This window comes from Toxorhynchites rutilus, chromosome 1 (assembly GCF_029784135.1).
Source record: "Toxorhynchites rutilus septentrionalis strain SRP chromosome 1, ASM2978413v1, whole genome shotgun sequence".
NCBI lineage: Eukaryota > Metazoa > Arthropoda > Insecta > Diptera > Culicidae > Toxorhynchites > Toxorhynchites rutilus.
In genome coordinates this window covers 179,313,492-179,457,670 of record NC_073744.1, presented here as the reverse complement: position 1 = coordinate 179,457,670, position 144,179 = coordinate 179,313,492, and the positions used below count along the sequence as shown (strand labels likewise).

General features: G+C 36.9%; 3 protein-coding genes across 11 annotated transcripts; 2 read left to right on the top strand and 1 right to left on the bottom strand.

Annotated features, from left to right (window-relative positions):
• The first annotated feature begins 36,055 nt into the window (after positions 1 to 36,055).
• LOC129762119 (uncharacterized) lies at positions 36,056 to 94,015 on the top strand. 8 transcript variants are annotated; one of them, XM_055760103.1, is made up of 13 exons: positions 41,813 to 42,350; positions 42,432 to 42,980; positions 46,895 to 49,765; positions 80,111 to 80,183; positions 80,973 to 81,039; positions 86,736 to 86,849; positions 86,923 to 87,013; positions 87,075 to 87,245; positions 87,316 to 87,485; positions 87,548 to 87,661; positions 87,723 to 87,913; positions 91,225 to 91,287; positions 92,820 to 94,015. In XM_055760103.1, the coding sequence occupies exons 1-13, from the start codon at positions 42,306 to 42,308 to the stop codon at positions 92,933 to 92,935; spliced, it is 4,635 nt and encodes a 1,544-aa protein (XP_055616078.1). In that variant the 5' UTR covers positions 41,813 to 42,305; the 3' UTR covers positions 92,936 to 94,015. The 8 variants fall into 8 exon arrangements, with proteins under 8 accessions (XP_055616080.1, XP_055616078.1, XP_055616077.1 ...); XM_055760102.1 differs by having other exon boundaries at positions 41,813 to 42,353; positions 42,435 to 42,980; XM_055760101.1 differs by having other exon boundaries at positions 41,813 to 42,353.
• A 5,459-nt stretch (positions 94,016 to 99,474) lies between these two features.
• On the top strand, positions 99,475 to 123,368 carry LOC129767708 (glutamate receptor ionotropic, NMDA 2B). Of its 2 annotated transcripts, XM_055768869.1 has the most exons (5): positions 99,475 to 99,604; positions 99,725 to 100,874; positions 101,184 to 101,416; positions 101,577 to 101,696; positions 105,862 to 123,368. In XM_055768869.1, the coding sequence occupies exons 2-5, from the start codon at positions 100,481 to 100,483 to the stop codon at positions 108,292 to 108,294; spliced, it is 3,180 nt and encodes a 1,059-aa protein (XP_055624844.1). In that variant the 5' UTR covers positions 99,475 to 99,604; positions 99,725 to 100,480; the 3' UTR covers positions 108,295 to 123,368. The 2 variants fall into 2 exon arrangements, with proteins under 2 accessions (XP_055624844.1, XP_055624851.1); XM_055768876.1 differs by lacking the exon at positions 99,475 to 99,604 and having other exon boundaries at positions 99,724 to 100,874.
• A 12,577-nt stretch (positions 123,369 to 135,945) lies between these two features.
• On the bottom strand, positions 135,946 to 137,535 carry LOC129761620 (uncharacterized). The gene has a single exon (XM_055759355.1). It carries the CDS (start codon positions 137,533 to 137,535, stop codon positions 135,946 to 135,948), a length of 1,590 nt encoding a protein of 529 aa, XP_055615330.1.
• Between the last annotated feature and the right edge of the window lie 6,644 nt (positions 137,536 to 144,179).

The following is a 144,179-nucleotide window of genomic DNA, read 5'->3' as shown; positions in this document are numbered from 1 at the left end:
CACTGTGTATTAATAAAAACATTAAATGGTACTCAGGGTGAGAAGGAGGGCCACCCCTCAATCCCACTCTCTCTCCGGCCAGCCACTGAAATCCACCTCTCAGAAGATTGATTGATTGGTTAGGCAGCCGCAGGACAGGCGTTGATTTAGCGCCAAATTTGGTGCTGCCGCTGTCGCGGGAATTACGAGTTGTTTTGAGTACCCCAGTATACCCCGGGTCGGGTGATCACGATAGTCCCCAATGCGAGAGCACGAAGCGCGCACCTCAAGGATGTGCCTCGTGCTCTCCGGTGTCCTGTGGCGAGTAGCGCGCAAGGTGAACTCCATTGTTCCGTTCTATGGCGAACAGATGGCGTTGTTGTCCTCAAGGGGGAGGAAGTTATACCCGGATTACCATGCCAATTATCCCACGTAAAAGGTGGTGAAGACCGTGTGTGACTGCTCACTCAACCAGAGATGGATCTAACCATATTTGGGACCTTTTTTAGCAAACAATCCACACACCCACCTCCTCTGGGGTGGCATGGTTGCGTCCAATCAAACGTACCGTAACTTAGCGATTCTTGTCACGCACGAAATGCGGATTTGCGGAATTTTTCTCGCCAAGGCCGTCCGAAAAAAAAACAGAAACAAAATCTCTTCGTATTAATTTCATCACCTCACTTTCGGTGTGTCGGTTGGTTTATCGGCGATTTCGTCGGTCCAAGGTTACACACCCTCCATGTTTGCGCTCTAATTTCGACGCTAGACTCTGAACCCTCTCCAATCACACAAGCCAGCAGCCAATGTCGCGTGCGGGAAAAATTCGGGTCACTACCACCCGCACACTCGCGCACCCATTCCCGAAAGGGATGTCTCGCGTAATATCCTCAACTCCAATCCCAGTCCCGGAGAGAGCTCAACTCACAGAGGTCGGCGACGAAAAGGATTGATTAAATTTCCATAGTAAGCGCTTGGAGTTAATTTTTTGTGCTCGGAGCACCCGGTACGGATGTGTGTGATGCTTGCCATTGCCCTACAACGTCTGGATTATGTTGAGAAAACAGGGGTTATTTCTGTTCGTGGCGAGGTGCAGAATATTGTTTAAAAGCTGATTCAATTTGAAGATATGGTTAAATCGCTGTCAATTGAAGACATCAGAATAAATTGTTTTGTTTTTCTCACGCCAAATTCGACAACAAAGGAAATCATCGTACCTAAAAATGATCCCGGAAACGGATATCATTATTCGGAATTTGTTTGAAATTTTTATCGCTAGCAAAAAGCGTTCAACCCAAAGCTTTTTTTTCGAATAAAATAAAAAGTGGGAAATACTCGAAAAATAAAAAGAAAAACAAACTATACAAATAACTAAAGAAGATAAAAAAGGATGAACATACACACGGAAAAAATTAAAACTAAAAATAAATACAGAAAAGTTTGTTTTGAATTAACCAAGAGTAGAGCATTCAGTAGAAAAGACACAATTGACACATTGAATACAGACCAGTTCATTATCAATTAATATTGAGAAAAGAATTAAAAATCATGTGAAAAGTTACAAATATCATGCACAATGAAAGTTCAACTCAAAGCATAATCAAAAACTTAAAAAATCACTGCTCAAAAATCCACACGAAAAATAAAAATAACAAATAAATAGAGAAGATAGGAAAATGAGAAAACAATATCAATAAGTTGTGAGGAAAAAAACTTACAGGAAATCCAGAATTTTGCGGAATGATAGCGAGTCAATCAGTTGAAAAGTATGCAGAGTGTTTTGCGTTGAACTCTGATACAACATAAAACAGTTGAACAAAAAAAACGGATAACCAAAAAAGCAATTCATTATAAAGCGATGATCCGAAAAAAAAAAGAAATTCTGTGAAAAGCTACAACAAAACGACTAAAAAATCTATAAATAAAAAATAAATAGCAAAAACCTCCTTAATGAAAATGAGTTCCAAAATTTTCAGTACACAATCAAGTTTTCAAGCAATCCTTCCTCAATAATGATCTCAATATGTTATTTTTTCTAGTCTTAGAAAGTTAATTGATTGAGATTTTAACCTGCGTTTTTTTTCAAAATAAAGGATAACGACTTTGGAAAAGTCCCTCTGAAAACGAGGGTCTCCACAGACACAAACGGTTGAGCACCCGCTTCTTAAGCGAACAAACGTGGGTTCGATCCCGGGACTCCCGATTGATTGATCTTCTAATAGGTCTTTTTTAAGGCCTAAGGCGAAGGAGCTTTGTATTTTAAAGCCAGTCACAATTAAAATCGGTCATATGATAATTGAAATTGCCATTTTGGATAGCTTAAATCTTAAGGCTTAAAAATAAACCTGGAAACATGATCGTTAGATTGATCCTTCTTGAATTTAGGGTGCTCTAAAAATCGGTTCGTTACCGATTTTGCCAAATACACCCAGGTCTTTTTATGCACGGTTTTTTACGAGGATTTTCCAATTGACGCGGTTTTTTTACGCCAATTTTCCAATGAACGCGGTTTTTTTACGTGGATTTTGCAATTAACGCGGTTTTTTTTACGAGGTACGTATCCCCCGCGTGAAAAACACCTGGGTGTATAACCTTTTTTTTAAAATTCGTAGCCCTCGAATAGATTGATCGAATTCCAATCCATTGTCAGCAGATGAAAGATATTGACATGAACGCCTTATGAGAGAGTACTAAACTGCATCTCAAATGTCTACTTTTAGGCAAAATCTCTACAAAACAAAAGTTAGTTTCTGGGTTTTTCAGGTGTTTGAACCAATGAAACGGAAGCTTTCCATATCATTTCTAAAGTTTGATGTGGACTTTTGGCAAGAATTTCAATATTTTTGCTGGAATGTTTATTCGAAAATATCTTGAAATCATTATGAAATGATCGAAAATCGCCTTTTTCTCGAGTTATTTTGCACGAAAAAAAGGAGAGCTTTGCAAAATCAACAAAAAAAACCGGAATTCATATTCGAAAATCTAGACAGTTTGACTGATTTAACCATAAATATAATATAATATGGTTGACATGTAAATATGGAGAACGCCGCGTCACTGGAGTTTCCCAATGACGCGAAAGATACAACTCGTAATTCTTGACAAAAAATTTAAAAAAAATAATCAAATGAAATAGAGTTTTATTTATAATGATTTTGTCTTCTGGGCGAGCCAAAAAAAATATGTTTCAAAAAAAGAAAGCGCTTTTTAGAAGCAAAACAAGATATTCTTCAATTTGATATAATTAACGTAAATACTTTTAAACTTAGTACTTTTTAAAAGTTTAATACAATTTTAGAATCTAGAGAACAAGAGAAATTCGAATTTTCTCCTGCATTTTGTTTTATTCAGTACAAAATTAATATTTGCTATTTTCTAAGAATTTAATGTATTTAAAGAATTTAGTGCTGAGGAGAATTCAGTACTTTGTTATTTTTCAAAATTTGTACAGAATTTAGAACTTTTTTGAATTAAGTAATGAAGAGCACAAACCGTGATTGTAAGCTTAGAATTTTTGTTTCATTAAATTATAAAAATTTAGTACTTTTTCGTAGAATTAAGTACTTTTCGAATGTTTAGTACTTTTATAATTTAGTACTATTTTGATTTTAATACTGAAGAGAGCAAGATAATTTCGCCCTTTTCAATATTTGGCTTTTTTAAATTTAGTCATGTTTAGAATTTGATATTTTCTTAGGATTGAGTACTAAAGAGAGTAAGAGAACTTCGTATTTTTTTAGAGTTATTTTTTTTGTTTTTTTTATTTAGTACATTTTTGGAATTTGGTGGTGATTCCGAATCAAGTACTTTTTCAGTATTTAGTACTGAACAGCGCAAGCCGATTTTCATCCGATAAGGTCCTTTTTTTGAGTTATACTCGCCAATCTGGAGAAATCATAAAAATAAAAAATTAGGAAAAAAAGTATTCAAGTCTCGTTTACTCAAACCGTAACTAACCGCTTGCTTGCTTTTGGTTTTGTTCCTACTCTAAAACGTTGAGGATTAGACCTTGGATTGGTAAATAATATATTAGGAATAAAAAAAGTTTATTTGCTTTTGGGTCAACCAATTAATGAACGGATGAAGTCCAGGAAATTTAATTTTCTGGAGATTTACTGAATACGCGTTTTCAGAAATAACTGTAGATCGATTTGGTTTGGAAGTCGTAGTTTCTCCAACATTTTTTGTATAATTTCTTATTTTTTTAAATGAAGTACTATTTAGAACAAAAAAAAAATAATAAAAAATAAAAAAACCGAAAAAGCGTGAAACTCGCTCTCACCGTAATTACCTGAGACTTTTTTTTTACCCTGAATCTATGGAAGCATTCGTAATTAGACCCTGTAACTTCGTGTGTCTATTTCCAAATTATGGGGTCTATTCCGAGAGTCGCTCCCCGACGTGACAGTCAATTTGCGCACGTGTTTGTATTCTGAGAATCGACGTAATTAAAAAAAGAGTCGCTCCCCGACGTGACAGTCAATTTGCGCACGTGTTTGTATTCTGAGAATCGACGTAATTAAAAAAATGCCAGGTGCAATTTTCATTTCTCATTGTATATAAGCAATCGAAAAAAAAAATCTGGGTCGATTGAAAAACGGAAGATTTGAAATAAAGCGCTTTTACAGTAGAAAATGTAATTCGTAAGAAAGTAGTATAAAAATATTAACTTTTCTACAATTTTTTAGGTTTACTATTTTTCTAGAAAATTTTGTAGGAATTTGTTTTTTCTGGAGGTCTCGCTATATTTTATATTTTGTATTTTATATTTTATATTTTATATTTTATATTTTATATTTTATATTTTATATTTTATATTTTATATTTTATATTTTATATTTTATATTTTATATTTTATATTTTATATTTTATATTTTATATTTTATATTTTATATTTTATATTTTATATTTTATATTTTATATTTTATATTTTATATTTTATATTTTATATTTTATATTTTATATTTTATATTTTATATTTTATATTTTATATTTTATATTTTATATTTTATATTTTATATTTTATATTTTATATTTTATATTTTATATTTTATATTTTATTTTTTATATTTTATATTTTATATTTTATATTTCATATTTTATTTTTTATATTCCATATTCTTTAATCCTTATCGGTAACATGTATTTCTATTCAAATTATAATTCAAACTGTCTACATCAATTAATCTTCGTTCTCGCTGTTAGACAAATCAATCGTCTATACGAACCCTTTCTTGGAGAACACCGTTCAGAGGCCCCATATGAGCACAGTGCGCCTATTAGTTTTCCATTAATTTTATCGCCATGTCGTGACTTACATTGCAAGAACAAGATTTTGTTCAAATCTCACATGCCGCTAAGCACTTGATCTCTTCAGTGTTTCTTTTTTTTTGCACAAAGCCATGTTTGAACAGGGGAAACCCGTCCCTCGTCTTCGATTCTTCACTTCTCTCCCGTCTAAAGGAACGCGCCACGATCACATCATACATTATGCATTTTTCCCCTCGCCTCGTCTCGTGATCGAGCGTGATCTTCGCCATATTTGGTCAAGCTGTACCAACACACAACGGAGCGGAGCGTTTCCGCCAAATATCTACGGCGCGAGCGATTGCTTCGAAACGATTCCGTTAGAACGCGCGAGCGCTATTAAGAGTCGTGGCGTGATTAACGGTCCCTTGATTTTCACGGATCTTCCGGATGTTTGGTTTGTGTGTGTGTTTGTTCGCGCCAATGAAACATTGATGGATCCAGAACATGGATGCAAAGCTTTCGGCAGTCAATTTGAATACGAGATTTGCGAGCTAATCGCTCACGAAACCACGTGCGCATTTGTTTTCCATGGGGTTTACGAACTGTTAGGGAAATTGATACATACATTGGTTGGTTTATTTTTTGGAAGATATTCGGAATAATAATGTGTTGATGAAAAATAATCTGTTAAGGAACGAATGGCGATAGAACTCGAAACCAGACAGAAGAAGCTCGATGGAGTTTGCTGTATAAATAAATAGTTCACGTTGCGTTTCCACTATAATTTGTGTTGCCAACAAAAATAGATTTTGTGTTGTACAGATTAAACCCAGCGAGCAACAAGTGCTTTATTTTAAAATTTACGCAACTATCTACGCGTAAGCACCAAGAGGAGAATTAATGTGACCGAATTAGCTCGAAATATTTTGCAGATGTTGTGAAACTATCGAGGATTGAGATTGTCAAGTTTAGAAGATTATCTTTTTTTCACCGAGACAAAGGCCTGTTATCGTTCCCTATATGTTACAATCTTTTCATAAGTTTGAAAGTGAAATAGTACCAAATTGCCCGGATTAGAATGAAAAAAAATCAACATAACGATTTCTTTAATATTTGAAAAAAAGCATTTTCTCCAAAAAATCAGTTTTCCATGTATCGGTATAATCGACTAAATAATGAATACTGGAGTTCAGAAAATCATGCTGTAATAATTCAAATAGCTGTCTTCGATGAAACATAATTTCAGGAAATGTTCAAAAATAAGAATAAATAACATTGTTCAAAAATGATTCTCCTATTAGCTATAAATGAATGGAATGAAATCAAACAATATTTCAAACAAAAAAAAAATGTGAATAAAAAGGCAATGGGTGAATATAGGAAAAACAGAATTGTTCATCCAAGATGAAAAAAGAAACAAGATGAAAGATAAGTAGAAGGAATGATAAGGAATAATATAAAAGATAAGTTGTAAAATAATCCACACTTTTTATTCACTAATGATTGAACTAACGAGTCAAAACTGGCAAGCCAGAATACACTGGAAAATGAAAATAGAATATAAAATGTGAAATATAAAATATAACATATAAAAAATAAAATAAAAAAAACCAAAACATTAAATATAAAATATTATATCCTCCAGAACATATATAATTAAATAGTCTCCGGAGCTTTCAAATTTCTCAAAATATCTAAATCTTCACAATGAAAATCTTGAAAAACTCCGAAGTATTCAAAAATCCCAGAGTGTAGTTTTCAAATTTTCAAATGTAGGGCTTATTTAAAAAAGCATCAATTCTAAAACATTATAAAACAATGATTGAAAGAGAAAATCAATCAAATCACAGCAAAGTTGTTTAGATTTTTAGAAATTTCATTTCAACCGGTTTATCAAATTCATAAACTGAAAAAAAAATTCTACTTTCAATTTAATCATTGGAAAATTTAATATAAAATTATCAAAGATTAAAATAAAATTTAGAGTCATTGAATTTTCGAAATTTAAACATTGAGAAAAATTTAGATGCTTAGGTAATAATTGAAATATTAGAAAAATAAACTTTTCTAATATTGTGATGTATATAAAATTATGTTAACACATTTGAAAATTGAGTAATTGAAAAATTGGCAGATGAAAAAAAATTTAAATTTGGAAAAAAATTGAAAATTGGAAAAAATAAAATTAAAAACTTTTAAAAATAACAAAAAATTTATATTATTAATTTGTAACAAAATCGATGTCTAGAATTTTAAAAATATGCTTTCATAAATTTATAAGTTCAAAATAATTCACATATTTTTCAATTATTAAATGTTCCAAATGTATAGTATCTAAAAAAAGGGGAAAATAAAAACAAATTCGAAATCTTATTAAAATTCAATTGATTTTAATTTATTTATTAAACTTTGAATATTTCAATTTTTATGTGTTTTTTTAGTTTTCCAATTTTACAATTTTTAATCTAAATTTTTATTTCAAATTTCAATTTCAAAATATAATAAATTAAATTAAAGTAATCGAATTGAATTTGCTCATTTTTTTTAAATATTTTGTTGAATCATAGATTTTTTAAGCATTTAATTTCTCAATTTCCTAGTGTTTTTAATTGCCGCAATTTTCTAATCGCTTCAATTTTTTTTTTTCATTTTTCCACTTCTAAAAATTGAATAATTTCCAAATTACAATTTAAATTTCTAAATTTGAAAGATCAATTTGAATTGAAATTTTAAAAATCTAATTGTAATCGGATTGAATTTAAAATTCAATAAAACTTATTGAATTTTGAAATTTTATTTAGATTTTTTAAATTTCAATTTTAAATTTCTTTTTTTTCTTTAAAAAAAATATAAACAAAATTTCGAAAGCAGGAAATTTGAATAATTTATAATTAAAAAAATATTTTTAATTGATTTAATTGATTAATTTATATAAAAACAAAATTCTGAAATTCGAGATAATATCCGAAAAATCAAATTTGTTTTTTAAATTATAAATTCTTCAATCATGAAAGTTTAAAAAGTGAATAATTTAGTGATCATAATTATAATTATTCAATTTAATAAATTAAATAGTTGATTAATAATTATTTGTCTCGATCTCCAGACATCATTTTTTTTGGAATGGAAGTAAAGCTATGTCAGAGTGACGAACCAGCCAGAAAGGCGGAAAATCACTATAATGCAGCGAAAAGAAGTGAATGTTTTTTCCGATCACATAATTTTGGAATTTTTTTTTCAATTTTCCCATTTTTAAATTCTAACAGTTTAAAAATTGAAGAATTTTTTCAATTTTTAATCTATCATTTTCAAATGATTAAATCAAAAAAATGTTTTCTAATTAATTCATTAATGAAAAAAAAACAAAACTCAAGATAACATATTTGATTAAATTAATTAAATTTCTTTTTTCAAAATTTTTCTTAAATTTTAAATTTTTCCAAAATCTAAATTTTAAAAATATTTTAATTATCGAAATTGAAAAATAAAAATGAATAATTTGTAAACTGAAGAAAAAACAAAATTACAATATTTCAAAACTTTCAAAATTTTTCAATGTCAAAATTTGGAATCACCTTAAATTAGTGAATATCAAATTAATTTTTCAAATTTCATGTTTTGAAGTTTTTAGGTTTTTTTGTTGAATTTTTAAAGTAATAATTTTAATTCAAAAAAATATTTTTTTTTGTTTAAAAATATAAAGGATTCAGGATATTTTTTAAAATTATTCAAAGTTTCTGTTTTAAAATTTCTTTTTTATTTTTCTTTTTTTTTTAAATTTTAACATTTTCAAATTTGAAACTCGATAAACAATGAATTTGTGTATATTATGTTTCAATACAAAATTCGAAAGTTGAATTTGCAAATTTAATTCTAATGCAAACCATTAAAACGATGTTTTATTGGTTTTGTCTGATAACGCAGTGTAGTTTAATATTATTTCCTAGAAGATCATATAAATTATTTTCATTTGCTGTGAAAAGATCGAGAATTGGTCAAGTGGTCCAAATATTCTAATTTTTGAAAAAGGTGATCATATACAACAAAACGCCTTTGAAATAAAGTTCATAGCAAGTTATAATTGGAGTTCTGAATCGACTCGTACACCAATTTAATCTAGGCTTAGATTAGGAGGATGAGTATTTGAAGTGGAATTCAAACCTAGATATCAAGCTGGTCTTCGACATGGACTCGAAGATGGAACTTCCTTATTAACTGAAGTTTGATCTCGAACGTTAGCTTCCCAAAGTTTTTAGTCAAATCAGAATTTGGGCCAAAATTTGAATGCGGGGTAATCGCATTCATGGTGACCATGTTCTTGAGACTAAAAATACTTAAGGGAACCTAACACCGCGCTGTAATTGTCCTGTCAACAAGCCATGAATGCTCTCTGTAACGGCACCTTTCGACTTCCTTATTCTACAAATTAGACCTTTAGGAACGTAAGCGTAATTGAACGGATTGAATCAAATCAAGCTCGAGCTGGAGACTCAAGCGACTGGTTGTGATTGTGACGTCTAGTGTCAAAGCTCGGTTCAACGCACGCGGTCGCCTATTTGTCTGTGTTCTGATTCTGTGATTCTAGATGAAGAGCTCTGAGAACAACCCGTGTTGGTGTGTGCTCTCGATGTGTCGCTATAAATCAACCGAATGAAAACCAAATGCTCGTGGAGGTAGGAAGCCAGGGCACTCACACTCGCGGTCTCAAATAATGAAGATTGATGCAAAAGTTCAACGGGGTAATAAAAAGCACATGTGTATGTTCAGGCGTTTAATACCGTGCTCCTGAACACCTAGAAGGAAGTTGCCGCTTTGAGTTGGGACTTAGTTCTGGGTTTTTGGAGCGATTAGTAGCGGTGATGGCGTAAGATCCAAGGCCCAATTTTCTCTGATTCAGATTCGATCCATCCCATTTCGGGTCCGCGTTCGGTGGAAGAATAGAAACTAAAATCGTGACTATCTCATTGACATTTCCTGCCAAAACCAGAGCAGTCACCAGCGTTTTGCGGTTTCATATTTCCGCCGATAGTGGAGATGTGCGCGCGATGAGCGAAATCAAGAGGAAACGAAAACTTTCCAAGAGCGCAAGCCAAAACATGATCAACGAGATCACGCTCGAGAAAATTAAATCATAAGCCGACCGTAAAAGGCAATTTCGCGTCCTCCTCTTCTCCATTGGTGCGTTTTGCGTTTTCTATCCCTCTCCCTCTCTCGCTCTGTATCTTGAAGTTGCACATTTTGTTTCGCTCTTCTTAATATATACCTATTTATTTTATTCGAGCGACACTAACTTGAGGCTGCCAACCGAAGGCTTCGTCGTCGTCGTCGCCTATTAGGTAATCGTTTGTCCGCCCGTCGACCGCTTCTAGAAGATAACGAGAGAAAACCGGTCCTGTCTTGGCCGCAAACGACCCTTGCCAAGCGAGCAGGCTGGTGGTTCGCGAACTTGAAGGCCAAAAAGAAGCCAGAATTGCAGCCTGTGGAGTTTTTTTGCGCCAGCTTTATCCACCTTTTGGTCGTGGTGCTGTTCTGCAAGGACAGGATCACGAAAGCCACAGTGCGCGGCGCATGGGCGTTGGATTTCTTCGTGTTCTTGTGGTAACCGCGAATTTCGCTGCTCTCCACTTGGAATTATATGTTGATGGGGTCGGACATTCGGATTGGGTCGATGCAGCTTTTTTTATGTGGGGATATAATTACAACAGAACCGAATTTGATGTGGGATTCCCAGAAATTAGACAAAGAGATCTCCATAGCATTATTGCTTCTTCTTGAAGAATAGACTTGAGTCCAAGTTCAAATTTCAGTGGGGCCCTGTAGATTGGAGTTAAAATTCAATAATGTATCATTCATGTCCAGCGATTCAAACTAATGTCCAAGACACAGATCTAGACTTACAGGCGGCAGCAAGATTAAAAAAAAGGTATGTGTTCAGTCAGAATATTCGAGTTTAGGTCAACCAAAACTAAGAGAGCTGCGTCAAACAACACTATTTAGTAAGTGAGAGAATTAAAAGCATGAAAGTACCCGGAAAATTGGAAGAATTAAAAAAAACAAAAATGTAAAAAAAGAAAAAAATGGAAAATTTTAAAAAATGATCAAAAACTCCAAATAATAAAATTAACTGAAGAATTTAAAAGTTGACAAAAATAACAACAAAAAAAATTAAATCTTGTTAAAAAATTTAAAAAAAATCATTCGTGAAAAATAAATTGAAATTTAATTAATACAAGAAAATATGTTATCTTGAGTTTTGATTTTTTGTTCCTTTATGAATTATTTCGAAAACAAAATTCATAAATGAGGAGAGGTCATAAATGAAAAAAGAAACAAAACTCAAGATAACATATTTTCTTAAATTTATTAAATTTCAATTTATTTTTCAATATAGATCTATTTAATTTTTATTTTTTTCTAGATTCAAAAAGTTTCAGAAATATTTAGAAATATATATAATTATTCAAATATCGATTTTTTTTCTTAGTTTCAACAAAAAAGAAACAAAAAAAAAACGGTTTTTGACTTTATGAAGAATGAAAATATGGAAAGATGTGAAAATAAAAAAAAAACATAATCAGTAAAAAAACAGGAGAAAAAACAATCAAAATAACAAACAACAGCTGTAAAAAAATTAAATAACAAAATAAATTAATGAAAGTGATAAGTGAAAAAAAGAATTAGGATTGAAAGATTGAAAACAAAAAAAGGAAATCATGATTTTATCCTTTATTTTAAATTCATTTTCTCTGTGAATTTCATTAATTTTTCTATCATTTCTAAGGATCACATTATTATCATTATTTAGTTATACTTATTTATTCAATGTTTGTTTTATTTTTTTCAATTCTTTCTAATTTAAAAAAAACATATTGAAAGCAAAGAATTTATGACCTTATAAAGTATGGAAATGTGAGCAAATGTGGAAATGAAAAATGAGAAAAATTGAAAAAAATAAAAGTAAAGTAAAGACAAAAAACTAAAACACATTAAAAAGATCAATCAAAATGTATAAAATGGAAATAAAATGTAAATAACAAAATTTATTATAAAATAAATAAAAATAAAAAGTTTGAGAATTGAAATTTTTATTCCAATTATCTTTTCTATGATCTATGGTATGATTTCTATGATCTTGGGGATCAATTTTCAGTCAATATTTTGGTATGTTTCTCAATTTTTTGATTTATTTAATTTACTTTATAAATTTTCATATTTTCAGCTATTTAAATTTTAGAATTCAGACATTGTGATTTTTAATTTAATTTTTCTAATTTCGAACAAAATATAGAAAAACTAAAGAAGTTAATAAAAACAATTTTTCTGGTAAAATATATTCCAGAAACTATAAAAGATAGAAAGTTGACGTGTTCGACAAAATTTCATTTTTTAATGAGATCCAAAACTTTGTCGAATGCACTATATTTCTATCTTGACTTTGAACAAAATTAGATTTACAGAAACTTTGAGAAACTTTTTTTCTGTAATAGTGCCCATCTTCCGATGACTTGTTGAAAATTGTTATCCATTCAATTTTTTTTTAGAATTAAATTGAAAAATACGGTTTTGAGAGAATAATCTCCAATTTTTAAAATAATGTTTTCACTTTCACCGAAATTTTGAAGGCATTATAGTGTTTGAGATATAAACTTATGTGAAAAAAATAAGAAAATAACTTTGGTTCTTTTCAAAAAGTAGTCTAATTCTGTTTTGAATATTTCAAGTATCAAAGTTGCTTAAATGATCATCGTTTCAGTCGAGTTGGCATGAAATTCGTCTATAAAAGATACTAAAAAAAAAATTAAAATAAAAAGAATACAATTGTTTATGCTCATTTATTTTATAAATATTTTAATTTGCAAATCCTATTTGTTTTAAGTTTTCCAATTTCAAACTAAAAATCTGAAATTGAAGTGCCCACAACTTCAAAAAGTATGGAAATATGGAAATATGAAAAATTGAAAAAAATCAAGACAAAATACCCTCAAACATAAAAAAAAGTCCTTCTTATTTCTTCAGCACAACCATGCGCCTTTCAAAGTCTCTTATAGTCCGGTCCAATTGCATAACAGTGATGGTGATGTATGGTAGTTTTGTGACAAAATGTAAAATTCAATACTTGAGAAAAAAATACACATTAAGAGTAAATAACATACCTTGTGAAAGTTTCGATATGGTATTTATAGAAGTTTAAAAATTCATGCATTTCAAAATTTGAAAGAAAATTTAAGAGTTGAAAATGAAAAAAAAGGTTAAAGTATAAATTGAAAAGAAATTGAAAAACAGGTTGAAGGAAAATTGAAAAAAATTAAAAAGGTACAATGAAAAAAGAAAACAAAACATGAAATAAATTTTATTGACGCAAAAAAATATTAAAAAATGATAGTAGAAAATAAGTATACATTCAAATAGATAGCAAAATTATAAGTATAAAGAAAATAATCAAAAAACAATAAATCAAAAAAATGAGAGCAATAGATTGTTTTTTTTCAATTGGAAATTTGTGTAGAATTATAGAGGTTTTGGAAATTCGGAAAATTAAAAAAAATCGATTTCAAGAATTAAAATACGTAAAAAGTTGAAAATTATGAAATATTTTTTATCAAAAATTGAAAATTCGGTGGTTTTGTTTTGTTATTTTTTTTCTGTGAATCCAATTTTTGGTTTTGTGTTTTGTTTTTTCCTACAAACATTTCTTGATAATCACACATTTTGTAATTTCATAATAAAAAAATATCGCATTTTTACAAATCTGTCCGTATCTTACACACTCGTGATCATAAATGTAGAATAAAGACAGAAATATGGAAAACAAAAAAACAAAAAGAAAGAGAAATGGAACAATAAAAAATGGGTTAGAAAAATACATAAATAAATTTGTAACAAATTTATTGATGATAAATTCCAAACTGATAAGTAAACAAATAAATACACCCAAGTTTCATAGGCGTTTTTTTACGAAGTTTTTCTTACACGGATTTCAAAATAAACGCAGATTTTTAAATTAACACGGTTTTTTTCAATTAACGTGTTTTTTGCTCGGATTTTCTAATGAACGCAGTTTTTTACGCGGTACGTATCCCCCGCGTAAAAAAGCTTTGAAAACATTTCAAAACTTAAAAAATTTAGGATAAAAAAATTCTAAAATCTTAGTTAAGAAAAGTATGAATGTTTGTAAAATGAAAACAGAAAGATAAAATTATTTGAAAATAGAAAAAAAAATTAAAAGGTATTGAAAAATTTAAATATCCACAAAAAGTTTATTATTAAATTATTTTTTTGTGAAACTTTCTGATTTCCCAATCTTTTCTTGGGGATCACATTTCAGTAATCATCAGGAAATTTTTGCAGTTTTTTTTTAGATTTCCAGTTTCGAACAACAAAAATTAAAAATAAAATAATTTGCAACCTTCTTGAACCCTTGTTTATCTTTGGATAATGAAGGATTTTTAATAACTTTTTGAGAAAATAACATCTGCAAGGTTTGAAAACTCAAAATTAGTTTTGTTAAAACATTTATTAATTTTATAAAAAATAAAAGAATGAAAGAAAAAAAATCCAAATTAACGAAAAAAAGAGCTAAAAAAATTACAATAACAATTTAGAAAAGAAGTTTAAAAATGATTGAAAATACAAAATGTAAACATTGAATTATATTGAATATAAAAAAAGAGAACAATAAACAATTCAAATTCGAAACTTGAAACCAGGAAAATGAAAAAAATCAAAACATTCAATTTAAAAAAAAAAGTTTTATTCTAAATTTGTTTTTTTTTCTGTGAGCTTATGGATTTTGCGATTATCGCTACGTTTTGTATTAACCCAGATGTCTTCAAATGTTTTTCGTAACTCCTAAACATATTTTTTTTTCAAAATATATATTTTATTAAGGCACATGTGGCGTTAGCCTGACGGGGCCGGCAGTTCAGTATTTTCACAATTTTTGTCTTGCGACTATGTTAGTAATATGTAACCGATTACTCGCGGTTGGCTCGAGGTTAGTGTTACAAAGTTATTTTTTAACAAAATGATGTATTTAGAAAAGTTGTTGAAAATTATAAGCAAATTCATAAAATTTCGTGAAGATGGCGATGTTACACAAACGTATTAAAAGAGCGAAATTTTTTTTAAATATCTCGAGAATGGCTGCATTTAGAAGGAGATTGATAAAGAGCGTTTTTATTTGAAAACACATCAGGATTCATAATTTGTGGCTAAAAATGATTGTTAACATTCAATAATTCAAAGTTTCGAAAATTCATGAACATTCGATGTTTTACAAAGTTCGTCAAAAATAGTTTTACCATCTTGTACTCATTTTTTAAATTTTCTACATGACTTTTATTTCATATGAAAAAATAAAAAAGAAATTCGAAAATATATATTTTAGATATTGCAAATTGCAAGTTTTTTTGTAAATAAATAAAAGTATTATTTTTTTTCTCAGTGTATATTTTTTTCACGTTTGGACATCAATACTCTATAACTGAGAGATATAAATTATCAAAGATTTCTCTTACTAAAATCGATACGCCCTTTTCAAAAGTTACACTTGAGTCAAAAAATCCCCAAATGCTGGAGGAACTCATATTTCCTCCAACTCAAACGGAATATAAACTTTCATTCGAATAAAAAATATTCATGTTTTGTCATTTGTCGATTTCATTTGGAAAAACGATCAAAATATGACAAAATACCATAGCAGAAATAAAAAAAAATGTTCGAACAATCATTTTTAAAAATTCCACAAAAAAATGAAATAAGATTTTTGAAATGTAGAAGTCAGAGATCGAACAACAATAAATTTGATGTATAAAAAATTATAAACAAATTAATTTAAAAAAATCTAATTGAAAAAAAAAAATTAGTCTAAAAATAATTCTACAGTGCAGAATTATGTTTAGAATCTAACGTTATATCGAAAACGTTTACTTTTAAAATTTAAAAATTTAAGAGTTTAAAATTTTTAAAATTTTAATATTTATTGGTGGAAAAATAAAAAAAAACAACCAAAATATAACAAAATGCCAGAAAATAAAAAAATTAAATGTTCGAACAATCATTTTTTTTTTAATTCGACACATTTCAATGGCAAAAAAAATTAATTCAGATATTTGACATGTAGAACTTAATGATCGAAAAATAGTAAATTTGATGCATGAAAAAATTATAAACAAATAAATTTAAAATTTCAAAATGTCAAATTGAAAAAAATATCTAAAAATAACTCTACAGCGCAGAATTATTTTAAGAATCTAACTAACATACCGAAAACGTTTTAACGTTTCATATGCAGAATTATGTGTAAAATCCGCTTTTTGTTCTGAAGTTATTCCAACTTATTTTTCTCAATTTATTTTCGATTAAAATGATTTTAGTACAAATGTACTAAATTTAAATTTTAAGGCTAATAAACAGTAGAGAAATACCAAAATAAGTGGAAGTCGAAATAAATTTGGTACAGCCTAAGGGCAAATAAATAAACAAGGTTTAAGCGAAATCGGAGCAGTTCTTTCGATAGTTTTTTCTTGCAACTTGAAATTCTTGTTCATATGATTTAACCAGACTAATTGAGAAAGCAGTGCTCTGCTAACCCCATCCATTCCTAGAACCAAATGCAAAGAATCAGAAGAGAGAAGGAAAAAAGTAATAATGAACCAAATTAATGCCCCTCTTCCTCTGCCAAGCGTACCGACCGCCACAAGCGTCGACGAGAGAAGTTCAAGATTAAAACTATTTTTAGCTATGACCGCAAATAATTGGCCCAACGGTGGTTGTGGTGGAGCTGGTGGGCCAATCGAAGCACCGCGATTTGGAGGTCGAGTTCGACTCGATATTTTTTTTCCTCTTCTGAGGTTCCCTTATTTTCCCACGTTGCGGAAAAAATATGTATTTTTTTTCTTTTTTTTTGTGTGTTCGGTTTTGCGTTTGGGGGTAGTAAAGATTTCCATCAATTGATTATGCCGCCGTCGTTTGGGTTTTTATGGGCACATTTTAGTGCCCATTCGGTTCGTCTGACGCAAATATAAAAATGGGCAAAAAAAACTATTGTTTTTGTCTACTTGTATTTTTTTTTTGAGGAGGACTATCCACATGTCAGCTATTCTTTTAAAATCATGTCATGCTGTAACCTTCACAAGAAGCAGCATCATCATCGCTAGGGAAGATTAATGGTTTGGATTCGGATACAAAATCGTAGAATACCGCTGCTGTTAGTAAGCTGTGGTGAAAAATGGTGTGTTAAACTTTCCCTCCAACGCGCGCATTATCGCGCTGTGTATATATGCTTAGGCGGTGGAAAAACAAAAGTGAACAATTTTCCATCTGGCTCATCGATGCGCATAATGTTTGCCCCACGAGAGCGAGAGAGATGAGTTCGGAAAGCGTAGCGAATAGTATGCGTGTAAAATTTATGGTTCATTAGAATCCGTAATTGATATCACTTTGTGTACGTAATTGAGGTCACTGGTTCTGAACTCAAGCTTCAGAATCCCACTTCCAGACCCACCACCCTAAATCGCCGCGTTGTAATTAATAGTCATAAGCCAGCAGCAGCAGCCTGCCAAACACGGTGAGCCGCACCGTTGCAGCCCATTTGGCATTGACATTTGCATAAAACATGACCACACCAGGTCTAGCGCGCGAGCACAGCTGCTGCTGCTGTGTGTGTGGACGTCGTAAATCATTCCTTCGCGCTTATCGCGGGAGCCTTTGGAGCAGTTGAATATCTCACGACGTCGACGCCCACCACAACTCTCCTGACCAATGCCAAGAAGCACCCCAAAACCACCCCAACCTTGGAGTATTGCGACCTGAACCGAATGTGGTTCCCCCGGGCTATTCCCGTTTATTGAGCCAATTAAAGAGGAGACACCCTTCGACCTCCCCAGGAACGCTTTGGTAAGAAGCCGAAGTGGCACGTGTAACAGGATTATTTAATCAGCCGTGTACAATGTCCTAACACGTCAACAAAGTCCTGTTTTGTTGCAGCAAATCCAAAATTGGATTCGTGCTCGAAGGGTCGTGTCAAATCCGGACTAATATATAGATCCTAATTTGTAAACAACTTTCGGTAAAACAAACGGAGAAATTGCCGATGAAGCCCACTAAGCGGTCTCCACCATCCACTTGTTTGTCTGTCTGACTGTTTCAATTAGTTTTCCCTCGTCGGTGACTCCACTTATTCAATGGCACCTACACTCAGTGGAAGAACTTCGTCTTCTCAACTCTATCTGCTTTGTTCGCATCAGGTCCTGGTGGGGAGTCTAATCGTATGTATTTCGAATGGCATATTCAAAGACACTTGTCACTCACTCGATGGTGATTTCATGGTTATGGCAGTGTATTTCAACCGACGAAATCGCACAAGAAAGCGGAAAATGTAATCTATGGTATCATAGAAAATCAGCAGCGGATCACACGTGTCCGTTCGCTCTCCGATACTTATTTGCACTCTAATCAACATCGTTTGGGAGAATTCAAACACTGAAAGGCCTTTTTTGTAATATGTCAGCCTCCATTAGAAGGGATCGCTATTATTCTTCATAACGTTATCCAGCTTGTAAGTTGCGATAATGCTGAAAAAAATCTTTAAAATCGAATGTAAAGGGTGTGTCACATCAAATTGCATCACGGAAAAAACGCTGTAGAAATTTAATTTTTAGGAATTATATCTTCAGCTTCCGCTTATAATCAGATAAGAGTGTATAGATCACGTTTTCCATGCTTCACTGTCAATTTTTCGTAAATTTGGAAAAATGTCGTCGAACGAAAAAGAGCGTCGTGAATTAATCCTGTGCACTCATTTTGAGAATCCGGAGTTGTCACATCGGGACATCGGTAAGATGCTGGGAATCGTCCAATCCACGGTCAGCAGAGTACTAAAACGATACTTCGAGAACCTAACCATCGACCGGAAGGTGAAGAACGGCAAAAATGGATGCTCCGTCAGTGAAAAACATCACAAGCGCGTAGTTAAGCAATTTAGACGTGATCCGAGAAGTTCGGTCCGGGATGTCGCCAATAAGCTGAATTTGTCAAGTTCATTCGTCAAGCGGACCAAGCAGCGGGAGGGCCTGCGTACATACAAGGTTCAGAAGGCTCCTAACCGCGACGAAAGGCAAAACATGGTGGGGAAGACGCGAGCCCGGAAGCTGTACACCGAAATGCTGACGAAGCCGCATTGCCTGGTAATGGACGACGAAACCTACGTCAAAGCGGACTTTCGTCAGCTGCCGGGCCTGTTGTTCTTCTCCGCAGAGGACAAATTCAGCGTTCCGGAGGAGATTCGCAAGCAGAAACTATCCAAGTTTGCCAAAAAGGTACATGGTGTGGCAAGCGATCTGCTCTTGCGGAAAGCGGAGCGCCCCCTTCGTGATGACCGGCACGGTAAACGGGCAGGTTTACCTTAAGAAGTGCCTACAGAAGCGCTTACTACCACTATTGAAGCAGCACGAGGGCCCGACCATCTTCTGACCGGATCTCGCTTCGTGTCACTATTCAAAGGACGTGTTGGAGTGGTACGAAGCCAACGGGGTCACCTTCGTGCCAAAGGAAATGACCCCGTCCAACGCGCCGGAGCTTCGCCCAATAAAGAAATATTGGGCGATTATGAAGCAGGCCCTTCGGAAGAACCCAAAAGTTGTCAAATCGGAGGCGGACTTCAAGAGAAAATGGATTTCTGTTAAAAAAACTACAACCTGACGTTGTACAGAACCTTATGGACGGGGTAAAGAGGAAGGTGCGAGCATACGGGCTTGGGCTCGAAGTATGAATAAAAAGAAAATGCCAAAAGTTGTTTAATATTTTTTATGTTACTGTCTAAAATTTTCAAAAGGATCGGTCTACTGGGCGAATTTCTACAGCGTTTTTTCCGTGATGCAATTTGATGTGACACACCCTTTATTTCAATACACAGTCCACTGACGCCGACGATGCATTTCCTGATTTATCATGTGCGAATTTCTTTCTCATTTAACACATATTTCAAGACGTGGTGTCGGAGAGAACCGGAAGCAACCGGGAGAACAATTCTACAATGAAGAAACGTTGCAAATTTTCTAATTTTTACATATATAAATATAAAATATAAAATATAAAATATAAAATATAAAATATAAAATATAAAATATAAAATATAAAATATAAAATATAAAATATAAAATATAAAATATAAAATATAAAATATAAAATATAAAATATAAAATATAAAATATAAAATATAAAATATAAAATATAAAATATAAAATATCTATATATATAAAAATGGATTTCTGTCTGTCTGTCTGTCTGATTCTTATGGACTCGGAAAGTACTGAACCGATCAGCATGAAAATTGGTATGTAGGGGTTTTTGGGGCCGGTGAAGGTTTTCGTGATAGTTTGAGACCCCTCCCCACTCTCTAAGGAAGGGCTGCCATACAAATTAAATACAAATTTCTACATTACTCGGGAATCAATCAAGCAAATGAAACGAAATTTGGTATATTGAGGTTTCAGAGTACAATAAGTGTTTGTATAGTGGTTAAATACTCCTCCCCCTTTCTTAGGGGTGGCAGCCATATAAATGAAACAAAAATTTCTGCATTACACGAGAATTAATCAAACAAATGGAACCAAATTAGGCACATTGAGGTTTTAGGGTGCAATAAATGTTTCTATGATGGTTAAACTTTCCACCCCCTTCTCTAAGGGGGGGCTGCCATACAAATGAAACACAAATTTCTGAATTACTCGAGAATTAATCAAGCAAATGGAACCAAATTTGGCATGTGAAGGTTTTAGGGTGCAATAAATGTTTTATGGTGGTTAGATACTCCTCCCCCTCTCTTAGGTGGGGTTACCAAGAAAATGAACATTAAAAATGTCGTACAAATGAAAGACAAAGTTCTGCGTAATTCGAAAACTGATCAAGCAAATGGAGCCAAATTTGTCATGTTTTAGGGGACGTTTCCATGGTGGATAGACACTCTTTCCCTCTCTCTGATGGGAGGGGACTGCCATGCAAATGAAGCATTCATTTCTGCATTTTTCAAGAACTAATCAAGCAAACTGAACCAAATTTGGCATGTGGAGGTTTCAGGGGACAAGAAACATTTCTAAAGTGGTTCAACACTCCTCTGTCATAGAAATGAAACACAAATTTCTGCATAACTCGAGAGTTAATCAAGCAAAAAGAAACAAATTGCATATGAATAAATATGTTTTAGGGTACAATAAATGTTTCTATGGTGGTTAAACACCACCTCCTTCTCTAACGGGGGGCTGCCATACAAATGAAACACAAATTACAAGGGGGCACACAAATACAAACTTTTGCATAACTCGAGAACTAATCAAGCACAATTTGGGATGTGAGGGTTTTGGGTATGAGAAATGTTTCTATGATGGTATGACACCCCTCCCTTCTCTGGAATGGAGAGGGTATCCCATTCAAATGTTACACATATTCAAACCAAAAATATTCCAACCAAACATAACAATTGAAAATTTTCGGAAAACTCTGAAGGAAAAAGGGAAAATTCGGAAAATTAACTTCCCATATGTTCTACAATTACATAGTGATAAGTGCTGTTAGTCCATTTGATGTTTGCGCTAGCGAAATTGATCTTTGTTCGAAACTGGAAAGAGATTTTAATGTGATGAAACGCACTCGTATATCTTCTAATATCTACACCAAAGAAAGGATCGCCGGATGTCGGAAAACAAATTTTAGGCGGAACGAAGTTTGACGGGTCAGCTAGTAAAATATAAAATATAAAATATAAAATATAAAATATAAAATATAAAATATAAAATATAAAATATAAAATATAAAATATAAAATATAAAATATAAAATATAAAATATAAAATATAAAATATAAAATATAAAATATAAAATATAAAATATAAAATATAAAATATAAAATATCTATATATATAAAAATGGATTTCTGTCTGTCTGTCTGTCTGATTCTTATGGACTCGGAAAGTACTGAACCGATCAGCATGAAAATTGGTATGTAGGGGTTTTTGGGGCCGGTGAAGGTTTTCGTGATAGTTTGAGACCCCTCCCCACTCTCTAAGGAAGGGCTGCCATACAAATTAAATACAAATTTCTACATTACTCGGGAATCAATCAAGCAAATGAAACGAAATTTGGTATATTGAGGTTTCAGAGTGCAATAAGTGTTTGTATGGTGGTTAAATACTCCTCCCCCTTTCTTAGGAGTGGCAGCCATATAAATGAAACAAAAATTTCTGCATTACACGAGAATTAATCAAACAAATGGAACTAAATTAGGCACATTGAGGTTTTAGGGTGCAATAAATGTTTCTATGATGGTTAAACTTTCCACCCCCTCTCTAAGGGGGGGCTGCCATACAAATGAAACACAAATTTCTGAATTACTCGAGAATTAATCAAGCAAATGGAACCAAATTTGGCATGTGAAGGTTTCAGGGTGCAATAAATGTTTTATGGTGGTTAGATACTCCTCCCCCTCTCTTAGGTGGGGTTACCAAGAAAATGAACATTAAAAATGTCGTACAAATGAAAAACAAAGTTCTGCGTAATTCGAAAACTGATCAAGCAAATGGAGCCAAATTTGTCATGTTTTAGGGGACGTTTCCATGGTGGATAGACACTCTTTCCCTCTCTCTGATGGGAGGGGACTGCCATGCAAATTAAGCATTCATTTCTGGATTTTTCAAGAACTAATCAAGCAAACTGAACCAAATTTGGCATGTGGAGGGTTCAGGGGACAAGAAACATTTCTAAAGTGGTTCAACACTCCTCTGTCATAGAAATGAAACACAAATTTCTGCAGACCTCGAGAGTTAATCAAGCAAAAAGAAACAAATTGCATATGAATAAATATGTTTTAGGGTACAATAAATGTTTCTATGGTGGTTAAACACTCCACCTCCTTCTTTAACGGGGGGCTGCCATACAAATGAAACACAAATTACAAGGGGGCACACAAATACAAACTTTTGCATAACTCGAGAACTAATCAAGCACAATTTGGGATGTGAGGGTTTTGGGTATGAGAAATGTTTCTATGATGGTATGACACCCCTCCCTTCTCTGGAATGGAGAGGGTATCCCATTCAAATGTTACACATATTCAAACCAAAAATATTCCAACCAAACATAACAATTGAAAATTTTCGGAAAACTCTGAAGGAAAAAGGGAAAATTCGGAAAATTAACTTCCCATATGTTCTACAATTACATAGTGATAAGTGCTGTTAGTCCATTTGATGTTTGCGCTAGCGAAATTGATCTTTGTTCGAAACTGGAAAGAGATTTTAATGTGATGAAACGCACTCGTATATCTTCTAATATCTACACCAAAGAAAGGATCGCCGGATGTCGGAAAACAAATTTTAGGCGGAACGAAGTTTGACGGGTCAGCTAGTAAAATATAAAATATAAAATATAAAATATAAAATATAAAATATAAAATATAAAATATAAAATATAAAATATAAAATATAAAATATAAAATATAAAATATAAAATATAAAATATAAAATATAAAATATAAAATATAAAATATAAAATATAAAATATAAAATATAAAATATAAAATATAAAATATAAACCTTGAAGACCTTTACGATTTGACGTGGCTCCCGCGGGAGGGGCCGCAAGGTTGTTTATGTATATTCCTATATATAGAAATATTTTTTTGTGATTATTTTTGTTCTTTGTACATTCTTTTACTTTGGAACAAAATCTAGTAGTTTTGTACTAAATCCGCTCAAATTGCCAGAAAAGAAGAAAAAGTACAAAAATAGATTCCAGACATTCAAATAGGCTATGTGAGTAGTGGAAAATCGAACTGATGAATTCTGAAAATTAAAAAAATGTTTTTTTTTCGCAATATCATTTTTTGTAATTACTTCATTTGTTTTACAGTAATTTCGATTTTTTTAAAATTTCAAACAAAATTTGGTACTCTTGTACTAAACCACTAAAAATGTCAAAATAGAAATAAAAAATACAGAAATAGATTCAGACATAAAAAACATGCTATTTGAGCACTGAAAAATTGAACTAATGAATTCTGAGATTTAAAATTTTTTTTTTGCGCAGAACCATTTGTAGAATTCAGTTTTTGTAATAATTTTATTGCTTTCACTTTTTTTTTTCATTTCAAAACAAAATTTAGTACTTTTATACTAAAACCACTAAAATTACCAAAATAGAATGAATAATAAAATTTTGAAACCATATGAAGTGGTTTTTCCTTTAACAAAATGGAGTTCTATTCTATTAATTTATTGAAAAATCATAACCCGAAAATGATCAGAATTAAGACAATAACATTTATATTGGTTTTAGCGCAGAACCATGTGTGAAAATTATTTTCCGTGATTAATTTAGCTATTTTTCATTTATTCAGATTTTAAATTGTAAAAATAACTTTGCTACTATTGTACTGAAACACTAAAACTTTAAAAAATAGAAAAAATAACAAAAATAATTTCAACGAAAAAATTTAAGGTAATCATAATAGTGACGTTTCTCGAAATATATCATTATTTTATTTTTTTAAAAATCACGAAACAATATAACTTATAACGGCCAGTCTTAGGATTTTAACATCCACATGACTTTTGTTCACAAAATTTAGCTCGTTTGCAAAATTAGCTTGTTTACAAAATTGATATTTTTTTTTACTATTTTTACTAAGAATTTAATCATCAAAATTTGGAATCAATTTCGAAACCGTATGCCGTCATTTTTCACTAACAGAAATCAGTTCCACAGGCATTCCTGCATCATATATAAATTATTATATCTGAGAATTGTTCTTCCAAGAGATTTAACGAATATTTTGCATAATTTCATATGATAAAAAAATTAAAACGGTCAGTCTTAACACGGTTATCGTCCGCTAGCCTGTTAATCGGCTTTCTGATTCATAATATATGTATAATGTCAGTAATTTTCCGAAAGATCTCCGATTCCCGATTTTGTATTTGCATGTTGTCTCTATGATTTTTCCATATCCAATGTTTTGTGATTCGCAATTTGGCTGTTCCAATTTACGAAATTTTCGATTTCCGGATTCTGATCCGAGCGATACGTTTTTTGACTTCCGACTTCCAATTATCCGACTTCCAATTATCCGACATGTCAATTTACGATACCTTCAATCGAGGTTTTTAACTTCCGATTTCTGCCTGCTTTTCTGCGTTTTTCGAGCTTCGATTATAAATTTCTGATTTTTCTGAATACTGTTCGCGATTGGCGATTCGAGATTTTTCGATAATAAACGAATATACAAGATTCAAGAGCAGAATCGGAGCATTTTATTTTATCCGTAGCAATCTATGCAGAAAGATAATAAAGTCATAAGAAAAAACTCAAAAATTTGGGGCTGTGGATTTGTGTAGATTTTTGAGTTCTAAGTAAAATTATTTTGTAAAATAATTTTTCCTCTACTTAAATTTAAGATTTCTGATTTACGAAACTTTCGATTTCTGGTAAACAATTTAAAATTGCGTATTTCAAATTCCGATTTGTTCTTTTTGATTTTCTGTCAGATTTTCAATTCGAGATTCTTCGATCTGCACAATTTGCGGCTTGTGATTCGTGATCTAGAATATTTTGATGTTTTTGTGATTTCTTGATTTTATTTCTTTTTTTCGATTTTATTTTTTTCTGTTTTATTTATTGTTAATTTTTAAATTTTTTGAGTTTTTGATTTCAAAATTTTTAATTTTTCGATTGTAAGTTTTTCATAGTTTTGAATTTGTTTCTGATTTTCATACTCTAAACGCTACTATAGAAAAAAATAATACAATGAAATGACGTAAACAAGCATGCGTAAGCACGAACACTTTTAGACCTCTACACAGTGATTTGGTTTAATTCAAAACTAGGTTAGCACCATCAAAGTTAGGGGCTTGTTGCATAGTAATACGACCTACGATCCGCACACGAGCAGAGATGTGCTATGTATTTCCTAACGAAAGCGTAGAATTAGTGGAAGGGAGGAGTTTAGGTTGCAAATGTTTTTCATATTATACGCTACGCAAATTGAATAAAATTGGAAGCATTCCAATTTCCCCATACGAGTGTTCTGTGCTTCCAAAACAGAACCGAAGAAAACGAGCTCCTATCGAGAATGAAATGGGAATGCTTCCGATTTTGTTCAATTTTATCTATCCACATACTCTCATAATCTCAGAAAAGTTAAGATTTGATTGGTAGGCAAATCATCAAAAATCGTTCGCAGCAAAAAAGTTTTTGTTGAAACTATTCCATGGAAACGTGACCTATTTTCCTGTTTAGCACCCTAGAAGACAGAAATAGTCCTATGTCAAAACATAACCTAAGGACGATCAGGGCTCTGAGCTTTGAACTCACGATCGATCGCTTACTAAGCGAACGTGCAACCAATGTGGCTACGAAGACCCCCAAACATATTTTGTCTCTATTTTTTTTCGAATCAGTACAAAACGTAGATTCTATGAACATTTTTGCACATAAAAATTTTGACAATAACATTTTTTGGTAAATAGAATTTGTACTAAAAACACTAAATCGAAAATAAATTGTCCAAGATTAGCACAGAAAAGATAGATTCTACACACAATTTCAGTATCAAAATAATACATAAAATAAAAATATGACGTAAAAAAGGCCTATACAATTTTATTTATTTATTTAGTACTTGATTTCCTGAACTCTTGCGAACAGTGTCGCTATGTCAGTGTTAGGAAAAACTGAGATTTTCACTTTAGAACTTTGTAAGGCTTGTGAGGCCTTACCTAACCCAACCTTAAAGGATCTACAAACGAAAAAATAAGAACAAAAAATTATGGTTATGTCCTTGTCCTAGAAATGGCTTGTCTTGAGTTTTTCCATAATTTTTCTAATTTTATACATATAGAACGCCGAATTATGTATAAATTTATTGTACTAAACTTTTAGTACAAAGTACAATTTAGTATAAAGTTACTAAACATAGATAATTGGTACTTCGGTACCATAATTGGTCAAATATTAACAGAAATGTTAAAAAAATTAGTAAGTTTAGTGGAGGAAAAATGATTTTACAAAATAGTTTTGCTAAGAACACAAAAATCTACACAAATCCACAGTCCCAAATTATCGAATCATTTTTTTTTCTTATAACATTATCCACTTTCTACATAAATTACTACGGATAAAATGAATGCTCCGATTCTGCTCTTGAATCTTGTATATTCGTTTATTATCGAAATAATCGAAATAATAATAAAATCAATATTAACATAATTATATAGGAGTAAGTCTAAATTTCTCCATTTCTCTATATAACAATTTGCTCCAGTATAGCTCGAGCTGTATATAATTGTTACTTGTCAGATAAATTTAATTTCGTTTCTAAATGCTTAAATATGGTGTTCTGAAAAATCGACATTACGTTAAATTTTCCCGAGTATATGAGAGTAAAATCCAAAACATGTTACTATTTTCGGTGTTTTTATATCCATAGAGTTTTTTTAAAATTATATTAGAATCGATTTTGGTACAAAGGATTTAAATTTAGTACTTTTGTTCTAAAACATAATTTTTGTACTAATACCAAATTGAGCTACGAATACCTACTTTTAGGGGAGATATTAGTTTTTTGATATCGAGACCGAAACTCTAGGTAAAGAGAGAAACTCTAGGTAAATATACCTATGTATTGTAGAGCACAGCTTTTTTACATGAACGGTTAACAATTCGGAAATGAATATGTTTCTGCTTCTGATATATTGCAAAAAAAAAATCTGAAAAACACAATGCGACTTCATTGGACGATTACATTTAACTAAATCATTCTGGAATGAAACAACGATAACCAACCGAAAGGAAAAAAGCCTTTCAGTGCGTACAATGTATCCAATCCGCTGCGAAACGCGCGCGTGTAACCTGTGTGTAGAGAAAATCAGCAAAACAAGACCACAACACGACCACTGCCGCCGTCGCCGCTCTGTCGCCACCAGCGAACCTACGCAAGGATTCCTCCTGTTCCTGTTTTGCCTGCTGTGGCACCGTTCTCGCGCGCGTTCCCGATGTTCTTTCTCCTGTTATTTTTAATCCCTCGCTTGCTTTCGCTTTCGCGGAATGCCTTCGCATGCCTGGTGACGGACCACTTTTAGGCCTCCACTCCACACAACCACACAGTAGTGCGTTGTGATTTGCCGCCGTGTCAAGATTAGTGGGTAGAGCGGGCCGCGAGCCATGACAATAATAGTCGCCGCGGTCGCTATTGTCTCGCGTGGAATGGGACGAAAGGATCCCCCGGAAGTATCGGTTTGGTTCTTCGCAAAGCTGGAAACATCTGTTTTCGAGAGCTAGCCTGGTTTTGCCTTAATTCCACGATTATTCTCGTAAATCTGGGCGCACTCATCTCGATGCAGTGGTACATCACCTGGTGCTGGCTTGAGTTCCAACAGAAGGGGGCCGTTTTTCGAAGCGCACCGCAAGAGGAGTCAAAATTACTAAACTATGTTATTTTTTTTTGGTTTTTCTCCGTTTCAGTTTTGATGGCTCAAACCGCAGACGAAGGGAACGCTCGAAACGCTCGCACCACCGCCGCAGTCCGGACTCGAGCCGCCGACGGAACCGCCACCGGGAGGAAAAATCCTCCCGCCGGCACAAGGATCGGGAACGTAAAGAGAGGGAAGATAGGACCCCAGTCAAGGTACAATATTTCCATTTTTTACCAAAAAGTAAAGAAAACAAAAAAAGAGAAAGTTACATTTCTCGAGTGCGTGATACGACGTCGGGTAAGGCAAGGGTGGGAGAAACGGAGTACGAGCCACATCTGATTCTTTGCGCTGGCGCAATCCGCGTCCACGGCGGCTCAGTTCCTCCCTTGCCAGCCCTGTCAATCGCCACCGAAGTGTTCTGCTATCTCTATTAGCTGCCATTAGAGAGCGAGAGAGTATCCTATAAGTAACTTTTACAAACAGCAATTGCAACTTGGTGGTTATCAGCGCGAACCGACGCGTTCCTAAATTAGTTGCGAAACGATGACAAAAAAAAAACAAAACAAAAAAACGGAAAAATGCATTCACACACAATCTAACCAACAGTGACATCTTTTGAGCGAAACCGAAAATCTGCGCCGCAACTTGCATGCAAGCTTTGTTTGCTTTTGTGTTGAGCTTATCTGTCGGTCTGGATTAGCTCCTTCACGATCCTATCCGATTTGCGCTTTATTTCGGCTTGATGACACACGCAGGCGCACATCTGCTTTTTGTGCCTTGTACTACTATTGTGACTAAAAATAGCTCCTGTCTATTCCTCTCCGCGTATCGCACGGGGGAAAAACGATGGTAATCTGTAGGTAAACATTAGTTTAAACTATGAATTTGTTTAGCTTCCACGACGGGGGTTCTCCTCATCCTACCGAGTCAAGTGAATGTGTCGGTAAAACTTCGGGGATAATAATTTATGGATTTTTAGACGGCGTTATGGTGAAGGTGTCCTCGCAACCGAATTATTGCATTGTTATTTTTGGGGTGAAATGACGTTCGGAATTAAAAGGCGTCCACACTTCTAAGGGGATTAAACATCTTTAAATTGCCTTTAAATTTTTGAAAGATTCTACAAAAGTCCGGCAAACAAGTTTGTTTTAATGCACATATCCAAACGCATGGTAATTGTGTCAATATCAATAAAACATGTAATTTGACCAAATATTCATAATTATACTCATTCAAGAGTTCTCCGAACAACTTCGTAAAATCGAACTGTATTCATTGATAATTATTTGGATTATTTTTAATTTATCTAAACTTGAGAAAAAAGATGACGTCGCCTCCATCAGTTTATTTCAAGTTATGAAAACACCTGGTTTTTTCAAACAAAAATAGTTTCTATATATGTTAATTTTATAGTTTCTATATAGGAAACATTGTATATGCTGTTATCTTAGAAGTAACTATTCTCCAGATATATAAACTTCACCTAAATTCACGAGAAAAAATAGAACACGAAAACTGTTGCCCTTAATATAAAAACTTCCTAATAGTTTTTTTATAGCAGAATCATCTGTTCATTTTTTAGTTGATCTTTGTCCATTGTTGTCCTTTGTTCAAATTTAGTTGATCTTTGTCCATTTTGGTTTTATTTTCAATTTAATTTATATAAAAGTACTAAGATTTGGTATTTTATACTAAAATCATCTCAGTATTAGCAATCTATTACCCTTAGGATAAAAATTTCCACACACTTTTTTAAATACAGAATCATGTGTTCATTTTTATTGATAAAAAGAAAATGTTTCTCCTGTCACGGTCGCCATGATAGATAATGAATATTAATGATCAAGTTCATGATAAATAGAAAATATGAATGATCATCGCCATCTTATCGCCATGGTAAATATGTGCAATAGGGTGCCAATGAAAATGGTCATCTCGAGTTTCAAAAAGTTACCACATAAAAAATGTTCACCACCTCGAAAAAACACCCTATGCAAAATATCAGCTCAATCGGACTTGAGGGAAAGTGGCGCAAAGCGGTCAAAGTTTGAGTTTTTTGAAAATCTAAAAATCACCCAAGGGGGACAGTAAAGTAAATCGGGGTTTTCGAATTTTTTTTTATGCCAAATGTCTTAAAAAAATATTTTGCATCGCGTATATTATCGTGCAGATCAACATTTCCTCGCAAGTTCCGAATGAAAAATCGACATAACTATTTCTATTGGCACCCAAAACCATACTTTCAGTTTCGTATTCCGAAAAAAAAAGTACCAGAGTGCCGATTTTTAACAAAAAAATTTTTTCGAGATGACACTAGATCTCGACGTTTCATGCAATTTTAAGACATTTGGCATAATTTTTCTTTTCGAAAACCCTGATTTCCTCTACTTCCCCCTTGGGTGATTTTCGATTTTTTAAAAAACTTGAACTCTGACCGCTTTACGCCACTTTCCCTTAAGTCCGATTGAGCTGAAATTTGTTATAGAGTGTTTTATCGAGGTGGCGAGCATTTGTATAGACCATCTTTTTGATATTTTAGGGTCGATTTTTTCCCCTAATGTGCAATAAATTCACACCACTCAAGAAACTTGTCATCTTGACGAACACACGAACTTATTTCGTTGGTGCACGACACTTTACAGAAACAGGGTAGACGGTTTATTGTGACATTTCAAATGGAATTTGGAATGGGACTGGGAATTGGATTTGAGATTACACTACATGTTGTACTAAATTTGGTTGACCTTTGTCAATTTTGATTTTTTTACAATTTCATTTATTGTATTACAAAAGTACTAAACTTTGGAATTTTGCAGTATTTTAATTTCATTAACAATTCAATAAATTTTAGTACAAAAGTACTAATATTTGGTACAACAGTTCAATACTAGAGTTTGTACAACGAATTATATGAGCTATTATTCTGGAAATTCGTTCTCGAGGTATACCCAATTTTGATGAATTCATGATAAAACAGCCATTGAACTCGAACCCTTTTACCCTTAGGATAATAACTTCTTCATAGTTTTGTTAATGCATCTGTTAATTTTTTGTACAATTTTTTTTTGTTGATTTTCAATTTGATCTACTATTAAATTTATTTTAGTACAAAAAGTTTTTTTTGAACTAAAATACTTAAATGTTGACAAAATTGTAACACAAATTAAATTTGAGTAATTTGAGTACAAAATTTTACAAACAAATAATCTCATCGCATGAAAAGCATATCTTCAAGCCAACCGTTTACTAGCTGTATTTTGTTTATAACTTTATCATCTTTTCATATAGAGTAATGAAACATCGGCTTTCGGCATATTTAGCCAAACGTATCCATTTTTTCAACCGCCTAATGTTTAAACCCTTTGATAGATTTTCGAATTTTTTTTACAGCAAAAGGAAGGTTATCTGATAACTTGAAACAATTATTAAAAGTTAGTGTGATTGACACTAATCAATATCATCATTATCATTAATTTTTGTATTATACAACTATTTGCAGGGAAGAAAAAATTATCAGAATTAGAAAGAACTCGTTTTTTTTTTTAATTTTGATAAATTTTTCGTCGTTGGAAATCGTTTCTGTACACAAAAATTGACGATAGTGATGAGTATCAATCCCTATATTTCAGCGCCTTCATAAGTGTATTCCAACAAATGGAAACACGTATCTAAAATAGAACAAGAAAAAGAATTCAATACAAGAATCTGTTGCCACAACTTATGATTGAGCTATTTTCCTAAAAATGGTCGTCCTTGAGATATACCTTTTTTTTTCATATATTCATGAAAAATGAAATTGAAATGAAATTCCAATACAGGTCGAACTCGATTATATACAGACTCGATTATATGTGATTCGATTATATACAATTTAGGACTCGATTATAAACAGTTTGATTAATTTTTTTTTTTATGTTTCAAATATGACTTATTGCAAGAAGAAATGTAACCTTTCAACGTTAAGGTGTAATTTAAGTGACTAATTCATATACAGTGGGGTAAAAATCGTGATTTTTGAAGATTTTGCTTGAATTTTCACCAAGAATTAATTATATCGATATTGCAGCCAAATTAAGATAGATAGAAGTTGGGTGTCAAAGAACAAATTGTAGAGCGGTTAGAGAGCTTAAATTTGATTGATAGAAACAATCCAGTTTAATAAAAAAATCAGGATGACATTAATAATAATACATTAACAATTACTAACTTTTGAGTTTTTCACTTCCGAAATGTTATTAAAATCCATTAATTTAGATGTTCCACTACTATATCCTGTATCAAATTTTGTCATCTTTCAAATGAAAGCAACAGAATCGTCTTCCGTAGCGTACTCTGTAATGTAGAGCCAGTTCGAGGCAACAGAGTCCGAAACAAAACAAAAAAGTTCTATAACTCTGTCATTGTTGAAATTCGAACATATGCGTAGAAGGATTTTTTCCATCAAATATGATCGTCTATCACCCTCTGAGAGAATCTGGATAATTTTTTTTTTCATGTGAGAAAGGTATTTTCTGACTTTAAGGGGATGAATAAAAAATCAAATTCCTCTTTTATATTAAAAAAAAAAAAAGAAAAATACATGCAAGAAAAAATATAAAAATAAATAAGCCAAGGGGGGATAGGGGGATATTCCAAGGCGACTCTTTCAGCCCGCTTTGGTTTTGTCTGGCACTGAACCCCCTCAGTAGGACGCTCAATAGAAACGGTCATGGCTATAAAATAAGGTATGGCGACGGCGCTCACGAAGAAGTGACCCATACCTTCTACATGGATGATCTCAAGGTCTACGCTGATTCACGTCAGCGTCTAGGTGTAGCTATCCGGGTTGTCGAAGACATAAGCAGGGACATCTGCATGGAGTTCGGCCTTGACAAGTGCCGCTGTGTCCATCTGCTGAAAGGGCAGCTTACCGAATCCGGAGGTTACGAGGTCTATGACGGCGAGTTCATAAGAGACATGGTTCGTGGCGAATCCTATAAATATCTTGGATTCCGACAGCTCACCGGGATTCGCCACTCCGACATCAAGACGGAGCTGCGAGACAAGTTCTTGAGTCGAGTGAACTGTGTCCTGAGGACTTTCCTCAACGCGGGGAACAAGGTACGCGCGATCAACACATTCGCGGTTCCCCTGCTGACCTTCAGTTTTGGTGTAGTCAAATGGAGCAAAACTGGCCTAGAGGACCTTGAGAGGAGGATGAGGAAAGCATTTAAAGAGGCCGGAATGCACCATCCTCAATCGGCACTGGAGAGAGTTTCACTGCCACGCAAAGAAGGGGGACTTGGAATAGTCGACATATCTGCACTGTGTGTTGCCCAGGTACGACAACTGCGCGAGTACTTCGCAGAACGCGCCAACCAAAACGCGCTATACCGGGCTGTCTGCGCCGCCGACAGAGGATACAGCGCTCTGCACTTGGCGCAAGCGGAGTACCAACTCAACTGCAATCTGCAGACAGTGGAGGAGAAGATTGCAGCTTGGAAGCAGAAGGCAGTGCATGGTGCCCACCCCCATCAACTGGATCGGCCACACGTCGACAAGGCCGCATCTAATCTGTGGCTAACGCGTGGTGAACTCTCTTCAGTAGTAGAAGCCGACATGATAGCCATCCAGGACAGGATAATGCCGACGAGAAACTGCAGGCGGTACGTCTGGCATCAAGACGTTGATGACATTTGCCGGATGTGCCATCAACCAGGTGAAAACATAGAGCACATTATGGGAGGCTGTCCCGTTTTGGCCAACGCAGCCTACACCGAGCGCCACAACAACGTGGCCCGTATTGTTCATCGACAACTGGCGCTCCAATGTGCTCTACTGGAAGACAACGTACCAAACTACCGGTACCTGCCTGCACCTGTCCTGGAAAATGACCGTTTCAAGCTGTACTGGGATCGCACTGTTCTGACCGACCTCTCGATCCACCACAACCGTCCAGATATAATGGTTTACGACAAGAGCGACCGCAAAGTCACCATCATCGATGTCGCTATTCCACTGAACCAGAATCTGGAGGAGACCCACGGTCGCAAAATCTGCAAGTACCGACCATTGGCCGTGGAGCTCAAGGAACTGTGGGGGCTAAGGGAGGTCCCAAGAATTGTTCCAGTCGTTCTCTCTGGAACTGGAATTGTCCCGAAGACACTTCTGGAAGCGCTAAAGGTGTTGAACATGGAGAAGGAATTGGCCGGCATCCAAAAGTCGGTCATCCTTAGCACCTGCGCGATTGTCCGACAATTTCTCGGTCAGGACTGAAACAGCACGAGCATGCAGATACGTGCATTCCGCAGAGCCTAGTCCCCCTTTGGCATTCAGAAGCCCGGGGGCAGGTGAAAATTCTGGCTAGGTTCGCCTAGTTAAGAAGTGAGATAAGTCTGCCAAAAAAATAAAATAATAAAAATAAACAAATTTTTTTTTGATTCGATTATATACAGGATTCGATTTATATATAGTGAAAAGAAATCAGAAACTGTATATAATCGAGTCCGCGCTGTACTCGAAGAATGCTACCTTCAGCCATTATAACTTATAGTTTATACCTTATAGTTTTTTAATGCAGAATCAGTGTGTCCATTTTTTGTAGTAAATTTAGTTCGTTTTTTTACATTTTACAATTACAAAAGTACTAAACATTAGTTTGCAACAAAATTAAAATTTGAGTAGAGATTTTTATTCACAAAAAATTTCAATAAATTTTATCGGATGAAAGTTATTATTTAGAATCCAATTCACTTCAGAGATAACTTTCTTCTACGTAACATTGTTATCTTTCTATATACAACAGTCTCATGAAAAAAAAGTTGTACTCAAAATAATTTGCTCCAATTTTGCTCAAGTATATAAATGAGCTATTGTGGATAATGGACCGCGCTCCGAATGTATACTTTTATATTTAAAAAAACACCCAAAAAATAGTTTAATTTTTTTTTTGGTTCCCGAAATGTCAGAACTCTAGCTGGCTAAAGCTGGCTTTCATGGGTTAGGACAATCGGTTGTTTAGCGAAAAAAATATATTTCGCGTAATAATTCAAACTCGCATTTTTTATTTTTTCGCCAAACACTCCTAATATTTCTAAACAGTTAATTAGTTCAGTTTTTGTTTTTAAGGGACTATAACAAAGAGTGAATATCCGTAGTTCTTCAGGGAACAAATCAATCGAACTGAATCTTCTCACCGAGGGCAGGCGGTTAGTTTTCACTCTCGTTCTACACAACATCCCGAGATAAGTGGAGTAAGTGAACCCACGAACACTGTTCGCGTTGAACCTTCGCGCCACTGCCGCCTTTCTCATCCCCATTTCTTCGGCCAAATTTGTTTTTGTTCGTCTTCGGTAGCGAGAGCGAAATGAAAAAAAAGAGAAAGAGAGTAGTGTGGGGCAGATGATCACCACAATCGTTGTGATCTCATTAGTTCCGCAAATTCGGGCGCGTGTTGATCATTATTATTGTCGTGTAATACCACTTTTTTTTTTCTTTTATTTTGATTCACTTTTCCGTTCAATTATTATTGAGTGTGTGTTTTGTGTTTGTTTATTCTCCGGGCTGATTACGGAAGACATGGACGCTTGTTCGGGTGTGGATTATCAACTGTGAACGGAATCAGAAGTGGCACTTATCAGCTATCCCGTGTGAGAGTGGGGGCGCTGTTATTGTTGTTGTTTACATGTGGCAAGTGCGGCTATCGGGTGTGAAACGTCAAACACTGTGCACACTGTGTTGAGACGCGTGGATTGGCTGTGGTGTGAGAGGCAGCTGGAGAGTGAATATGATCGGAGGATGTGGTGTGTGTAAAAATAGACATTTGTTTTGGCGATTTGTTCTTCTGAATGAAGCCGCATCAGAGATGCGAACTTGCTTGTTCCCCCTAAATCTGGAGCGAACCTGACCTGAAGGACACGAAAAGTAATGTCCAAACCAAACAGCTGACTACACGATGGGACAAACGAAAGAGTTCACCGAGAGTTAACCTTATTACGCATCCTTCCCAAAATACAACGATGGTCTCTAATTATTTTCACCCCATCGTGGCCATGAATCATCCGATCTCCATTTCCGTTTCGCACATGTCAGCACATTTTGTCTCATGCGTTACGTTATTGACCTCTTAGGGTGCCAAAATGATGATACCATACGCCATCATACCACCACGAAAGCGTTTGATTTTGGTCGGTCCTATTTTCTTCTCTCGATTGACGAAGGCGTTGAGGTGGTGCCAACAACGGTACAAAAGTACTGCCGTGTGTACGAGCTTTTTTGCTTCTTCGAAAGTCAAGTTCAGGCTATGGTTAATTGCGAATTGAGCGAATTGCGAGATCAGATTGACGCTCAGCAGGTCGATTGTTATCGCATGAAAACCCCGTTGATTTTGAGCTGAAGGAAATGAGGCGAAATTTAGGGGAACTTGGGGGGTAAGAAAGGCAGGTTAAGATGAACTTTTTGCCGAGGATTTTCACATCAAAGGAAGTTCTTTCAGATTGATGAAAAAAAATTGAAGATTTTTTTTTTGCAATGATTCACAGTTTTTGCAATTTCTGTAATTTCTGCCTTTTTTTGTAATTTCTGTGATTTTTCTAATATTTTAAATTTGTTGCAATTTTTGTAATTTAGCAATTTTTGTAAACTCGGCAATTATTTGAATTTTGAATCTTGGATCTTTGAGAATCTTTGAATCTTTGAGTCTTTGGATTTTTTTGAATCTTTGAATCTTTGGATTTTTTAGAATCTTTGAATCTTTGAATCTTTGAATCTTTGACTCTTTGAATCTTTGAATCTTTGAATCATCTTTGAATCTTTGAATCTATGAATCTTTGAATCTTTGAATCTTTGATCCTTTGAATTTCTGAATTTCTGAATCTTTGAATCTATGAATCTTCGAATCTTTGACTCTTTGAATCTTTGAAACTTTGAATTTTTGAACCTTTGAATCTTTGAATCGTTGAATCTATGAATCTTCGAATCTTTGATCTTTTGAATTTCTGCATTTCCGAATTTCTGAATTTTTGAATCTTTGAATCTATGAATCTTCGAGTCTTTAACTCTTTGAATCTTTGAAACTTTGAATTTTTGAACTTTGGATTTTTGAATCTATGAATCTTTGAATCTTGACTCTTTCAATCTTTGAATCTTTGAAAAATATTTAAATCTTTGAATCTTCGAATCATTGAATCATTGAATTTAGGATTCTTTAAATCATTGAATCATTGAATCTTTGATTTTTTGAATCTTTAAATCTTTAAAAATCTTTAAAAATCTTTGAGGCTTTGAATCTTTTCAAATTTATTTTGAAATTTCTAGAATTTCGATAAAATTAAGTTTTTAAATTTCTCAAATTTCAACATTCTTGAGTTGAAAATTTCTCAAATTTCAACATTCTTGAATTGAAAATTTCTCAAATTTCAACATTCTTGAATTGCAAATTTCTCGAATTTCATTTTTGTCAAATTATAATTACCTAAAATTCTAAGTTTATCGATTTTTTTAAATCGCAGATTTCATTTTTTTTTCAATTTAAATATTCACAATATTCAAAATTTATCCAATTTAAAAAAAAAAATTCAATTTTTAAAATTTCCTCAATTTTTAAAAATTTTAAAAATTTAAAATTTTTCAAGTTTCAAATTTTTAATTTGACAAATTTTCATAAATTTTAATAAAAATTTAAATTTTTTTCTTAAAATTTTTTTTTCTAATTTCAAATTTATGATATTAGATTTGTCAAAATTTACAAAATTTTAAAATTTACAAGTTAGTTGTTTTTAAATAGTATAGTTTCTAATTTCTTATATTTCAAATTTTCTTCCTCAATTTCAAGTTGTTTGTTTTTGTTGTTGTTTTGTTGATGTTTGTGAATTTTGATTTTTTTAATTTAAATTTATTGAATTTTTCAATTTTGGTAAAACTTAAAAAATTTCAAATTTGTCTAAGTGCAAATTTCAAATTTATGAAATTTTTCATAATTTTCGAATCCCTCAATTTTGAACTTCTCAAGACATTAAATTTTCAAAATCTCACAAACTTTTAAATTTTTATTCTTTTTTAGTTTTTTAATTCAAGATTTGTCAAATTTCAGATTTATTGATTTAAAAATTTCTCAAATTTCTTGAAATTTTCTTCTTGAAATTTAAATTTCTCAAATTTTCCAATTTTCATTTGTTTTCAGTTTTTTTTTTGAAATTTTGATTAATTAAACAACATTTAAATTTCTCAAATTTTGAATTTGTTGATTTTAAAATTTCCCGAATTTTGAATTTCTCAAATTTTTTAAAACTCAACTTTCTAAAATTTTAAAATTTGAATTTCAAATTGGTTTTTCAAATTTATAATCTGTGAAATTTGTGAAATGTAAAATATTTTAAATTTCATATTCATCAAATTTAGAATTTATCGAAGGCAAAAATTTCTTGAATTTCAGATTTTCCGAATTTTAATTCACTTTAATATCGAATTTCTCAAATTTAAAATTCGTCAAATTCTCAATAATTTAATTTTCAAGTCGTAAATTTTCGAAATTGCAATTTGGTAAATTTTGGAAATTTACATATCTCAAATTTCAAATTTGCAAATTTCGAATGCCATTTTAAATTTCAAATTCATAAAATTTCAAGCTTTTCAAATCTGTCAAATTACAAATTGCTTAATTTTATCAATTTCAATAAATTCCTTAAATTTTAATATGTCAGGTTTAAGAATTATCAAACTCCTTTTTTTTTTGTTTCGAATTTGTCAGTATTTGTTTAAAGTTTTTAAAATTTCTGAAATTAGATTTTTTTAAGATCTTACAAATTTTACAAATTTGACAAATTCTACAAATATTACGAATTTTGCAATTTTTAATAAATTATAAATTATATCTAACATTGAATTAACAATAAATTAACAGATTTACCAGATTTAAAATTGAAAAGAAAACTATGAATATGACAAATGGAAATTGAAAATTTAAAAAAAATAAATTTTGAGAAACTATAAATTTAATTAAAATGGAGAAATTTGAAGTTTGAGAACCTTAACTTACATTTTAACTTTTCAAAATTTCAAAATTCCAAATTTCAAATCTGTTTTTTTAATTTCTGATTTGTCAAATTTGCGAAAATTTAAATGTTTTAAATTTCAAATTCATCAAATTTAAAATTTATCGAATTTTATATTGGCAAAATTGTAATTCTGAATATTTAATATTTTCCGAATATCACAAATTTTCAATTTTGTCAAATTTTAAATTTATTGAATTGTAAATTTCTCAAATTTTATATCGGTAAAATTATAATTTCTTAAAATTTAAATTTCTCAAATTTTCTGATTTCCAAACTTGTCGCATTTCAATTTTTTCAAATTTTGATAAATAAAACAACACTTCAATTTCTTAAATTTTCAATTTTGGTAAATTTTAAATTTGTTCATTTTTAAATTCCCCGAATTTTGAATTTCTCTAAATTTTTAAATCTCAATTTCTTAAATTTCAGAATTTTAAATTTCAAATATATGTTTATCAAATTTAAAATTTATCTAGTTTTATATTGGCAAAATCCAAATTTTTTGAATTTCAAGTTATCCGAATTTCAATTTATTTTAACATCGGATTTCTCAAATTTTCATATTTTCAGTTTTTATATTTCATATCTTATCTGTAAATTTTTCATAAATTTCATAAATTTTAAATTTCAAATCTGCTTTTTAAGTCTCAGCAAGTCAAATTTGTGGAATTTTAAATGTTAAAAGTTTCCAATTCATCAAATTCAAAATTCATCGAACTTTATTTTGGCAAAATTCAAATTATCCGAATTTCAATTTATTTTAGTATCGAATTTCTCAAATATCGAATGCTCAAATTTTCAAATTTTGAAATCGTTGGTTTTCGAAATTGGATTTTGGTAAATAAATTGAAAATTTACATATCTCGAATTTCAAATTCGTGAATTTCGAATGTCATTTTGAATTTCAAATTTATTAAATTTATAATTTTTCGAATCTGTTAAATTACAAATGTTTCAATTTTATTAAATTTTTAAATTAAAATAAAATTTTCAATTTGTCAGATTTAAAAACTATCCAATTCCTTTTTTTTTTGGTTCAAATTTGCCAATGTTTGTTTAAAGTTTATCAAATTTCTGAAATTTATTTTCCAAATTTGACAAATTCTACAAATCTCACAATTTTTACCAATTTTGCAATTTTTATCAGTTTATCAATTTTTTATCAAGTTATCAAGTTTTTTATCAATTTTAAATGTTATTTGACAAAAACATTCTACTGAAATCCGATGGCGCACTCTATAGTTTTGAAAAATATGAGGAAGAAAAACTGTTACATTAGTTTTTTTTGTGCACCCAAAACCACACGATGCGTTCTTGGTCTCGCCGACCTTCGACAGGATCTCGCCAATAAGTCACACCGATTGGCGAACAGTGAGCGATCTATTTTTAATCCACTCTCTCAGCTGTTTTTTTCTTTGGGTTCATCATGTTTATTATTGTGAATCTGTGAATTATCTCAACTTCAACAGTTGGTCTTTTTTTGTGTGTTTAGAGGCTTGAAACTCACGGAATTCATGGTGCGATCAATGGTTTATCGTTTAGGGTCCTTTGTTTCCTATCACTGCTTCCTTCCGAGAACCTTGACGCCACCTTTTGAACATTCTACATTCTTATTGGTAATGGTGGCGTTTTGATTTTGAAGAGACTTTCAGGGTTGTAGTAAGCCGCCGGAGAGAGGGTATCCTGAGCTGACCACGATTAGTGCGCTCTCGGAGGTGTATCCCTGTGATCCCATGAAATTTGCTAAAATACGCACACACACACGGACCTGAGTGGGTCGTGAGACACTCTTTCACGGATCTTCACGATCCCACACATTACCCATTCATACCGACCAATGCGGGAGAAAGAGAGGGCAATCGTGCATTATTTTCACACTTTACTCTCTCTGTCCCTCTCTGTATTGCCTCGATTTCGTGTTTTCCTCCCACTCTCGATTTTCCTACTCCTCACCAACCCATCCCAGCGTGATGCTCTCGCGCCTTCATGAAAACATTTTCATCATTCGGTATTTTTAGCCGGATGAGAAGGAGAAATTTCGTGCCCGATCGCCGCCGCCGCTCTTCCGCCGCCATATCGTCATTCGATAATTTTCCTTTTGGTCGGCTCGCGCACAGAAGAACAAAAAACAACTCGATTGAATGGTGATGCTTAATAAGTGGTGGGAGAGGTTTGACAACAAGTGAATCCCATCTTGCCAGATCAACGTGCGCCGCGGAGTTCGCGAATAAAAGTGGTTGTGGAAAATTGTGATCGGGCGAGTTGGGGAGGAACTCACAGAAAAAGAAAAGAATGCTGACACAGTGAGCCCGCCACGGAAGAAGAAAAGAAGTGCTTTGTGGAGAACCTTTGGTCGGTGTTCGTGAGTGTGCGTGTGCGTGTGTGTGGTTCGGTTTCATAGGTTCTCTTTCATAGTCGTCTCCCGAAAAAAGGATACCGAGTTCCGTTTCCATTTCGTTTCGCAGTTACGCGTGAGAGAGTTCAGGAGTTCAAAAGTTCAAGAACTGGTGCCCGTGACCGTGAATTTCGTCTGAAGAATAGGAAACAGTTACGGTACATCGAGGAAAACCCCCCGAAACAGCATGTCGACAGCAGCAGCTGCTGCTCCAGGAATTCCCGCGGCAAAAGTAGTAAATACTGCCACCTTGGCTGTATAACCGTTACGAGAACATTTGGCTAAAAGTGTTATTCTCTGTTGTCAACCGCAGCAGCATCATCAGAATGGGTCATCGATCGCTAAAACGAAGAAAGCAGCAGCATCAGCAGGCGACAAGGCGAAAAAGTCGGTCAAGGTCGTCATCCCCCCTGTCAACGTCTCTAAGGCTCCATCGGCCACGGCCATCGCAAACGGTTCAACGCCCCGTAAGCGAGCGACGACTCCGGTGAGGAAAACGGCCAACCACGACCGTAACCACGCGAAGCGGTCGCGATCACCGGAACCCCTGACGTCCTCATCTTCCTCCGCGGAGGACGGGGACAAATCGACCGGCGAGTCCAGTTCAGGAAGTTTCACACCGGGGGTCGCTGTCGTTCCTCCACCACCGCCGCCAGCAGCCGCTGTGAAGAGGGAGCAGCTTCCCACCATCAAGGGCAGTGGTCCGAATGGAACGTTGACGCTGAAGGACATTCCCGTGGCGAACATCTCGTTCCAGGAGGTGATCGACCCGAAGCACGAGGGTCCGCCGGTGACCAAGGTCATCATCTACAAGCCCAAATCCGGCTTCGGTCAGCCGTCGGCGAAAGTGATCGTGACGAAGGTTTCGCTTTGTTTTCCGTTGGTGTTCTCTTGGTGTTGTTGTTAGTGTTGCTGTTGTTCCTGTTGTATCCGTAACCCGTGTCAACTTTCTGTCAGTGCTGCTATTAAGGATTTTTTCGTGCGGATTCAACGTTCCACCAGATGTTTTGTGTTCGTGTATTAAGTTCACTGTTATCTGTCGCGTGATGTTAAGTGTGAAGGGATGGTTGGATATGCGGAGTGGTGTAGCCGTGAATGTGGTCCGGTAAGGTGATTACCCTGAAGACCCTCTTTGGGACTGATCTTCTAGTTCTTCAGTGGCATTTTCGTTGATGAGCAACCTCGTTGCTATATTTTCGAGTAGCAACGTCGATTGATTAATACAATTTTAAAAAGTTTTTTTTTTCATCGAGAGAGTGATGTCACTTCATAAACGTTCGTGAATTTTAGCGTATGTCTGCAGGATGCGTGTGGACTAGGGTGCCAATGAATGTATTGGAAAAAACCTCGACCTTAAAATTTCAAAAAGTTACCCTATACAAAATGTTCACTATCTCGAAAAAACACCCTATGTCAAATTTCAGCTCAATCGGACTTAAGGGAGAGTAGCGCAAAGCGGTCAAAGTTTAATTTTTTTGAAAATCGAAAAATCAGGAAATGGGGGTTTTCGAAAAAAAAAATTGATGCCAAATGTATTAAAATTGCATGAAACGACGAGATCTAGTGCCATCACGAAAAAAAATTTTTGACAAAAATCACTGGTTTGGTAATTTTAAGTGCCAATAAAAATAGTTATCTCGATTTTTCACTCGGAACTTGTTGCGAAATGTTGATTTGCACTATAATACACCATATGTAAAACATTAGCTCATTCGAACTGCATTTATTAGTGTTGCAGTCGTTAAAATTTGAGTTTTTTGAGAACCGAAAAATCACCGGAAATCGTAGTTTTCAAACTTTTGTTTGATGCCAAATTTTTTTTTGACAATTTTTTTTTTCGAGATAGATATTTCGATATTTTGAGATTTAATGTCTCGACGAGTAATTTTAAAACATTTGGCATCAAAAATTTTTTGTGAAAACCCCGATTTTCGGTGATCTTTTGTTTTTCAAAAAAACTCAAATTTTATCGTCTGTGATACTAATAAATGAAGTTCGAATGAGCTAATATTTTGCATAGGGTATATTATCGTGTACATCAACATTTCGCAGCAAGTTCCGAATGAAAAATCGAGATAACTATTTTGATTGGCACTTGAAACCATGAAACGAAGTCCCAGAGTGTCGATTTTTGACAATTTTTTTTCGAAATCTCGAATTTTAAGACATTTGGCATTAATTTTTTTTCGAAAATCCCGATTTCCTTTACTCTTGGGTGATTTTTTTGATTTTCAAAAAACTCAAACTTTGACCGCTTTGCGCCACTCCCCCTCAAGTCCGATTGAGCTGATATTTGGCATAGGGTGTTTTATAAACTGGTGAACATTTTTATGGGGTAACTTTTTGAAATTAGAGATGACCATTTTCATTGGCACCCTAGTGTGGACTATGTGCCATTTGGATCATAGTTTTTCTACCGCCAATGCACAATGGTCCAGGAGATGCATTTAAGTGGAAATTAGCATTTAGAGCTCGACGGTTATTCTGTAGACAAAAACTATCTTCGACAAAGTGCGCTGATAGAGCGCTCATTTTCATGTTATCAAAAATAGGGTGACCAAATTTGTCGATGATATAAAAAATCTAACTTTCTTATCTTTATAGATAGAGGTAAACATAGTTCGACAATGTTGTAGTCCCAGTTATTTGAGACATCATTGTAGAACAAAGTTTTTTTATCTCTTAAAATAACCGATATAGCGCCTTTTTTAAGTTGCGTTAGGGTCACCATGGAAAAAAACAGTTTTTATACTCTAACTTTTATATTTCAAATTCTACATACAAACTGTCTTCGAAAGATTTTTATAACATACTAATACAAACATTTTGCGACGCAGAACTTGTGTATATCTCAACTCCATTCAAAGTTATTAATATTTCTATATAAGATATTGAAAGATATTGACAAATTCTGCATCGCAAAATGTTGGTAATGATAAGCTCTAAAAGTCGTACGCAGACAATTCTGATGTAGAATTTTAAATATAAAAGTTAGAGTGAAAAAAAACGGTGAAGAGTAAAATGGCTACATTCGTCCATATCGACGTTAAAAGTTAAGTTTTTTAACCAGTCTGCACCCTTAGAGCGGAATAAGAAAAAAGATACATGTCTGTTTTATTTAGTCAAAATAACGGGGTTTAAGCGAAACCAAAGCAAATAAATCTGATATACTGCTATCTGGAGTTAGAAATGCTCAATCAATGCTATAATAAAGCTATACGTTAAAAATGGTCTGAAACAACCATAAGCATTAACTTACAGCCCAATACAATTATCGTCTTTACTCGCAGAAATATGACAAATTCAAATTTTTCAACATGACAACGCTTGGCTAAATGCCATAAACCCGATTATAATTCATTTAGCAATTTTTATACTCTATGCACTGTATTCGAGGTGTTGATCCTAACTTTTTATATGTTTTTTTTTTGAGAATTCAGTCATTTTTACATAACATATTAAAACTTCGCCACACTTGTTTGTTCGTTTTTGAAATGTATTTTTTTCTTCTTTCACTGTTTCGCATTAAAACAACCATGCGTCCATTGATCAATATTTTTCCTAATATGTATTTACATTAATCCAATGGAGACGCATAGATGGTTCCTGGGAGAAAGCTGAAAACTTTTGAACTGCCCAACCGATTGACGATTTTCAAGGTGCAAATACAAGATATTTTAGTAGAATTTCCAGAAATATTATATGGCACCTAAAATGCCTACTTTTAGGCGAAACTTTGAAAAAAAAAAGATTATGTATATGTTCTGCAGTGAAAAGTTTATCCTATTGGAGCTCATTTATTCAATTGGAATAAACCTTGAATGGAAAGGAATAAGCACATCTTATGTATAATACAAAGGTTTTTTTTCGTGCTGACAGATAATCAGATTTGAGATATCCTTTTTTTATTACGTCTGTCTTTGTATGGAGGTAAAACAGGAAAATTTTAAAAACTCTATCACGCAAATTTTCTGGAGCTGCATCGGTAGAAAACATAGATAAACACATAAAACCGATTTTTCGATTGTTCTGATAGATATCATTAAATTACTAAATATGAGAATCATCGAGGGAAAATTGAATTAAAATGCGACGGCACCTGAACGCCTTCCGATGAACCATTGTGAATAAGAAGAACTTCACAAAAATAGAAAACTGTTAATAAAAAATCGAACAATCACTCAAAAATGATCGACCCACATTTTCAGGTTTTTTTTTCGAAACGCCACAACAATCGCTTGCAAACAAGACAGATTGACCGATGTTTACAATGTCCAACACCTTTAGGGCCGCATTCTTGGTCCCTTCCGCTCGTCGCCCCAACCTCTCTGAACCTCTGCTCCCTTATAGCTCTGTCTCGTCCATCCTCATTCATCCCCGAGCGAGCGCTGCTGCGATCGTCATCTCTCCTCCCGCAAGAAAAGAAACAGTGCACCGAAAATAGTTCCACCATTACGCCATCGATCGCGTCAATTCATGTTTCGAAAATACATCCCGTTCTCAGTGGTCCCGTGTGTATGGGTTTGCCTTGAATCCCTGAGGATACGTTGCTCGTGTGTTTTTGTTTACCACTTCGCGAATTCGTTCTCCCGTCCAGATTCTCTGGTTGCTTTGGTTCTGGTGTGAATGTTTCTCTACCTGTGTTCCGTGGTCGTTTCTTACCTTTGGAAAATCGTATGTACCTGCGATTCGTGTCATGACGCGGTGCCTGTTTCCTGTCGGTGACTAAAATGTTAGTGTGTGTGTGTGCGTTTGCTCACGGATTGTTTGTTCTAGAGCAGTGATAATGATAGCAGCAACGACGGCACGACAGCAGCCAGTAGCGAGATGAACAGTGAGTGTTATTACGGTTCGAGTTCAAAAGGGCCCGCGATGGCGTCGTTCCAAGCGCAAAAGCAGCAGCCGCAGCAAGTGATTAGTGAAAGTAATTATCAGCCGCATGTATACTCGCAACAGCAACCCGTTATGAACGGACCACCGATACCTCCGATCAGAAACTACGAGAACATCATGATTGGGACTGGTCCGGGTCATGGTAACTACAGTGGGGGCGCCTATTACAACCATGGTGAGTTGATTGATTTAAGTGTCCCGCAGTTGCATCAACAGCAGCAGTACCAACAGCAGCAGCAACAACATAACGACATGTACAACGCTGACATCGACTTCATGAACAGTTATCTGAAAAGTCTTCCTGATTACGGTGGGGTCTGTCCAAGCAGTTCAAGTCCGGCCTTGACGGGGATCACCGCAACCTCAGCGCCATCGCACATGAAAAGTGATAACTTCCGGCATCATTACGTGAACGATCCGTACGTCCAATACTACGATAGTGCCAGTGCAATGCATGGTTACTACCCAATCGACAAATCCAGTTCGTACCACACGTACGATTCGTCCGGCAGCTGCGGGAACAACTCGGCGGGAAGTGGTCACCCTGCGTACTATCATCAGCATCAACCCGCCCATCACTACCAATCCCAGCCGTACCTTCAGCAGCACCACCATCAGAACCATCAACTTCCGCCCCATAATCACCACCACCATCACCATCAGCATTACGGCCAACAGCAAACAGAGAAGCTACCGCGGAGTACCTCGCACTCCCTGCTTCCACGTAACTCGGCAGAAAACAGCAACAAATACCTCAGTTGCGTAAATCCGAACCGTGGTCTGGGGAGGAAGACCCGTATAACGCCAAGCGATGGCAGCACCCCATGCAGCGACACTAACGCGTCGCCAGGGTTCGTCTACACGCCCAAGCAGTCCTCGATGAGCAAGTTCTGGCAGGAGACAACCTCCAATCAGCCCTCCAATAGCGGGCCCAAGTTCGGTTGGAACTATGACCGGATCATGGCCAAGACAAAGAAGGACGTTCAGAATAGCATCAACGAGTACAAAAAGAATGTCACCAGTATGCATAATCTCTACAGCAGCAACGGGGATGGCGACAGTGGCTCGCCCATCATCCCGGAGACCAGCAATTACTTCAAGCTGCGGAAGAACTACTCGTACTCCCACCTCGACAAACACATCCGAGACCACCTCACCGAGGAGGAGTTCCAGACGTTGGTGAACGAAAGTGAATCGAAACCCAACTTCTACAGCAACCACTCGTGCCACTTTGTGAATCCTCTGTGCAAAAGCTACTCGAGTGGTGCGATGAGCTTCGGTCAGCAGCCTATTCCGCCGCCACGACCACTTCTGCCGTTCACCACGCCCAAGATGACGACCCCGCCAGGGCTCACCAAAAGTTCCTCCAACACATCGATCCTTCGAAAGCCGCCCAGCGCTGGAAGCGCCCTCCCGACGGACTGTTGCTCTCCGCATCTCGCCAAAAGTTCCTCCTCTTCGTGCATCTACACCAAAGCCCTGAATCAACCCAACAGCAAGAAGTACAACCTGTTCACGCCCTACAAAAGCATTGTGCCAGAAGGTGGGTCGATACCGGGTGGTCTCCCACCGGCCGACATTAGCGTCACCAATAAAATGATCTCGAAAAACAGCGCTCTGATCAAGAAGAGTGCTTCGTTCAACCCATTCGGACCGGGCCAGATGTCGTCCGGCGGCGGCAGAAAGGGTACCGGCGAGAGTTTCTTCATGAAGCAGCATCTACCGCCGGCCACCAAGGTGCTCGTCGACTATCCGCCGTTCACGCAAATCTCCTCGATTCAGATACCCATCAATGGGAACCTCCCGCCGGCGTTCCCTAGTTTTACCACCACCGCCAGGGATCAACCGAACAACGGCCAGGTCAGCGGCCAGGATCACTGCATCATAAACATCGAGGACAACATCGAGCAGAGCATAGCGGACATCTACAACGTCGGTTGTAGCTACGCATCTCCTCACCAGCCGTCAACGGCGGCCCCCGCTCTCTACAACAGCTTTTCGCACTCCCGACTGAATCCGGATGCGAAGAACTTCACCCCTAGTCGTTCGCTGGCCGGTGGCGAACAGCCACCTTCGGTCACGAGCACACCCTCACTTGTTTCGTTGGTCCGTTCCAGCTCGAACAGTGGCATCAACATAGCGCCGGCGGTGGTGATACCCACGTATATTCCTACAAAGGGGATTGTCCTATCCAAGTCTGCTACCCAGATTGCATCCTATGGAGATGAACCGGAAGCGGATGAACCGGAAGAAGACGACACGGTGGTTCCGTGTGGTTCCGATCTGGACGACGATGATGACGACGAGGTCGATGAGGAGTTCGATTTGAACTACCTAGATGACGAGGAAGAGCACGAGCACGAGCTGGATGACGACGAGGGTGACGAGGAACCCGATGAAGGTATTTACGAAAACTGTCCCGACCAGTACTTCATCCCGGTCAGCTCGTCAAAGTCAGTCTCGGCGATGCAGGCCGTAGAAGTTCATTACAACAAGACGACGACGACGACGACCCCACAACAGCACAAGCTGGACATCCCTCGGATATTCACGACCAATGCGGACATCTTCCTGGAGGACGATGGCGTCGGAGCGGACCCCACCGGGGTCGGTCTCGGGTCGGAAGAATACCTGCTGGATGATGAAGAGGACCCCGCGGTCGTTCACCCGGGTTTCCCCGGATCGACCGACTCGACCGATTCTTGCTCACCGGATCCGATCGCCGCCACAATGGTGGTCGCTGAAGAAATAGAGGTAGCGCTTCCCGGTGTTGTTCTGCTCGCATCGCCTGCTTGTGATGGCGCCCCTCGTCCTGTCCCAGCGAACAAACGCTGCTCAACTCCAGCGCAAGCGCTTTTGGCCCGCCTCAGCCGCTGCTCTCCTGCTGTCACCGCATGCCGAATGGTTTGACTGTTTGGTACTTGGCATGTGTGTGTTTTGATTCAGTGCTTGTTGTTGTTATTGTTTGTGTCTTGCTATTGTATTTTTTCGAACTAATTTTCGTTGGGAATTAATCTGTTTTCATATAATTTGATGAGCGATAGTCAACTGAGAGAATCTCAAAATATGTAGTTGAAATTTTAAAATTTCCCGATTTTTCGAATTTTTTTTCACATTTTTGATTATTGAAATAACTCAAATTTTTAGCCATCTAATTTTCTGATTGCTTATGATCTTTTCATTTTAAGTTATTAAATTATTTAACTTATCTCATTACATATTTTTTTAGTTGAATAATCGAGATTATTTGCTCTCAATTTTCCAATTTTTTGTTTTTTTTTTATTGATTTTTTTTTATATTTCAATGGATTGTTCAAATTATTCCAATTTCTAAAATAAAATTTACTAAATTTGCTATTTATCTGATACAATAATGATTTTATTTAAATTTTCTAAACCGAACTACGAATTTTAAAATAAAATTTAATTTTAGAATGGAAATACATTGGAAATATTAACATATATTAAACAAATGAAAAATGAATACAAAAAAAAATCTAAAATAGTACTTATATTTAAACTATTTACTGATTCGATTGATGCTTCCATTTTTCCAATTTTTGAATTATTTCAATTCATTACTCCACTGATTTTTTTTTCGATTATTCAAAGAAGTCATTCTTTTAATTGAAATTTATATGCTCATATCAATTAGAGTTTTTATACATTTTGATTAAATTTTTGATTTCTATTATTAGAATTAAGTGTATTCAGCTTTCGTGATTTTTCTTTTTTCTTTTTTTTTCTGTATTCAGTAATTTTATAATTTAATTGAAATTATTTGATTTGATGATATTTCTAAATATTTGTATTAAAGTGAATTGGTTTTATTTAATAAACAAATATTTTTTTTAATGAAAATATTCGCAAAAATATTTAATTGGTTCTGTCTTTCAGTTCAATTTTTTAGTTGTAAGGATTGTTTTAGGTTATTGATTAATTTAATTAAACTTTGAAATATCTATTTTTTTTAAATTATTGAAATTTTCAGCTTAACAATTCTGCAAAAACTGTTTTTTTATATATTCAATCTCTCAAAAGATTCGATTAATTCAATTATTGATTTGATTTATTCATATTTTGAACGAAATTTTTCTTTTCATATATTTTGGCCAATTGCAAATTGAATCAATTTGATTTATTTTTTTTTTATTTTGTCATCATATATTGGAATCAGATTTAACAAAAATCATAGAATGGTGGTTGAATTTTCATTTGTTAAATTTTTCAATTGTAAAAATAATTCAATATATTATTTAATTTCATCAGATTTCTGAATATCCAAATTATTCATTTTTTGTACTTATCAATTTTGAATTCCTAAATCTTTCTTCATTTTAATTTATTGAAAAAATAAATTTTATTGAATTTTATTGATTAAAAACTTCAAGGAAATGTTAATCAATAGAATTGATGTTAAATATGATTTTAATTATTTTTTTACCAATTCAAATGTTGATTTTTTTTTAAATAAATCCGAAAATGGGAGGTTTAATTTTATTAATATGAGCTTTATCAGTACAGTTTTTCAGTTTGAACAGTTTTTATTTAGAAAAAAATATTTTGAATAACTTTGTGTTGAATGTTGTGAATGTTGAAGTGATTTCATGAGATCGATTATTGAATACATTTTTTTAAAATAAATTTAATCGAAAAAATTAAGAAATTTGATAAATAAAAAGTCGAAAACCTAGATCATTTGAATATTTAAAAATCTGATTAATCCAATGATAAATTAAATTAATTTGAAAGTTATATATATATATATATATATATATATATATATATATATATATATATATATATATATATATATATATATATATATATATTCAACTTATGGGTAGAATAAAAAATAAAATAAATCAAATCTTTCGAAAAAAAAATAATGAAAAGTTTGGTTATTGTATAATTAGAAATACATATTTTGATTAAAAATATTAAAAATATATATTTTGAAGTGTAACTAAATTAAGTAAAGATATAAATTAATTTACCAATTGGAAAATTGACAGACCAAAAACTCTTACATATTTCAATATTTCAAAGTAGATCGAAATTATCAATAAATTATTGAATTTATAAAAAATCTATAATTTTTAATATATTCAATAATTCTAATCCGAATGTTTAGAAACATAATTAACTGAAATAATCAATGAAATTTAATTATGTCAGTTAGATTTAAAAAATTATATGCCTTTATATTAATGGAAAATTCAATTATCCTTTGAATTATATTTTCTTCAAATTAGTTTCAGAAATTATATATAATAAATTTTAAATATAAAAAGCAACCCAAATTATGTTGAAATTTCTCAATATTTCAATTAATTTAAATCATTCAATTCAATAATCGAACACCCTAAAGGTAAAACTCTAATCAAATTATTAAAACGTTAAATTAATATAAAAAATATTAATTTTATTTTGAATATTTTAAAATTTCATTGTTCCAATTATAATTCCAAATAATTTTTAATAGATAAAATCAAGGAAAATTTAGACATTCAACTATATTGTTCCGATGTAAAAACTATATATTTTTCAATGTATTATCAAAAAATCAATGTTAAATTTCAACAGTCGTTGTTTTTTTTCCTTCAATTAATTTAATAAATAAAAATAAAAAAATATTTAAAAAAAAATTAAATTATTTATTATTAAAATTTAAACTAAAATAAAGTATTGGTTTTTGGTTTTAATTTTTAAAAAATAATTAGGAAAAAAATATTTGATATCAAAAAATGATCTTTAAATAACTGATTAATTAATAACTGTTAAGTTTGATTAACAAAGCAATTTGAAATTGATATTAAATAATTTATAAAATTATTAATAAATTGAATTAATAAAAATTGAGACGTTGAATTGAATCCTTCTTTGAATAAATGAAATCAAATTTATTTTGAAATCAACAAAAAGTATTCCGAAGCATTAATTAAAATTACTTATAAATAAAAATAAATGAAATTCTTATTTTTTTATTTATTTATTTAAATTTAATTATTTAAAAAAATGATTTTATTGAATAGTTTAAAAAAAATCAACCCTTTTTTTTCAAATAAATAAAACAATGAACAAAATAGAAATTGATTGATTATTTTCCTAACTAAATAAAATTGATCAAGAAGAAAATAAACCAAATTAATTTGAAATTAATTAAAAGTAAAAGATATATAAATAAAATGAATAAATATCAAAATTAATTTTTTATTTAAATTTCTATTAATTCAAAAAATAATAATATTTAAATAAATAAAGTATAGAAACAGTTTAATTCAATAATTGAAAAGCTCATTACTATATTATATATAATTATAACAAAATAATAATAAAACAAATCAATATAAAAAATAAATGTTAAATAATTTTGTCAATCACTTAACTTTTCAATTTTCCAATTACTGAATAAATTCGATTTGATAGTCAATTTATTTCGAAATTTATTTTGAATCGTACAAATTTCGATCGATTTCGAATCGATCAAATTTTCAGACGAGTTTTTCTCAACAGTGCACAATGGTCCAGGAGATGCATTTAAGTGGGAATTAGCATTCAGAGCTCGTCAATGAATAAAAGTCTTTCGAAGACAGTTTGCATGTAAAATTTGAAATATTAAACTTTGAGCAGAAAATAGTTTTTTTTCATGCTGACCCTAACGTAACTTATAAAAAAGGTGCTATATCGGTTATTTCAAGAGAGCGCTCTATCATGAGTAACAACTTTGTCTAAGACAGTTTTTGTCTAAACAATAAATATCTCTCACAACGTTGTTTTTAGCGCCTTCTATCTGAGTTGCATTAGGGTAACTATAAAAAAACGGGTTTTTTTACTCTAACTTTTATATTTAAAATTTTACATCAAAATGGCCTTCGTACGACTTTTAACTTTGAGTAAAGTTGAGATATTGACAAGTTCTGCATCAAAAAATATTTGTATTAGTAAGCTCTAAAAGTCTTTCGAAGACAGTTTGCACGTAAAATTTGAAATATAAAAGTTAGAGCAAAAAAACAGTTTTTTTTTCATAGTGACCCTAACGTAACATAGAAAAAAGGCGCTATAACTGTTATTTCAGAAGATAGAGAATAACTTTGTTCTACAAAGATGTCTCAAATAATTGGAGCTCGACATTGTCGAACTATGTTTACCTCTATCTATGAAGATAAGAAAGTTTGATTATTTATTTCATCGACAATTTTGGTCACCCTATTTTTGACAACATAAAAACGAGCGCTCTATTATGCGTAACAACTTTGTCTAAGACAGTTTTTGTCTAGAGAATAACTGTCAAGCTCCAAATGCTAATTTCCACTTAAATGCATCTCCTGGAACATTGTGCAGTGTTTTCAGAATCTTATTCTTCTTTCAAAAGTTGTTTTACTTTTCAATGACTTCGTCAAACATCATATTTTAATGAGAGCAGGATTTCGAGGTTGAATTTTTTGAACGTCATAACGGAAAACGGCTATGATTCTTTATCTAAGCTAAGAGTTTTCAAATGACCTGAACGTTGTGTTGTCTTTGCAAAACTATAATACGCACAGCAACTAGTCACTTATCGTGCGGGAATTTTTAACTCTGAATCACGTTTGTGTGTCAAATCATCCACCGTATTCAACTGATTTGGCACCCTCTGACTTTTCTTATTTCCCAAAAATGATGACAGAATTGAAAGATCGTTTTTTTATCAAATCGTACAAATGGCCTCAACCGAAGTGTCGATCGCCATTTCTTAGAATGAGCTAGCACGCATGGTGCGCGCACACAGATGTAACGGAACTGGAGGAAACTACTTCGAATAATAAAATCAACGAATAATAAAATAGCTTGTTGAAAAGTTTATTTCCAGTTCTAGTTCCAGACTGTGTTGTCACACTGTGTATTCCAATCCATAAAACTCGGAAAACCTTGCTGGCATCACTGCATCTAATGCGCGATAGAGCTTTGTATTGTTGCGCACCCACTCTCCGAAAGAGAGAAAGCGGAGGAAGAGGCATCGATAAATGATTGTTGTCCTATTTAGCTAAAATTTGCGCACATTTGTATGCATAACTTCCTGCGCATTCAATTTCTTCTGCGTCCATCCATGATGGATTGAGCTGCTGTCGCATTCCTTTGGTCATCATAGCGTATTGGGGCGACATCCGGCGGTTGTCGCTGTGAACCACTCAACTGTCAAACTCGAGTGATAATGTGCGAGCGAGACATGGGCGCAGCCAATGTTTTTCTTCTCGTATTTTTTTTTCAACGGCCTCGATATTCTTGGTCCCTGACGTCGGGTGGTCGCACTCTCATATTCACACGACCGTGTTTACGAGTTTGCAATGGGAATGTCCCGCGTGAAATGATGGGTCCTAGGTTGTGATTGATCGGATATTCCAGTGGCGCATCTGTTAGCGATCGCAGATCGCGCGCACCCAGCTCGCCATCTGATTTCGTTTCAATGTGGTGGTATCAGTGCAGAGCACTCACGCATCTGCGCACTGATCGTGCTTCCGATGTGATCCGCATCAACACCACTAATACTACTGAACCCCAGCGGTGACAACAGGAAAATGATCACTGTCCGCCTGCGGGAGGATAAAAACGAGAACGACTCACGGCATCATGATATTCCCGTGAGCAGGACGTTTGCATGCGAAGGTTCCCCGCCAAGGTTCTTCCCATACACGTACGCATACTGTTCTGTGCGCAACCCACTCTCACACACACATAAATACATTCGGTTTTCTCTGCGATGAGTACCAATGCTCTGCTGTGGGAAACCAGGAGACCAGGAGATCTAATATTTTTTGCAGCTTTTGAAAATTTTTACTTCCAATTTATAAATAGTTGCGTTTCAGCATTCTCGGTTGTACGCCGTAGCAATCTCGGGCATTGTACCTTATTATAATACTTTTTTTTTCCTTCTTCTCGGGTTCTCGTTGCTCGCGTGCACAATTCTCAGTTTTCGAAACGTCGACGGATCGAGACACGACCTCCTGCTCCCGGGGTCGCGCCCAGAGTGCAGGAAGAATTCTCCGCGCGTGTGTTGTGTTATCATTTTATCATCATCTAGTCAAATTTGCGGCTGTTCAATGCCTTCTAAGTGCTGTGATAAATTGTAGATTTGTAAGAGATCTGGTGAAATCTTCGAAGGCCAAAGGCCAAAATAGTGTTGATCGGTTGTGAAGATCACTCAGGGTGTAACCTGCTGCCATCTGGAGGTGATTGTTATCGCGCTAGTGCGAGAGCGAATGTTGAACCCCACTTTTGTTCTCCAATGACAGCTGCACAGCGATTGATCGCGGCCGTGTGTCAATAATTGTGACAAACGGGATCACGAAAGAGTTCGCGTTGAGAGAGCGAGGAAATGGCGACGCACGACGATACCTTTCTCCGGATTGACCGGAAGCGAGGGGCGAACATTTGCGCAGGAAAAACTCAACAATGGGGCGGCTTTGGGGCTAGTTGCTGTGTGTCTAGCGAATTGCGAATTAAAAATAAAATCGATGTGTGCTATGCGCGGTGTGCGAGAGAGTGACATAACGAAAATTTCCCCGTGATTCCGCGCGGCGACCTTTTCGCTGGCTGGCTGGTTGGCTGGGAAAGTGTCTCTCCGTGTCGTCTTGTTTGTGTAGAGGAAAGTTCCAAGTGATCTAGAATGTTCCCACCACACAAACACACACACGCACACATATTCCCACGCGCCAAAACGCGACTGAAATCTTCCACCCAAACTCCCGGTGGGGTTTTTGTTATTATTATTATTCCAAGTGAGTGGAAATTACTAGGTTGAGGTTAACCCTCCTCTGCAAACGCGGGGGAAACTATCGACGAACGCAAATGGGAAGTTATTTGTTTGTTTCTTCGGCGACATCGCCGCCACCACCTTTCCCAGGGGGGGTTATTGGGTAAGGTCGATGCGCACAACACAGAGCGACCCTCCTAGCCCGAAAATCTAGGGCACACAGATAGTCGGGTGTGACATTGACCTTGGGATGTGTGCAAGTTTCGAAAATATATACCTACCACCGACTATCAACACAGCGAAAGTGTTGCGAAAATGGTGCGGGGCTGCATCGTGCGTAACAACACTTCAGTCTCAAGCTCAAGTATGTGTCGGCGAGCCAAATAGTATTTTTACTTCCCCCTAATCTCGGAAGAAGAGAGAGAGAGAGAAAGCTAAATCTGGATTGCTATTTACACACTTCGCAGCTTAGATTGAATCTAAGGTGACATTGGCATTGACAGTTGGTACGTTCATATTGTGTGTTGTTAAGGCTGATTTAGACGATGCCAGTCAGCGCTCTTGTTGAAGTATCCAGTGAACAGAGAATAGACACTCTGTTCAAGTAACTTGTACCAGTATCGAACAAGTAATTGGCCTCTAACTGGAACAGAGTGTCTGTTCTCTATTCACTGGATACTTCAACTAGAGCGCTGACTGGCATCGTCTAAATCAGCCTTTAGGCTTGCCGGGCGCTGGAGTGCAGTGCTGCACTCATACCTCTCCTTTGAATAGTGCATCTACAGTATTGCTCCAACTCACCACGATCTCTCTTGCTAATTAGGATCTCGACTTAATCTCGATAAACCGGTTGTCGGTTTCGAAGAAATTCATTCGTCCATACTTCCCATTTCCTTCCATGAAATCTAAAAATCTTTAAATCTTACTATTTAAGAATTTTAACAATATCAAAATAATAATATTTATGATACCAAAATATACACCAATCTAAAAATCCGGAAATCTAAAAAATTGTAATTCAAAAATTTCAAAACCAAAGATGTTAAATCCGATAATCCAAAAATGTGAAATTAAAAAATGCTAAGGTGCCAAAAATCCATAAAACTTTATATTTATGAATCGAAAAATATAGAAATATTAAAATGTAAATACTTTTAAGTCTAAAAATAAAAAATAAAAACTTAAAATCTAAAATCGAGAAAATTAAAAAACCTTATCTTACCATTTAAGATTTTGAACAATATGAAAATCTCAAATCCGAAAATATGAAGAACCTAAAATCCAAAATATTTCATTGGTCATGAATTCCTTATGATTTTTCGTGAGTCAGAAATTGTCCAAAAAATCAAATAATCTAGAATGCCAACAATCTAACATGCCAACTCGTCTCAGGAGTTGATAGCACCATCTCAGATTGCAGTGAAACTTTGTGGGTGTATAACATTGGCCATTTAAGCGATTTATTAGTGTATTTGGAATTCCGAAATAAAAGTTTTTGCTAGAAAACTTTTTCCCAGTATAAGTGCGCCTCTTCCGATGTATTGACAATTTGTTGGTTATCGTATTTTTTTCAGAACTAAAAAAAAATTACGAAAAACAACATAACTTTTGATTTTCTTTTTCAATGTAAATTTTCAAAAAAAAAGTTTGATGTTTTCAAATGAAAATATAATTTCCTACATGTTGTTGCATGTTTCGACTTATATTTTGGAGGTTCACAAATGTTTAGTTTAGTTTTGTTTTTCATATTTCTACATAATTCTCAGTTCTACAATTTTTGATGGTGTCTTTTGTTTAAACTTTATTCAAACAATGGTTTGTTTCTGGAGTTTTGGATTTTTTTTAGTATTTCAAAATACTTATCTGTATGCACTGAAGTCGCTTTTTACGCGGTTTTATTTCCCGCGGCTTTTTTTACGTGGATTTCGGAATTTACGCGGTTTTTTTACGCAACACGTATCCACCGCGTACAAATTCAATGAGCTTATTGGTGTAACTTTTCACGAAATAAATTTGTATTGTATCACTGATTAGTAGCTGAGAAATAAAAGAATATACAGATATCATGATTGCAGCATACAAAAAAAAACAGGTCATCAATTGTTAGAATATGGGTCGCATTTTTAATTTATAATTCACTGGTTGTTAGATTTTTATACAGCGTGGACTCGATTATATACTGTCTTCAATTTCTTTTCACTATATATAATCGAGTAAAAAAATTTTTTTTCCGTTTTTATGCATATATTTTTTATTCATTGAAAATAGAAGAAGAATTTAATTTTTGATTCATCCCCTTAAAGTCATCTTTCTCATATGAAAAAAAATTATTTTTTTTCCAGAATCTCTCAGAAGGTGATAGATGATCATATTTGATGACAAAAATCCTGCTACGCATATGTTCGAATTTCAACAATGACAGAGTTATAGAACTTTTTTCTGTTTCGTACTCTGTTGCCTCAAACTGACTCCACACTAAATTGTACGCTGTGTTAGCCAATTCTGTTGCTTTCATTTGAAAGATGAGAAAATTTAGTTCAGGATATACTGGTGGAACATCTAAATTAGTAGATTTAAATAACTTTTTGGAAGTGAAAATTTCAAAGTTGATAATTTTTAATGTGTCATTATTGATTTTATCCCAAAAAATTATATTGAACTTGATTGTTTCTACCAATCAAATTGAAGCTCTCAAATTGCTCTACAATTTGTTCTTTGACACCCAACTTCTATCTTTCTTAATTTCGCTGCAATATCGATATAAACAATTCCTGGTGAAAATTCAAGCAAAATATTCAAAAAATCACGATTTTTACCCAACTGTACATATAATATCCACCCCAATTACACCTTAACGTTCAAAGGATACATTTTTCCTCGAAATAAGTCAGATTTGAAATGTAAAAAAAAAATCAAACTGTATATAATCGAGTCCAGAATTGTATATAATCGATTCTGTATATAATTGAGTCCGACCTGTACCGATTTTGAAATTTACCCGGTTTATTTTTACGCGGATTTTGGAATTTACGCAGTTTTTCTTTACGCGGATTTTGAAATTTACGCGGTTTTTTCTCACACGGATTTCGGAATTCACGCGGTTTTCTTTTACGCGTACGTATCTCCCGAGTAAAAAGCGTCTTCAGTGTACTTTCAAACACTGTTCTATCTTTTTTCAATTTGAACAAAACAAATCAAATAACGTTTGAACTATTTTTAAATTTATTTTCCTTTATTTTCATGTGGATAAATTCTTCGAAGTTCAAATTATTGTTTTTCTTTTTTTTTATTTATTTCGTCTAGTTTTTCATATTTTCATACAGTTGCTTAATTTTTTCATCTTTTTTTTCAAATGTCGTTCTTTCAATGATTCCAACTCTATTTAGTGTTCGGAATGCATGTAATTAGAAATAGAGTGTTTACACTTCTGATTTAAAATCTTGTGATTCATTTCCAGGTATCTATAATTTTTTTTTCAATTAATTTTTTTATATGTTTCCAATTTTTTATTCTTTATTTTCATTTGAATGAAAACTAGCAATGAAAGTTAAATTATTTTCTTCCTGTGAATAATCTGTACGTAACACATGCCTAATTTTGGTTTGTTTGCCATATTTTCATGGATCTCTCTACCTGTTTCTCAATCGTTTTCTATGATTCCAAGTTTATTTAGTTGCTGGGAAGTTCGATTTGATTTTGATTATGAGCATAGTTAGTGAAAAATATATAAGAAAAAAAATTACAAAATAAAAAAGAAGATTTAGTTGGAATTATTCATGAACAAAACTAAATTTGAACAAGAGCTTTTTATGAATAAAAAAAAATTAAAAACGACAAAAATATGATAAAATACAACAAAATAAATTTGCGATTGTGGAGTCTAAATTTTCAACACTTTTTTTTTTCTTTTTTTAGATTAGTATATTTTAGATTACTTCGTTATTAGTTGTTTTTTAAAATATCAATAAGAAATAAGTTTTTACACTTTAAATAAAAAATTACGTCATTGTTTCCTTTTTTCAATTTTATTGATTTTCTTCAAACAATTTTTAAAATTCTGAGATGCGATCTAATAAATGTTTCTCGCTCAAATTGTTTTTCCAGTTTGACTGTTTAAAAAAATACTTTCGTTCGAATTGAATTTTTTTGATCAATTTTGTTTGGATAACGAAGATAATCAAAAATGCCAAAAAATGTTCACTATTCAAATCACAAATCAAAATTTTTTTTCGAATATTTACTAGCTAGACTGAATTTGTTATTAAAAATTTAATTTTATTCAAATTATGTATCCTTTTATCAACTTTAATATCCTAATCTAAATAAGAGTTAAAAATTTGGACTATCATTAACGCAAATTGGTTCTATTGTATTTTATTATATATTTTCGTTTTTGATTTTTTTTTTTGTTCATGAAAAAATATATTCAAATCATGTTTTGTTAATACATAATTCCAACCAAGTCTTCATTTTTAGTTTTGAAGTTCAGTTTAGTTTTTCACTTATATTTTTTTCACTCATTATATGAGAGGGTTTGGGTTATCCATCATTTCAATTCGATCGTCATTTTTAATTTTATTTTTTATTTAATTTTATTTTTTATTCATTTTTATATTTACAACTCTTTCTGTAAGTTAAATCTAATAAAAAATGACAATTCAGAGAAGGAATATTAATTTATATAAAATACACAAAATGAAGCAATGGCGAATAGAAAATGTCAGAAGAACAGAAAATATTGAAATCATAATGAGGTAAACCTGATTTTTTTTGAGTGAAAATTGAAAAATATATATTTTTTGAAAACAAAACGATTAAATAACTATGAAAAAATTATGTTTGAAAATATGATTTAAAATTTAAGATTGTTACACTTCAAATTATAAAGTTTTTTTTTCAAAGTGTGTCTTTTTTTATTTTAGTTCCAATAATCATTTTCAAAAAAATACATTTGTTTTAAAATCTTTTTCATATTTTCCAAATAAAGAAATCATTTTCCCTTTCTTTTCAACAACTGACATTCTCTAATGTAAAACCATTGTTGGGTTTTTGCATGTATTTCGTATAAAATTATATTCTTTTCTCAAATTTGAATTTTTTGAAAGAAATTAGTTCGGTCTTTTAAAAATATTGAATCACTTTTTTCTTCCATTTTATTCCATTTCCTTTTAACAACTGCCATATTCTGTTTTGTGAGTCTTTGATCACTTTTATTGAGCAAGTTGGAATCGTTGACGAGGAAAAAATCGAAAATTTCCGAAAAAGCACAGATCTGTATTTTTTTTCGGTTCTTAGGATACACCATAAATAAGGCTAACCTGGAGAATCATCGTTTTATCAATTTTGTCGACTATGCCCATTTAAAAAAATCCTGATTATCGAACAGCTGGACCGATTCGGTATTTAGTGCTAACAAGTGAAAGGTGATTAATAAAGTGCATTTTCTGAGGAAAATTTTGAACTAAAACAATAAAAAATAAATTTTAAAGATTTTGACCCTATAGATAGTTACAAAATAAATATGCATTTGAATATTTTTCCTAGAAAGTGCATCTAAATATATTTTATTTTCTGATAACAGATCAAATATCGGTTAAGCGATTCGAAAGTTACGAATTTTATAAATTGAATATATTTTGCAAAATCGACAAAAACAATTATTTTTAAGGTCGCCCTTGTTTAGGATGATTCAGGCGTCAGATTCTAAGGGTCATCTAAACAATACGTGTCTAAAATAATATAGATGATTGAAAAAAGGAGTAAAGGGTGTGTCACATCAAATTGCATCCGGAAAAAACGCTGTAGAAATTAAATTTTTAGGAATTATATCTTCAGCTTTCGCTCATAATCAGATAAGAGTGTATAGATCACGTTGGCCATGCTTCACTGTCAATTTTTCGTAAATTTGGAAAAATGTCGTCGAACGAAAAAGAGCGTCGTGAATTAATCCTGTGCACTCATTTCGAGAATCCGGAGTTGTCACATCGGGACATCGGTAAGATGCTGGGAATCGTCCAATCCACGGTCAGCAGAGTACTAAAACGATACTTCGAGAACCTAACCATCAACCGGAAGGTGAAGAACGGCAAAAATGGATGCTCCGTCAGTGAAAAAGATCACAAGCGCGTAGTTAAGCAGTTTAGACGTGATCCGAGAAGTTCGGTCCGGGATGTCGCCAATAAGCTGAATTTGTCAAGTTCATTCGTCCAGCGGACCAACCAGCGGGAGGGCCTGCGTACATACAAGGTTCAGAAGGCTCCTAACCGCGACGAAAGGCAAAACATGGTGGGGAAGACGCGAGCCCGGAAGCTGTACACCGAAATGCTGACGAAGCCGCATTGCCTGGTAATGGACGACGAAACCTACGTCAAAGCGGACTTTCGTCAGCTGCCGGGCCTGTTGTTCTTCTCCGCAGAGGACAAATTCAGCGTTCCGGAGGAGATTCGCAAGCAGAAACTATCCAAGTTTGCCAAAAAGTACATGGTGTAGCAAGCGATCTGCTCTTGCGGAAAGCGGAGCGTCCCCTTCGTGATGACCGGCACGGTAAACGGGCAGGTTTACCTTAAGGAGTGCCTACAGAAGCGCTTACTACCACTATTGAAGCAGCACGAGGGCCCGACCATCTTCTGGCCGGATCTCGCTTCGTGCCACTATTCAAAGGACGTGTTGGAGTGGTACGAAGCCAACGGGGTCACCTTCGTGCCAAAGGAAATGAACCCGCCCAACGCGCCGGAGCTTCGCCCAATAGAGAAATATTGGGCGATTATGAAGCAGGCCCTCCGGAAGAACCCAAAAGTTGCCAAATCAGAGGCGGACTTCAAGAGAAAATGGATTTCTGTTCAAAAAAAACTTCAACCTGACGTTGTACAGAACCTTATGGACGGGGTAAAGAGGAAGGTGCGAGCATACGGGCTTGGGCTCGAAGTATGAATAAAAAGAAAATGCCAAAAGTTGTTTAATAGTTTTTATTTTACTGTCTAAAATTTTCAAAAGGATCGGTCTACTGGGCGAATTTCTACAGCGTTTTTTCCGTGATGCAATTTGATGTGACACACCCTTTAGATGAAGAATCTTGTTTCCATAGTCAATACATGTATTCGACCAACATCTATTTTACTGGTTCATCGTAAGCGTGAAATACTCAACATTCATTTAAAGATGCAGCCAAATCCGTATTAAAAATCTGAAGATAGTTTGACTTATTACGAGATTAGTTTCAACATTTTGGCAATTCTATGAAGAAATGGGATCGAAAGAAAAATAATACTTCGGTTTTGCCCAAACCTAGTTCTGTTGACTATTTCTCGCTATGGAAACAAGTATGGAAACAAGGTTCTTCATACATACATGTCAATCGGCGTTAATTTCAAAGGTCATAACAAAGTAATCATAATTTGTAATCTCTCGATCGCGTTTGGCGTCATTTTTTCTGAGTAATAAAGATTACTGGAGAGCCGCCTCTAAATTGCCCGAACCGCTCCTTTTTTTTTAGTATAACTACTCGTCATTGCTGATTTTTTTTATTAATGAATGCCGGGCTATAGATCCGTCTGGCTGTCTATGATCAGGCTGTCGATGTCCCGACGGGACAGACCCTCCCTTTCGACGCTGCTGGAGAAAAATGGACGTTATTAGTCAACCGAACAGGTGTTAAAACAGTGCAAACCGTGAACACATGGCACAAATGTAAAACTCTCTCCATTAGCACCATCCTCCCAAAGTGTTAAAATTAGCTTCCAACACGCGTCACGGTGTCCCAGAAGTGTGGCCAATGTTGAAGCATGTGGGGAAACCGAATATTACGTATTAGCAATGCTTCAAGGGTGTTTTTTTACAATTACTCTACTAGTGATGAAAGTTAGAAAAATACACACCTCACGTCAACGAGAGACCCAGCACAAACCAAAGCCAATGTCCGCGGTCGCGACCACGTTGTGTCTCCCTTAAATGGTAGGAAAAAGTGGCGTGACTCCTTTTTCCTTCTTTCTGTAGTACCGTGCCGCAACGGCGTCGATCCCTCACTGTCACTGCCGTGTGTCGTAACGGTTGTGCCCGGATATCACCGAGCCTCGGCGAAGTTTGCTAACTTATTATTGAATAGTCACCGGCTTATGTGATGGATATCTAAGCTTGATGTGTCCCTCCGAAGAAAACACCGGCCTTTATCTGCGTCCAACTTTACGATTTTTACGAGCTTTTTTTACCTCACAAAACAAGTTTGCGCGTAAAAGTTTCATCAGCTTCAGGTGCCAATCCAAGATGGATAGCATAAAAAAAGCGCGCATAACGTACCTCAACATTGCCAAGTATGGTCATGAGGTGTATCGCAGAAAGCCGTTTGCTGAACTAGACCCATGCTGTCAGCGCGAGGTTGGCGGTGACAACCGAGGGGTTGCTGCATCGCGGCCGGTGCTGTGCACAAATGGTTTGTTTTTGTTTTTCGTTCTCTTTCTCTTCGTTTATATGCAATTCCTTCTTCTCCGCCTCTGTTCACCAGTCGTTTGTTATGATTGAACTTCAGCAAAATTATTGCAGTTTGTTGTTTTTTTTGCTTTACTCTCTCGCTATGTCCCTTTCGGGGGAGGAGGAGAAGGTGGATCGAGCGAGTCAAGGTAAGAATCGATGCCGGCATGTTTTATTTCTCTGGCTGTTACTGATTTGAGGATATGAAACGCTTGTTTCATTGCTCAACAACTCACTTGTTCATGTCGTAAACTGTTTATTGTATTCGGCCTCTTGTGTTGGATACATGTTTTTGTTTTTATTCCGGTCCAAAATGACAAGCTGGCTGGCAGCGCTGCTGCAAATGTCTAACACATCTGGGCGGAAAATGGAATGCCGGCTGGTTTTTCAATTCCAATGAATAGAGACTTGTAAAGTTTATTGAACTCTCACTATTTGTAGCAAACAACTTTTACATTGGGTAGACGTTTTGAGCACGAACTCCAAATAAGGGCAGATTTTTCAATCTGCAGATTTCGCTACGTTCGAAATCAATGCCAAACTAGTTCAGATTCAAACGCTAAGACGCTAAATTGTGCATTGAGAAGGTTGTGTCTGATTTTGGTTTACTCAATGGTAACCCAATAAAAATGGTCCCAAATTGTTTATACTTTTACCAGCATAAATATAGAATATTCTTTTCGCACATGAATATTCGAGATCAAATATAGAAAAACAAATATATAAGCATAAAACAACGCAAAACTCAAAGAAAGCAAAGAATACATAAAGATCTGGAAAATTAGAAGAAGATTACGAAAAAATATATAAATAATATCGCTGAAAAGCAAACAAAATGTTTTTTTTACAAACGTACAAACGATGAAAAAATGTATTATATTTGAAGTGATAAATGATAAAAATTATAAGATCTTTAACCCGTTGGCCTACGATTTCGATGGGTAATTTCGCATCGAGTAATTTAACTACTGTGCTGAGCGTGCTAGCGCCCTATGATATGCAAGTGCACAACGAGTGAGACTCGATGTTGCAGGTGCACATTTCAAATTAAAAAAAAGTTAAAGCTGAAGAATATAAATCAACAAATACTCATAAATCACAATCATCAAAACTATAGTTTTAAAACGAAGAGTTAAAAAAACACTTGTTTCCAGAAAGACAATTCATATGAAATGTTAAGAAAAAAAAGATTAAATGGAGATTAAGGTGGAATGAGGAAAGAGCGAACATTCAACATGACATGAATTAAAAATCAAAAATAAGTAACGACTGGAACCACTGGTCAATAAAACGAATAAGAAACACATAAATCACATTTTGGAACTGTTTTTTTTTCCAGTAAGGCAGAATATTAACATTTTACTGGAATAATGAAAGAGTAAAGATTGAACATAGAATTAATTGATTAGAAACAATTAAGTTATATATTTTTTGTTATATTTTTTATAAAATTGAATGAAAATTCAGTAGGAATAAGGAAGCAGAAAACATTAAAAATTAATTAAAATACAAAATAATAATAAACCAAAAATAAAGAACGAAATTACAACAACTTCAAAATGATTCGAAATATAGTTAGAATGAAGAGCTGAAAAATGAATTAGTTCAGCGAAAAAAAAAAATTAAAAAAACCAACCCTAATTAGGAATTAGGAACGAAAACACATAATTTGAAATATAGTAAAAACAGATAAGAAAAAAAAAGTAACATTTTAAAACTTTTTTTCAGGAAGTCAATCCGCACGAAATGTAAACAACACAACTTCGAAGAGAATTTAAATAAATATTTTATTGGAATAATGAAAGAGGAAAGATTGATCATAAGATGAATTATAAACTAAGACTAACAAAAAAAGAAATAGAAAGATAGGAACTCACGATTTACGTTTTATAACTTTTTTTTTCTGGAAGTCAATGAATGTTAAAAAAATCTACATTGAGAAAAAAGTGCAAAAAATTAAAAATGACGAATTATTTAAAAAATGGGTTCTTATCAAATTGTGGAAAGACTGAATGACGAAGAAATGTTAACTCGTATGTAGTCAATCTTTCAAGTAGTCATGTTCATGACGCTTTCAACGGATCAGGATGGGATGGTATCTATCCTCGTTCGAAACGGATTTAAATAAAAAGACTTGGTTCTCGAATTACACTCGATGCATGACTTTTTGCACCTTTCACTACTTGATTTTTGGGGACTCGAATTTTTTTGAGGGAGTCTTTGGTCTATTTTCGATATGAAACGAATAAACTATGAAAAGAAACATCGAACATACAAGGATGATCATAAAACGACGAAAGTGAACGAAAGAATAAGTGAATAAATGAATGAAAGAATTACACAATTAATGATAAATTAATGAAAAAATAAAATGAATAACATGAATGAATGAATGAATAAATAAACATACAAATAAAAAAATAAATAAACGAATGAATAAATGAATAAATGAACGAAGAAAACTAAGAGAACGGAAGAAATGAAGAAATTGAATAAAACAAAGAAATCCACAAAACTAAAAAAGTAAGAATATTTTTGAAAAAAATAATATAGAGAATGAATGACTGATAAAGGATTTTATTTAAAAAATAAAAGAATAAAAAAATTACGAAAATTAATAGAAATTAAAAAAAAATTATAAATGGAATCTAACGAATAATTCGACGAATGGAATTTCGTTAAATCATTATTTTTTTTATTATTTAATTCTTGTTTGAAATTAGCACATTCATCATTCCAATTTTATCATTATTTGAATTCGTTTTTTTTGTCGTTTAAATTGTTTTCCGAGAAAAAAATGTTTATGTTAGTCTTTATCTGGCTCTTTTATTTTTTCTTAAATATTTTCTAGCCGGAAGGCATTTTACAAAAAAAGATCCATGGTCTTTTCTCTGCTTGTTCTTCTATTATAAAAAAAAAACAAAATATCACTTCCGTTATTTTTGTTGATTTTGATATTTTTGTTATTCATTCATTTCTATCATGAGCTGTGGAGATGTTCTTGAACCATTTTTTTCCAATGTCGTTTTTAGATTTTTATGGCTAATACCCTTTTTCCGGTAATATCTGCTTTTTGTTCAATTTTCTGTTAAAGCTCAGTGGTGATAGAATGACGTATTGAACAACTTTGTAACAGTTGCAACTGTATGAACATCAACAGAAACAAATTTACGAAGAGTTTGCAGTTCAATTTGAGTGAAATGCATAATTCTTGGAGATTGATGGTTTATTCTTGCCCTCGTGGGAACAATATACAAGCTGCCCATATGTCGCAATGTGTTCCAATAATGTTTGCGTGTGATGCAAACAAAATACATATGCCTGAAAATTGACATTGTGTCTCCACCAAAAAATATTGCACAGCATCATTCGCTCGCTAACTGAATCGAAACTGTGCTTTAAGTGAGTTAATGAGTCTTTACTTTACTCAAACTTTTCATTCGCCTCCAGCCTTGAAAAAGGCCGATTAACTGAAACTGAGAAAAACTTATACCTCGAGAAAAAACATTTCGAAGCCAAGCTGCCGCTGCCGACTGTGATTTGAAAATAAAATAGCGGGTGGGGCTTAAATAGCAATATTTACATCTCTTTACATCTTCTGTAGATCGAATGCAGCGTGCTTTCGAGCGTCCCTGATTCGCTGCGAATCATTTGCAGTGGTATATACATATTTTAGCTCACCGATGCCCAAGTTGGTCGTTATTGACGGTAGTGTTAAATAAGCATATAAATGGGCAAAACAAATATGATGTGAATGTGAATACTTCCAGTTTCCGTTAATTTAACCCGATTACCGATTAGAGAATCGTAGTGTATAGCATATCAAATAAATATTAGATAATTTTATATTCGATTCGTCCATTGAAAAAATATTTATTAGCGTAAAAACTATTGAGTAAAACATTATGCGTTTTCTAGCGCCTCGGTAAAACGTAGCTCTACGTCAAAAAATTAAAAAAAAAAACAAATGAAGTGAGAGAAAAAATTTAGAATGAAAAAAGATTATTCCGGAGATGACTTCAATTTTTTTCCAAAACATAGAATGTATTAGGCTACAAATTGCTAATACATCGCGAAATTGGAACTTCCGGTTAAGAGAGGTTTTCTTACAACATTTGTTTTTACTTTTCTTGCACTTTTCTATAACTCGAAAACGACACCTCCTACAAAAACATTTCTTACTTTTGTGAAGCTGTCGGAATTTTCATTGAAAAAAATCACAAAAAAAGTTAGAGCGCTACAAAAAAATTTCCACAATAGTTAAAATTTTATTTTCCTAGAATGAAGTGACCATTGCATGAATGAGCATAACTTTAATGGATGAACAATGGAGTGTAATATTCATTATTTTTTTGTAGATGTTAACGGCTTTTAGATACGTCGATTTGTTTAAAAAAAATGCAAAAAGGTAGACAAAAATGGGAAATATTTTGTTAGATTTTTTTTTAGCCAATGCTCGTTTTGCGATATATGGACGATTCGTAGCCAAGTTTATTGTCTTTCTAAATATTCAGCTATTTCTCAAATGATCGTTTGATGTAGTTCGATTTTAAGTTTTGAAAATGTATTTTTTTTTCAGTGTAGCGCTTCAATTATATTTTATTTATGAAAATTTCGACCATTATCCTATATGTCGCTTATAGGATACATTTCTATAGGAGGTGATGGGTTTTCATTTTAGTTGTTTATTGTAATAGAATCCTTAGCATTTTCAGCGGTTGCGAGGCCGAATTTAATCGTGTACATGCTTATCAATACAGCCTTTTCGGCGTAAGAGAATTTCTTTTGTTTCACTGGTCAGTTGGATCCAGTCTTCCGAAAAACACTTACAAATGTCCACGCGATGTGAAAATTCCATGTTTTTGTTTGAATTCAAACATGATTCTCGCTAGTGTTGAGTGTCTATCCCCAACACGAACAATGATACACAAACATAGACATGTGAAAACAAACACGATGTTTATAATTCAAGAACATCATGTACAAACATATCACCCGATGTCGCAGTATTCATTGCTTTCGTTTGGTTTTTTTTTTCATACACGGAAAGAAATTATTCATCCCAAAACATTTCTTCGTAGAATACTTTTTCACAGAAACGAACTTGAAATTTAATTCGCATTACAAAAATTACATGAGCTGAGAGGCCATGAGTTCATACATATTTTGCAAGTCTGATTAAATAATCCTTGGTTTCGTGCAGAGAAACATTCTCTGAATAGAAAGAAGCTTTCTATGAGAATTTTTTTGCGTGCATGTTGGCAATTAAAGTCTGGGGAACCGACTGCACAGCGGGCGACGTCGTACAAATGCTGACCAAAAAAATAAATACCCAAAAGTTAGTCTTAGATGCATCCTTCAGCGGCACACAGCAGAAACAGCAGAGAAATTTTAGCGGCAAAAACGCACTATTAATTTCTCGATGTTATTACAAACTGAATGAAGGAAAAAACTAAAAGCTACACTTACACTGCACTGCATATGCTATGTGTGCATGCGATTGCATCATCCTTTCTTCTCCTCTTCTTCGCTCGTTTTATAGCTCGTGTCGCGTTCGTCGCGAACAAGCAGTATTGGCCATTTGTATTCAAAGATCCAGCCAAAATGGTTGCTCCCGTGGTCGAGTGATTAGCGTCACGCCTAACATGTCACTGCTGAATAATTGTGGTACCATATATTCGATTATAATTATAGAAATATTGTAATCAAAATTTGATGTGGTTAACTAAACATCTCCGCCACGCTCTATTCAATTTTAGTACTTGTTCAAATAGCTAATAATAGCGAATGTTACATGAATTCAATATATAAATTGATGCGTGCACTAAATAATGATATCAATTGTGAAAAACTCTGATATCAATCGACGTTTATTTTGTTCAGAATAGATAAAGAGGTTTATTTAATTTGCCCAATATTTTAGACGAAGCATCCATTGTCATGATAGGAAAGCATTTTCTCCATGTCAACATACCAACACACCACGCGTTGAGTGGTGGTGGTGTGGTGTCCGATTCGCTTCTTCTACTCTACGCACTGCCGGTGCTTGGGGTGAAAATGCAAGAGAAACCGTACACCATGTTCGAACATCATGTGAAACATTGGGATTAAACATCGTATGTCCAAACATACCACGAATACAAACATGTCACATTTTCTAACATAGGTACGAAAAAATCATGTTTGTACTCAAACACAAAACTGTGAACAGTAGCGTGGACATGTTTATTCCGGATGCAGTGTTTTTTGTGAAACATGGAAGACTGGTTGGATCACACAGCGGGATAGGTGATACAAGGCTTTCGTTATTGAAGGTGGCACAAATCCTCCGATACATCATTTCTTTCAATAAATGTATTTGAGATAAATGAAGCGCGCAGAGCATAATGACAACGCAAAAAAAAAAAACAATCATGCCAAACAAACAAACCGTCCACTGCGCAGTGATTGTTGTCCCGCTTTGTTTGTTTGTTTGTTTGCGTTCACTCTCTTCCGACAACAGAAAATTATTTTTTATTACTCAGAAAAGAAAGACTATTCTGAAGCTCAAAAGTTCTGTACGCACAGTGCGTTGGTTTGTTTTAAATTTAATCGCACCGCCATTTCTCCGTTCTCTCTCCTCGGTCTTTCTCTCTCTGTGTGTTTCTGTCTTTTCCCGAGAGCGAAACAAAGCATTTCAGGAAAAGAAAGTCAAAACATAGAATCTCGACTCGGGCGTCAATGGGGAAAACACTCGACAGGGAGTTCTGAAAGCCATTTTTTTATTTTCATATGGTGCAATGCGCACAGAAGCGAGCGTGAAAAGTAGTGAAACGATCGAAACATGTGATCATATTTAAGTGCGTGCGTGTGTGTACGTATATCCGAACCTTCGTCCGTCCAATTAGATTTATGTTTAGTGGTCGAAACCAACGACGCAGCCCCAGAGCCAGTGTTTGTGATTTGTTATTGTTGTTGTTATTTTCATTTTGAAACCGCTATCGGAACATCCCGATCAAAGCCGATCTGCAAAAAGGGCGTGTGTAAGCGTGTGCATTCGCGCCGCAAGGCGATTCTGCTGTCTCTCGGAGCTGTGAAGATTTATGAAGTGCGAAGTGCTTCGGCCTGCCAAACAAAAGCTTTCCGACCCATTGTGTTGTGCGTAGCCCGAGGCACGACGACACGAGCGTTGTAGTCGCCGCGTGTTGCTACACTGGTAGTAGTAGTGGTGAGTGGTGTAGTGCACAGAGTGTTGCTGCAGAATGGCTACCTCAACGTCGGACCTGCTGGGGGCCACGACAACGTCGGCCCCGAGTCGACGCAGATACGTGCGCAGCAACACGTCCAGTGTCACCCAGTTGCTGTCCGACAGCTGCAACAGCATCCTGCAACGGTTCCGCCGCAATCCCAGCGAGAAGCCCGAGAAGAGATCACAGTTTCGGTAAAGTGTGTTGTGTGTTGGGTTACGTAAAAGGCGCGCGAAACACATTCCTCCTCAGGTGTCCTGGATTGGCGCGGTGCGGGTTTGAGTGCGACACGTGCGACAACTGGATCGAGTAATTTTGAAGATATTCTAGGATTCAATCCGACAGTTTTCGGCAGTGGTTCATGCAGTTGGATAATCATTTTGGCGTAAATGTGTGTGTGCGTCGACTGCGTTGTCACTCAACAGAATAACGGTTGAGCGTGCAAAGCTGAGTGCTTGGTGATATTTTGAGGTGAACGCGGCTAATTTTGGCTTCAATTGCTGTGGCACAGTTTGCGCGTTCGTTCAATCAAGTGTTGCGACGATCACAAAATAAGGTGTATAGGTCGGTAACCTGAACCACCCGCGTGAAATGTGTCGGTCCTATCTATCCCGCTCGCAGTTTGATTTGTTTATAAACCGTGCGTTTACCGCGTGCTATTCATAGCTTGGGATATTCTCGATCTGTGTTTTGTTCTCCCGCTCCCGCGGCGGAGGGATAAACACGAACAAACCGAAGTCGCGTCTGTTTATGGAAATGTTCTTCCCGTCTGGAACAAACCGCACGTGAGTGAGAAAGCAAAACAAACATTTTTTTACGACCTCCGGTGAACCACTGTTGACCCCGTTTTTACATGCCGTGTCCCACTCGAGTCTCGCACCGCCCGACCAGACGCCGTCCAGCGGAACTCGATAGTAATCTACAATCGGTATCCTCGATTTCGTATAGTTTCAACGATCTTGCCACGTCCGCGTCCAGCAGTGCACTCTTCGCCTCGCGGGATCGCCAAACCTCGTCCACCGCCACATCGGACTATGGCAGCCTGGGTTCGTCCAGCGATTCCATCCAGCGTAGCCCGTATCTCAACTTCAACAGCACTGTGAGCTCCTACTACAAGCCACTGTTCCGCACTTTCGGCAAACGGTTCGACACCTCGCCCCCCAAAGTAAGCTTCCACCCCTCCTGCCGTTCCCTTTTGTTTTCTATCGCTCGGTTAACTCACCTGTTACTCCCCCCTCCGTCTTCTAGCGAAACACGGAAGACAAAGACAAAACTCCGATCGTCGCCAGTAGCGCGGCCGCCGTCGGGGGCGAATCAGCCAGCTCAACCATATCCCGGCTGGAGTCCAAATACTGTGACATCCTCGATCGGGTCCACCGCCGGAAGGAGAAAGACAAAGAAGACAAAGAAAAGACACTTGAACCCCTGGACCAAAGACTCGACGGTGGTTTTAGTTCGCGAAGCTTCAACACCCTCGCCAAAAGTGCCACCACTGCAAGCGTGCGGGACGAATCGAACTCCTCGTCGTCGCTGAAGGAGCGCACGCCCTACCGTTTGGCTACCCAGCGCAAACGAAACAAGTTCCTCGACTCGCTCGAGATGGACTGCTACAAGAGGCAGTCCGAACTCGGTGCTAAGTCGACAACGGCGACTGATAGCCTGTTGTACGAACGCAATGGACGGGACCTTACCGGGTCCACCAGCTACAAGCCTCGCAGTAAAGACAGCGGTTACTACGATACGGCGGTTGGCAAGGAGAACATCTTCAAGTCTAAATATGACCCCGACGAACTGCTGTCCGAGATCAACAGTAGCTCTATTCTGAGCGGCGCCGCGAGCAAAGCAAAACGTCAGACGAGGCCTTACAAGCGAAGCGACACCACCGCTCTGCTGCAGCACTCCGCTGTGACCGGTAGCGACCTCCTGGATGTCTCCAGCACTACCACAACCACGGAAGCAGAACGGAGAAAGGAAAACCGTCGAAGTGGAAACTTCCATCATCTGCAGCGATCGGCAACCCAGGGATTCTTCAATGCCGACGATATCTGCACCGTTCCGCTGTCCAGCGACGATGATGCCCCCAGCGATGATCCTCGCCAGATCGAGCGGGACTTTAAGCGGAAGGAGATCGAGAGTATCCTCCAGAAGTACGCCCCGCTCGATGAGAAGAAAGCCAAAGAGAAGAAGTCGAAGGAAACTTCTTCCACTGCGGTAGTCGCAACCACCACCGTGAACAAGATGGCGAGCGAACGCTCGCCCGAGGCTGGTATCCTATCCCGGATCAAGTCCCCAACGCAACAACATCACCACCACCTCCATCATCGTCACCACTTTCACCACGGTGCATCTCGTCACCATCAGCACGGGGCTGCTACCACCGGAACCGGAACTGGTTTGGGGCTGCAGAAGTCCTACACCGTTACCAACGTGTCGTCGCACCTCACGAACGGTACTGGCGGGCTATACAACGGAAGTGGTTCCATCCTGACGATCAATACCGGTGCTGGCTCGTCGGCTGCGGCTCTCTACAAACACCAGCAGCAGCTGCACCAACAGCTACTGATGCGTAGCTCACGGTCCCGTATTCCGAAAGCACTTTCCACGTTTGTAAGGACCCGTCTCGCCCTCCCGAATTCACACTTATTGTGGAAGCCTTGTGTTGTTGTTGTTCAAATGTGTTCGTGTGCCAGTGTGAGCTTCACTAACCGGCTACTACAGTGTTGTTGTTGAATCCTGCCAGTACTAACGAAGTTCGCGCGACAATCTTTTGGTATTTACTAGGTTATGAAGGGTAAGATCATGGTGGGTCTTATGAATCGTTGTTCATTGGAATAAAATTGGTTAAATATTTTATTTCAAGGTACCATTTCTGAATAAGGATTATGCCTAAGTCTTGAAGCTTTCGTGGTTTGTTTTCTATACTAAACAAAGTTTGAAAAAAAAAGAAGAATTTAGGAATTTTGTTCGATACGCAACGGCTGTACCGCTATATACTTCATTTTAATCGTGGGAAGCTCTTTTATAATCTCTGTTGACGGGAACTTGAAATTTCTTCGATTCATTTGTCTTTAATCAGGGCCGCAACTTTTTTTTTTGTATTATAGTGACTTTCAACGCTTTTGGTTGGTTCGTCACTTTATTTTCATTTTTGGAAATACATACCTTTCGCGTGAGAGGTATGTATGTTACCACTATGCCGGATCGCCTCTCACCGCAACTTCTTTGTATCATGTCGGAGCTTGATTGTTAGGAAAACACATTGCAATCGGCCCATATATTTGGGAAAATAAAAGCTCTCTTCAAACGCATTTTTCACAAATAAACTATTGCTATTATTTATGATTTTCAGATTGTTAGAGAGTGTCCGAATCGATTAGTGCATATAGTGTCCTATAGTGACATTTAGGTGCCTATGCTGTCAAATTCCTTTTGAAAATCCTATTAAATTTGAACGAGAAAATGTCATCCATATCTGGGTGACGGGGCGACGAAAGGGTTAATAAACATTACTAATGCATAAAAGACTAACTGAAAGCGTCACTTGCGATGGCACCCTTCAATGGGAAACAAGCCCTCGACCCAGTCCATGAATGACAGAAAACAAAAAACATATTTTTTCGTATACATTCCATAACTTACAGTTTTTTTTTCAACCCTTCATGAATGTTGGGATTCCTATAGATGTGTTAACTATATGGATTTACGGAACATAGTTCGAAATGAGAAATGAATGCGATATAATATTTTCAAATATGCCATCTTTAGAAAGCACAGGGAAAGCCCTATATTAGCATTAGCGATATCCATGGTTCTGTCCTAATGCTTGTGAGTATTATAAGATAGCACTAAATGGCCATATAACGCTTTCACTAATGTTCATTGCCATGTTAATATTTGGCATATGAGCATCGACAATGCTGTCAAACAAGTTTTCTTTAATAGCATTTGTTGATTTTATTATTCATACTATCGTTTCTTCCACTTTTAGTACCTTTTTAACATCGATTTCGAGAAGTTTCAAATACTCTAGCTCATTGTGAAAAAGAGTGTTCAATCTTTTGGCTGAGGCCGATCTTAATCATGTCGAGAATATTTCTTCAGTTTGGTTTAATTTTTGCGAAAAAAAATATTATTCGCATGGGTACCAAATCAGGTGAATACAGTGGTTGATTTAGGACACACGCGATTTCGGGTCAAAAATTGACGCAAGACAGCGATTTTTGATTCGACGCATTATCATGTAGAAGAGCATATCTTTTTGGATCCAAATGCATCGAAAGCCTACAAAGCCTATTTTAAATAATTCTGTTGAGGCCTGGCAAATAAACAGCCAGTTTTGTGTTAAGAGTGGCTAAAAGCCAAAGTGCATTTTGTTATAAAATGTACGTAATTGTGATTCGAACATTCATTCGTAGCCTCACTCTTTAATAAATTTAATTCAATTCGTTTCAATTTATTTACAATTAATTGTCAATAAGATGCGATTTCAAAAACAAAATTTGCCCACTGTTTCGTGCAGTGAATAATATTTGGTTGGGGAAAAAGTAATCCATTATTTTAGGGTGAAATTCAAAACTATTTTTAAAATGCTTCGGATTGTCCGATTTGGGTCGAACATGTACCGTTTTTTAAAAAAAATTAAAAAAAAAGTATAAAAAATTAGGAAATTAAAAAAATAAATTAAATTGCACGTATTCTACTGTTGCAGTATCGTCACCATAAACACCAATCACAATTTCAGCGGCCTGACTTGCATTTTCGCATTTTTAAAAGAAAAAGTGTAAAATGTCCCGATATTTCTCTTTGTTGACCTCCATTTTTAACACCCTGTAACTCACAACTGAATGGAACAAACCGAAAACAGCAAAAGATTTTTTAGTATGAAATGTCACTTTTACAACGAGCCTGAACATGAAATTTTATGATCGATATTACGAGAGATATTGATCACTTAAGCCAGCTACCGAGAAAATAATGGATAACTTTTTCCCCAACCTAATACGTTTGTTTTCTTCAAGACAAGTTTTCATTACGGTTTTACGTGTCATTATCAGTTCTTTCAGTTGACAGATCCTTTTGCGATTTCGAGCATTCCTCGTACCAACAAATTTATTTCCAAAAAATAAATTAAAGTTAAACAACAAATAAGATGCAATTGGATAAAGATAAAATGAAACCGAAATTTCGATCACCATATCATAATTAAAATATAGCCTCAACAAAAAATCAGTACCATTGAGAACATAAAGCCAACCCAGAAAAGAAATTTCGCAACAAATTGATGAAAAACATTCACTAGCCAGAAATAAAAAAATGTATGGAAAGAAAGTAGAAAGGTAAGAACTAATATCGATCTGAAATATGCGGAATTTTGATAGAAACACACTTACAAAAAGTGAAAAGACGGAAAGAAACCCAATAATTTACTTTCGGTATTCAGAATATACAAACATTTAACTTTTCAACAAAATAAAATAATGATGGGTAAAACCCAAATGCAAGTCAAATGAGAGTTAAAAAAGTTAGTAATTATTCGAAATCGATTTATAACTATGAGGGACAATAAAGAGAAATTAAAGAAATTGGAAATCAAAGAGAAAAAGGATGAATCAAATAGAAGGGAAAACCACGATGAAAATAATGGATATCGTACAATGGAAGGAAAATTTACTGATTGAACACTCTTACTTTGTACAGAAAAAGTCAATCTGAAGGTAAAGAAAATCCTAATGTAAACAATGAAAAAACATGAGAAAATTAAAGAAGTAAAAAACAAGTAATATGCACGAAAAAAAATGGGTAAGACGAAAAAGAATAAATCATCACACACACACAGAATTAACAAATAATAAAAAAGAACGAAAACAAACCAACGAAACAAATGACGAAAATAAGAGCCGATAAAAGAGAAAAAAACAGTACCAGTGGCTATGTGGATAGCGTAGTCGTGTAAAATATCTTTGCGTACCAGCAGGCCTTGGTTCGATCCCTGCTTATCGTCGTTAGGCTTTTTTTTTTGGGTACAATTCCATGCTGCCGTTCAGTCTGGGAGAAAGAGAGGCCTGCTACCATATACATATAAACATTTTGAAACTCTTGAAAAAGATGCTGTTATTTGTTCATTTCACCCTTCAGCATACGAAAAAGCATTTTATCTGCCATAGATGATATTTTTTCTGCCAATGTTAGTTTGGGTGTACACTTGCTCTCCGTGCGTAATCTGAAACAGAAAAATTGCACAAAGAATACACTGAATGACGCTTGGGTCAAAATTCGCTGTTTCTGGCCAACTAACCCCAACTGGTTTTTTGGTTTGAGGTTTCCAGATTCTAGCGTTAGAATTCTTATAATTCTGCGTTATGGTGTTATCGTATTCTAAGATCCGAATACCATCAGATTTTTCCTCGTAAATACATTTCTTCGCATCTCTTTATTTCAACATCGTTATTTTAGTGAGTGATATTGACCAGAAAGATCATAGAGATAGACTAACTTTCATTTGTTTGAGATTGAAAAAAATATATATACATGTGTGTGTATGCATGCATGCAGCTCTAGAGCCTCGCCAGAGTGTGCGTTTCTTCATCTGCCCTACGTATGCATGTGTGTGTTTGTGTGTTGTAAACGAGATTCTGCTACATCTTACAGGACGCCAAAAATCACCACCATCCAACCAAGCCTCTAACCTCAATGTACTAAACCAAACACGCGCCTCTCATTTCGTTCGATGATTTCTTGATTGAGCGCATCTATCTCTGGAAACATACACCCAAACACGAAAAGTATCGCAGTAGGCTGCGCCCGTGATAGCTCAGGTAATTGTCAGTTTTCGTTAACACAGAGCACAGCTCTTTTTTTTCACTCTCCATTTTTTCATCCTAACCTCACTTGTCGAAAGATACCGCAGTTTTCGTGTGAGTCTGTGTGTGCGCGCGTGTTTCGTTTTATGGGTGTAAGTGCACGATTAAGTGTTAAGAGTCATTATTGTGTTTACAAACGAACATTCGCAGGGTTAATGCCCCCCGGATTTTGTCAATGAGAAGATAAACATGTGTTTGAATGCATTTTTCCGAAACGGTTTTACTAAACAAACCAAACGACCCCAAGAATGAAATTGATATAACCTTGCGCTTGGTAACCACTAAGCCAATGTAACACACCTATTTCATATCTGTATACCAAATTTTTCTTATATTTTTTTCGAACTAATTATCTTATCGCAAATCGATACCGTATTTTTCTCGTGTCTCTTCTTCGATATGATCAATGATTTGATGATGATGATGATGATGTGTGCCCACTGGTTTGTGTGTGTATCGCCCAACTCGCCTACTCGCCCCAACGAACTGTGTGTGTGTCTGTGGAATGCCAAAATGACGCCACCCACCGCCTTTGACGACGCCGATGTGATGTGGTTTCCGATTCGAACCTTCCAACCGACGATGATGATCGATCATGGCCATGACCAACAATGACGGATGTGCGTTGATGAACACCTACGTCAACCAACGATCGCCTCGAAACCCCGCTTTCGAACACTGATGACCGATCCGCTCCAACCTCTCGACACCAACTGTGGCAATGCGTGGCAACGACGATGATGATGATATCTACCCAATGGTGGTCTCCCCCTCCGAACCTGGCGGTTCCAATTCCCAATCCGATTGGCGAACACAGAAACAACCATCCGTGAGGGATGATGCTGATGGGCATTTGATTTACCACACTGGCGACATTCTTCATAACAGATGTTCGTGAACCATTAATTTAAATTCTTTAATACTACTTTTGTTTTTAGTTTACTCTTTTTTTTACTTATCTCGGTTTTTCCTTGGCAAATTTTTGAACACACTGGGTGCCCCCTCACGCGATCGTGTTTCCAAACAAACAATTGTCCGGAGCTGTGCCGAGTCTTGGAGGAACATCCCGTTGCTGTTTACTTTGGCCTTCGCCATATTTTCCGCGCGGATTTTCCTCCAACTCATAGCTTCCACATCACGCGGTTTCTTCGTCTTGTCTGGAGTCTTTGTCAAGAACCCCTAACCTTCTGAACCCCGTCGCGATACCGCCTCAAATCGGGCACCGGTTTTCCAAAGTCATACCATTTCTTGAACGGATACTGACCAGACTCCGACCTCTCGCGCGCGATCCGGAGATTCTTGAGATCCTCTCGCGCGGCTTTCTCGCACTCCGAAGTTATCCGAGTTAATGCGGTATAAGCCTCAGTCAGTTCACCGTGTTTCAGATTAGGAAGATTGAAAACACAGACAGAAACGGGAGAAGTAAAAAAAATAACGTACCATAACTATAGGGAGTAAACTCTTTGAGATATAATGCAAGCTATAAAAGAAGAGGAAGAAAGGAAACAAAAACTTACCCACCAATCACCAAAACTTGATCAGCCGTTGAGAAACCCGAACCAAGCCATCACTAATGTGTGCCTCTCATTTTTTGTTTCTTTTCTTTTTCTTCTCTTCCTGCGTCGTCGCGTGCTGCTGCTGTTGCTGCGGTTATCAACATCCGGGCGTCCGGCGTGCAGATAAAATCCTGGATACCCTGGGCGAGGGCACCTTCGGCAGGGTGGTGAAAGTCAAGGATATTGAGATGTAAGTATATGGACTGGGATTGTGGTCGTGTAAAAACTCTTCTCAATTGAAGATGCTATCCGTTCAAAAAAACATCATCGATCAAACTTTTACACGAACTAAGCTTATTGAAGTAGAGTATAGTGTTCAAAAAAGTCCTTCCAACCCCGAGGGCCTCAGAAACGTTGTAGACTTTGTAATGATCCCAAATACAATGTAGATCTGAAGTCCTAATCGTTCTGAGCGTTTATACAATCTTTGTATCTCCCAAAACTCTGGAGGTGTCGACTACATGAAAGACAACTACTATGAAGATTTCAAAACCTTGTCAATTGAATCAAAGAGGTCTTCTAGTTGCTTGCTTGACTCTCATAATTTCGTATATTATCGACTATCGAATCTCCAAAGAAAGAGAGCCCTTCAGAGTTCAACAATGACTTTAATACCTTACAAAACCAAGAATGCTACGAAAATATTAAGCTTTTCAGGATTGAAAAACGAATACGTCGGGAACATTCGAGACCCTGGGGGGACTTCCCAGGTTTTCGTAGTTTTGACCATCATGAAGATCTGAAATCCAGAAATAAGCCAAGAATCTCTGAAAATCGTTGGAGACTTTCGATATTGAAACACAAATTCGTCGAGAACTGTCTGACAAAGACATGCCACCTAAAACAGCTTGGTTATTCGGAGGACCATCAAACTGCCAAAAACATTCAGAGCACGGTTCTAATACCCGAACGAATCTAAGGACTTCGGAGATCTTAGGGCGGCTTTTTAGGTTCATATAGATCCGAAAAACTCATGAAGTTCAGGAAACATGAAAACTTTTGAAGACTACGACGATCACGTCGGGAATTCTGTCTAGCTTGTATTGTGTATGTTACCACAACTTGGTTATTTGAGGGACTATAAAGTTTCTGAAACCATGTAGGACTTCGGAAGCCTAGGGATGACTTCCTAGATTCTCGTTATTGTAGCCTTCGAAGACATTCAAAATTGCAAGACGACCACATTGAAGTCTAGCTGTCAAAGGCGAGTTACTAAACGCAATTTGGCTATTGGGGGGCTATTGGGGACTATAAAGCTTCCTGAAACTTGCAGGGCATGGGTCTGATAACTTAAAAAGAATTTAAGAGTTACAGAGGCCTAATTTCTCGTTATCTTGAATATCATGGAACTTAGAAGCCTAGAAAAAACGATAGCGATAGCGCATGATGGACGCAGTTGCTCTGTGTGAGCATATGAACGACACAGTGGTATAGCAAAGCATTAAGAAGGTGATGAATGAGTGCACTTAGGAAGCGATTGGCCATTGAGAACCAGTAAGAACTTTTGAAACAACCTAATAGACTTCCAAGTCTCAGAGTTTGACGACGGTTTTTGTGTACATCCCAAAACTCTGGAGACTACGAAGACATGTCGGAAATTGTCTTGGTTATTCGGAGAACTTCTAAACTTCAAGAGACTTTAAGAGACTAGATTTTTGTGCTCTGGTAACCTAAACGAATCCAAGAACCCCGGAGACCTTGGGATGACTTCCTAAATCCTCGTAATTTTGATTACCATGAAGGTCAGGAAGTTTGATTTCTGTAGACTTCCGATGCTTTTGGTGACTGTGCAATGCTTGCTACTCTATGAAATACTCCGAAGTTACCGAAATGTGTGAAACCGTTAGAGAATGGTTTGGAAAACTGTCAAGATTTCCAAAGTAAGAATAATCTGAAGAATTCTAAATTCTCTTGTCGAGTGTGTTCAGATTGATTTCGAAAACGATTCTGAGGATAGCTCGAACAGAACAGGTTTACAAACAGTTTTCTAGGTCATGATGACTTAGAAATGATACCAACCGTATTGAGAATCCTCTGAGTCTCTGAAATGTCTCAACAGGCCTTGAATCTCTGTAAAATCTTGAGACTTTCGGAGTGCTGGTGCTATCTAAACTTGTGAAGTCTCTGAAATCTTGAAAACCTTGAGACATTTTTTAAAATAACAAGACAATTGCGTCGAAGATTAGCATTGGTAGGATGGGGGGTTATCATAGGAAGCTGAAAGAAACTCAACCTATTGCTCATGACGATGCAGAAAATTATGAAGAAGACTGACTGATGCTGAAGACAACTGACGGACCATGTTTCAGCTTCAGTGTTTTCAAGAGGCCTCGAATCTCCGGAAAGTCAAACTCGAAACTCTAGGAGCTCTACGATGAGTAGTACTTTTCTGGTTGTGGACTGTTAAGCTCTCAATTTTTACGATTAGTGCGTACAAAAATCTTACGAAGCTCGAAAATCCATAGAATATGTGAAGCTTCTAAGGACGGAATAAATCTAAAATTCTAAAGGAATAATGGAAAATGAAACTCAATGTCGTCAACGTTATTTCCAATTGAAGAAATTAACTCCAATTGGGCAAACTTTTCACAGCAGAATATATTCTATATTCTCTATATTCTATATTTATTTGGATGGAGACGAACACCCGAGTTATGCGTACGGACAGAATCTTCTTTATATATAAAAAGAGAACCTTTGGTTTCTATAAGATGTTTGTCTTCGTTTAAAGCTGGTTTACAAGAAAAGGTCCTAAAAAGAAAAAAAAGGTCGACATGAAAAATTATACTTATATACGAAGGGTAAAATTGGGAAATAGTTTTCAAAACCAATGAGACTTTAGGGATTCGTCAGTGCTATTCACAGCACTGGAGTAATTAACAATACTTCGAGAATTGTAGACTTGAAGATTTGAAATTTGAAGATTCAAAACTACAAGACTTGAAAACTTGAAGACTTGAAGACTTAAAGACTTGAAGGCTTGCAGACTTGAAAACTTGAAGAATTGAAGAACTGAAGAAATGAAGAATTCAAAGAATTGACTTCAATACTTCAAGACGTCAAGATGTCAATACTTCAAGACGTCAAGATGTCAATACTTCAAGACGTCAAGATGTCAAGATTTCAAAACTTTAAGACATCAGAATTTCAAAACATTAAGATTTTGAGACTCCAAGAGTTCAAGACATCGAGATTTAGATACTTCATACATGAAAAGTTGAAGACTTGAAGAATTGGAGAATTGGAGAATTACAGAATTAGAGAATTAAAGAATTGGAAAATTAAAGTATTGAAGAATTGAAGAATAAAAAAAATTGACGAATTGAAAGATTGAAGAATTGAATAATTAAAGATTTGAAGAGTTGAAGTATTGAAGAATTAAAGACATGAAGACATGACTTGAATATTTGAAGGCTGTAAGGATATGATGAAATGAAGATTTGAGAATTTGATGACTTGAAGACTTGTAGACTTGAAGACTTGAACATTTCAAAACTTTAAGACTTGATGTCTTTCAAACTTCAATACTTCATGATTTCATTACTTCAAAACTTCAAGACTTCAAGATTATTTATGAGACTGCGTTGAAGTTGGCTTGTCAAGATTATCATAGACATACTGAGGAAGCTGAAGTAGGCTAAAAAATCGGGGTAAACTAAATTCTTAGAGATTTTCCAAATATTTTGTTGGTTTAGAATAGCGCCTATTGCTCATGACAATGTTGGAGATCACAAAGAAGACTGGCGGATCGGAATCTTTCGAATCTCTGAGAAGCATATCTTGAGATTCTAGGAACTTCACGAATGATGAGGGCCTTTTAAATTGTGAAGACTGTCGAACGCTTGATTGAAAGTTAGAAATAAATGGCTCATTTTTTTCAATATCTCGTGCTTAAAAATATATGGAGTATGAGATCATTTTAGAGATGCGAAGCAAATTTTTCTATGTGCGCTCTAAAATTTGGGATCGGATTTGAAATAATTTCAAAGATTATTGCACTTTTTATGATGGGTTTTGGGTCGGTTTGGAGTTGGAATTCATTCATAGTTTCATGGCTTTCCAAAACTACATTTATCGATCTTAAACAATCGATTGTTATGTAGTTCCCACAAAGCTTCAGCTAGAGATTGCATCTCAATCGCATAGTCTATATGTCATAGTTACATCTGTTGCCAATGGACTCCAAAGGATGGATGTTCAGAGCTTTGTGGGTCTCCGCAGTTTGTAGAATCTTCACGAGATTCACGAGAACTCTTGAACCCAACACTTATACAACCAAAACATTTGTGCCGTTGAAATCTGTGTGAGGGCAATGACTCTTCAAACCTTTCTAAAAGGGGTTTTAGGTGTAAAAAAAAGATATGAAAGCCTCTAAGCCGTAGACACAATCTCTGGCAATTAACAGTTGTGAAAGACTCAGAATATCATGATTATCATACAATTTTCGAGTCATGCGCTTAACCCAACAATGATCTAGGGAAAAAATCTGAGGAGTTTTCTTTAAATTAAGACAAAAATACTGTCTGATATCTCTTTGAAGAGATCGAAGAGTTGCTGAAGAGCCTTAGACCTTCTGACAGTTGACCAGAATTTCGGCGCTATTCAAAACTGTGTGAAAGCCAGAACTCCCTAAATCTTCCAATACCTTCAAAATTGCTTCGATAATTTCCTGGCTTCGGATGTCCAAACTCTTAAGGCTTGGGCATAATCTGTGATGATTCAAAGCTCTAAAAGATTCCAAATCATGCGCCTATCACAACTAAAATCTAGAGAATCTTTACAAAATCGTTCAATCTTTCAATTCTATTCAATCTACGCGTTTGGAAGATTCGCCAGCTTCGGAGAGAAGGGTTCCCAGGACTTGAGATGTTTTATGAACATAATAATGAATCCAAATTTTCATAGTTCTCACCGAATTCTGAGTAATCGAATTTTCTTTGAATTCTCAGAGATTACGTCCGAGTTCTAGAGGCTCCCAGTAAATCTTCGACGACATTTAGAAAGTCTCCAAAGGTTTAGGGAGTTATAGTTCTCACACAGTTTCGGACAGTGATGAAGTGGTTAGGAGAATTAAGGCTCTCTCTATGAGCTCTTCGTTGAGAAAGCTCCAGAGAGCCAAAAAGTTCTAAACATCCATTCTTAGAATTACTATGGTAACTACCGACTATGACTATGGCGTACAGACTAATAAACGATGTTAATTCGTACTTTAATATGTTCCTAAAAATCGTAATCCTACGTTCAAAAATAATTATCACAAATTGACCAACAAGACCAAAAGAGAAGTCGGCCAACATTTGTTTGCGTGCGGACACAGTTGCTTCGACGTCAAAAATGAAAGAGTTCTCGTATCGGATTGTTACTGGGAATGGAAGGTGAATCTATTAAAATTAACTTAAAAGTGGGCATATCCTAAGGTTTCCTTTTCCAAAACATCAAATGAAACCGACAAACGGTACGCTTCTGTTGCAGGAAATGGCCTGAAACACCTGGGGGCGGCGGCACATTTTGTGTCCATTTTTGTATTATAATCAGCGCACATTCAAATCGATTACGCCGAATGAAAATGATCATTTCGTCCCGCAGTGAAATGAAAAAAACACAACACTTGTTTGAAGTATTCATAAATTCCATCCCAACAATGGCGATGGCTATCCTTCTGCTAGGAACAGGTTATTTCTGTCCATTTCGTCCATTTCGACAATCAAAAACCTTGACGAAATTGGACAGCACTACAAGTTTCCGTTTTCGATAGATTTCACCTTTTTGGGTTACCTGCTTTGGATGGAGAAAATGTGTGCTATAAATCAAATTTCGCGCACCGGAGGATTAATCAATGAATGTTATCAACTATTTTTTTTTTCGCTCTTTCCTTCATATCCGCAGGGACCACACGATGGCACTGAAGGTGATCAAGAACGTCGAGAAGTATCGGGAGGCAGCAAAGCTGGAGATCAACGCGCTCGAGAAAATCGCCGAGAAGGATCCCATCTTCCAACAGTACGTTGTCACCTTTTGATCCGATTGTCGCATCTCATTTTAACACGAACGTTTTGCTTGTCTCTGCTTTCAGCTTATGCGTCAAAATGCTGGACTGGTTCGACTTTCACGGCCACATGTGCATCGCCTTCGAAATGCTGGGGCTCAGTGTTTTCGACTTTCTGGTGAGTCTCGGTTCTTTGGTTGGCTACGAAAACCTAACGACTTTTTTTTTGTTTCGCGCAGAGAGAAAACAACTACGAACCGTACCCGATGGACCATGTCCGGCATATGGCTTACCAGCTTTGCTATGCGGTCAAATTCCTGCACGACAACAAGCTCACCCACACCGATCTCAAGCCGGAGAACATACTGTTTGTGGATTCGGAGTACACCACGACGTTCAACTCCAGAAAGGTAGTTTCAGCAGCCTGCTCACATAACCCTTGTCTTCGAGTCTAATTTTTGTTTCTTCCACCTTCTCCAGAATCGTGAGGTTCGCCGTGTCAAGTGCACCGATATTCGTCTGATTGATTTCGGTAGTGCCACGTTTGACCACGAGCACCACAGTACGATCGTGTCCACTCGTCACTACCGGGCGCCGGAAGTAATACTGGAGCTGGGCTGGTCGCAACCGTGCGACGTCTGGTCGATAGGGTAAGATGGACGTCACTTTTTCTAGCCGTAAATCTCAACATATAACCTCCATTCGAAAACAGTTGTATCATGTTCGAGCTGTATCTGGGCATTACGCTATTCCAAACTCACGACAATAGAGAGCATCTTGCTATGATGGAGCGTATACTGGGTACAATTCCATACCGAATGGCCAGGTAAGCTCAAAGCGATCCAATCAGCGGCGATATGAGTTGAGAATGCTTTGCTCCGTTTTAGAAAAACCCGCACCAAATATTTCCACCACGGCAAGCTGGACTGGGACGAGAAGTCTTCCGCTGGGCGGTACGTACGTGACCACTGCAAACCACTGCACCGGTACGTGCTGGCGGAGACGCCCGACCACCTGCAGCTGTTCGACATCATCCGGCGTATGCTGGAGTATGATCCGGCCAACAGGATTGCGCTGAGTAAGTATCGCTGGTGCAACCGGCATACCATGGGAGTAACACCGGCACCCTCAATTTGTTAGTAAATATACTTGACACCAGCTGAACCAGTTTGAATGTGGCCGCCAAATGGGATGTATTCTAATTCTAGATGTCGTTATCGAATATGGTTTGAATCGCTCAACTGATTCCGGAGATATGGTCTGAACAAGTTCCGGTGAACATGGAATATGTAAAAGAAAGGAATTTGAGATTATGCAAATTTATCTTGCGGCACTTCAAACCACACCACAATTCAGTTACTAGTTCGATGGAATTCAGGTCCTAGTTTTAAGCTAACCACCTTTCACGAAACGTGATCCTGTAACATAGACCTGGGGATTCCAAAGTCTTGGAAGCACGTTTGACAGAAACTTCACCAACGATCGTCTCTTTTGCAAGGGTGAGGTTCTCCTGGGACCCACTCTCACAATGTAATTTTCTTGGGTGCTGCGAGCCATCTGAAATAGATGGAAAATATGTCCCAATAACCTTCAACTAACGTGAAATCAGGCCGAGCTTGCTCCACTCAAAGGGTGACGGTCTTAGCCCATCAGCATACATCTTTTAAGCAGACTATTCCTTATAAGTTGTTGCTTTAACTTAACTCAACTCGAATCCCAGTGATAGCTAACAATCCAGGGGACAAACTGTAGAACAACGAAAAACGATTTGAAACCTCGATCAAGAATGAAAGCTTAAATTCCACTCCCGAAAAGTACATCTGGTTGCGCATCATCGGCACTCGCGTTTGTTTTGATTAATATTTTAACATTTGACCAATCACGGTGGGTTGGATTTGAATTGAAACGTCCACAATAAAAAAAAATTCTAACGTGTACAGTGTTCAAAAACAGTTAATTAGAGTTTTGTAGTAAAACTCAAGTGGTGCCGGTCTTACCCCCATTTCCCCTAATATCAAATGGTGTCCCTTGTGGGCTGGAAGTGACGAGGAGAAAAAAAACAAAAACAAAAAATAAAATTTTCAAAAAAAGATTTGAAGGAAAAACTAAAAAAAAAGTATCGATACGGGATTACGCAGAAAAGTGCGGAACTCCAATCGGCATGATTAAACATTTCAAAGGAACGCAACTCGCTGAAGACATATAAGAAGCGAAAATATCCCAAACGCAACAAAATTCAGGCAATCTCCGTGAAATTTCGTGTCCGTAAGCCTCACGATGAAATTTAGAGCCAACGTAAAATGTGTATCACCATGGATGATAAAACCTACGTTAAGCTGGACTACAAAACTCTTCCTGGGGACAACTTTACATTGTGAAGCTGAGAACAGAAGTCCTGATCGCGGATGATTATGGATGTGAAAAATTGGAGAAGAAAGTGCTAGTTTGGCAAGTAACTTATCAATATGCCATTTAATCATCTTCGTTTTATTATTCGGGAATATGATCGGCAATATTTACCGGAAGGAATGTCTCCAAAAGCGTGTATTATTCCTCATTCTTAAGTACGTAAGCCGGACACTATTCTTGCCTGATTTGGCATCAGGTCACTATGCGCGATCGATTTTACCGACCTTTACCTTTTTTTTGTAATTTTGAGACTTCGATGAATAAACGGCTGCGGGAGAAGTCAAGGAGGTGCTGATTTTCAGCAGTTCACCAGAAAAACAGAAGCAGAAAAAAAATCCAAAAAGCAGATAAGCAAAAAGTGTTAAAAACAGAAAAGTAGAAAATTGAAAAAGCAGAAAACCAGAAAAAAAAACAGAAAAGAAGAAAATAGTAAATCAGGAAATCAGAAAATCATAAATTTGAAATTGAAAAACCGCAAAATAAAAAATCGAGAAATCAGAAAAGCATAATCGAAAAATCAAAAGATTGGAAATGGGAAAATCGATCAATAAACAAATCAAAATATCAAAGAAATTGAGAAATAAAAAATCAGAGAAATCAAAAATTTGGAATATTTGAAAAAACGAGTTTCGAACATTCGAAAATTGGAAAATCGGAAATTTGAAGACTCAAACAAATTCAAAAAGAGAAAAAAAAATATGAAATCAAAATTAGAAAAATTAGGAAATCTAAATCGAAAACAGAAAATAAAAAAAAGAACGACTAATATTCAAATATTTCGATTATTCGAAAAAACGGAACATCAAAAATTTTAAAATCTAAAAAGTTGGAACATTGAAAGATTACGAAATCGTAAAATCGAACAAACGAATATAAAATAAATAAAAAAAATCGAAAAATCAAGAAACTGAAAAATAATAACAATAATACAAAGATTAAAAACTAAAAAATTAAAGAATTCGGAAAATTGAAAACATCAAACAATTAAAAATCAAAAAGTCGAAAAATCAAAAGATACTAAAATAAAAAAAAAATCATAAATTCGAAAATTTTAACTTTTCGAATTATAGAATTATAAAAAATTGAAGATTTGCAAATTCGAAGAAGCTGAGAAACCAAAAAAAAGTTTAAAAAATAAATATAAACTTAAAAATTTATAGAATGAAATATTGAAAAACTCTTCAAAACGAGTGTTGAAAAATATAAAGATAAAAAAAATCAATCATTCAAAAATTCAAAAAACTGGAGAAAGCAAATATTCAAAAATTAGAAAACCGAGAAAATCAAATAAAAAAAATTGAAAAATCAAAAAATCAAGTGAACAAAATATCAAAACTTTGAAAATCGAAAAGTTCTAAAATCCAAAAATTTGAAAATTTGAAAAAACCAAAAAAATAAAAAAAAACAAAAAATAGAAAAATTGGGAAAATAGAAGAAAGAATAATCGACAATAATCGAAATATCGGGTAATTAAATAATCGATAATGAAAAAATCCAAATATCGAATAATAAAAAAATCAATAAATACAAAAAAAAAAATCGAATTCGAAAAATTCGAAAATTTGAGAAAACATGAACAATAAAAAAATAGAAAAGACACAAAATCAATAAGTCGTAAAATTTAAAAATTGTAAAATCGTAAAATCGTGAAATCGAATAACCGCATATGAAATAAATAAAAATATTGAAAAATTGAAAAGTAAAATAAAAAAATCAATATATTGAAAAATAAACAAAATAATCAGAAATTCGAAAATACAAATGTTTGAAAATTTAAAAATTCAAGTTTTAAAAAGGGTCATTCCGAACAATGACACGAAGCTAGGGTGATTAGCTCTCCCGAAATTTCAACAAATGAAACAAGAGGTGTTGATAACATGAAAGTAGAGGTCAAGAACAGAAAAAAATGAAAAAAAATCACAAGAAAAGACTATACAATACAATATTTTTAATTCACATCTTTTCTTTCCTCCCTTACAGGTGAAGCCCTGCGGCATCCGTTCTTCGCGAAGCTCCCGCTGGCCCAGCGCCTGCACGAAAAATGTAATGAGAATTCCGTCTCGGCCAGCAGTAGCCGGGAGCGTTCCCACAGTTTGTCGAGATGAAATTCGGAACGATTTGATTATTATTAATTAATAATATTACGGTTATTAGTGTGAAGATTGTAGTGAAGAGGGTATAGAATCAGGAGCAGATCGGAACCAGAATCTTTCGACCAGGAATACTTTCTCACAACACAGCATCGCAACACGCACACATTCGTATTAAATTCCAAACATAAAGTTTTCAATATTTATTTCAGTGTCGTTTGGCATTTGGCCCAAAAATTCTCTAGGAAAACACAAAACTCGCCTAAAAATTTATTGAGAAAATTTTTGAACCTGAGCCGCCAGGATCAATAATTAGTGTTAGTTGTGAGAGCAGAGCAAGCTTTGATTGATATTTTTTTAGGTTCTTATATAATTTGGCAGTGGGAAAGTGTGTCATCCCATTGCGTCGAACAATCGTTGAGATAAAAATGCTTTGAATTTTTAACTGAAAAAAAAATCTAAAATGATTTGTGAGTCTTGTGGGCCGGACGAATATCATATTGGTTTCATAAGTGACGTTCGTGTTGTTGTTTGTTTGGCTGTGAGAACGTTTCATTTCGTGTGCGCGCGCGGTTTCATTTACACATGTTAGGCGAAAGGATCCTTCCAATTTGGAACAATCAAAACTCGAATGGGTAATGAAAGTGGTAATATTATTAATAGCTACAACAACGACGGCGACGACGACGAACAGGGCGAGAAGAATAATAATAATCAAATCGTTAGAAGACAAAACAAAAAAAAACAAAGCAAAGAGAGATCTAGGCGTATTTTAAGTAGTGAAGTAACACATGAAAAAAACTTAACCGAAATGCAAATGCAAGGAAAACTATTAACCACAACAGTTGTGTATATGTGTGCGGCTAGGGCAAATTGTCTAAGTTTATTTTTTTTTCTTTGTCTCATAAGTAGTAGTGTTAGGCAACAGTAGGTAGTAGAAGTAGTAGTAGTGGTGGAACAAGTGAGACAGCACCAATCTTTTAGTCGAAGTGCTCATATGTGTTGTATTCAATTCAGGTTTTTGATTCAGGGTCGTGTGTGCGTGTGTGTAATTGCATGTAATTGTGGTGTAACCGCCAGACAGCCACCGACCGACTGAGAAAGGTTCGTGAGAATGTTGTGTAGGATAGAAGGGGGAAAGTTACAATAGAAGAGACGAATATGCGACCGCGATGGCGCTCAATAACTAACCCAAAACAGCGATCATTCTTGCGCGGAACTGATCATGAGACTAATTGAGGTGGAAACAAATGGTAACAAATGCTCATCGGTTATCCCTATAGTCAATGTTTTAGATATTACTTTGTGTGTAAGATTGTGTGTGTATGTGTGGGGGCAAAAGCGCGGATTACAACTCATCCGGCCGCTCGTTGTGAATAACCCTTCGAAAATCTTCAATCAATATCTCTCTTTGCCTCTCTCTCTCCCTCGAGCTCTGTTCGAGCCAGCGTCATTCTCATACAAAACTCTGATCACCTATTTCAGACCGTCTCGCCGCTCAAAAAGCAACACAACAAGCTAAGCAGTCCAAAAAGGTTCCCGGCAAACTGACACGGTCACAATCGCTCGCGATCAACTTTCCATCGCTGTTGATACGCTGATAGTGCGCGAGTCATGCGCACGCACACGCAAACCCAAAACACGTGAATGAACCACACAAACACACACGCATACCAGCTGACAATATTTTTCCCTCCCACTCAAGCTGCTCTTTTTTGTGCATTCTTTTGTAGAAACACGTCCAACTCTTCCCAACCACAACTCTCTTAGAATAAATTCATCTCTCCTCTTGCACATTGTCCCAATGCGCTGCGCGTGTGTTGTCGAGATTATAAGTGATTTTAGCGTTAAGAAGATTCGTTTCGTTTTCAACATCTCTATTTTGCCGTTTACACACCCCCGCCACTCCCTCCCGCCCCATAATTAAGATAGAAAAAAAAGTCACTTCGCCGCACGCAAATCTACCCATCTCTAACTAGATGGCAGCACGCACGCGTGCAAGCGCGCCCGCTAGCTGTCACAACAAACAATCGTTACAACAAGACAAATTCAGGGTAAAGAGTAATAGGCACAAGCAGTGGCAAGTGCGTAGTGCGATGCGCCGTGGTGTGGGATTCGACGAAGAAATGGAATTGGAAAAAAGTGTGTATATGAACTGCAACAAAAAAATACTGATGTAATTAATTAATCAATAGGAGAGGTCGTAAACACACACAAACACAATGATGATGGCGGCTGACTCTGGTGTGTGTGTCCTCTGGTTAGCGATAATCATCGTTACTATTATCATTATTATTATTACAATTATAAACTATTATTATTTCCTAACCCCTTCCCTCCCTTTCTCGCTCCCTCTCAGTTATGCAGAGAAAATACATAATGATCGATCCCCATTTTCCTTTTAAAACAAGCTGATATATGCTACATTAGAAGAAGAAGAAGAAGAAGAAGAAGAAGAAGAAGAAAAAGATGAAGTAACAAAAGGTCGCCACTTAGGAAAACTTAGGAAGGTGTAAATTATGATGAACATAAAGACGTGTAGTAGGAAGCGACAGGGAGGCGCGCTAGAAGGAGCACCGATTTGTACAGGTGTGAAGCAGGGCCCAAAACTCGAGTCAAGGCCCGAGTCCCGTCGAGAAGAAAACAGTTGAATGAATAAATAAATGAATGTTAAACTGAGACAGTAACGTGTGAATGTTGGGTGCTAGTGATATATCACGTTCTTTGTTTCATCAAAAATCGAATGGTTATCACATTGTCTATTATTGTAATGATGACTTCAAGCCGCTTATGATATTAACGCTTGTATTAAAAAAATGGATTTTGAACTTGAACAATTTGATTTTTGAATTTGAACAATTTTTCATGCGTTCACCTTAACACCTGGCGATGAGAACACTTGTGCATCGTCAAATCGTAGTAACCTATGGGTAACCCAACAAAATTTGGCAGCGCTATAAGTTAAACTGCGGAAGTTATGACGAAAACAGTGAAGCAAGCAACTTCTGGAGAAGAATAAGAGCATTGAACGGGAGCCTGGTTCCGGTAGTCTGACGGTGCTATGCGATCGTAAACTGCAGCTGAAGCTAAAGCAGAAGACGGAGGGAAAGGTGGCTACGTCGTTCCGGGCCTTGTGCTGGAGGTCGGAGCAACGGGCCAGACAGTGAACAGTGAACCTAGCGGAGATGGACATCATCACGCGGAAACGTAAGTTAAGGCTGGCCGTTTCGAAACAGCCCAAAAACCCAAAAACAAAGGCTGAAAGTGATGGAGAATGGAATGATTTTTTTCCGGCGAAGCGGAATGTCGAGAGGTTTTTGACGCTGGATGGCAACGATTGGTAGGGAATCAGGAACTCCGCTGACAATAATCCCACAAAACCGGAGCATGTCATTTAATCGAAATCTTGATAGTAGTCTCAGTTCATAGAAATAATGCTTCCGCTGCACTTGATAATGGTCAATATAACTTGTGACCGCTTGTTTTGTTATGACCAAACTTGCAAAACTGCTTCTCCTAAATTTGCGACCTCTAATTTGACAACCTTGAAAGGGATCCAATGTTAATGAAATTTTTCAGGTGATTATTGGTGCTTAAAATATCAATGTTCATTAAAAAACAAATTTACAAAAAAAATATCAAAAATTAAAAGATCCCGATTTTTTTTGAGTACAAAGAATCGATCCGAAAATTCGAAAATTGGAAAGGAAAAGATCGCCCTCTCAACGTAGTATTACTTGCGTCATTTTTATTAGCAGTTAGTTGAGATCTCTATGCCAAATAACACGCCTTGAATGCATTTTGAGTGGCAAGCTCCAGCATACGCGTGACCACAGTGCAAGTCGGAGGAAAATTTCTTTGATGGAAAACTCCTCTGACCAGAGCGAGGATCGAGCCCGAACCCCCGGCATGTTAGGTGTGACGCTAACCACTCGGCCAGGAGAGCACCACTGGTTACAGTACATCCCCTCGCTAGTTCTGTCTCTGTCAGCATTTGTATAGAAGTAAATCGTAGGAGAACATTATGATGACATTATGTTTAAAAAAATATGTTAAATGGTCTTTGATGAGAAAAAACGATGTATACTGGAAAACAAATCTACAAAACAGTTTTTTAAAATCGAAAAAATTGAAAGCATAAAAAATCGATTTTCTCGGATACAAAAAATCGATCCAAAAAATCGGAAATCGGAATGGTAGGTTGGTTCTTTGTTTTTAAGAGGCTTTAAACTTTGCAGTTCTTTCGACTATAAAACTCGGAATGGAAAAGATCGATATTTTAAAAATCGATCCGAGATCGCCCAATCCTTTGTTGGGCTTTTTTTAACAAGAAATCGGATAGTTACCTTTCAAACGTCTATTGGCGTTCTTGAGGGAGAACCTTGCTGGAGTTGCTGTTAATTTTTCATTTTTTTTTCATAGAATTCTGAAAATAGAGAGGATAGAGTATTTTTGACCAGTGAGGTGCAAACTATTTCGAAAATAGTAGTTAATGTAAGTGAATACAGGAGGCTAAATGTCTTAAAATTGAGGATTTTTTACGATACTGCGTTGTAGTACACTGAGAAATTAAGTTCAAGCTATTTTATGAAAAACACAGTAGAATAAATGGATTTTATTTAAATCCACTCCGGAATGGTCTAAGATTCAAAGTAGCATTAGTAAAAAACTTCCTGTTCACACAGATGAAAACATTTCGCTTGGTGAGTGAAAAATGATTGAAGGAATTAAAATAAATTAGATAAACAGGTGGAGCAAAGATTATGTGCCAATCATGAATCATCAGGTGCATTGTTTTGCAGAAGTGGAAAACAAATTTCTAGGGTGTGAGGAATTCGTAAAGTTGACTGATTATATTTAGTATCTGCCTGGTAATACCGCACCAGTCGAAAGGATTTGTTCTATGATGAACAATATGTGGACAACGAAAAAGTAACGATTCAATATTGGAACCGTTAAACTATGATAGTTGTCAAACAGAAAAAGGATCTGGAATGTGACAAATTTTATTATATTCCATAAATCATAATCTTCTTTGCAAAGTCGCAAAGCGCTCATCAGCTCGTCTCGTCTTCTGGAATAGGGCCCTATGAGTGGAGTGGAATGGAAAATTGTCGTAATAGAGAATGTTATGTTTTAGTAAAAAGAAGCGATAATGTGTCGTTATAGGGAAAGGTCGTTTAAGAGAAACGTCGCAATAAAGAAAATAATTTCTATGCGATTTTGAAGGGACCTTTGGACATGTCATTATAGAGAGATTTGTCACTATACAGATTGTCGTTCTAGAGAGCTTTGACTGTATATACAGCCATTCCATGCCAAACCGATATAGTGGTTCTCAGATTTTCGTGAAAAGTGGTAGTTTTGTTCTTTATCGCAGAACATCAGACCCGTATTTTTTTATTTTTGCAGTAGGGTGACCATTTCCATTTTAGGGTTGTCCGCAAAATCTTTTTTTCTCTTTTTTCCAAAAATTACTTTTTTCAAAAATTCATAACTTTTGAACTACTAAACCGGTTCAGATGATCGACATATAAAATTAAAGCCAATCTGGCTTTTTTCGAAAAAGTACCACACCTGCAGAAAATTATGTTCTCGTTACTATTCATGGTCTCGGGACCAATGGCGCTTTTTTTTCTAATATTTTTTTCTGAAAAACTGAGGATTTTTTAACATAACATATCTCGAAACCATAGAGGCGTTTTTTCGTTTTTGAGTTATGATTTTTCAAAGTTAACCAATGGTTCAAAAAATCATTTTTCACTTTCTTTGCAAAAATGACCTTTTTCAAAAAATTATTACTTTTGACATACTGGACCGATTCAGATAATCGATATATCAAATTAAAGCCAATTAGCCAGCCTTTTGGAAAAATGACACATTTGCCAATAAATTGAATTCTAGTCGCATACGTCACTTTAGAGGCGAATGAACTGCAAAGTTTAAAGCCTCTTAAAAACAAAGAAGAAGAAGATACATCCACAGCCCTATTCTGTATTCCGATGGATTTCCATTTCGTTCGAAATCGTTATTCCGTTCGAGTTATAATTTCGCATACCCTGTTTCGAACGATTTGCCCATTTGATGTTCGAAGAGAAACAGATCGAACGAAATGCAAAAACAACTCGAACGAAATACAGAATGGAATTTTATCAAGTCGTTCGAAATATTTCGAATCGATCGAAATTCAGAATAAGGGAAGACTGAAAACATGTTAACTTTGAAAAATCACAACTTAAAAACGAAACATAACAGATCTCTGATTTTTGGATATGTTATGTAAAAAAAACTCAGCTTTCAAGAAAATAATATAGCATCCTTTGTCACGAAACCATGTAAACTATAAAAAAAATTAATACAATAAATAATTACGAAATCAAAATCCATTTTTTTCGCAAGTTTAGTTTTTTTCAAAAAAGACCATCCAATTGGCTTAATTTTATGTATCGATCATCTGAAACGGTCCAGTAGATCAAAAGCTATGAATTTTTGTGTTGGAAAAAAGAGGAAAAAAATGATTTTTCGAACTCTCGGTTAACTTTGAAACATCATGACTCAAAAAGGAGAAAAAAAATGCCTCTCTGGTTTCGACATATGTTATGTGAAAAATCCTCAATAAAATAATATTTATTCCAATGTGTTCTACAGTGATGTTTTTAGTTCAATTGAAATTTGCGGAATTTACGTTGCTATGAATCGAAAATGCATCCTCAAATGGAATGACACATTTCTTTTCATTTATTGTTATAGAGACTTTAAACTACAAAGTTAATTCGTTTGATCCCAGAACTGCATAACTCAAGAACTAATCAAGCAAAGAGAACCAAATTTGGTATATGAGGGTTTTAAAGGGCAATGAATGTTTCCAAGGTGGTTCGACACTCGTCCCCCTCTCTAAATGAGGTGAAAATTTTGGGAAGACTCTGAAGGAAAGTGAGAAAATTCGGAAATTTCAATTCCCATGTGTTTTACAATAGTGACAATTGTTGTTAGTCCATTTGATGTTTGCGCTAACGAAATTGATTTTTGTTCGAAAGTGGAAATGGATTTTAATGTGATAAAACGCACTCCTATATCTTCTTTTATCTATATGAATAAAAATGGAATGGATAAGAGCAAAACTCGAGGAAGGATATTATAATGCGGGTTTTGGTAGAAATACTAGAAATATTTTATAGTTAAAGGGTAGGTTAAGGGTCGATTAGAAGATCAATCAATGAATAGTTCTGCGTTTGGACCCATGAACGTGCGCTTCAACGTGAATATTTGAAGGTGTCCCGAGACGAGTCCCGTTTTCAATCATGAATTATTTGGTCGGCCTAGATCTATCCGATATAAGGCCGATGTTGGACCGACAAATTATCTGATGTTTGGCCAACATCTTGATTACACATAGTTCGTCAAGCGTAACTCCGCCTGTCGGTACACGCGTGAAAGTAAGCACGAACAGAACTCGATACAGAATATCTAACGAATTGGTACTATACCGCCAAATTAATATTAACACCTGACTGAAAGTCGGGAATGGAAAATCCCTCCAACGAACTAGAAAATTTCCTCGCCGATAACAGAACCGAACACGGCAAAAAAATATCCCTTTTCCGCTTGTCGCACGTCAAATCGCGACCACATGTGTTTGCCCCAGCGCACACGCACCCGCATCGTCCTTGTACAATAACATCCCACCCGGCGATCGCGCTCTCAAACATTCTTATCAACGAGCGCTGGCTGTTTGATAACCGTGCACTCCTTGCATTCTCTCCCGCTCTCTTCGTGTTGTTTACCGTGCTTTTCGCCGAAATGCATCCACTTGGAAAAGGCTCTTCTTTTGGGAGGAAAAGTGAGGGGAAAAATCCAAAATTTCTCTTTGTTTTGGTTTCGCTACGCAGGCGCCCTTCTCTTCGACTGATTTGTTTTGAAACCGTTGGGTTTGAGAAGATTGTGGGAGAGAGCGAGAGTGGTAGCGAATAGTTTTTCTCCGCGGATGCGGAGAATCTTTCGCCCAAAGGTATGCCACGTGCGCGTCGTTCTCCCGCTGAGCGCGCGCCACATCTGCTCTATCACGTGGCTGCCAGTGTGGTTGTGTGACGGATGCTGAGATGATGGTGATGACGGTTTGATGTGGATCCTTTTTCGGATGTTGACATTCTCCCGCGGACGAACTCAAGGCAACGCAGAAGGAAGGGGTTGGGGAACAAAAAAAAAAGGCACGCGCTATTGTTCGGCCATTGTTAGGCATATTGGAAGGATGAGCGGGTTTTCGGTGAGTGGTGAGTATTTGGAGCACGGGATGCTGAGAACAAATCTTTCTCGCACTCCACCGCTGGAGCATCACGTTACATAAGTTATCTTTTTTCGGTCGGTTTTCATCCTTCGTCCGCTATTATCAGCACACAAGTCAGAAGTTGCCACAGCGAGAGGCGCTGGCCGTCCAAGTCGTCCCGTTCGCTGTCGTCTTGATTTCGTCCTGGAGCGAAGCCATTATTGACAACTGATAAGGGAGAGGCAGCGCAAATCAACGCTCACACACACGTCTGTATATTTATGGAAGACGATTGCGATATTCTGTGCAGCATCTTGGCTCCATCGTCAGCAGCAGCAGCAGCAGCAGCAGCAGAGCCTAAGTGATATACGCGAGTGAATGTGTGTGGAGTGTGTCAGCTTGCAAGAAGAAAAAAAAATAAGGGAGGAGGCCACACAGGGACAACGCGAACGTGAAGGCAACTCGAGAAGGGCAAACGAGAAGGAGAAATTTTCGCCTTTCAACTTTCCATTCTCGAGGTATACAAAAGAGTTTCCTTTTTCTTCCCCCAACGAAAACCGTGCACAATACCTCGCGATCGGTGGGTTGAATTCCGTTCACGCCTAGAGCCATCCATCTCGGGAATAGTGCTGCTTCTTTTTCTGGAGTGTGGTTTTTCCGAAAAAAAAAATGGTTGTGAAAAATGTAATCGCAGCATAGTTGGTGGATTCCGCAGTGGATTGCCTTCGGGAGAGTGAGTGAGCGAAGCAGCGAAGATGAATTTGTAAAGTGAAAAAGGAAATACGCCCATTTCTGATACTTCCGTTTTCGCCTGTCTCGTTACGGGCGGATGCTGGATGCTCTGAATATTGGATGCCAAAAATAGGTGCCGTTGTGTTGTCAAATGATAGTGGGAATCAAATTAGCAGGGAAAATGAGTTTAATGCATGCTTCCGTAATACTGCTGCTGCTTGGTTGCCTCATTTCGGGTGTCGAAGTGAAGAGCTACAAGGCGTCATCGAATCGGGGCAGTGGTATCAGCATTGGTGGCAGCAGCAGCAGCAGTAGCAGTGGCAGTGGTTCTGGGTTGGGCAGTCCTCGTCGACGGAGTCAGCTAAATGTTGGCCTTCTGGTTCCCCATACCAACTTTGGTCGACGGGATTATCTCCGTTCGATCAATACCGCGGTGCTTGGTTTGCAGAAGGGGCGTGGACCGAAGCTGACCTTCCTGAAGGACCATGATTTTCAAACATCCAACATACACTTTGACATGATGTCACTCACGCCAAGTCCGACAGGTAAGCGATGAGAGCATCCGAGCGAAGGTTGAAGGTTGTAATTTTACATGCTTCATTAACCACCCATTATCTCCCCTCCACACCCACCATCCTCATCCCTTCCCGCCTAACCAACAATCACCGCCACCACCACCACCACCCTCCATTAACCAACTCGCGCCTTGTTTTCGCTGTTTACACTCGCAAAACTCTCCCCCACTCGTTACAACACATAATTGCTCTAATTTAACCCCCGCACATATCTGCGCTGCTGCTGCATTCTTTTTCTGTTCTGTCTCTCCCCCCGGTTTTCTATTCGCCGCCCGAAAGCGATTCTGAATACACTGTGCAAGGAGTTCCTCCACGCGAACGTTTCCGCCATCCTGTACATAATGAACTACGAGTCGTACGGCCGCAGCACGGCCTCGGCACAGTACTTCCTGCAGCTGGCGGGGTACCTTGGCATCCCTGTCATCTCGTGGAACGCGGACAACTCGGGCCTCGAGCGGAGGGCTTCCCAGTCGACGCTACAGCTGCAGCTAGCGCCCAGCATCGAGCACCAGGTGAACGCTGACGTTGTTGGTTTTGGCTGCATGCATCAATTTGTGTTTTTGGTTCGACTTTCTGTTTCACACACACACACACTCTTGTTGTTTTTGTTTCGTTGAAACGTCCGAATTGATTGTAATGACTGTGCTTTATTTTTTTCGGGACCAATTGTAGAGTGCTGCCATGTTGAGCATTCTAGAACGCTACAAATGGCACCAGTTCTCGGTGGTGACATCGCAGATTGCCGGCCACGATGACTTTGTGCAGGCCGTCCGGGAACACGTGGCCGCGATGGTGAGTTTCAAAGATTTTCTACGTTGTTGTTGTATGTTGTCTCCAACTAATTATCTACTTAAAATAGGGGAAATATGGATTGAATGAACACTTTTTTTTTCAAATATCCACTATTTAACTAAAAATCAGATGATTCTTCTTGACCACCCTATTCATAGAACATATGAAGCTATTCGAGACACCCTGTTAGGCATGAAACTATCAAATCCTGAAAATAACATAAACATTGCCCTCTCGGTAGCCATTCGGACATAGTTTCGTGCGCATCGTGTTTAAGTAATTTTCCGTAAAATTTAGTTTATCCGACCTTATATCTCCGAGCAATCACCAGTTTGAACGACTATTCACATATTCTAGAAGAGATAAACAAATATTTTGCTTCATTTCAGCGATGATTTCGCATAGAAACTACTTTGTTGTTTGGGGGCAAAGTTACTGTTTATTGAACTGTCACATGTTGTCTCTTTTGTGGCTTCAACCCTGGAAAAATATGCCACCTCAACCAGAACCAAGTCTCACTATGCGAAGCGTTATGTGTATGTCATGTGTAGGGCATATTTCTTAGTGTGAGGTGTACATGAGGCTTGACATAATTGATATCCTTCCCCCTCTGTTAGTTGTTTGACGATGTATTCGGGAACACTGCTCGAAGCAACGTTTGTTGACATCCGTTGTGTTGGGGCCCAGTCTCGCCACCAGAACAAGTGAGGTAAGGCATACCGAGCCATCGTCCCCCTGTGCATGGTGAACCTTGTTAAATACGAGATAACCACCAGATACTCTTCCGGATCATTACAATATTCACACTTAGGGTGTTCATTTTACCAGTTCTTGCCCTACATACCACAAAAAGGGGTGATTTTTATATAATTCTTCTTGAATATTTCATTCACAAACTGGAAAATCTGTTGGTTATTTTTGATGATCTAGCTAAAACTATAATTTGAACCAAAGTCACACAGTTACACAATCGTGGGTCTAATCCCGTGACCCTGCACTAAATGATTGGCCTTTTCCAAGGCTACAGCCGAATGAGCTTCTCATTTAAAATCCTCTAAATAGAAAAAAATCAATCAATTGGCCTAGAGGATATCCAGATACTCAAGATATTCAGCAATACAAAATTAACAGTAATGCCTATGTGGAACAGAGGTTAAGTGCGTATGCCACGTAACTTTAAAGAACTTCACCGGTGGGAGAAGCGGCCGACACAACGGAGTTTTGAATGGTTTGAATGGTCGAGCACATTTTCAACGCGTTTGTCCTCTCCACACAACAGTCTTTTTTAAATTCCTAGTCGTCGGTTATGTTGATCTCGTCGCTCGATCGCTTCTAGGATGTCGAAATATGTTGTATTATACCATGACAAACTATATTAGTCACTGTATAAATTTATTTGATTATTGAGAATGAGCGTTTTTTTGCGTGTGAAATTCACGAAATGTAGATTACGAAAACATGCGATTTTGCTCTATGAATCTAACAAATCGCATCTGACCTCCAGTGACAGTCTAATATTCATCATTGTTTCGAAAAAAAAATGTGTTATCTTTGTTAGAAAAATAAAAGAGAACATAAAATGACGACAACAACGAAAACAAGTTGTACAAGATTGCTGAAACAAAATCATATCACTCGTAAAGGGTGTTAAACTACATCTCGAGGTTTATATAATTCAATATCAAGCAAATGCAACCAAATTTGGCATCTGAAAGTATTAGAATGCAATAAATAATTCTATGGTGGTTAGATACTCCTCCTTCCTCTCTTAGAGGGATGGAGGGGGGGTGGGGTCGTGGTGGGTTGTTGCTGCCATACAAATGAAGTATACATTTCCGCATAATTCAAGAACTAATCAAGCAAACGGAACGAAATTTGGCATGTGGAGGTTTTATGGGGAAGAAACATTTCTAAGGTGGTTCGACACTCTTCCCCCCTCTCTAAGGGGTTGAAGAGGGGAGGGTCTGTCTTTATTTTATCATATTTTCCGTATCAAAAATTTGTTCCATGTAACGGAGAAACATGTAATTTGCAAGTGGTTGAAAAATCTTGAACGAGAATTGTGTCTGAAAATAATCTGATATTATAATGATGAGTTTTGGTAGAAGTACTAGGAATTTCTTAGTAAAAGGTAAATTCAACGGGGTGGATTAGAAGATCAATCAATGAACAGTTCTGCAATTGGACTCATGAACTTGCGCTTAGTAAGAAAACGTGAATGTTTGATGGTTTGCTGGGTCAGCTAGTGAATGATAAAAAGTGTCTTCACAATCATATTGAACAAAAAAGAATAATTCTCACAACTCAATTACTGAGAAATTTTAGACTAAACAATGGGCCCTATTATATAAATCGAATCGAGAAGTCGTTACAATCACTTTCACTATCACACCGAGCTAAAATTCGTATTTTGTAAGTCGAGATAATCTTTTACCGAGCTCGAATTTAATGTGTTGCAATTGCATATATTTAAGTGTTTCTGAAATGTTTTCCAAAGGAAAATATCAGGGACGCAAACAAAATAATTTTCTGGAGATATGCAACAAGCAAACCATACAACTCGAAAAAGTATTACAGTTGCACCGAAAGCTATCACTCGGTCGATGCTATCGACTTGCTCGATTTTTGTAATAGTAAAATACAGTTAACGAGCAAAATTCTTATCGGATTTTAACAGGGCCCAATGTTTTTCTACTGATTTGTATTTTTATATAATGCGTTTCAATCATCCTACATAGATAATTCGAAGTCTATTGCTGTGAATGTGGAAAAATTATATTAGTTTATTGTATGAGTTGGCGGTTATACTGGATGCAGCTGTGTACAAAAATGTAGCCGTACGAATCATATGCAATCGTGAGAAGTAAACAACTAAATAGAATTGTATTGGTGTGGTTAAACTACTTCCAATCGTTTCGTTCAAAATCGGCTGCTTCGAGTGAACAACATAGTAATCAATCGTCTTCTGGAATAGCATATTTTGTTCGTCTCGACAAAATATTGCTATTCCAGAATTGCTCGTCTCGTCATACAGAATAATGTTCCAAAAATCCACCTCCTGCATTTTCGACTGTTGCCTTCAAACCAGGGCCCGAAATCTTCAAAAATGAAAAATGAATATCAACTATCTTCTCAGTCGCTTCGCTTCGACTAGCACTACTTCGGCATTAGCCGTCAACATAATTTGCGTTGACTAGAGGAACGAAAACTTGATTTCTGATGCAAAAAAGGAGTTACCCTATTAATGGACGGTTTATTGTCTACCTATAGTGAACTCAAACCAACGAACTTAGACAGTTATCAGGTATGCTATAAAGGTCCTCGCGTCAGTATTAGTAAATAGTGTGCAAAATAGCGCACACACACTGCACGCTGTTTTATACGTGTGAGTAATTTTAGTCTACGATACAAACAAATCTAACTCACCTGTAGCCTATGTCAAACCACGTTGAACTCAAACACCGATATATGAATACGTGGTACATGAGAGAGAGAGGAACGAATCCGTTTTGGGAGAAGTCACTTCAAAATGCAATGGAGACAATTTGACGGGGAATAATGAAATGAGATGGTCGAGTCGGTAGAGGGAGACAGCGACTAAACGCCCGACTGACTGTTTAGTCGTTTTGACGGAGAAACTGCGTGAAGAGGCAAAAGTCATTTCCGACTGAAGACTGAATACGGATATAGCCAGTCCGATAGTCAGCTGACTATCCTCAGTTGAATATGACTATGCCGAGCCCTGCTTCAAACACACTCCTTTTTTACCCTTTCGCTGGTTTCTCGTCATTTGCGTGAGATACCATCAGATCCAAATAACATTACTTCAGTCTCATCTGTCAAATCAGTTGTCCAATTAATTGTCTTCTTTCGGCTCCCATCACGCACAACTATTTCAAATCAAAACGGATTGTAACGGATTCACCACTGAAGGGGACATACTTTCGAAACAATTTGATGCCAAAACATTGCGATCATTAGGGGCCCTGCTATACAATGATCCCAAAGCTTTAGAGCATACGCGTGATGCACAAAAAGTCAGAAAATATTTTGTCGATCTATCTTACCGAACTTTGCATTAGTATTTGTAAAATCTTTATATTATCACATCACAATAAAGGCCATTTGCTATGAACAACTACACAGCATTCCACTCTCATTTCAGGACCACTTCAAGTTCACCATCCTGAACTCGATCATCGTGTCCCGGCCGATCAACCTGGTGGAGCTGGTGAACAGCGAGGCCCGGGTGATGCTGCTGTACTGCACCAAGGACGAAGCGGTGGACATCCTGAAGGCGGCCGAGGAGATGCACATCACGGGCGAGAACTACGTCTGGGTGGTGACGCAGAGCGTGATCGAGAACATGCAAGCGCCGGCCCAGTTCCCGGTGGGAATGCTGGGGGTGCATTTCGACACCTCCTCGGGCGCCCTGCTGAACGAGATCTCCAATGCGATCCGGGTGTACGCGTACGGGGTGGAGTACTACTTGAGTGATCCGAAGAACGCCGGGCGGGGACTGGACACGCAGCAGCTGTCGTGTGAGGATGAAGGCCAGGGACGGTGGGACAATGGGGAGGTGTTTTTCAAGTACTTGCGGAACGTCTCGCTAGAGGGCGAGCCGAACAGGCCGAATGTGGAGTTTACGACCGATGGGGATCTCAAGTGGGCCGAGCTGAAGATCATGAATCTGAGGCCGAGTGTGAACAGCAAGGGGCTGGTGTGGGAGGAGATTGGGATGTGGAAGTCGTGGCAGCAGCAGAAGCTCGATATTAGAGATATAGCGTGGCCGGGGAACTCGCATACCCCACCACAGGGTGTACCGGAGAAGTTTCATCTGAAGATCACGTTTCTGGAGGAAGCGCCGTATATTAACCTCTCGCCGGCGGATCCGATTAGTGGGAAGTGTCTGATGGATCGGGGTGTGTTGTGTCGGGTGGCGGCGGATCACGAGATGACGGATATCGATATGGGACAAGCGCACAAGAATGGATCGTTTTATCAGTGTTGCAGTGGGTTTTGTATCGATCTGCTGGAGAAGTTTGCCGAGGAGTTGGGCTTCACGTACGAGCTAGTGCGGGTTGAAGACGGCAAGTGGGGCACGCTGGAGAACGGGAAGTGGAACGGACTGATTCATGAGCTGGTGAACCGGAAGACGGATATGGTGCTGACGTCGCTGATGATCAATGCCGAACGGGAAGCGGTGGTGGATTTTAGTGAGCCTTTCATGGAGACTGGGATTGCGATTGTGGTGGCGAAACGGACCGGGATCATCTCGCCTACGGCGTTCTTGGAACCGTTCGATACGGCGTCGTGGATGTTGGTGGGAATCTTTGCCATTCAGGCGGCGACCTTTATGATTTTCCTGTTCGAGTGGCTGTCGCCGAGTGGGTACGACATGAAGACGGTGCTTCAGAATGCGAACAACACTCCGTATCGGTTTTCACTGTTCCGAACTTATTGGCTTGTTTGGGCGGTCCTCTTTCAGGCGGCGGTTCATGTGGATTCACCGCGTGGGTTCACGTCCCGCTTCATGACCAACGTGTGGGCTATGTTCGCCGTGGTGTTTCTTGCTATCTACACTGCCAACCTGGCGGCGTTCATGATAACCCGGGAGGAGTTCCACGAGTTTACCGGCCTGGATGACATGCGATTGTCGCACCCGTTCTCGCACAAACCGACCATACGGTTTGGGACGATACCCTGGAGCCACACTGATTCCACCATTTCCAAGTACTTCAAGGAGATGCACTACTACATGAAGCAGTACAACAAAAGCAGCGTGGCCGATGGCGTGACAGCGGTTCTGAACGGTCAAATGGATGCCTTCATCTACGATGGGACGGTATTGGACTATTTGGTGCAACAGGATGAGGACTGTCGGTTGCTAACCGTGGGACAGTGGTATGCGATGACCGGTTACGGGTTGGCTTTCAGCCGGAACTCGAAATATGTTGAGATGTTCAACAAGCGACTGTTGGAATTCCGTGCCAACGGTGATCTGGAGCGGCTGCGGCGGTTTTGGATGACAGGAACTTGTCGGCCCGGTAAACAAGAGCACAAATCCTCCGATCCGCTCGCCCTCGAACAATTCTTGTCCGCTTTCCTGCTGCTGATGGCCGGCATCCTACTAGCAGCACTCCTACTTCTTCTCGAGCATCTGTACTTTAAGTACTTCCGCAAACGACTGGCGAAAAAGGATCGTGGCGGTTGCTGTGCACTGATCTCGCTATCGATGGGTAAGTCGCTCACGTTTCGGGGAGCGGTCTTCGAGGCAACGGAAATCCTACGACGGCACCGTTGCAGTGATCCCCTCTGCGATACCCACCTGTGGAAGGTGAAGCACGAACTGGACATGTCACGACTGCGGAACAGTCAGCTCGAGAAGGCGCTCCACGCACACGGTATCAAACCGCCCCAGATCAAGGTGGCTGCCTCCACGAACGACATCATCGGGACGGGTCGACGGGAACAGCTGAACCAACTGAACCAACGGTCCTCGCACGTGCTCGGAAATCTGAGCCTCGGTGGGAGTGCCCAGGATTTGTACCGCTGGTCGTACAAAACCGAGATCGCCGAGATGGAGACGGTGCTGTAATTGGGGTTGGGGGGAGAACTATATATAAATATGTAAGCCAACAAACAAACAAAAAATGAAATGGAATTGTTCTATGTGTATACAATCGTTACCACGCCACTAAACCACCCACCACAACAACCCCGGCAAACCGATGGGTCCCTCTCCTGTGAGCTAATTCTTGCCAAGTTTCAGCTGAGGGAACGAGACAAATGCAGAGAGTCATAATCATCCGTATTCCGGAACCCGAACGAGTTTAGAGATTTCGCAGTCCGATCGAGATCGACTTTTGTATTCTAGAATCCGTCCGAGATTCAACCCCATTCGATGTATGCAAAAGTGGTAACATTGCCTTGACGCGAAACAAACGTCAAAATAAGGTAAATGATGTTGGTTTGTCCGATTTTGGGTGTTTTCACCCAACCAGTAAATGCAAATAGATTTTTCTTCATGGAAATCACACGTTATCAAGACGAATTTGGGCTTGTTGAAACGTCCCAAGTCTAATAATACCAATAAGACGTTCAAATTGTTCAGTTTTTAGGTTTTCTAACGATTTTCTTCAAAGAGAAATTATGATTTTGGTTTGTCCGAAAACGATCATGGTTTGTCCGGTTTTAGGAATCATCATTTTGAATGGAAAAAAAAATCGAATTTTCAAGTAGATGTTGCATTTCTTATTGCTTCAGTTTACTGTCATCATATTGATCTATTCATAATTTAGAATATTGCCTTTCCTTGGACATTTTAAAGGTGAACAGCACAGAGAACCTTTTTTTCAGTTTCCCGCGAAGGACAGCGAAGCAAAACAAACAAACTGCAGCGCACCAAGTGGTTGCCGTAGTAACCATGAGGACAAACCAACACCAGTGAATCAGACAAACGATGATCGGAATTGAGGTCATCGAGATGCATGAATTACATGATTTAGATATATAAAACAAATGGTGTGCAAGCATGATGTTTACAAAATTTGTAAGTGTTATAATCCCGAAAAGCGAAAAAAAAAGTACCACATAATCATCTGGTGATTGATTAGAAGTTAGCTCAAATGAGGGACGCATTGACACCAATAGAAGGTGGATTTTATAAACCTTTAAAACATGTGAATCCGTAAAAATATCCTATGAGTAAATTATGAAAAGGACAATTTTATTTACGTGTTTTGAATAATTTGAATACCTGATTAGACACAGGTGCGCTGAACTAGAGCATTCAAGAAAGTGGATAAGATCATGTTTTCGACTGGACAAACCAACATCATTTACCTGAATTCATCCGCATTCGTGAAGCTATTCTCTATCACATTAACATGCCCGAATGCAGTTTAAAATTGTTTAAGTATGAATGAAAATTATTACTTGGTGTTTTTCAAATACTTTAAACACGTATTTTTCACTCTAGCTTAACTATTTTTTAGAATAATTTTCCTAGGATTTTCGCTCAAACTTTATCAATCATATAAAATCACTATTTAGATAGATAGAAAGTCCCGATGATGGGAAAACTGACGAAAACAGGATTTTCTTCAAAAAAATAAATACCCTGAGGACTCTAATTCATTGTATACTTCATACGAAAATCTCAACATCTAATTCGCATCTCAAAAGAACTAACGGAGAATTTTTCCGATGTTACCGATATCGCTCGGATGGGGCCAGACAAATTACGAGTTGTCGTCTCCAACCCATCGAACAAAATAATGCGCTGCGAGCTTTTTACGATAGAGTATCGTGTATACGTACCCTGTTGCAACCAGGGTCCAACATTTTCGAAGACAAAACATGAAAATCGACACTCCTCCCAGTAGTTTCGCTTCGAGTAGGACTACTTCGGCATTCCCCGTCAACATGGCTAGTTCATCAGTCACCCTCGCTCTTACCGCTCGTCAATTCATTTCTAGGAAAATCAATTCGAGCAAATAGTTATTCTAATTGAAGTGACGAATGAACTTGATTTCAATTCATTCGACCTGACTTCAAATTACCACTACAACCCCACCCTGACATAGAAAAAGTTCGATATAACGTACAGATTACTTTCGAAATTATACGAATTCGAATTGTACGTTATATCGAAGCATAATAGAGAACTCAGGAACATAGCTTATACTACTTTTTTTGTGTTGCTGTTTGAGGAGAATGCGTAAATAATGATGAAAAAGTTCAATTCGCAGATTTAATGAATTTTCGTACTTTTTTTCGGATACCCTCCATCAAAGTTTGAACTCGAGGGGGTCTCCGTAGCCACATTGGTTGCGCGGTCGCTTAGTAAGCGATCGATCGTGAGTTCAAAACTCAGGGCCCCCATTGACCATCTTTGTGTTGTTACAGAATAACTACGTCCACGCAACAATCATCAGCGATGGAGATCGATCCACGGTCGAAATAAGATCGATTCATCCATACAACTGTCCTGCTCTGCAAGAAACATCGGGCTGCTGTTCTATAAATAACTCAACAATGGATCAACGACTGTCTCCGCTGTCCAGTCTTAACTGGATAATGGAAGAACAGATAGAAAACTCTTACGCCTAAATGGCTACTGTGTAAATTTGTACCATTTGCAATGGTATAGAAGGGAATACTCTAACGCCGAAAAATGGCAACTGTGTAATGTGCTAATTATAGATATGATAAATATGTGACATGTACACGATTAAAATTCGGCTCTGTTACAGCTAAAAAAATGCCAATGAGCCTAAAATAAACAAAAGGGATAAAAAAAAAGTTTGAACTCTCTGTTGGTCAACCTCAGCGGCCATTTTATTCCACGATCTCTTCATGTCTGCAGCATCCTAAGTCACTTTGACACAAATTCCCCAAATCCGCTTTACAATTGCCCAATATTTTTTGATTGGGCGAAATTGGAGGCAATTGGGAGGATTGAGGTATTTTTCAATGTAATCGATCTCATTGTCACATTGTCACCACCGAAGCACCCACCGACTGTAATGGCACCTTACCAAATCTGGCCAAAATTTCACTGGACGTTTAAGCAGGTACTCTCCCCTATACATTTTCGAGTCCTTTGTATTGAAAACCTTTGTCCTCTTTCCACAGCTGCGTATACCTTGCCAAATCAAGAACTTTCTGGCAAATTTATAAGCTAAAACGAACTTAAATGCCATTCCAGAATTTCTAACCTGGGAGCTGTCTAAAATCCATCTTCACGTACATTTCGTCATCTATCAGCACGTATCCTTCGTACTTTGTCAAAACCTTGTTGTATGCTTACATGCACAGAAATTATGATAACCTTCTCACATATGGATTCTCCGGATGTGAACTTCGATTAAAGTTGTGTTTGTGGCGATGTCGTAGTCCTAGAGCTTGTATTAATTATCTCAGCTTCCGATCGAATGTTCCACTAAGATCCGTCCTCTGAACCATCAAAACAACACTTTCATGTTCACGAAAACATTTCAGCACATCATATACTGCCGATTTGGCCACTATCAGCGATTTCGTGATTTGAGTACTTGACAAAACGGATCAACGTGAAATTTGCATCGTCGAAAGATACAGGGATCCCAAACAATTTGCTGTCGAAATAATTGAGATACGCCTACTACGACCGCTGGTATAAAATGAACTGGGATTCCGGATTCTAACTGAATTAAACTTCAAGGGTAAATAGGTAAAATGACCGCTTGCACCTTTATGTAATGCATGTAATGCAAAAATGCAAGTTTCATATGGAAGTCCTGATACAGGTAAACTTCGATATAACGTACATTTCAGTTTCAAAATTGTACGTTGTATCGAATTGTACGTTATATCGAAGTATAATAAAGTACTCACAAACGTAGTCTATAATACATTATTGTTTTGCTGTTTTAGTAAAGTTAATGAATAACTTCAATCAGAAGACGAAGCCAGCTTTTCTCATGATGTTTCCCTTCGTACTGTTGATTAAACCTTGATTCGTTTAGAATCCGGAATTACAAAACCAGCTGTATTTCGGGATTGATTGAAGGTACAATACTTGTTTTAGCATTACAATACAGATATTTCATTGTTCTATCAGAAAAAAAATATTGAAAAAAAATTTCCTTTACATTTTGGAAATGTGTACGTGATATCGAGGTAAAATGTACGTTATAACGAGGGTACGTTATATCGAAGTATCCCTGTAATGGGTTATGGTTTCAGACATGAGCTTATTTAGAATGCACAATACATAAATATGTTGTTTTTATGGGGTTTTCAATTTAAATGCCATGTGACCTTTGATGAACCTGTGGGATTGGCATGAAATTCTCAGTAGGGGAAATGGGGGTAAGACGGACATGTTGAGAAGAACTTCAATTGTATCTTTGGAAACTCATGTTTCCAAAATTTTGAAAGCAGTTTCTTACAGTTCAATATACTGGTTTTCGAAATAATTGGCCAAAGGTTTTTATGCAAATGTGCAAATGTGCAATGCAATTTTTTACTGAAATTAAAACAAGCCGAAAATTAGAACATTTTTATTGATGCGGGTATAATGGACATGTAGTGGTGGGAATATGGACAGGTTCATAATATACAAAGCGTAGAAATTTATCGCTCGCGAGAGGAATAATTTTTCTCTCTCAGTGTTTGTGTGTCCAGTAACTGAAATAGAACACAAAGAGAAAGCAATATAAAAAAAATGAATATTCTTCCCTTCACTTTCCATCATGCATTGGATGTGATTATGGATGTTACTGTCCATTTTTTCGTTATTTTTGGTAGAGATTCTGTACGGTACAGATTACAGGTTACATATTGGTACAGATTTTTTGTAGTTTGTGAAATTTTTCGCTTTTTTGGTCAGTATTGTTACTTGAAATCCCTGAAAATGCATGTCTTCGTATATTTAGAATATGTATAAGCATCAGCAGACACATCTTCAAATGCATATAAATGAGTATTTTTCATACTTAATGAGTTTTCTCTGCAACGAATATTTCAGATGGTACAGATTTTAGGTACAGATTTTTTGAAGACAAAGTACAGGGGAATTTTATTTAACCCATTAACAGAAATTTGAAATTCATAATGCAACTATACAAATCAACCTCCTGTCCATTATACCCCCACTGTTCGTCTTACCCGCGGTTCCACTACCTGTTCCGAAAATATTTTCTACACATTGAAAATGTGTCCGTTATAATGAGGGTACTTTATTCTTGTTTGGTTGAATAAAACACGTCTTGGATGAACAAATGAACAATTACGAATGAGGTATATTTCTGATTATTCTAATGACATAAATAATCCTAGCTTACTACGACCATTTCCGTTTCTACAACAACATTTATATCCAAGTTCCCATGTAACTCGTTGTCTGCGTACACAATCTTATTTTAAGGTCCATATGAGGTGAAACGAAAACTTGATTTCTGATGCAAAAAGGAGTTAAACCTAGGGCACGGCATAGTCATAGTCAACTGAGGATAGTCAGTGGACTATGAAGAAAGTCCCAGTCGTATTCAGTTGACTTTTGGCTTCTCCACGCAGTTTCTTCTTCAACATGACTCAATAGTCAGTCGAGCGTTTAGTCGCTATCTCCCTCTACCGACTCGACTATATCATTTCATTCTTCCTCGTCAAATTGCAGTTTGAAGTGACTCCTCTCAAAATGAATTCGTTTCTCTCTCTCTCATGTAACATGTATGCACACTCTTAGGAAAAATTGGTATATATGTCGATTTTTTTGGTAAACATGGTTAGTAAATTTTTGCAATACGAATTATTCGTACATATCACGCGATAACTTTGGTAAACAAATGTAAAATCGGCAATTTTTTTTGGTAAATATTATTGGTAATATGTAGGACTAATTCGTATTGCAAAAATTGAATAATCAATTTTTGCAATACGAATTAGTCCTACATATTACGCTAAAACATTGGTAAACAAATGTCAAATCGGCCAGTATAACCTCCGTCTATATTTACAGAAAATATGTATGTTCAGTCCCTGAAGCGAAGAGAAACATTGCATCGCAAATTCATATTCTTCATCTTTTGTGATTCTCCTGTCAGCTAGCATAGCGGCATAGCGGAATGCAGCGAGAAGAAGAGAGTATTTTTCCATTCGTGAAACAGTGCACATCAAAGTAAAACCAAAATAGAAGCAGCACAAGAAACCTTGAAACGTGTTGGAACATGTTTTTTCCTCCACCATATTTGACAGTGGAGAGTTGAGATTTTTGTCAAACGTGAATAAAGGACCATGTGTGTTTGTATGGTTTATTCATGTGGCATCATGCTGTTTCTTTGTGTAATCATGCATACTATTTCCTAGAAGTGTTTCCGCTGTGAACTTTGCAAGTTCAAGCGTCCATTGGCACATTTTCTCCAGTGAAACCGTGCACCATCCGACCAGAGCCTCCGCTCTCGAGTTTATCGAACTAACAATGTACATTCTAGTAATGTTTACATTACCAAAGATTTGGCAGCTCTTTTTAGTATCCCATTTTCTGGGTGCATGTATTGACGTTTGAGTTCAACGTGGTTTGACATATACTGCACGTGAGCTAGTTTGTTTTGTATCGTACACGAAAATTACTCACACGTATAAAATAGCGTGCAATGTTGTGCCCAAACTGCATACAGCATACAGCATACATAATAAATGTTCGTTGTTCGTTGGTTTGAGCTCACGGTAGGTAGACAATTAACCGCCCATTAATGGTGTAACTACTTTTTTGCATCAGAAATCAAGTTTTCGTTTCACTTTATGTGGACGTAAAATAAGATTGTGTACGCGGGTAAAGATTAGTGTCAGGGGGAAATAGAAGAGTGGATTGAAGTCAGTTGATGAATTGGCAGATTTGTATTCATTTGTCACGTCAATTAGAATAAGTATTGACTAGAATAATTCATCAGTCATCCTCGCTCTCAACGCTAGTCAATTCATTTTGTAGTCTACTTTCTGTTGGCGGCGAATACCGGAGTAGTCCTAGTCGAAACGAAGCTGCTGAGAGTAGAGTCGATCTTCATTTTTCACCTTCGAAGATTTTGTGCCCTGTTTGTGATTGTAGAAGCGTGTTAGGATTTATTAGTGTAATGATGGTGATGTTTTAAATAATGGAGACTTTCTCAGACTCTCAAACTTTCTCAGTTCATTCGGCTCAAGCCTTGAGAAAAGGCCAATTTGGAAAACAAAACTAAACACTTGCCCTGGAGAAAGACCATTTAGATAGCCTCGTTATCACTTGGTCGCTAGCAGGATGACTAATAGATCGTGGATGACTTATTGGTGACTTTTTCCGTTCAATCAATCAATTTTCGTGAATTCGAGCAATGTTCCGGTCAAAGTGCAACGCATTTCAAGCCGGATGTGAAGAAGGTATTTTTCAAAGATGAGAGCTGCGTTCATCGGTGGAAAGCTCAAGGTAAAATTTGTACCGCAGCGATTGCTGCCGACGCCGCCACCGCAACACACACCCGATTTGGTTCGGATTTTCTGTTGCCATTCTACGTGTTCTTTGAAGCGTTGTTTTTATCGGTTACATATTACACTTTTGCATATGTCGATTGGGTTTCAATCTCGGATGGAGTTTAGAAGTCGATCTCGTTTGGGTTAGAATGCAACATCGTGCTAATTCAAAACCCGATCGGGTCCCGGAATAAGACTGAACATCTACACACATACAACAGATGATACCGAACCGCCGAATATAAGTTTCCGAATGGCCGGGGAGGAGCCACCTTTGACAGCTTGCCGGCTGTCAAAGTTCACGGAAGATCGATTGAACCTTTTCTGCAACGGTTTGCAAAGTAACAAAAGCTCCATAACGCTACGTAACAAAACTGTCCACAAATAAATAGAATGGAAATGAGCGCAGAGAACGGAGAATGTAAGGTAAGTGAAGCGGTGGTTAGAGTTATAACGCGAGGGTTGGAGGAATGTTAGAGGTAGACAAAACGATGAAAAGAGACGTGAATTGTTGCATTTATTTACTAGTTTTACTATTTACCGTTATTGTAACACAAAAAAGGTTTATTATAGAATTATTATATATTCAGAAGACAAGAGAGAGAACATTAAAAAACGCGATAAACAATTATACAAACACTCGATCGTTTGACGCGGTTCAAACGGGAAAGAAGACAGTCTAAAAAAGTCTAATAGCTCGAGACATTTTTACTTTACCATTCGAATCTATACGTATATAATCATGTTTTACAGCTATACACTTCCACTCAAAAACTGCGCTGACGTCTAACCCAACGAAAATATTTCCATTTTTTTGTACCAACGTTACAAAACACATATTTACAGTGCAAAATCATAGTCTAAAAAGCAATCAAATTAGTTTTGTACACCTTTTCATTTATTTACATCGTACGAAACAAAACCACGGAATCGGCGCGGACACTGGAAAGTTGACGACGTCAAGTGAGCAATGAAAGGCGAAGGGGAAGCGAATAGCTGAGTTTACTATTATGAAAATACTTCGACGTTTTACGCTTATTACAAATATATATACACAAACACATATAGAAACAAACAAACAAAAATAAGAAAAAAAGGAACCCCTTTGAATGAGATCTGCTCACACGCAAAAATAGAAACATCCGCGCAGCCCAAAAAATTGAAATCAAGACAAACCAACACACACACAAACACAGTAAAACAAATACTAAGCAAAATAATTGAGTGGTTTTTAATATGAAATTAAAGATGGAAATAAACAGTTAACTTTATAGAAAACGTATTAACAAATGAGAGAAGAGAGAGAGAGAGAAAAAATCGCCAAAAAAAGAAAAACAAAACAAAAGAACACAAACTAATCTATGAAATTGCATTTAAGCATTTTGAAGATTTCAATAAACGTACAGGTTATGTTTGGGGAAGCAAACAAATAAAAAACCAAAAAAAAACTACCAGTAAATACTTATAGAGTCGAGGAGTATGTGAGGTGAACACCTAATTATTATAAAATGGCCTAATAATTACCGGGGGAGAAGATAGAAACCAAAGAAACCATTTTTTTAAGAGAACAAAACGAAGAAGCAAAAAAGTGTATAAAACAAGCGACTAGCGAACACATAAATGAGCATGCGCGGACCGACTGACACGGAGATTGAAACGATGCAACCGAAATCAAAAACGGACAGAAGAAAACACTAGAAAGAAAAACCAGCATACAAAAACACATCCAGAGAGAGAGACAGAGAAACTCTATGGGAGGATTTTCGTTGTTGTAGCTCGAAATAAAACAAACAAAAAGCAGCAGCATACAACAGAAATGAGTTGCGTTACTAAGGGTGCGCATACACTGTTTGACCGAAGCCAAATATTTGACTCTTTTTGACAGATAAAATTTGGTCAACGTGTACTGATCAAATATATTCTACACAAAACACGACAAGCAAATATTCTATTATTGGATGTCTAAAATATTTTTTCAGTTTGTTCTTCGAACCTGTCGGTTTGGTACATGGTTAGGTTACCTTGAATATTTCAGCGGATTTTTTCCATGTTCGGTGTTTGAAATTGTTTACCACTGTTGAAAATTGAAGAGTGGCAAACAAAATAGTGTTTGTACAAATATCAAATCAAACCTTATCTGTCAAAAAATATCAAATATTTGACCTCCGGGCAAACAGTGTACGGCCACCTTAAATAAAAATTGGTTAACATTTTTTAGAGCGAAGAAGGAGTAGGAAACGAGAGAGAGAGAGAGAAAGCGAGAGAGCGATAGAGACAGAGAGACCTATTTATACATAAATTGACATTTTATTTTTGGAGGAAGGACATACACGCGAACCCAGAGCTGCCCAGCAGAGCTGGGAACACTGTCAGTAGAGAAACAAAACGTTAGATTCGGACAATTTAACAAAGTAACCCATGTTCGATGATAGTGATGGGCAAAACTTATACACAGAGGTAGAGAAGAAAAAGCGATTGATTAGCTGCGAAATAAAATAAAATTCGGTTTCATAAGTGTTCATTACGGAGGAAGATAAGGAAAACGCTATGCTTGCGAAATTAAAGTGATAACAGAAAACTGTTCGATTCCAGTGCGATGAGATCAACCGGTATTAAATACTTTATTTGTATACGTAATAGTTGTTGTCATGGTTTTGATTAGCATCTGTCACCTTGACGGTATATTCGAGAGCGTGACCGGAAAAACATGCAATAGAAAACAACTCCAACAGAAACAACCGCTCAGGAAAAGTGTAGTAAGCTAGAAATATTGTGGCGCGGGACAAACATCATGAGTATAAAGCCTCACAGAAAACAGGCGTAATATCTATTTCTAATTTATTCTGGGGTCATTGTAATGGGAGCGAAGTCCGCATTCAACCAGGATAAACAATCGTTGCGGCTCAAGCCACCAAGATGACGCGATCCGAGTCGATCGCCGACCCGCTGTCTGAAGCGGCGGTCTTTCACACGCAAATCTGTGCTCCACTGATTGCCCGGTTAGTTTGACACATAGGTTACGATCCTTCAGTAAGGTCTGACCGAGCTTTAGCGAAACTCTGACCTGCAAAAGCGTGGGGAAAACTGTTAATGCCTAATTTTGATTGAGTCCGTCGGCGTTGAGTTGGGTTAGTTGTTAATTGGTGTCTTCTCGGATATAGAAGCTGAGGAAAGAGCAAGCATCACTTGGACATTCAAGCTGGAACTTTTACGTGGATGTTTAAAGGGATTAATCGCCAGCATGTGTTGGAGCGGAGGGAAACGTGCGTGTACCATCGAGGTCTAATGTAATCGCGACCTCGCGTGGTTTCCGAAATTGCTGATCGCTGATCGTGTTTCTGGAAACTTCGCCAGGTTTCCAGTTTTCCGAAACATAACTTCCCACCGTCGCGGTTGAAGTTCGATAAAGAGTACGATGATGCTGCTTCCCATGAAGAGATTGCATCTTGGTCATAACATTGTTCCTCCAATGAATCCGGTCCATAGCCGGTTCGCTCGCTGGGCTCCTCTTCTAGTTCCCACCGGATTCGATGCGAACTCCATCTTTGCAGGGTTGCTGTCCGGCAGTCTTGCAATATGCCCTGCATATTTTACTCGTCCAGCCTTAACGACTTTCTTGATGCTGGGTTTGCCGTAAAGGGTGGAACGACCAAAAAGTGCTTAGACAAAATAACGTTTATAGTATGTTTATTCTTAATTTAAAAATTCATGTTTTTTTCTTTTTGAAGTTCATACATTACTAATTTCTGCTGTTTCAGGTGTTTCAGCATTCATCGAAGGGAGCAGTATCCAATTCGTCTACCGGTAACATAGCGTTTGGCTCAGCACTACCTGTATGGAGGCTGTGGTCGTTAATGACACCGATGTTGAAGAAGTAACTTCGCATTCTCAATTTACATATTCTTTCACTGAGTTCCCATCAGCCAATCACCTGTATCTGCATCTCCCTCATCACGATGAGTGCTGTAACCAGCTCGTTTGTGTTGTCGCAGTTCTGGTAGATGGCATAACCAACCTTGAAACGATCGCAGAACTAAGATGTTGAAAATGCGGACTCGCAATATTTCGAAAAGAATTCGAGTACTTGCAAGAAAGTTGAGAGACTTGCTGTGCTATGTCACGCACTACGCAGCACTATGTCTTTGGTACTTGTTCTTCGCTTGGGTTTGCTACGATTGTTTTGTCTCGAGATTCTTTGTGAATTTGACCTTGCGTTTTATTTTTACGGATGGCCTGCAGGGAACTGATTGGAGGACATATTGTAGTGGATTGACCTCCGATCAAATTCGTCCCGTTCTGTCTCCTGTTCGCTAACCGTGTTTACTGTTCGCACAGTGTTTTTATCCTTCCCCTTCCATTCTCTTTGTTGACATCGTGAGGGGTGATCCAGACCAAGATTATTATATTAAGGTAAGAGGGGGACCTTAATGATTGAAAATGGAACATAACATTCAAATCGACGAAACTGACAACAAATTATCTTTGAGAATGTCGTGCGTGATTTGCAGAGTTTTAAACTAAAGATAGTTCTTTTGTTGTTGGTTCAGCCGTCGAGCCTACATAAACTCCTTGTCGCAAACCCGAGCAACAACACGCAGTGCTAGGAGCACTCATCCTTTCGATGTAAGGAAGAAATAAATGGATGCACGGTTACGAAATTCAGCTCAAATTTGCTTTGTTCTATTCATCTGTATTCAGCTAATTCAACTTCTACGTGTTTTTTTCATAACACTTGGTTCAGACTTGATGTTCGTCCTTAACTTTTACAATTCGATCAACTTCTTTATCTAGCATTTGCTTCTTATTCTCTTGATTGGGTTTTAATGAACTCTCGGTTGTATTTAACCACCTTCCGGATATGAATTTCCTTCCATCGCCTGATTACCTTGATTCACTCCCTTCTACTATAACCTCCTGGTTGAATTCACTTCAAACTCCCAGCTTGATTCATTTTAACCTCTCGCTTTGATTGATTTGAATCCCTCGGCTGGATTCACTCCTATATCCAACCTCTCAGTTGAATTTAATTCAATCTGCCAGTTGAAATCACTTCAATCTCTTTGTTGAACTCACTCCTGCCCTCCGGTTGGATTCACTCCGGTCTCTCGGTTGGAATCACTTCAACCTAAAGATTGAATTCATTTCATCCTCCCGGCTGGAACCAACTTCAACGTCATTCTTCATTGATCATTCAACATTCTGTTCAATCTCTAGGTTGAATTCTCTTCAACATCCCGGTTGAATCAACATCAACCTCCCGAGTGAATGCTCTTCATTGTCGTTCAATCACTGCAATCTTTCAGTTAGAATCACCTTAGCCTCCCGATTAAACATTTCTTCCCGACTGAAATCCCTTCAACCTCCCGATTGCATTCTCTCCGACCTCCCGGCTGAACTCCTTTCAACTTTCCGGTTGAATTTCTCCTCCAAGCACCCGGTTGAATCTCTTCTCCTATCTTCCAATCGGAATCACTCAAATCACCCGATTGGATTTAATTCATCCTCCCAATTGGAAACACTGGAACCGTCTTCTGGTTAAATTTTCAACAATTTACGATTGCCTTCTAATAGCAGAATATATTTAGGTCAACTTCACGATAATTTACAACTTTCTGCCAATCGGCAATGAACTTTCACTGTGTAGCATCAATGGGAAATTTCTTTTTTTTTCTCCTGTATTTGCAAAAAAAAAATTCAAATAAAATTTTAGTAAACGTACCATTTGCAGATACTTTTTACCTCGTCGCCAGTTGTAGTGGATTTACTGTTCGCACAGCGTTTTTATTCTTCCCGTTTCATTCTCTTTGTTGACATCGCGAGGGGTGTTCCAGACCAAGATTATTATATTAAGGCGAAACCTACACATATTGCAGTTCCTGAAGTTGTATATTTTCTAAAACTGAAATGTTTGAAGTTTCCATCTTTTTTTTATATATATATTTTGGATAGCAGTGGAACGAGGTTCAAATGATTCATTCTCGGTCCGAAGCACTTAAGGATAAACCTCCAATGTGAGGTATTACAAGACGGGAAGAATCTGCCCTTCCCAATTCAACAATAGCTTGCGCAAAACCACGACAACAAACAACGAATATATAGATTATTTATTCGAAAAGAGAAAGATGTGAAAGGAAATGTTCGAAAAATGCAAATCATGAAGAAGTTCAACCGCCATTAGTTTCACAAGCTGGCTTTTCTGGAGAAGACAAAATACAAAGCAGAAACTAATGAAAGGACACAATACTATAACATTTACACAGACACACATACACAAGCGTTAGGGACAGACCCTCCAAAAATACCAGAAAAATTCGCTGCAAACAAGGTTGTCAATTTTTGTAGAGGTTCGACTTTTATTTTTATACGAAACTTTTGACTTAGCGGCATTTGCTTAATTTTACTCGGTTTGCTCGGTGTGTGGTGGGACTGAGAGAATGGATGTGTTTGACAAATTGAGTGCATGTGATCGATGCGAGAGACCGAGTGGCAGTTTGGAATGAATACACGTGAACACGAACAGACACACATACACGCACCTGCTCGAACGTAAAAACTGGGAAGAAACAAAAAAACCATATGATTGGTAAAGTTGACAAATAATTTTTAGCGTAGGAATTTGTTATTTTAAGCAAACGTGAAGCCAAAGCAAGGAAAACGGAGGCAAACGGTTTTTTATATTCTGATTATTAAAAAGTAAATCCAATCCCCCCAGAAAATATTACAAAAACCTAGTGAAGAAGAAACGTGAAAATGAAAACTAGAGCACTAAAAAGCAAGTGAATCGAATCATTTTGTTTGCGTGCCCGGTGAAGGTCTTTACTGGAATGTGTTTACGGTGAGTGTTCAATTTATTTAGCAAACAGAACAAATACAAAAATAAAACACACACAAACGAAGAAAGAATGCTCAACTTGGGTAGAAGATCGGTGCATCCCGAGAGGAGGAATACAAAATGTTGTTATTAGATTTATACACGTGAATATCATTGAATTTGCTCATCATTAGTGTCAACACGGTTTTTGTATTTCGTTGAGTTGAGTCGAGTTGAAAGAAACTCCCATAAGCGCAGAAGAGATAGCGGGAAATGAACAAAAAAAAAACGAAACGGAGGTGAAAAGTAATAAGAAAGAAAAAAAAAACTGTATAAAAACGCAGCACTTGGAACACCTTATAATAAATGTTAACATTATTAGAGTAAAGTAATATAATTATTAAAATTGAATTAAAGGAGCATATATTGAACTTAGGATAATTTAAATAACTAATTTAAAATAAAGAAGAGAATATCCTACGGGATATGGACATGGAGGTTAAACGAATGGAAACTAAGCATTAAAAAACCGTGGATGGAAAGTAGGTGTAATAGTTTGGTAAACTGTATTAAACAACCAATGAACGAAAAATGTTGTCAACTAATGAAGTCTTGAAAGAATATAAACTGGAATAAACCAAAAAAAAACCGTCACGCCTCGCGAGGACAACTCGCGTCCGGCGGACAACTAATAACCCAAGAATAAAAGTAAACTATGTTTGTGTACTTAATTAAAAGCCAATTTTAAACCAAACCAGAACAAGAAGAAGAAAAAACCACGAACAGAGAAAATGCATCTAATAAACGTTGGAGTGTAAACTTTGTACACACACTAATACCAAAATCAGCCGAATAAATAAAAAAGAAGTAATCCGAACAATGGTTGCGTATTTAAAACAAGTTCAAATGAAGGGGGAAGTTGACGGCGGTTGGGAAAAAATTGGGCAAAGAGACCGGGGCAACGGATGCACACAAGCAGACAAATAGGCATAACTGTTCGAAAAACAAGAAGTGGGTTATATCTATAATATAACCGCGAGGTAGACGTAGGACTATCGTTGGCTCGGTAATCATTTATTTGAAATTGCATCTGAATCGATTCCTAATGTATGAATGAATGAATATTTTGAAAGATTGCTGAAAGTTTTTATTGTTAGTGTGTGGGTGGATGAGTATATATATGAAATTGTTATTAACATAAAACTCAACTCTTTCGAACTTGTTGGTGGTCCCGAAACGAACCGATGGAATTTAAGTGGCCTTATAAAAGCTACTGAAGATGTTTGATACATGATTCATTTTTGTTTTCGTGAGAATAACACGAGATTTTTCATGATCACTCCATACGCAGAATAGAAACTGAGGGCGCCATTTCACGGTGAAAACGAAATAAAGTCTACATAACCTCGCATAAAATTCATTTCATTTTTATCGCGATGTGGCAATTTTTCATGACCGTTCCATGCGAAAGCAGAACAGAAACTTATGCTATTGGATTGCATCACGGGAACACCAAGCCGAATGCGTAAATGGGTGAGAATATTTTTTCGCTCGGACGCATTCACACGCAAACAATTTTTCATGACTGTTCCATGCGGAAGCAGAACAGAAACGGATGCGAGTGAAAGTACTCACGCCTTGCGTGTGTCCGCTATGGTTTCCCAAACACTAATGTAAGCGAGCAAAACAAATCACAGATTGCATGTATTCGCTATAACGGTTTCTCCAGGTGCTTAGATTTTGGGTCCGTGTTCGGGAACACATTGTGATCAGCATTCATTATTATTGAGCTAGATTGTTATGATTTCAATAGCTTGCTTTCAAAGCCATTTATAAGCTATTGAAACGATTTTGACGTAGGACTACGTCTTTCATTTCTATACCGGGGTGTAAAATCAAAGTTTCGAAAACGAAAGCGTTACGCCGGAGACCGAGATTTTGAGCGTTAATAGCTCCTAAACAACTGAACGAAATGGTATGATAAACACTTCATTCGATAGATAAAATGTCTACGCGTTCTATACTTGTTACTTTCTGATCAAAAAACTTGTTTCAATAGTCTTAAAATTGCTTTCAATACAGGCTATTGAAATCACCAATCGGTATATAAGCGAGCGCCGCCCGAAAATCCACTCAGTTCTAATTGAACAGCGATTGGAGCATGTTGTCGCTGTTGTGGTGAAGCTCTTCATTTATCATGAAAGCGCGAATGAACGGTGTCACCAAGAGCCTGTTTGTGCACCTTAGGCCAGAAGGGAATCCATCAGGAGGAGAGTGATGCTACAAACGGTTCCCCGGGAAGATCTCGAAGCAGCCGCTACACACACACACACACACACACACACACACACACACACACACACACACACACACACATACACGCGCGGAATTCTTTCCGTTTGGATGCCATTCAGCATCGAGAAAGATCCGGAAAATAATTTGCCAGTTCCTCTGGGAATTTTCAAAATATAATCATGTGAAAGAGTTTAATTGAATGTTTTCTATCCATGTTACACTGTGACCAAATATGTTTCAATCAAGTGCTATTAACAGGTGGTTATCGAGTTGGTATTAACCACTGGTGGGCTTCCAGTATCGAGGAAAATGTGGAAATATCTAATCGTTGCTGAAAATAATCTGCCAGTTCCTCTGGGAATTTTCAAAATATATTCATGTTAAAGAGTTTATTTGAATGTTTTCTTTCCATGTAACACTGTGATCAAATACATCTGGTTTTGTGGTTTTTCAATCAATCGCAATTAACAGGATAGCTTCAGAAGATTATTCTTCCCCATCAGTAGGATATTTCCGTATCCAATATTGTATGCGCCCGCAATCGATTATTGCTCTGTCGCCGAAAGTTCCGAGCTCAGAGAGTTCATTCCCCTCTAGTTTGCCTTCCAAATTGCCATCATAAACCACACCTTCTCTCGATTCAATCACACACAAAAAGCATACTTAAGCGATATTCTGGTGGTGAGACACATTCATTTTTCGTGAGGACATCGACAAGACAACATCGTTGCCTAACGTGCTGGAGGAGGTGGACGGCGAAGGATCGACACATACACGCGCAGAACTCTTTCCGTTAGGATGCCATTCAGCATCGAGAAAGTTCCGGAAAGATCTAATCATTGCTGGAAAATAATCTGCCAGTTCCTTTGGGAATTTTCAAAATATATTCATGTGAAAGAGTTTAATTGAATGTTTTCTATCCATGTAACACTGTGACCAAATATGTTTCAATCAAGTGCTATTAACAGGTGGTTATCGAGTTGGTATTAACCTAAGTGGTGCGGACTCAATCCACTTCATTCTCAAGCAAATTCTTGCATGTTTTCAAGCGATTTCTTGCAATAAATTCTCAGACCACCATCGATGCCAGATTTACAAATATGTTTGTAAATTTACAGACATATCTGTAAAACATTCATCACATCTATTCATCACATCAAAAATATTTGACTCACCATATGACATTTTTCCATAGTTTTAATACAGAAAAGTTATTATATTTAGTATATATCAATACACATGACGTTAGACCAGCGATACTCAACCTGCGGCCCGGCAGTCCTTCTTGTTGGCCCATCTGGTGTGTATGATGTTTGGAACTCATACACATAAGTACTTTTGCCTTGACATCATTGCAGACGAAAAAGAGGATACGGTTATTCACAATTAATGAACAATTGCATTCTCTGCAGGTAAGGAAAAATCTTGAACGAAAATTGTCTCTGATAATTATTTTCTGTTCTAGACAAGATTGTTTTGCTGAAATGCAAGGAGATTTATTGAAAAATAGTTAAGTTAGGGTCAGGACTATGCAACCTATGTATTTAAACAACATCGAATAAAAATGTTCATTCTATTTTCAACAACTTACATTTGCTTTCGGGTCTGCTTATGACGAAATATGGGTTACTGTTCGATATTGTTACGACAGACATGGTTCATGGCCGTGTGGTGGTCTAAAACTTGTATAGCCTTGCATGGCGGATGGAAAATATACACTGCATTTTTTTAAAAATAAAAACGACAAGACCGCAAGCCTTGGTGGATGTCCAATATATCAAAGGAGAAATACTGTGTTTTATAAAAATTAACAACGCGTATGTTTGTGTATGTATGTGTATGTATGTATGTGTAGATCGTTGAAACATTTAAACACACTTACAGCACATAAGTTATTAAGTGGTCCGAAAAATCATTTTTTTCCACGTTTTCCCAAAAATGACAAATGAAAATTAATAACATTTGAATCACTGAATCGATTTAGATGATCGACATATAAAATTGATCTAGCCTTTTATAAAAAAATATTTAACTTGCGAAAAACATAATTATATTTTAGTAATTATTGATTGTAGTCGTTTTTTATTTTTTTTATGACTTTGGACTAGAGGGCGCTATATATTTTTATATTTTTTCTTGAAAGCTGAGGATTTTTTACACAACATATCTCGATATCAGGGTTGCTATTTTTTCGTTTTTTAGATATGATTTAAAAAAAAATCATTTTTTCCCATTTGTCCAAAAATAACTTTCTGCAAAAAATCATAACATTTGAACTACTGAACCGATTTAGATGATCGATATATTAAATTGAAGCCAATAAGCAAAACTCACACTTGCGGGAAGATTGGATTTTAGTAGCATAGGTCTAGTTTAGTCACATATGAATATTGATCGAAGACTTAAAACATGTTAAATTTACAAAATTCTAACTTAAAAACGATAATTATAGCATCTCTGATATCGAGATATGTTAAGTAAATACTCCTCAGCTTTCCATAAAAAATATAAAAAAATATAGCGCTCCTATCTTTAACCGAGAAAACTATGAAAAACTAACTCAATCCATAATTACAAAAACAAAATTCAATTTTTTCGCAAAAGTAATATTTTTTTAAAAAATATATCTCGTAAGCTTCAATTTGATATGTCGATGATATGAATCGGTCCAATAGTTCGAAAGTTATGACTTTTTGTAGTGGGAAAAATTGTTTTTCGAACATATCATTTTTCATATTTCAAAAACGAAAAAAATAGCATCTCTGATATCGACATATTTTATGCAAAAGTTCTCAGCTTTCAATCCATATTAAAAATAGGATCCATATTATATGCAAGTTAAATATTTCTCAATTAAAGCTCATTGGCTTAAATTTGATATGTCGATCATCTAAATCGGTTGAGTGGTTCGAAAGTTATAAATTTTTGAAAAAAGTCATTTTGGGAAAAAGTGGAAAAAATGATTTTTGGGATCACCTTAAATTGGAAATGGGCACCCTAATGACAAATTAAAAAAATACGAGTTTAATGTTTTGCGATAAAGAACAAAATTACCACTTTTGACGAAGAGTTGAGAACCACTATATTAGTTTGGCATGGAATGGCTGTATATATATATACAGAATACAATCTTACGTGCATCGTGATGTACAAAGTATTAATGAATAAGTGAAAATTAACGTTAAAAGACATTTCTATAGATCTGCACACTTTTACAGACTTTTCCACATTTTTAACAGACATTCACATGTTTTTACAGACTTTTTTTAAAAATCATCTGGCAGCTCTTCCTTCCACTTTTTATCGAATATTTCCAAATCGCAGGAGTAAACATTTACGTGACTCTGACTTTGTTTGTTTTTATTACGTTCGGAAAAACGTTATGACAAAGAGAGGGGACATTAAAAATGCGTTGCTCAGTGAAAGGCTGAGATGGTCTTTTAGAGATGCAATGGTTAATTGAACAATTGACGGAAAAATGTAGTTCGTTCATTTTATAATTTTACTTATTTTTGCCCTTGACAACAATACCTCTTTTATAGTGTTGATTATCATAAGAAAAATAACACTCCTGATCGTTGGATCTCTTTTGACATTTCAATTGGATCTTTTTTGACAGCCGTTTTGATTCAGTCCGCACTACCTAGGTATTAACCACTGGTGGGCTTCCAGTATCGAGGAAAATGTGGAAATAACTAATCGTTACTGAAAATAATCTGCCAGTTCCTCTGGGAATTTTCAAAATATATTCATGTGAAAGAGTTTAATTGAATGTTTTCTATCCACAAAATATCCATATAACACATTTGGATTTGTGATTTGTCAATCAAGTACAGTTAGCAGGTTAGCTTCTGAAGATTATTCTTCAGAACAAGGTTTTTCGTATCCTATATTGGATGCATAAAACCTTGTGCCTCCAACGTAACGCTCTCGTTTTCGAAGTCTCCCAAATATTCATTTATTCATTCATTCAGAATGGATTTAGATTCAACTTCAAACAAATGATCTCTAAATCAACGATAGTGCTACGTCACCCTTGCGGTTATACCATAGATATAACCCACTTCCTGTTTTTTGGACCAATAAGTGACAATCATATAATTCGTTGACATTGTATCTTTCGGATGAAGTGATTATTATACCACTCCATTCAGCCGGTAAAGAGGTATTAATGTTCAAAACCTTGCAGTCCAGCGACACTCTCTCGTTTTCGAAACTTTGAACTTACACCCCGGAACAGAAATGAAAGACGTAGTCCTACGTCAAAATATGCTTATTTAGGATCTTCTCATCAGAAAATCCGAAGCATCTCCGGCGTTCGTCGCCTCAAAGTCAGAATTTGGTTCAAAAACTTAAAAAAATTCGGCCAGCATATTTTTTGAAAAGTTATGACTGTTTGAACATTGCCAAATTTTGCTATTCTCTATCTTTTTTCGTCCCCTGTCTACGTCGCATGCAACAACGGATTGTTGCACGCAACAATCGCATCGCCGCCGAATGAGATCTGATTAGCATAGCCGCCTGAGCACGACGCCTTCGCATTCAAACCATAATTAATTCATCACATTTCAGCTATAATGCCATCGGGGCAGGCTGTGAAACTATGCCACTGCCGACATTGTTTTTGGGTTCATTTGCATATGGCCAATATTGTGAAATTTCACCACCGCCGCCGTGCCGCAACCTCACTCGCATTCATTTGTTATCATATCCACGAACGCGCGCGGAAGAGTTTCCCATTATCAGGTAAGGCGTCGCGCTCATCACACAATATAATCAAATGCAAATGTGGTATTTAGCGGGAGAGAGAGCAAAGCAAAACAAAATAACACCCGTGTGAGCGAGAAACAGGTGCGAGACCTTCTAGGTGTTTTAATCGATCGTAGTAGTAAATGCGTAAGATTGTGAATCGGCTGTCGGATTGCAGATCCTGTCACGTTTTGCCGTTCACCTCCCTCTCTCTCTCTCACGTCGACCGCACCTTGCTAATTATGGATCGATCGGATTGCTGTTTGTTTTGCTTTGGATTCGATCCACCTAAAGTGCTGTTCAACGAACACCAGTCGAATAAATTCAACAATTCAATTGAAATTGTCCAGTCGAAAATATGATCATGGTTTGTCCACTTTTTTGAATGCTCTAATTCAGCGCACCGGTGTCAAATCAGGTATTCTAATGTTTCAAAAAATATTAATAAAATTGCCTTTTTCGTGATTTCCAGTGGTTTTTTAGCAAATTGGATTCACATGTTTTAAAGGTTTATTAAATCCACCTTCTATTGGTGTCAATATGCCCCTTGTTGGGGAATATCCCTTCGAAATCCTTCGATGCGATTGAATAGTGGAACTCCCAACACTCGAATAGGATTGTTGTCAAATTAAAATTCACAACACGTACAATAATTTTAATGACAATGGACTTTAATTTAATTTGACAATGACACTGATTCCAAACGATATTTAATACATAAAATTTCTTGTAACGACATTTAGCGATTTTTAATGGCTCCTCTCCGATTCCTCTCCGGTTTTTTCCTTTTTTCGTTCTCCTCTTTTCCCAATGGATTCCATCGACGAAAAGGCGTCCTCTTTTGACGTAGGACTACGTCTTTCATTTCTATACCGGGGTGTAAAATCAAAGTTTCGAAAACGGAAACGTTACGCCGGAGACCGAGATTTTGAGCGTTAATAGCTCCTAAACAACTGAACGAAATGGTATGATAAACACTTCATTCGAAAGATAAAATGTCTACGCGTTCTATACTTGTTACTTTTTGATCCAAAAACTTGTTTCAATAGTCTTAAAATTGCTTTCAAAACAGGCTATTGAAATCACCAATCGGTATATAAGCGAACGCCGCTCGGAAATCCACTCAGTTCTAATTGAACAGCGATTGGAGCATGTTGTCGCTGTTGTGGTGAAGCTCTTCATTTATCATGAAAGCGCGGATGAACGGTGTCACCAAGAGCCTGTTTGTGCACCCTAGGCTAGACATGAATCCATCAGGAGGAGAGTGATGCCACAAACGGTTCCCCGGGAAGATCTCGAAGCAACCGCTACACACACACACACATACACGCGCGGAATTCTTTCTGTTTGGATGCCATTCAGCATCGAGAAAGATCCGGAAAATAATCTGCCAGTTCCTCTGGGAATTTAAAAATACATTCATGTGAAAGAGTTTATTTGAATGTTTTCTATCCATGTAACACTGTGACCAAATACATTTGGTTTTGTGATTTTTCAATCAATCGCAATTAACAGGATAGCTTCTGAAGATTATTCTTCCCCATCAGTAGGATATTTCCGTATCCAATATTGTATGCGCCCGCAATCGATTCTTGCTCTGTCGCCGAAAGTTCCGAGCTCAGAGAGTTCATTCCCCTCTAGTTTGCCTTCCAAATTGCCATCGTAAACCACACCTTCTCTCGATTCAATCACACACAAAAAGCATACTTAAGCGATATTCTGGTGGTGAGACACATTCATTTTTCGTGAGGACATCGACAAGACAACATCGTTGCCTAACGTGCTGGAGGAGGTGGACGGCGAAGGATCGACACATACACGCGCAGAATTCTTTCCGTTTGGATGCCATTCAGCATCGAGAAAGTTCCGAAAAGATCTAATCATTGCTGGGAAATAATCAGCCAGTTCCTCTGGGAATTTAAAAATACATTCATGTGAAAGAGTTTATTTTTGGCATAGGATTCATTCCTACCTTCGCCCGGTTTTACATCTGAACAGACAGGTCCGCTGAATATGGTTTTTTTTTCTTTTTCACCAGCCTCCTCAAGACTGGTGCTCAACGGCTCTTCTCAAAGCTAGAGGCGAATGAACTGAAAAGTTTAAACCCTCTTAAAGCCAAAAAGAAGAAGAAGAAGAGTTTATTTGAATGTTTTCTATTCATGTAACACTGTGACCAAATATTTTTCAATCAAGTACTATTAACAGGTGGTTATCGAGTTAGTATTAACCACTGGTGGGCTTCCAGTATCGAGGAAAATGTAGAAATATCTAATCGTTACTGAAAATAATCTGCCAGTTCCTCTGGGAATTTAAAACTACATTCATGTGAAAGAGTTTATTTTAATGTTTTCTATCCATAAAATATCCATATAATACATTTGGGTTTGTGATTTGTCAATCAAGTACAGTTAACAGGTTAGCTTCTGAAGATTATTCTTCAGAACAAGATTTTTCGTATCCTATATTGGATGCATAAAACCTTGTGCCTCCAACGTAACGCTCTCGTTTTCGAAGTCTCCCAAATATTTATTCATTCATTCAAAATGGATTTAGATTCAACTTCAAACAAATGATCTCTAAATCAACGATAGTCCTACGTCACCCTTGCGGTTATACCATAGATATAACCCACTTCCTGTTTTTTCCTCCTTTCGATTTCTCCCAGATGGTTTTATGGTTGCTTGGTCTAAAGAGATGGAATCTGCTGCGTTGCAGGAGGATGTTAACTCTTGATCATCCTCACCCACACAGAAATTATGTTGAATTTCTGAAAAAAAAAAACCTTTCGAAACACTTCTCCACTGGGCGTTTGAGAATTCCATTTGCAGTTCTTACAGTTACTACTCGTACAATACCATCGTTGCCTGGATAAACTTCCGTGATTCTTCCCAACCTCCAACGCATAGGTGGTAAATTATCGTCTTGAATTACCACTAGTTTCCCAATATCGATACATACTGCAGGGCGCCATCGTTTCATTCGGGCTTGCAGTTGACACAGGTACTCCTTGCGCCATCGAGACCAAAAATCCTGTAATCTACGCTGAATTAGTTGCCACTGCTTCAGTCGGTTTGTAGGAATATCCTGAAAATTTTGTTCTGGGATAGAGTGCAACGATTCTCCTACCAAAAAATGAGCTGGCGTTAAAGGTTCCAAATCATTCGGATCGTCGGAAATGGGAGTAAGTGGCCGGGAATTTAGACATGCCTCAATCTGTGCGAGCAAGGTATTCATGTCCTCGGGCGATACTGGATTCTCACCGATGATTCGTATTAAGTGGTGTTTCGCGGACCGCACCGCCGCTTCCCACAGTCCTCCGAAATGGGGTGCACCAGGAGGGATGAAATGCCACTGCATACCTTCATTGGCGCATACCTGAGATATCCTATCATGATGTCGTTTATCCTTCAACGTGCGCATTAAATCCTTAAGCTTATTTCGGGCACCAACAAAATTCGTCCCATTATCTGAATATAAGTTAGCACATTTCCCACGCCGAGCTACAAATCGTCTCAAAGCTTGTATAAATCGATCTGTCGATAAGTCCGTGACTAGTTCCATATGAACAGCTTTTTTACAAAGGCAAACAAACACAGCTACGTATGCCTTCTGAGCTGGGCTTCGTAGGCCGGAGCGAATAAAAATGGGACCAAAATAGTCAACACCCGATTGAGAGAATGGACGAGATATTCTAACTCGCGCGGCAGGTTATTCCCCCATGAACTGCTGCACCATAGTCGGTTTTGCTCGAGCACATCTCATGCACTTATGTACTATCTCCCTGGCTACACTCCTTCCTCCAAGGGGCCAGTATTGAAGTCTTACTGTGCTCGACATCAACTGCGGCCCAGCATGTAGGAGACGATCATGGTATTGTTGTAATATCAGCCGTGTGAATAAGTGGCGACCCGGTAATACTACTGGATGTTTAGTGTTCTCCGTTTCATTGGAATTCTTCAACCTACCGCCAACCTTAAGAAGTTTGTCGCTCGAAATGTAGGGATTAAACCACCGTAGTGGTGATCGACTTCCCACTGCTCCTCCGCTATCTAATGTCTTCCACTCATCTGGAAAGGTTTCTTGTTGAATTCGACGAATCCAAATATTTTCTGCCTGATTTAATTCCTTCGTGGTAATAAATCCAAAACCTCTATGCCCTTTCAGAAATTCCATTAAACGAAGCCATATAACTGTTTTGCGTATCAAGTCAGTATAGGATGAAAATTTTGATATAAACCATACGTTAAATTCGTTCGATTTGGAGACCGTATTTGCCACCGCTGTACGTCTTCTCTCAACATCATCACACTCAGTTAGCTTTCCTGGAGACATAGGCCATTTTTCCTGTTCAGGCCCATTCCACCAAAACCGGTTTTGTATGATGTCCTTTGGAAGTATTCCTCTTGAGATGAGATCAGCTGGGTTGTGGTTGCCTGGACCGTGTCTCCATGTACCTTCTTGTGTCAGGGTTTGGATCTTGGACACCCTATTTGCTACAAAGGTTGTCCAAGTATTTGGAGTAGTCTGAATCCAACGTAGCACGCATGTTGAATCTGTCCAAAAATAGGAATCAGCCTTCAATTTTAATGCCTTCTTGACCTTTTCAAATAACTGAGCAACTAAAAGCGCTCCGGCAAGCTCCAACCTCGGGATAGTCTGACATTTAAGGGGTGCCACTCGAGATTTTGATGCCAACAATCGTACCCAGATATTTCCTAGTCTGTCCTGGCTACGCACATACAGACAACCGCCATACGCTTTCTCGCATGCATCTGAGAAACAGTGAATTTCTACTAGAGTCGATTTTGGTATAATGACGCAACGTTCAATTCGTATTTCATTGAGTAACGGCAATTGAGCTTGAAATGTCCGCCAATTCTCACCCACCGTCAAAGGTAATCGCTGATCCCAACCAATTTTTTGTCCTCGTTCGTCTTGCAATGTCCATAAAAGTTGCATAAACACCTTTGCTGTTGTTATTGTAGCGCCTATAAGTCCCAATGGATCGAATAACGTAGCAATTATAGAGAGCACTCGACGTTTCGATAAGGGTTCTTCATTGTTATCGGTAGGTATGTTGAAGTTGAATCTGAATGTACCAGATCTTGGCATCCAAACCAGTCCTAAAGTTTTTATCGATGGATCAGGATCGAGATTTATTTCTGCAGTATCTTGGATTGCTAGATTTTCGTTCGGTATAACTTTCAAAACTCTAGCATCGTTCGATGCCCACTTTCTTAGATTAAAACCACCTGCCGTCATCATCTTGTTCAATTGATTTTGTAAATTCAATGCTTCTTCTATTTCTTCGGTTCCCGTGATCACATCATCCATATAGGTATCTTCACATATACTCTTCGTTGCCAATGGAAATCGCTTCCCTTCATCTATAGACAATTGTTGAAGTGTTCTCGTTGCAAGAAATGGTGCGGGCTTTGTCCCATATGTCACCGTGTTCAATTCATATGCTGTAACCTCATCGGTAGGTGAAAATCGCCATAGAATAGATTGAAGTGGTCTATCAGTAGAGGTAACGTTAATCTGTCGAAACATCTTTTCGACATCAGCTACTAACATGATTTGTCTCGTTCGGCAACGGAAAATGATGGAGCGAAGGTCCTCTTGAATAACTGGTCCAACCAGTAACGCATCGTTTAAAGCTATTCCCGAAGATGTCTGACATGATGCATCGAAAACTACCCGAACCTCCTTCTTAAATACTGGATGGTGGGGTATGTAACATCTATTAATTGGAATTGAAATTGTTTCGTCGATCTTTTGCATGTGTCCTAAATTCAAACATTCTTTCATGAAAGTCATATATTGTTCTCTCAGATACGTATCATTTGCCAATCTTCGTTCAGTCAATAACAGTCGCCGTAGTGCAATATTTCTCGAATTTCCTAGTTGCATCAACGTATCCTCCTTCTTGGGAAGAGACACGGTATATCGTCCATCCTCACCCCGCTGAACAGATTTCGTAAATAAAGATTCGCAATGCGCTTCTTCTGACGAATACTTGATAGGGGTATCGATTTCCTCACACGCCCAAAACCGGGTTAACAAATGATCGAGTTTTTCCATTGCTGAAGTGTTGCAGTTAACGTGCAATGAATTGCTGGTACGGGGTACGCCTCCAGAAATTATCCATCCAAATACGGACTCAACCAAAATCGGCATTTGTTCACCCAAATATATTTTGCGACCGGATTCAAAAAAACTGAAGAATGCTTCAACACCCAGAATCATATCTACGGCCTGGGATATACAGAACGAAGGGTCAGCTAACTGTATTCCTTCTGGTAAATTCCATCCTTTCGTGTTCACATTTGCTGTTGGCAACTTTACGGTAACCTTGGTCAATACTAAAAAGGTCATTGTTACGGAAATGTCCATGATACGCGATTAAACCGTAGCATCTATGGTTTGTTTGACGTTGGTAGTGGATTCTGCTATACCGAGTACTGATATATCCGCCCGATGTCTATGTACCTTGAGTTTCTGGCTAATTCGCTCGGAGATAAAATTACTCTCCGAGCCTGAATCCAATAGAGCCCGAACAGGGTAACGATTACCATCATCGTCGATAACAATAACAATTGCTGTTGCCAAGAGAATTTGTGATGCGTATCGATGATTAACACCTGATGCCAATGCATTAGTAGCTGCAGTGTTAGCCACTTGTGATGACGAAGCAATCGAAACTGCTGGAGAATCCACAGAAGAGGCTGAATTGGAAGTCGTAGCACTCTCGGTTTCCCCTCTGAAACATACTAGTGTGTGATGTCTGCCGCCACATTTACGACAGGAGTTCCGTGATAGGCACAACCTTGCACGATGACCCGCTCTAAAACAGTTTCGGCAAAGCGAATGAGCTTTCAAAAACGAATCTCTATCTGATACTGTCATTCGCTGGAAAACATCACATTGATAGAGGGAATGATAAGCTTCGCACGATAAACACCGGGTTGTATTTGTTTGTACTGTGCTGTAGCTTGGTTTGGTGAAGGACGGGTGATGTCTTAGTGGTGGATTACACGTGCCACTAGCTTTGTTCTCTCCTGTTCTCGGTGGTAGGGAATCTAACATTTGAACTCTACAGTGTAAAAAATCGGTGAGATCGGCCAATGATTCCTGTTCCTTACTCGCGGAAATTTCTTCCCACCCCCGGCGTGTCGTTGGATCCAGACGTGTAGTGAGGATATTAATCAGCAGAAGATCCCTATAATCCTCTGGGTTTACGATTTGGTCGAGCATTTTTACCACTCTCTCGAAGTTATCGAGAAGTACATGCAATTCACTTGCGGATTCCTTTGTGATTATTGGTAGTTTAAATAAAGATTGAATCTGGCGTTTTTTCAACAGTTTGGAGTTATTATATCTGCTTAGTAACATTTCCCATGCAATCGTGTAATTCGCCCCTGTAAGTTGTAGTGGGTCGACAAGAGCTTTCGGTTCTCCCTGCAAGCAGCCTTTGAGGTAGTGGAATTTCTCCACATCAGGCAGATCCGACTTGCAGTGTATGAGTGATACGTAGAGATCTCTGAAGCTTAACCATTCGTCTATATTACCGTCAAAGGTTTGCAGTCTGATTTGCGGTAGACGTACATGGTCGAACGTCCCATGCAGCATACTATCGTTCACTCGAATACTTTGAGTTGACATTGATTGCTCCCGTTCCTTCTTTAGAATTTCCATCAGAAAAGCCTTGGCATGATAAAAACGGTCTCTGGAATCTGTTTTTTCTTGTTCGTAAAAATCATCCTCGTCGTCAAATTCATCGTGACACTTAATGTCAAGGAGTGTTTCAGAGAACTTTTCCCACGCACAGTTTAGAGTTTCTAAACGCACCTCCGCTTGGCTCGTTGCTGTATCACCCTTGAACTCGGAAACAAACTTCCAAATGTCGTTGATCGTCGAATGTGCATCTTTCAGACTTAGTAACAGCCGTTTCAGGAACGGTGATGTTTTCGTGGTAGTGGTCGTATTAGGCATGATGAATCCTCTCGATGTTATGTAAGTTATGAAACAAATAACTCAGATGTAGTATGTGTAGTGAAACCTAGCTTCGCCAGGCATATACTATTCAATATTACTGACCTGACGAAGCAAATATGGCTCCAAATTGTGTTAACTCCTACTTCTATGTTTCCAGACCAATTGGCTCAGTTACGGGATGAATGGATTTCTTTATTGGGCTACGTCCTCATTCAAATTGAACGATGGCAGCGATAGTTCCGGCCTTATGATGAAGAAAATCCGTCCATACGACGTACCAAAGATCCAAAATCCGGTTCGGCTGGACCAAAATGTTGGGGAATATCCCTTCGAAATCCTTCGATGCGATTGAATAGTGGAACTCCCAACACTCGAATAGGATTGTTGTCAAATTAAAATTCACAACACGTACAATAATTTTAATGACAATGGACTTTAATTTAATTTGACAATGACACTGATTCCAAACGATATTTAATACATAAAATTTCTTGTAACGACATTTAGCGATTTTTAATGGCTCCTCTCCGATTCCTCTCCGGTTTTTTCCTTTTTTCGTTCTCCATCGACGAAAAGGCTCACCGTCCACTTTTTTTCTCCTTTCGATTTCTCCCAGATGGTTTTATGGTTGCTTGGTCTAAAGAGATGGAATCTGCTGCGTTGCAGGAGGATGTTAACTCTTGATCACCCCTCGTTTGAGCTAATTGCTAATTAATCACCAGACGATTATTAGGTACGTATTCAGACTTTTCCTCGATTATAACATTTAGAAATATTGTAAACATCATGCTTGCACACCATTTGTATCAGATTTATATATCTGAATCATGTAATTAACGCTTCTCGTTGACCTCAATTTTGATCATGGTTTGTTCGATTTACTGATGTTAATTTGTCCACATGATTCTTCTGGCAACCGCTTGGCGCGCTGCAGTTTGTTTGTTTTGTTTTGTTGTCCATCGAGCGAAACAGCAATAAAGTTTCTCTGTGTTGGGTGCTGTTCACCTTCAAAATGCCCAAGAAAAGGCAATAAGAAAGCCTTAATAAAGAATGGATCAATATGAGGACAGAAAACGCAAGCAATGAAAAATGCAACATTTACTTGAAAATTCTATTTTTTTTGACGTAGGACTACGTCTTTCATTTCTATACCGGGGTGTAAAATCAAAGTTTCGAAAACGAAAACGTTACGCCGGAGACCGAGATTTTGAGTGTTAATAGCTCCTAAACAACTGAACGAAATGGTATGATAAACACTTCATTCGAAAGATAAAATGTCTACGCGTTCTATACTTGTTACTTTCTGATCGAAAAACTTGTTTTAATAGTCTTAAATTTGCTTTCATAAAAGGCTATTGAAATCACCAATCGGTATATAAGCGAGCGCCGCCCGGAAATCCACTCAGTTCTAATTGAACAGCGATTGGAGCATGTTGTCGCTGTTGTGGTTAAGCTCTTCATTTATCATGAACGGATGAACGGTGTCACCAAGAGCCTGTTTGTGCACCTTAGGCCAGAAGGGAATCCATCAGGAGGAGAGTGATGCTACAAACGGTTCCCCGGGAAGATCTCGAAGCAGCCGCTACACACACACACATACGCGCACGGAATTCTTTCCGTTTGGATCGAGAAAGATCCGGAAAATAATCTGCCAGTTCCTCTAGGAATTTAAAAATACATTCATGTGAAAGAGTTTATTTGAATGTTTTCTATCCATGTAACACTGTGACCAAATATGTTTCAATCAAGTGCTATTAACAGAAGCATTAACCACTGGTGGGCTTCCAGTATCGAGGAAAATGTGGAAATATCTAATCGTTACTGAAAATAATCTGCCAGTTCCTCTGGGAATTTAAAATTACATTCATATGAAAGAGTTTATTTTAATGTTTTCTATCCATGTAACACTTTTTTTTTTTTTTTTTTTCTTTCTGTATTATAGTGACTTTCAACGCTTCTGGCTGGTTCGTCACTTTTACCTTCCATTTTGGAAGAATGTCGGGAGTGAGAATTGAACTCGTGATCTTGAGCGTGAGAAGTATGGATGTTACCTCCACGCCAGATCGGCTCCACTCCATGTAACACTGTGACCAAATACATTAGGTTTTGTGATTTTTCAATCAATCGCAATCAACAGGATAGCTTCTGAAGATTATTCTTCCCCATCAGTAGGATATTTCCGTATTCAATATTGGATGCATAAAACCTTGTGCCTCCAACGTAACGCTCTCGTTTTCGAAGTTCTCCAAATATTCATTCATTCAGAATGAATTCAGATTCAACTTCATACAAATGATCTCTAAATCAACGATAGTCCTACGTCACCCTTGCGGTTATACCATAGATATAACCCACTTCCTGTTTTTTCCATTCAAAAATGGTGATTTCTAAAAGCGGATAATCCATGATCAGAAGTGAACAAACCATGATCATAATTTCTCTTTGAAGAAAATTGTCAAAAAGCGTAAAATTGCTTTTCAACAAACCCAAACTCGTCTTGATTACATGTGAGTTTCATGAAGAAAAATTGGTTTGCATTTACTAGTTGCGTGAAAACACCCAAAATCTGGCAATCCAACATCATTTACCTTACAACATTATTTGAAGCATATATTCTAAATTTTTTTAACCCTTTGCAACCACCTTCGATTAGAATACAGACCCGTAGCTACTTTTTGAAGATATCATTGATGAAGGGTGGACTGAGCAAAATTTGTTCATCGTAAATTTGACGTATTTATTTTGCGTGTGTATTTAAAAAACCTGAACATCCCTCATTTTGTCATTCTTTGTGTGGACACCGACTGGACAACATCGTTGCTGGACGAGCTGGACGGCGAGGGATCGAGTGCCTTTCTCAAGGCAAGAGGGTGGAGATGGTAGCGCTGGAGTAGAGTAGAGTTTTCAAAGGGCCTTTCTCAAGGCTAGAGACGAATGAACTGCAAAAGTTTAAAGTCTCTATAATACAATACCTTACCTTACCTTACCTCATTTTGTAGGTGCGTACGTGTTGAATGATTTCTCTATTTTTATGTTCACGTTTGCTCTTTAGTTCGCAAAATAGCGTTCAAGCAACAGGAATAACGCTTCGCTTACGTGAAGCAAAAATCCTTCGTACGCGAAGATGGAAATCGGCCTTCCAGATGCTTTCAGAGCAGAAGTTCAACACGGCGACGGGAAACAGAAAAGTGACAGACATTCTCAAAATATACCCTTTCTATTGAAACTGTTGACATAATGTGGCGCGGAACCTTACGATTGTGCAAGACTGGAGTTTAAAGCCGGGTTCAGACGGTGCGAGTAAGCATACGAGTCGGTCTAGTCAGTTACTGCAGTGCAGCTACTCACACCGTGTGAACACATCATGCCAGTTATTGTCATGTGTGATCCGGCGTGCGAGCTACTTCAAAGTTTTTTGAATTTACTCGCACTTGCATGCTTCACAACGTCAAAAACAGAATTTAGCGTTCGAATCAGTGATGCCAAATGTAATGAAATGTCTCAATTTTTAAGATATTTGAAAATATGTGAAGATATTTATAGACTTGAAAATTATTGGAAAAACAAATAAAACCCTCATAGTTTCTAAACGAAATAATTGTTATTTCGTTTTGCACGCTGGCGGGGCACGCTTTCTTTTTGAGATAGTTTTCTTGAGAATCTCTAATATAGAATCATTATCAGATCACAACTTACAAAAAAAAGTATTGTTCTAAGAAACAGAATACATATTCGATTTAAAAAAGTACATTTTCATTCATTATTAAAATTTTTGAAGCGTATTTATTGCACCTGCAAATCGACTATCATTTTCATTTCACAAAATAAATAAAATTAAAAAAAAAATCTTTTAGACTACCATTTATAACATCACATCCTTTCGGAATTATCTGAGCTATGGATGTTTTCGAGATTCTAAAAAATATCGACAACAATCCCAACGATATTCCAAAACAAAGGCACATCAATGTCATTTCTAATTTAACTCTTGCAGGTACAGCATCCCTCATGACTGTATCTTGGCGTTGTATTCGTGGAGCAATTAAATCCAACAGTTTTTTCACTTGTTCAGGTGTTATTATCAACACTGCTCTGTAATCTCGGGGATCCTCATCGTAGAGTTCCTTCAATATTGTATTTGTTGCTCCTTTTCTTTGCATCTAATTCCTGGCCCGAATCCTTTTCTCTTTCTGCTTTTTCGGATAGTACCTTCAGTTCAAAGAAATTCAGCACAAAGTATGTATTTTTAAACACGATCAGCGTTTGTTTTGCTATAAAATTGTGTGATGATACATTCAACTGAAAACCTAAGATGAAAACTGCCAATAAAGAAGTCGATTTTGGACCAATCATTTGACAAATTCGGACCTGATTGCTGTTTCTGACTATTTGATGGACATTTGAAAAGTCGCCTGGCATCCCTGGTAAACCCGTGCCGTAGTATCTAGTTTCTCGCCAGCAGCTCACACTGTGTGAACGGACAAGGCGAGTCAACCAATTGTCAAGCGAGTCCACCGGGTCAGTAGCTGCTCATTGTCAAGTCAGCTACTAGCAACGTATAAATGGGCCTTTAAGCCGGGTTCAGACGGTGCGAGTAAGCATACGAGTCGGTCTAGTCAGTTACTGCAGTGCAGCTACTCACACCGTGTGAACACATCATGCCAGTTATTGTCATGTGTGATCCGGCGTGCGAGCTACTTCAAAGTTTTTTGAATTTACTCGCACTTGCATGCTTCACAACGTCAAAAACAGAATTTAGCGTTCGAATCAGTGATGCCAAATGTAATGAAATGTCTCAATTTTTAAGATATTTGAAAATATGTGAAGATATTTATAGACTTGAAAATTATTGGAAAAACAAATAAAACCCTCATAGTTTCTAAACGAAATAATTGTTATTTCGTTTTGCACGCTGGCGGGGCACGCTTTCTTTTTGAGATAGTTTTCTTGAGAATCTCTAATATAGAATCATTATCAGATCACAACTTACAAAAAAAAGTATTGTTCTAAGAAACAGAATACATATTCGATTTAAAAAAGTACATTTTCATTCATTATTAAAATTTTTGAAGCGTATTTATTGCACCTGCAAATCGACTATCATTTTCATTTCACAAAATAAATAAAATTAAAAAAAAATCTTTTAGACTACCATTTATAACATCACATCCTTTCGGAATTATCTGAGCTATGGATGTTTTCGAGATTCTAAAAAATATCGACAACAATCCCAACGATATTCCAAAACAAAGGCACATCAATGTCATTTCTAATTTAACTCTTGCAGGTACAGCATCCCTCATGACTGTATCTTGGCGTTGTATTCGTGGAGCAATTAAATCCAACAGTTTTTTCACTTGTTCAGGTGTTATTATCAACACTGCTCTGTAATCTCGGGGATCCTCATCGTAGAGTTCCTTCAATATTGTATTTGTTGCTCCTTTTCTTTGCATCTAATTCCTGGCCCGAATCCTTTTCTCTTTCTGCTTTTTCGGATAGTACCTTCAGTTCAAAGAAATTCAGCACAAAGTATGTATTTTTAAACACGATCAGCGTTTGTTTTGCTATAAAATTGTGTGATGATACATTCAACTGAAAACCTAAGATGAAAACTGCCAATAAAGAAGTCGATTTTGGACCAATCATTTGACAAATTCGGACCTGATTGCTGTTTCTGACTATTTGATGGACATTTGAAAAGTCGCCTGGCATCCCTGGTAAACCCGTGCCGTAGTATCTAGTTTCTCGCCAGCAGCTCACACTGTGTGAACGGACAAGGCGAGTCAACCAATTGTCAAGCGAGTCCACCGGGTCAGTAGCTGCTCATTGTCAAGTCAGCTACTAGCAACGTATAAATGGGCCTTAAGTCACACATACATATTTCTTTCTAGTTAAACGACTGCATAAAGCCTAGTTTATACGGTGCGAGTACGCATACGAGTCGGCCTAGTCAGTTACTGCTTAGCTGCTCACACCGTGTGAACACATCATATCAGTTAAGGCCCATTTATACGTTGCTAGTAGCTGACTTTACAGTGAGCAGCTACTGGGCCGGTGAACTCGCTTGACAATTGGTTGACTCGCCTTGTCCGTTCACACAGTGTGAGCTGCTGACGAGAAACTAGATACTACTGCATTGGCTTACCAGGGATGCCAGATGATTTTTCAAATGTCCATCAAATAGTCAGAAACAGCAATCAGGTCCGAATTTGTCAGATGATTGATCCCAAATCGAGTTCTCTATTGACAGTTTTTTATTACACATTTACACATTTTTATCGCGAAATACACGCTGACCGTGTATAAAAACACTTTGAGCTGAATTTCTTCGAACTGAAGGTACTATCCCAAAAAGCAGAAGGGCAAAAGGATTTGGGCCAGGAATTGGATGCAAGGAAAAGGAGCAACAAAAGTAATACTGAAGGTACTCTACGATGATGATCCTCTAGAGTACAGAGCAGTGTTGAGAAAAACACCTGAATAAGTGGAAACACTGTTGGAATTCATTGGTCCAAAAATACAACGCCATGATACACTCATGAGAGGTGCTATACCTGCAAGAGTGAAATCAAAAAACGACATTGATGTGGCTTTCTTCTGGAATATCGTTCAGATTGTTGTCGATATGTTTTAGAATCTCG

Bases quoted from the DNA above. Each gene is read 5' to 3' on its own strand.
- LOC129762119 (XM_055760101.1), top strand. From the start codon at position 42,306: ATGTCGACAGCAGCAGCTGCTGCTCCAGGAATTCCCGCGGCAAAAGTA. The intron at 42,981-46,894 runs GTTTCGCTTTGT...TGTTTGTTCTAG, and splicing joins CGAAAGTGATCGTGACGAAG to AGCAGTGATAATGATAGCAG. The intron at 87,914-91,224 runs GTAAGTATCGCT...CCTCCCTTACAG, and splicing joins GGCCAACAGGATTGCGCTGA to GTGAAGCCCTGCGGCATCCG.
- LOC129761620 (XM_055759355.1), bottom strand. From the start codon at position 137,535: ATGCCTAATACGACCACTACCACGAAAACATCACCGTTCCTGAAACGG.
- LOC129767708 (XM_055768869.1), top strand. From the start codon at position 100,481: ATGATAGTGGGAATCAAATTAGCAGGGAAAATGAGTTTAATGCATGCT. The intron at 100,875-101,183 runs GTAAGCGATGAG...GCCGCCCGAAAG, and splicing joins ACTCACGCCAAGTCCGACAG to CGATTCTGAATACACTGTGC. The intron at 101,697-105,861 runs GTGAGTTTCAAA...CTCTCATTTCAG, and splicing joins GGGAACACGTGGCCGCGATG to GACCACTTCAAGTTCACCAT.